General features: G+C 43.9%; 1 protein-coding gene across 1 annotated transcript; it reads left to right on the top strand.

The window, feature by feature from the left end:
* Positions 1–24,217: 24,217 nt before the first annotated feature.
* TMEFF2 (transmembrane protein with EGF like and two follistatin like domains 2) lies at positions 24,218–137,081 on the top strand. The gene is made up of 11 exons (XM_056496790.1): positions 24,218–24,605; positions 25,957–26,066; positions 31,603–31,732; positions 34,142–34,168; positions 90,850–90,946; positions 107,820–107,968; positions 108,894–108,953; positions 129,275–129,398; positions 130,887–131,045; positions 135,338–135,424; positions 135,827–137,081. Exons 1-11 carry the CDS (start codon positions 24,431–24,433, stop codon positions 135,921–135,923), a joined length of 1,215 nt encoding a protein of 404 aa, XP_056352765.1. The 5' UTR covers positions 24,218–24,430; the 3' UTR covers positions 135,924–137,081.
* The last annotated feature ends 7,098 nt before the right edge of the window (positions 137,082–144,179 follow it).

The raw sequence follows: 144,179 nt of genomic DNA, 5'->3' as shown, positions 1-144,179 counted from the left end.
GTTAAACTGGGTTGATAGTGAGCTTTCAGTTACTCTTGACACAAAATTATGCTTAATTCTCTCCAAGCAAGAAAGAAAGCATTTAAAGTTTTGCAGATTTTGAGTAGGTGATGACAATTTCCTGAAATGACAAGAATCATGGAATCACAATCAACTTGCTATTCAGAGGAGCAGCCACGAGCTGCACTTGCTCTCGTGAAATGAAACCAACAGCACCACCAGGATTCCCTTCAAATCTCCCTTCTGGTGAGCATCCTGGAGCACTCAGCTGTTTGTGGCTCCCAGCAGTGGCTGCTCTTCCCTTACACACTGCAAGGGGTGTGCAACGAGCCACTATGAGAGAGCAATGAGGAACAGCCGGAGAATCCGTGAGCAAAGGGATCCAGGAATAATGCCAGCAGTGAGGATGTGCTGTGGGTCCAGCATGCCCCTTCCTCACTGGCACAGCTCATTATTGAACAGATCTGAGCAGCTTCCCAGACAGAAACCTCAGCAGATGCAGCAGCTCTTGCTCCCATCCCAACAAATCCATTGCAAGCCTTGTTTCCCCCACAACTCTGCTGCCTAGTCGTGCATGGAGAGCTCTGCTGCATTTACAAGATGTATAAATCCCCTTTTCTCCACCCAGCTGTATTCCAGGCCCCACCTCAAGTGCCAGCCCAGGGATGTTGAATGTGAAATGTTGTTTCCTGATTGCTTGCTCACAGCCAGCATGTACAGCCCTGTCGTATAAATGATTTGCAGGGATTTTTTGAAAATGTCATCCACACATAAATCTTGGGATGATTCTTACTCGTGCTGGTTTGTGGGGCTTGTCTTCAGGAATTTATAGTTTACAGGAAACCAAATGTGCACCCTACTAGAAATTACTGGAAGAAAATGCTAGTCTTATTTAACTGGAATGGGGAAGGCAGTTTTTCTAGCACTTGGAGCTGCTCCCTCCCTGGTCAGTGCCCTGTGTGTCCATAAACACCTCCACCTTCAGTGTCCCCATCCAGGTGTGGAAACAAGGGGAGGGACCTGCTGCACACCTCCACTAAAGAGGAATATTAGGGATGTGCTCCATGTTAGGCTTAGCTGAGCTCGACTGAGTTGTGGTGATAGCCCTGCAGTGCTCTCCTTGCTTTTATCCTCTTAGCATGAGGGCCAAAGGTAGCTCTCTTCCCCATTTCAGGGAGAAACAGGCTGAGGATGGTTAAGGTTAGCACTGGGTTAGGGTTCACTTGGAAACATTTGGTGAAATGAGGGGAATGCTTGGTAAAGTTCTACAGCCCCCTCAATTCTAGGAAGAGGTAACAGCTCAAGACAAGGTTCAGGTGAGAGCTCAGGGCACTGTTTGGAGGGAGAAGGTCAGACAAGTTCACATATATTGTCTCCCTCCATTAGTTTTTGCCCAATTTTATATTCAGATCACAAACCCCTGCATCTTTCCTTTAAATGAATGCTTTTTCACTCCAAAAAAATGCATACTGTTTCACAGCTGAAATACTTGCTTGAGGAATGAGTTCCTGCTATTTCTACAGCCCTCATGTTTAGGCACCCCAATAGTCTTTAGGATGTCACTGCCACTGTTCTGGGTGGGTCTGAGAGGTTTGGTGATTGTCACAGGTCTGTGCCTGGCCTTCCTCCCTCATTCATGGAGCAGACATGAAGCAGATTTAAGCTCTTGTTTTCCATGGTATTTCAGAACAGCTTTATTCTTGACTATCCAGTGGAATTTGCAAATAAGACAGCCTTACCCAGCTTTAAAATCTAAACCTTTTGTATTTTCCAATATTAAGTGGAGGGCTTTGTTTTGCTGCTTAAAGAAGAAATGAGGTGTGGCATTCCATTAAGTGACAGAGGAATTCATCCCAAACACGTTTCCTTGTGTTTCAGGATGGAAACCAAGCAGCAGGAATTAAACTCTGTGCACATCCTCCCTCTCTTGTGCACACATGCTGAAATGTGTGTGGTGCCAGTGTGTTCTCCTGCAGCTCAGCAGTAGGGCTGTGGATACTGCAGGGTCTTTGTCACTGCATGGAAAAGCAGATCCTGGTATTCTGGAAACCTTGGTACAAAGATCCTGGTACCCTTGGTAAAAACTGACATTAGGGGACAAACAATTGTGTCGTGGCAATTCGTGGCAAACAGGTTCTGTCTTCATTACACTCACAGTTGTGGTTCAGTCCTAACAGCAAAGTAGAAAGGTCTCAGAAATATTCCAGTCAGTCTCATGGCATCTTAAAATATCTCTCCCTAATTAAACAATATCCAGTTCCTTGTGTGGAAACAAAATGAAGCAATTCATCTGTGTCATGGTTTTGAGGCCACAATGGACAGTGTTTTTTACTGTGTGGGTTGAATAAAGACCTATGAAATAAATTATTTCAATTCTTCAAGCTTAATCCTTGCCAGCCTCTCAAAATACAAAATTGAATACAGTATTAAATATTGAAATCTTGTTTAAACTGCTGTATTTGCTATCATGCTGCTTTATTTTGATGGCTTTTGCTGCAATCTTGTGCAACTATGTCAGAAATTTTTAGTAGTGTGTGGTATGTGATCTCACTTGACCAAGCAGATGCATATTCAACAGCATAAATTCCACCAGGACAATCAGAATATTGGCATCAAAATAAGGTTTGATCATTTTTTGCTATTGAGTCTAAAGATGAAGCTGGTAACATGGAATAGTTTTCTGAAGTTACATGCAGTTCCACCAGAATATATTCATTATTGTAACAGTCTATGTTGTAATATTAATTATTTATCTTATTTTACAATTGATGGAAAGGATCACAATTCAGAAAACTCTGAGTAAAAGTAGTGGAATTCCACATAACTCCCCTTTCCTAACTTTTCTTCAAGATCTTTCTCCATCCTCCTTGGTTCTGCAAGCAGTGCCTTAATGTGAGCTTGGATTGCTACTGAGCCCTCAGTGCTCCCCAAGCTTATTGAAGCCAGATTTAACATAGTTTTTAAAATGTGTTCCATAGTGTGCACTTACATCAGGACAATGGTGTTAAATTAAGCAAGACACAATATTTGAAAAGGTTTATTAGGTATGTACAACTGCTCCAGGGAATGACAGGTGCAAAGATGCTGTCTGGGGAAGCTCCTACCTACATCTGAATGGGATGTGAGCAGTGAAGGTCATAACAGAGGGGGCAAGAAGCACTAAATTTAAAAGTTACTCCCTAATTCTATGTTCCTTCAAAACTTGAGCTCTCCAGCAGCTTCCAACTGAGCAGTTCTGTTAAATATAGTGCTCTGCTTCAGCTTGGCGTTTTGGCTGTGACTGTTTGAGTTCTCATCCAGCCTCCTCCACTCTGTCTGTCTTGGTCGTTTTCCTGCTTCCTTTTCCCTGCTCTTGGCTCTCTGCTCCCTGGCTCCCTTGCCAGCCTTCCCCCCTGCCCACCCTTGGAGGAGCTTGCTCCCACCCTGTGAGGTGGGACAGCAGGACCTGTGAGGCTCAGCACAGGCTGCACCAGCAGCCTTCTCCTGGGATGGCTGAAGAGCAGCTCCTTCACAGCCTGCTCCAGAGACCTGGGAAAGAGAGCAGACAATGATAAGGGCTGCTGCTTTTTTCAATTTTTTTCAGTCCTTCATCTCTCAATGCACCTGCCTCCTATTTCTTTAAATCTGCAGCAGAAAGATAGGCAGGAGGCTGGAGGGAAGAAAAAAAAATAAAAGTTTTAAAACCATAACAACAGGTCTCTAAGAAAAAGGCAAGTTTTATCTGCTTCAGCTGAGGCAGCCTGTGAGTTGAATTCTGCCTAATTCTTTGTCCATCTCCCTTTCCAGCAATGCCCCTGTCTGCCCTGAGCACAGTCCTCACCTTCTCTTTTCTTTGACTATCCCCACATGTTGGAAAAATTCATGTTCTCATTTAAAATGCTAGTGTTGCTGGCTCTGACTTCTCATATTTTTCTTTTCTTTAGACTCCTATGGTACTTGGATGTGTTTTTCTAGACAGAGCTCAAGAATCTAAGGGTTATGTGAAAAGCTGTTTTTGTTTAAAGGAAGTATTTCTCTGGACTCTTGTTTAATATGAAGAAAAGGGTGCAATTCTCTGCTTATTGATACCTTGGGGTTTGATCAGCCTTGTGGTTTTAGGCAATGTGACACCTGCTGGTTTAGAGCTGGAGGTCAGCAAAGCTGGGTGAAGGGGCTGCTTTCTGCTTCTGCAAAGAGCAAAACCAAATTCTCACACCCAAACATGCTGGAGTTAGATGTGGATTTGCTTTCCTGTGCAGATCACTTCTCACCTCAGTGTCTATGTGATCTAAAGGACCTCATGAAAATATGCATCTAGTAAAGGCCTTGTGTTTACTTTTACTTTTGTGTGTCAAAGCCCAGAAGAGACCAAAAAAATAATATTCCCAGCAGCAATATCCCCTTCCCATGGCAGTGCCTTAACTCTGTAATAAGGAGGGCTGAAAGGAACCACCCCAACACAATAACTTTCCTTCTCTGGTAAGAAACAAAAGCTCTGACACATAGAACAGCTTTGCTGCTATTTAGGAGAGAAGGAGGAATATGGTGTTATGACACTGGTGCTGGGGAAACTGAAAAGATTGAAGACAGTATTCTTATTTTTACTGCCCTGACAGGTCTATGTCAGTGGACTATATGAGTACAAATAAAGCAGTGTTGTCAAGAACTCCAGCAGTTTCTCTCCAAAGAGAGCTCACTGTTGATAGATTCTAACATGGCCCCAGAGGTCACAGAGCATCACCCTAAAGATTTCCATGTCTCTGCCCTCTTCCTGATGGGTAGGAAATGGCAATCTCTAGGCAAAGTGCATTCTGTGCACGTGAACTCAGGGGAAAAACAAAAACCAAACAAAAACCAGAACAGGAAGATCCAGCTTTACTATCCCAGCACAGAACAGAGTCACCTCTGCTGTCTGAGCAGTGCCACTAATCCACAGACTCAGTCCATGTGCAGTCATTCAGGTGGGGAGGGGACACAGAGTGCTTTACCCTCATGTCCTCCAGCAGTTTTCTGCAGAATGGCAAAAGCACATTGCTCTAGACCTGCCCTGGGCCCTTCCCACCACCCAGATCTTCACTGGCAGTTCAGCATTATGGATGGGTTGAAGGGAGGAAGCATGTTATATTCTGTATCAGAGGATTTATTATATTCTTAATATATCATATTCTGAAATTTTGAATTTTCCACCAATATACCAGGAAATTTATTTAGTGATTGGTGTTGAAACAGTTACCCAACAAACAAAGTCTGTGTATTTCTTTTTTATAACAGACCCTAGAAAACAGAGCCCAGATCTTTAGTTGCATTAATTCAGTGACTGACATGATTATTTTTTTTAAATTATGAGTACTCATGTGGTGGTTTGATGTACTAAGTCAGTCCAATGTTTATTAATATCTTTCATTTTATATTTGCTTCCTTATCTTTTTAATAAAATGAGCATACAATGAGGTACAGTTTCCCTGATACCAGCAAAAATGGATGTGATGACTGAATCATGGCCACAATTAAAAGAGAACAGATAAATCTGGAGACTCAACTGAGCAAACCACCAGATTAATATGGCAGATAACTTGCCAAGGGTTATGCAAAATGTATTTGCTTTGTGGTGCTTTGGCATGAGGGGAAGATGAAGGAGACTATTCTGTTTCAATCCATGGCTTGAGCCTGTCCTGGGCAGCATGGTGTGGTGACCTAGACAGCAAAGATAACACCAGTCCCTTCTGGCCTTAGGCCCTTGCCAAGTGACAGTGCCCAAAACAGATGGCAATCCATCCTGCTTCGTTTCACTTGCCCTCGGCAGCTCTCTGTGAACGCGCTCTCGTTAAATCTCACTGTTGGTGCAAGTTTCTAATTTATTGTTGGGCTTTGTTACTTATCCCTTCTGCACAGTAAGACAGAATCTGTCTGTGTAAATCCTACACATTAGCAGTTTTTAAATGACATTCCTTGCTGACTGTGGGCTGTACAGAAATGATGGTGGAGGACCCAGAAAGAGGCGCTTTTGGGAAATGAGAATAGCTAAGGAGAAAATACTATTAAACATTCCTTAAAAGTGTGTGTTCACATTCATTGCTAGAACATGAAGACACCTTTTCGTCTTGATAAAAATAAAAAGCCTTTGAATTCTCTCCTCTTCTTCTTTTTTTTTTTTTTTTCTTCAGTGTATTAATGTCCTGTGGTTGCCAGTGGCACCACAGCCAGTCTCTGCTGGAAGCTGTCTGTCAGGTTTTTGGGTGACTTGACCAGGCAGGAGAGAAGAGGCAGCTGACATTGATGCTGGCCAGAAAACTAGTGCTTTTCCTTCCTTCTGCCCTGCAGTTTCCCACAGTCATTTCCCAATAAAGTTTTGGGATCTTTAGTGTCCTGAGCAGTCTAGTGTCCCCTCGCACCCATCACTGATGGATTCCATACCACAGTGGAAAATCCCATAGCCAAATAAGCATGGATGCTGCCTTTCTCCTTAGTTTGTTTGGGGTTTTTTTCCCTGGAATTGCCTGTCTCTGTTGTAGCCAGGTGTTGTTCCAGAAAAGCAGATTAGGGGGAGGCAGTGGGTCCGTGCCAGGAAGAAGGGTGTTAATGCTGCCACTTAGGTTAATGGACATTAGTTCTGCTGACTGTGGGTCTAATGATCTAATCTGCACAGTCACTGCCTTTTCCTTACAGTTGCTATTCCTTGATCTAAATTAGGAAATTAATAGTTGTAAGATCATAAATTGCTCTGATGACTTCTAACCTAGAATCAGAAGTTGCTTTTGCACATCTCCAAATAGATTGGTTTTCTAACTAAACAATTAAAATTTTCCCAGCTCAGCTGGAAGCTGAGCCTGTGTCCCTCATGTGTAGTCTAAATTGTATGTAATTAGCTCTTTAATTTTTATTAGAATATGAAACAGCAACCTAAGGTTCAACAAAGACAAGACAAATCCTGTAACCTTTACAGGAGCAGCGTTAGTTCTGTGTTTGTGTGGTATCAGACTCTGGTCACAGTGGCAATTTATTCAGAAGACGTTTGGTGCTCTTTACAAGGACTCCAACTTCTGCTTTTTCTCCAAAATAAATCCTTGTTACAGAGAGTCGATCCTTGCTGATGATGTAGAGAAAAAAAGCAGGAGCTGAGCATGTACCCATCTGTAACATTTGGGGTTTTATCACTGGAAGAATCTTTTCCCCTTAAGAACAAACTCTTCTTTCCACTCCCACCTCCTCTGCCTCATCTCCTTACCAGGAGCAGTGCTTTAAAGTGCTTCACCAGGGCAGGGACAGGGCAGACCTGTCCACAGGGCCATGCAAAACTTCTTCTAAATATTTTCCTGTTTAACATCTTTCATCAGGAATTGCAGATTGGCAGTGCCCTGGGAGAAGGGCTGATCCAGCTTTTGCAGGTGTTGTGCTTCCTTGATATAAATATTTGTTCCTCTCCTTGACCCAAGGGGATTGAGGAATAATACCTGTGTTGGCTCCTGTATTCACCTTCTTACTGCAATTAAGTGTTTAAAATGTCTCCTTCCCCCTGGTACTATAAATATCTAGACAGCTTATTGTGTGATTATATTTGTGCATGCCTCCTGTGATACAGGCTGATTAGGTTGTAAAGAAAAAACAGGAAAAAAAAACCCCAAGAAACTGGGGAAAACTGGAAAGATCCATGGGAGTTTGTCCATTTCTAGGCATACATTTGTGTTGTGTGTAGCACTCTGTGGCAGTTGCTGTACAGCTAGAACATTTCAAATTTTTCTCTTCCTGCAACAAACATCCTCCTAATAGCCATTTTTCATTACTTAGACTGCAGCAGCCTAGGTGTGCTATCTCTGTTCCAGAGACAGGAGCTGAGTCTGAGAGTCAGATAAAATCTAGAAAGAGCAGAGACACAGAAACACAAGAGTGGGGCCAAGGGGAATGCAGAATCAAATGATCACAGCAAAGGCTGGGACAAATCTCATCATTTTAGCTGTATGCTTGGTTTTCTCTGTTAAACACATTTATTTCCCCTTTTCCTGTCATATAAAATCAAATCAGATAAATATACTGACAATTCATGTGGATTTATTAAACAGGCTTTAAAATAATGTAAGTAAGCAAAGACACCTCTTCATATCTCTCACAGGAAAAAGAATCTTGTTTAAATTCTAGTTTAAAAAATATGAGTGGAGTTATTTTGTTGGGAATTTTTTTGCCATTCACTATTGTAGGGCAGAGATCCAAGTCAGCCCTTCATTCCAGAGTAAATGCCATCCTTACTTTACTCCAACCATGGATACTGTATGTGTCTTGTATACTATTAAAATCTCTATCACAATACCTCATGTTATGCTGTTTCAAGATATGGGAGCTTTGCTTTGTCCCTGTTCTTCAGGGGATGCCAGAATCATTTGGCTGAGGTCAGGAGACACTGACACCAAGCCAGTCTAAATGACAGATGAATCAAGCCACACACCTAACTCAGATATAGTTTATTCATTGCTTGAGTTTGGTATAGATTTTGTTTTTCTGATCTCTCTGCACACAGATGAATTTTGTTTCCAACCATCATCTGCTGGGAAAACAGAGATGCTGTATTTAGCACAATCTAACTCAAAGCTCAGTGAAGTGTGCAGAGACATTCCTGTTGATAACTGAAATTTAGGTTAGACCCATACAGTTTTGAACAAAATTCACATTATATTGATTAATCAAACTCCCAAAAGCAAGAGTGTTGTTACACCTTTCCAAGTGGCACAGCTGTTGGCAGAGCTGGCCTTCCAGTATGTGGGAAAAGTAGAATTTGTCCACCAATCTCCTGCAAAGGAATCTCAAATCCCAGAAATTGCCTCCAGTGAACATCCTCTAAGCAAGGAGAAGGTGGCTGAAGAACAGCTGGTTCCCAGCTGACTCAGAGAAAACAGCTGCCACCAAAACAGCACAGCCTCAGCCAGGAATTTGAGGCACTTTCTAGGTATAAAGCCAGAACTGAGCAACACAGCATTTGTAATTTGCAGGCATAGGTTTATGTGGAAGGAATGGAGCCAGCAGGAAAGGAAAAGAAAAGAAAAAAAAAAAAAAAGAACAAAACCAACAAAATAGAACAAAACAAAACAAAAAGCCCCAAATCCAACAACAACATGAAATATCAAATTCTGCTTGCACAGTACATGAAAAGAAGTGAGTTTATGTTCCAAGATGGGGAAGAAGCAGAATGCTACTTCTTGCTTTTGGGAGAGCATATATACAACAGCTGTTGTATCTGCATAACTTTGTGAAAGATGTGGCTACTTTTCAGAAAGCAATTTACACCAGATGTCTTCGAGGAATGAGCAATTCAGAGGTGTAATTGGAACCAAACTTTGTGAGCAGAGGAATGATCATTCAGTGGCCCATCTAGAGCTAGGAGATATACTTTGTTTTGTCACCCAGAATTTTTTGCTGGTTTGATCTTCATTAATTTGGCAGTGGAGCAGACAGTGTTGCCCAGGGATAACACCAGGGACACTCTTCTAAGAGCCACTTAGATACTGGCCATCTCTGTATTCCCTGGCCTGACAGGGATGAGATTTGGGGTTGTTATGTCATTAAGGATGCACTTAAACAGAAGACACGTGATCTGGCAGTATGGGAGTGCCTTTATTATCTTTCATTATTCTCTGCACAGCAGTAGGATGATCCAGACTAGACTTAAAGACAAGCCATGTAGTTTCTGGTTTTGTCCTGGAGTGCCTACTGTATATTAAATTGGTGATTCTCTTTTCATCTAGATAAGTAGAAATAACCTCACTTTAGCATTTGACATGTCAGATTTGGGAGATTTGGTTTTATGGTCGTTGCTTTTGGTGGTATGTTTCCCCAGAAAGGGAGATGCTTTGAGAATCACAAAAAAAAAATGAAGAGGAAGTGAAATAATCCTAAGTAGAACACAGTTTCCACCAATTAAAAAAAAAAAAAAAAAACGAGCTTTAAAGAATAATTAATTAATTGGAAGGGAATTTTTTTTTAAACTCTGTATACTTCTGAAGACAGAAGTTTGTAATTTGTATGCCCCATCAGAACAGCTACCTCTGTTTTGCTATTGTATCCCATCCCTGCAAAAGAGTGCATGGAAAGTGAGTGTGGCTCTGAAAGGACACTGGGGCTTAGCTTGTCTACAAGTAACAACTTTTCTCCAGCTGTTAAGGGTTACTGGATTTGATGCCATTCCCTATGTCTGTGGCTCTTAATACATTTTTCTTACTTCCAACCTTTTTGTTTGGAGACCTGTTCAAATTTTTAAAATTTGGGATGCTAATTTTATGTTTAATTCTCAAGAGAAAAGTTACTGGGTGTATATCATGGCAATCAACAGGGCAAGTCAATCAAACTGCAGGCAGAGCAGCAGTGCCCTGAAAATCCCAGCTATCCTGGGATGCTGCCTCTTTGGACTCTTCCTGAAGCCTCATTCTGAAGCTATGAGCTGTTCCTCTAGTGCTTCCCAGCCTGATTACATATCTTGAATCACCTGGAAGGAACTAACTGGTGTCTGAGGGTAGGTGGTCAGAAAAAAAAAAAGAAAAAAAAAAAAAAACAGAAAAAAAAAAAAAAAGCTACAAGAAACAAGATATGTAAAAAAAAAAAAAATCTAGAAGGTAAGTTTTGCATTAAGTGGGAGAAGGAGAGGCTGTATGGCAATTTCCTAATTTTTTCCAGGGTTAGGCATCTTGGTTTTGTCTTTGAGGTTCCTTCTTTGTGTCCCCATATTGTGTGAGTGCCTTACTATCTGTTGTATCTTTATAGAGACCAAAGGCATTGTCCTCATTTTAGCACCATCATACAAATCCTAATCCACAATCACACAAAAGTGCCTGGCAGAGCAGTAATGTCTGTCCAGATTTTAGGATTTGGGCTACACTTTCAACACATCCATGCCAAATACAAGGTGCACAGATGCATCAGCACCAAATTTATGTCTAATAGTGTCTAATTTGTCTCCAAACTTGTAGTTGGTATCATTAGCTGAATCTCCTCTTGAGGTCCTTTGGTATCTATTAAAAAGGAGCTCAGTTCAGAGCATGTTTAGGGTCTCTGTCCTTTTCCTATTTGTCTGCTTCAATGAAACTTGTAGGGATTTAATTACTTTGGAGAAATCTGTGATTCTCTAGCTTGGTTGAAAGCAGCCAATTAAATAAATAATGTATGAGGGAGAAAAGAGTTGCATGCTCATAATCAATGTAATCCCATAAGCCCTGTTTCCACTGGAAAGGAGGCTGGGACCTGACCTCCTCACCGTGCTGAGAAGCTTTTCAGTCTCTAACAGAGGATGCAGCAGGAGCTATCTGCACTGAAAATGAGCAATAACTGAACATGATTAATGCCTCTGTAAAGAAAGCACACAGAAGAACTTAATACTTGTGTTTGTTTGAAGCTCTCTATGAAGCTTTTCTCCCTAAAGTTTTCACTGTGCAGTTGTAGGAAATTATTTAGCCCAAACAGGCACATGCACTCAAAACAAAGGCAGCAGCTGCAGCAAGATTAAAGAATTTCTCAAGATAAGTTAGTTTTGTTGGGTTGTTCCTCTAGTTAGATGTGAACCAACTGTGATTTCACTAATAGCTTGCAGTGTTCTGTTTCCTGTAGAAGCCCTGATCTGAGTAACTCAGCTTTTCAAGCAATAGAGAGCCAATCTCATTATCATTCAATAAACCAAGGAACTTTGGCTGGTTAGAACTGCTGAAACTGGTGGGGACAATGGCTGTCACTGTTCTGAGTGCTCCCAGGGCATTACCTGGGAAGACTCTCTTAACATCACCCACCAGTTCCTATTTTGTCCCCTCACATGATGAGTAACAGCAAAGAGAACTCTGTAATCTTGAAAATCTTCTCTTTGCCAAACTGCACATTTTATAAATGTGGCAAGAGGAAGACAAACCATTCCTTCCCCTTTCTCAGCATAGATGGAGTGACAGAGTGGGAAGTGATTTCCTCTGCATCCCAAAGGTTTCATTACTTTTTATAAAATGCAGTGTAGCCCGTTAAGAGGAACCATAAATTATTAATTTTAAATTACAGTTCTCTGAATCAATACACAATATACATTTTGGTCATAGTGTTTTTTCCTCTCCTTCTTCACTTACTTAGTAATTAACAAAATTCTGCAATGTGCTATGGGTCTCCTAGGTATTACAAACACAGAGGGTATATATGGTAATTGGAGTTGAGAACCCCAAGCTGGCTGTTTATATAATGTATCTTCATGCTTTGTCACTGTCTACATTTGTACATTTTCCTGAAATCTTGCTTCTAAGCCTTTTGACAGTCTCTAACAAAGGTATCATTTGCAGAGTGAAAAATTCTGCAATAAAGTGATGGCATGCTGGTTTTAGGTACCATACAGAAAGGTGGTAGTGCAGAAAAACTGGTGCTTCTAAGAAACTGTTTTCTCTGTATTCCATGGTGCCAAGTTGGTTAAAAGTGCTCTTGAAGGTCAAACAAGGAAACAGTTAATTTTGATTTAGCAAAATAACCCAGGTGTGCTCATAACAGTAGTAAAGAGGATCTGACCAGGCAATCCAGAGCTCACTCCCCACATCTTCTGGGCCATTTTACTCTCTCTGAATGATAGATATGTCCTGTGTGTATTAGAACAGATGAGTATGACTGAGGGGAGGGTATGGACTGGATCTGCCCCATCAGTATTACAGAAAAATGAGCTGTTATGGCAACACAAACCCTTAACAAAGGCTAAGCCTAAGAGAAAAGAAATAAGAATTATATACAAATAATCTGTGCTTGAAATAAGTATTATTGACACAAGAAAACAGAAGCCTTCTTCTATGGGGAAAAAAAAAATGTTAAAAGTTCTAACTAAAGCTTGCTGCTTGAGGTGAGGAAAATCCCCAAGAGTGCCAGGACACCTCATGTGTCACCTGAGCAGAGTTAGTCTCTGTTGCTGCAAGAACACGTCACAAATCCTCCAGCTGGGCTCAGGAGCTCCTGAGCACTCAAGTTTCCACAGCATATTTAACAAACAGTGTGAGAGCAGCAGCTCTGCCTTTGTCCCTCCTGAAAGCCTTGGACCTGGGATCATTTTGCTTCGTTTGCTGAAGCCATTGGCACTAACCTCGACTCTGGAGACGGGAGATGTTAAAGAATTCTGTATGCAGTGTTCACATCCATCCAGATTGTTGTAGCTTTCCATTTGGACAAGGCTTAGAAGGTGATAATCACCTTTCTATGTCCCAAAAAGGGGTTTTGCCTTTAGCAGGCCCCACAGATTTTGATTGTGCCTCAGTATCAAAGAACATTTCAGGCAGCAGGCTATCAAGGCAGCCATAATTTAAATTGAAAAAGATGCTTTGGCTTGAGCGTGGGTAATAGACACTGTTCTCAAAACAAGGGCTGAAACTTCCTGATGCCACCTGGCAGCTGAGATGGGGGTGATGTGAGGGAGCTCAAACCTCTCTGATCCCTAAGCATTGCTCAGGCAATTGTTTTCAAGTGTGTGAGGAATTTCTGCCTCCTGGTCACTCAGAAAGTACTTGGGGGTTTTTTCCCTCATGATCCCATATCTGTTCAGAGGTGGATTCAGGAAGGACCAAGATAAATGAAAGGGTTTTACTTGACTGCTAAGTAAGCTTTTCTAAATCTCCTATGCTGTACAGTTTGCATTAGTTTTAGATTAAGTTTATTTTTTAGATTATCCACACTGGTTCAGCAATCCCTTCTAAAGCCCAAACGATGTAATAAATAATAGCTGAGGAAATCAGGAACTAGGCTCCACGTGCAAGAATCTTTTTAAGGCACACCAGATGTTCAGACTGGGAGATTGAATCAGGGCACAGGTCCATAAAAAGAGAAGCATAATAAGTGAATTCATTCTATCAAATTTATCTTGAAAAATTCCCATCACCACCACCAGAACAGTTCTGTAGGTGAACCCATGAATTCATTAGATAGTATTTGCAGAACCACCACTTTCTCTTCTACACTTCAAGGTGAGCTTTTCTTTAATAGTTTCTAGTGCTGTAATAAAAAGAAATGAGCACAAGATTCTCTAAAGTTCATAGGGAGATAATAGCATGTAAATCAAGGACTAACTATATTAGTCATGAAAGCTGATGGGAAAAAATCCTGGCTAACTAAAATAACTAACTCACATTTATTTCCGTGGGATCAGAATGTCAGCCAACTTCCTTCCAATGCTAATACCAGACTCTACCTCCTCATATGGGAGAAATCTGGGGGGGGGGACAAAAAGAGAAATTATGACCTTGGATAAGAATGGAAGCTTTTTTTACATGACTCACACAGCTTCTGGTACCCCTATTAATACCAGAAAGGCTACAGTTCAGTGATGTAACTTACATTAACATAGTTGGAGCTCAGTTCCTTCTCAAACCTGAGAGCAGGGGGCTCCATGCAAGGCTTTGGAGAGTCACCACTCATCTCCTCTAAAAAGTTCGGGTTCAGAAAACCAAAGTAAAGCAGTTTGTTCAACTTCTCAGTGAAAGTTCATCCTTTTTTTTTTTTCTTTTTTAATAGTCTGAAATACTAGATAGTCTTCATGCAAAACAAGTGGCAGACCTAACTTAGCTGACAAAACTCACCCAGCTACCTTCCTTAAATTCCCTCTGTAGCCTGTGGTTGGATTGGAGGAGGAAGCAAGAGGAAAGACCTCTTCTCTTCTCTTCTCTTCTCTTCTCTTCTCTTCTCTTCTCTTCTCTTCTCTTCTCTTCTCTTCTCTTCTCTTCTCTTCTCTTCTCTTCTCTTCTCTTCTCTTCTCTTCCTCTTCCTCTTTCTCTTCCTCTTCTCTTCCTCTTCTCTTCCTCTTCCTCTTCTCTTCTCTTCTCTTCTCTTCTCTTCCTCTTCTCTTCTCTTCTCTTCTCTTCTCTTCTCTTCTCTTCTCTTCTCTTCTCTTCTCTTCTCTTCTCTTCTCTTCTCTTCTCTTCTCTTCTCTTCTCTTCTCTTCTCTTCTCTTCTCTTCTCTTCTCTTCTCTTCTCTTCTCTTCTCTTCTCCCAATTAAATGTTATCTACTGTAGTTACACAGTAGTAAAAATTCATTTCAATTCTCTGTAGGATTTCTAACTGTGAGCATTCCTCCTGGACCCCTCCCCTTAGGGGTGTTAGTTCATGTATTCTTGAGAAAATCAACTCCAAATAGACATAGCTCAGCTGTTTAGTTAAGAAAATCTGACTTATTAACTACATAACCCCTCTGGGACTGGCAGTACCTCCTCTTGCACACTCACAGGGGTACTGCAGAAGCATTACCTCAGCTTTTCCCAGCCTACTTAAACAGCTCTTAAATCTCACTGAAGGAATTAAAGGGAGATTTCAAACATGCTTTAGCGAGGAGTGCATTTTTGCCTTGAATTATCTAAAATAACAAAGCTAAGAACCTTGCTATTTTTAGGCATGTCTGGGGAGGAGATGCCACACTTCCCTGCCATCCCTGCCCTGTCCCAAGGTACAGCTGGAGGGGCTGTTTTGCTCCTGGCATGCAGCAGCAGCATTGCTCCCTAGCCAGGAGGGTGGCTCAGCCTGTGCAAGCCATGGGCCTCATATCTGGAGAGCCATCTACTGGCACCTCCTCTGTTATAGTGCACATCCACACAGCCTGCTCGCTTCTCAGAGCTGGCACACAGCAGGTGTCACATCTCCCTGCCATGGTGCAAGAAGAACCATCTCAGAGCGGTCTAAGCTCATAAATCTCTTTCTGTTCTTGCTCCAGACTCCTCCATGCCCTGTCTGCAGCCTGCAGTGAGGCAGGGGCTAAGGCAGGACAGAGAACTTCTCATAATTGCTGTGTATTTCTCCTGCACGGAGTTCTATGGTGTCTGCCCGGCACCAAAGTTGGGGTAAGTTTTAGGAAGTGAAGGAAAAACCAACAGTGAAGCTGTTTTCTGGGCAGAATGTCCATAGGCAGCCAAAGCCTTTGCCAGCCCTGTCCTCATGCCCTCACCCATCTGGGACTGAGATCTCCAGCAGGGCTGCAGCAGCAGGAGGGTGGCACTGAACCAAGACAGCTTGTGGCAGAGTCCCAGCTCTCCCAGCAGTGGTCAGAGGGACAGCAGGGTGTGTGCTGAGCCTGGAAACCTCAGAGCACGGGGCTGGGAGCAGAGCAGGGCCAGCAAGGACACGGATCACCAGCAGGGGAAAGCAGCTGAGAGGCTGTGGACAGGGATGAGCAAATTCCTGGATATCACAAGTGCAGAGGTATCTTGCTCACCTTCAGTCTGGGTCTCCCAGTATTAGATGCAAAATCCACTTTTCATGTGTTGGGCAGCAAATGCTCAGGATGCTTTCTGTTTGTGTGTCACACACCTATGAAAAATTATTCTGCCACCATTGTCAGAGTAGATGGGAGTGGTATTTAAGACTGCACTCTGCCTTTAACTCCTCTTTCTTTAAATGGAAGCTTTTAAACTTTCTGGTTAAGGCAGCAAGGAGTTCTCTATTATTCCAGAGCTTTACTTGATGTACTTGACAAATCTTTTTTTGTCTTTTATGTTACCATTTATATATATAATTTGACATCAATGTTTTAGCTAGTGAAGAATCTTCATTTGCATTTTTTACTGTTTTGAGTCGATATGCCTTCAAATAAAGGTAACTATTATGTAGAAATTGTCTGACTGATCATAAAAAATGTTTCTATCATACACAAGAAATGACATTGTGAATTAAAATTTAATTATGTGGAGTGAACTGTTTTCAGGTTTCAACAATGCTTAACTCTATTGCTGTTTTGTTTCATTTAAGGTAAAGTTAAATACATGTGTGATGGCTTGCAAATTAGATATGAGATCAGTGTGGCTTGCTAAGAAACTCTGCCTAAGTATTGGTGCCATACATTAAATGGGAAGCAATATTCATTTTCCTTGGAACACCATCTCTGTGCTTGCTGTTGCTAGCCTGTTGTGTACAATGCCAGCATTGCCAAAACATCCCTTCCAGATCCTGAGATGAAAAGTGCCAAATGATGTTTTACAACACTGTAGCTCTCCCAGGCCTCTCCCTTCCCAGATGTGGGATCTGATTCCATAATAGCTAAAGCATTATGTTTCATTCATGTGTGTAGGTATGAGTGTGTGTATGCAAAAATTTCTAATTTCTATTGACTTCTGATCCAGGTGCAATTCCTCCTTATGCAAATCCTTCAAGAGCCTTAGTGGTTTCTCTGTTATCCTTAATTTTCATTGATGCTTCACTCCCAAGGACAGCTGGGAATGCTCCTGTGGCCCTTCACTCTCTGACCTGGGACAGGCTCTCACTGAGTGGCACACAGGACCACAGCACCACTCTGGTCACCACTTTGGCACCAGGACAGAGCAGGTGAACTTACCCCAGTATTTGCCTGGGGCACACAAGTGTCCCCTTTAGCTCCCAAACCCTTGTGTTTAACAGGTAACACTGTCTTTGGGCTCACACCCTGTACCCATGCAGGACAGCAGGGACACTCTCAGGACTGTGGAAAGGACACTCCTGCTCAGACACTGCCCACTGATGCCTCTCATGAGCAGGGACACAGGTGCCAGGTCTCCATCCCCACTCAAAAGGAAAGCACAGGCAGGATGTTATCTGTTGGAATGATTTAACAATATATCAGGAGACAGGGAGCAGGGCTTACAGATAAGGGCTGGCACAAGGTGCTGAATACAAAATGACTGTTTATTGCTTCATAATGCATGATGTAGGAGTATCAAATGAAGTTAGCAGGTGCTGAGTTTAGGAAAGTTATCTTCTCCCACAGCTCGTGAAGCTCGTGACCACAGGTCGTCCTGGCTGCCATATGTTCCTGTGGCTTGTGGGAAATTCATGGAAACAAAATCTATCAGGAGCTATTAACCACAGAGAGACTCCCTTTTATCCCTGAGCAGCACCATGCACCTGTCCTTAAGGCTTTGCTGGACACAAGCCAGGGATGGCTCCTCTGGTGAGCAGCGCTGCCTCTGCGTGTGGCTGGGCTCTCTGCTCTGCAGATAGACACAGCTCAGGTGGTTCTCTGGACAGCACTGCCAACAGACAGGAGGGATAGGTCAGACTGCTTGGGATTTGTTCAGGTAAACTATGAACTTCCCTCGGTGGCTTGCAGGAATTATGTCCAGGTGGAAAGATGCTGTGTGTTCACCTGAGGTGAGCTGAAGGCAAATTATGCAAGCTCCACTTTCACAGGGGGTGAAGCTAAAAGTTGACTGAGAAACACCATTTGAAAATGCTGGTTTATGTCTGAGTTGTTTTTCTTTTTCATTGAAACTGATTTATTACCTGCTAGGAAGAAAAGCAATCACTGCAATTCCAATGAGGTGAAGTAGCTAGAAAGACCAAAGGCATGCTAAGGCTGCACTTACTTTTACATTATAATCCTTTCAGGCTCTGTTTTAAAAACAACTCTGGGCAACAGAGCCCAAAGATAGAAAATGAAAACAAGAAATGGATGTTACATTTCATCAGACAGAAGAAAGTGTTCACATGGCCAAGAAACTGGTGTCACACAGAAATTATATCTGTGAATAGCTGCTGTGGTTTTCTCCTTGCAGGCCCTAGCACTGAATTTCCATCCAATACTGTGCTGGGAAAAGGGCTGCAAAAATAAAGCTCAAGTATCTCCACAACAGTAAAGGTTCCCATCACCTCTTTGAGTCCACTGCAGTGCTGAGAGATGGAGGTGATTTCTACTGCTGGTAGAAATCCAGTGTTCCAAACCTGCTCAAAAGAGCAGAGGTCTTTGTAAATCAGTCATGAAAAAAGACTTTTAAGTTGGCTAACCCTGGTAGTAAACCACAGTTATGAATTTCTCCTTTTCTCTTGAATATATTTTGTTGCTATTCAGAAATAAACACTGCTGAATAACCATGACTTTTTATAAATAATACACTCCCTCCTACAAGCTGCATGAAATGTTAAAACTCCAGAATGGACTATAAAGGGATTCATAAATCTTTAGGATCCATGCATTTCAATCCATCTATTTAAAACTGAAGGTAAAAGGATCACAGTATTTATTTACGTTTTCCATGCCCTTTGTGCACTTTTTCCTGACATCAATTTCATGTGTGGAGCAGAACAAAAGAGTGTTCCAGTATAAATTGCAATACTTTGTTCTGTCCCTTGGCATGTGCTGGCAAATTCAGCTGTGAGCAAAGCTAACACAAGGCGGGTTTTTGGCACAACAGGTCACCAAAGCAGTGGAATGTTTCAGTCAAAACTCAAAGTGTGAGACATTGCTGAAAGGCAAGTTGTCTCTCAGGCAAAGCTGAGACCTTTCTTCATCTTTATACATGAGAAGTCTTGCTCTGAAGCAGTTAATTACAATGAAAAATATGGCATGGTTTTCTCATAATTGTACATGAATTGTGCTTGGATTCCAGGCTAGTTCCAGGGAAGAACAAGAGCCATATTTTGTCTCACAAAGCAGTGGGGGAGAAAAAAAATGTGCCATGCTGTAGATGAATGTAATCTATTTGTTGTTTATAGACCCAAAGGATCCCTCAGAGCATTAAAAATCCATGTGATATCCAAGAGTGGCATACTTTGCATGGAGATATGTGATTTAGCTGAAAGCTGTGCAAAATCTGTAAAACTGCATGTAGGCAAAGAGCACCCTACTGCCTGTGCATTCGAGTGAAGCCACGTGTGCTTTTCCTGCACACATGAAAAATAGATGATCATAAAATCTGCTTCAGATGCACAAACTTCTGACAGAAACACGTGTCTAGGCTAAGTATGCCAACTCTTGGTCAAGCCAGGCCTGAAAATACACAGACCTGAAATAGGGGACAAATTCCAGCTTCACACACAGCAAGTGCATACAGGCTGTGTGTCCTTCACTGGTCATGTGCTAGAACAGGGAACATCCTTTCCTTCTGCCTGGGATATTTTGACTGACAATTGGGCTTTCTGGTGAGATCTTTTGAATCAGATCCATGTTTTGTCAAGAAGAATTACCACTGAAAATTGGTGACCCCCATGCTCCATTCTCTTTAGGATTGGCTGGGACCACCATGTATGGGCAAGTCTCTTGTAGGTTAAATAGATTTTTTTCACTTTTTTTCTCTTAGGAACTACAGCTAGTGGTGGTAGCTTGCAGTAGGTCACACATGTGCAGCTCTCCTTCTCTCAAGAATTGTGCAGAGTGGGGTTTGAGCAGAGTGGGAGTTTTTTCAACTCTGTAAATGCCTGCTTCATACAGGCTGTGATGTGGTGGCAACAGGGAAGAGGCTAACTCAAATGTCCCCTTGTACATTTGGTTGGATTTGTTTTTAGCAGCTGTGGAATATTAACCCATACTTCTAGTGCTGACTCAAAAAAACATTGTTCATGAATATTAACTGAGCTGTAAAAACCTTCTTTTCACTGGTATTCTTGACCAAAGTTACCTTCCTAGGGCCTTTAGAGACAACAGACACAGGACATAAAGTGTTTTAAAGATAAGGGTTAGCTTCATAGTCATAGCTTCATAGACAAAGAAAGAGAACTGGGTGTTGTGTACCCGGAGCTTGTGTTGCTGACGAGGTTTTGGTACACTCATCTGTACCATTTGGCTTCTCCCAAGTTCTGGGAAACTTTTTGGAATCTGCAGCCTCCCAGGAGCAGCACAGCCAAGATATAATACGAGTATGAATAACTGAGGTTGCGTAATTCCTCGCCAGTACAGCGTCTGCCGGCCAAGCACAGCAACAGAAGGCATTACTCACAGACGTGCCTACGTGGGACTGGGATCAGGTGCAGCCTGGCCCCTCTGCCAGCTGCTGCTGCCCAGCCCCAGCTGAAGGAGTGCAGTGCACAGCCAGGACCCACCCTGCCCTGCTTTGGGACCTGGAACACCTCCAGCAGCTGGGGCTGATCTCGGAGCAGGGTACCCATGGCACGGCCACGTGTTTTGGATGAACCTGCATGGGGATCAGCTGCCCTTGAATACACCCATCAGCCTGTTTCTTGTAGCATGAGCATCTCAAAACTGTGCAGGCCACAGAAAAGCTCTGCAAGAGGTGGGTTTAATACTCAAGGTGTAGCCTGCCCTCATCACAGCTCTTCCAAGAAGGTTGGGATTATTTTTGCTGCTCACCTGGCATCAAACACGTAGCCACAAGGAACACCACTGGTGGCTCAGCAGCACGACCTCAGTGTTTCAGTGAGGAGATGCTGGTGGCAGTTTGTACCTCACACCAGCCTAGAGCTGCCTGCGTGGTTTACAAGCAGTAGTTTTTGTGCAGTGGTGAGATGGGATGGGCACATCAGGGAGTACAACACTGTAGATGTCAACTAGCCTAAGAGTTGAAGTATAGCTGGGAATAATGTGTTGCTGAGAGATTGTGTGTGCAGTGTGCATTAAGAGGGTAGGATGCTTTGGAGCTAGGAGCTACATGAAAAAATGATTGTATCTCAGTCTCTATAATTCAAAAGAAATTGCTAGAGAGCGTAATTGAGAAAAGGGGCTTGTGGGTCTAGCCCTCCCTTTTGGAACAGACAGATGTATTTTTTTATCTTAACAAAATGTTTTTATAGGAGAGTTTTCGTATCAACAAGGAAAATCTTTGTAAGGAAGATACCAGTGGTAGGCAGAGCAAAATCCATGTGCCATAAGGAGATTGCCTTGCGGACGCCTTCAGGTTCACAGCTCAGGTATCATGATGTGGCAATTACAGGACCTCTGGTGGAACTTCCACATCCCAAAGCCTGAGAACCAGTATGCAGAGGGGCTTCTTGTCCCCCCAGGCAGTGCCTGTTGTGTGAGTGGCAGGAAAGAAAGGACGGTAGTTGTCAGTCAGCACCGTGAGCCTGGAGCTCGGTGGCTGTGGTGTGACACGGCACTCTGGGGACAGCAGGGGCCAGAGCCAGGCTCTGCTGCTGGGTTTAATGGGGCTCTGTGAATGCCAGGTACACTTGTGGGATCGCCTGAAATGTGAGAGACAGTCAGACAGGGTCTGGCTGCTCAAAGACTGACCTAGCACTTCCATTCCCCATGTGGTCTGGTTAAACTGGTCTAAAAATGGGGCCAGTGGTGCCTTTATGACCCTTAGCTATGTGGAAATGAAGGCAAGCTGGGGTGGAAGAAGGGAGGAGAGTGAAGGAAAAGAAGGGAATAGAAACTGCAGGCTTTGCTAATTGCAGCCAGGGGAATGGAGAGAAGTGAGACCACACAGAAGAACCAGGGAACCAGGAAGAAGAAGCAAGGGGGAGCAAAAAGGGGAGAGGAGAATATTCCCCTGGTGAGGCTGTGTGATTGTGGTACCAGTAGCAAGCCAGGACATTTTTGATTTTTAATCATCTCAGTGATAAATCAAGCAGAGAGCTGAGTTTTAGCAAGCAATAATAAATATGAAGGGGGAAAAAAAGTTAAAACAAAAAGGAAGAGGGGACAGGGGGAAAAAAGCAATGTGGTAGTATATGAAATAACTGAATGGCATGAAAAAATGAAGTAAAGAGATAAAAGGAAGGAAAAAATTGATCTGGCACCAGGTGCTCAGCTGGCAGATGCTCTGTAAGCCCACAGAAGATGAAAGATAAGATTCAGTACAACCACTAGCAGGCAGTAAAAATTAGTATTTTCTTTCTGCTTAGGTCTTGATGAGTAAATAGGAAACTGCAGGCACGGATTTGTGTGGATCCTTGTCAGAGCTTTAGAAGATATTGGAATGTGCAAATTGATACCCTTTAATTGTAGCAAAGACTTCTGGAGTACAGGTGGGCAGGAGAGGTCAATACAGATAACAGCAGGTGGGCAGGGCAGGGAGCAGACAAAGATGTACGGGGGAGAAAGGAGGCAGAAGAAAACCTGGTTTAGAGCTTAGGGAGAAGCTAGACGGGAACTAACTGAGCGTGAAGTATTCCTTGGCTCCCGCACACCATGCCCCTACAGGAAGGGATAACAAGCAGTAGCGCTGCTGTAAGGATTTGTGCGGACTCTCAGCTTAGGGGTCGAAAAGGAGGTCATACTTTCGGGAGCGGCAAACTTCCAGCAGGGTCTCCTCGCACACATTCCGGGGTGTCCAGGCTCAGAGGGAACCGTACCCCACTCGCTGCCGGAGCCCTCGGGGATGCCGAGCTCCATGGACGGAGGAGGGGCAGGGCCGGCCAGCCAGCCCAGCCCAGCCCAGCCTGCACAGAGCCCGGTACTCCCCGGCGGCTCCCACCGGCGGCCCGCGTTTAGAACGCGTTTCCCTGCTGCCATCTGCAGAAATCGATCCGATCTTTATTATTAGTATTATTATTATTATTCTCCAATCTAACGCGTCCTTGTCGCCCACCCCCGCCGGTCGGGGGCCAGGGTGGGATTCACCTGGCGGGTGCTGCCGGCTCGGCTGCCGAGCGGAGATGCGGGCGGAGATGCGCGGCCAAGTTGGGCCGCCCCGAGCGCTGCGGCTCGGCAGCCCCGGCTGCGGACAGGGTCAGGGGACACTGCCGCGGTGCTCCGGGGGAGCGAGGGGAGTGCCCCCGACCTGCTAAAGCCGAGCCCCAGATAGGAGGCGGGAGGCGGGAGGAGGATGCTTGGCGCAGGGCGCAGCGGGGGAGGCGGCTCCGCAGCCCCGCGGCACACGGCCGGCTGCAGGCGGCGGGATGCTGCTCCGGGAGCTGCTCCGGGGCTGCGCTCCGCCGGCGTGCTTAGGTGCGGGGGGCAGAGCAGCGCTCCGAGCCGGCGTGATGGTGCATTTTCCTCCGGCTCCGTCGCGGGGATGGCGGGATGGTGCCGCAGCCCGGCAAGACCTTGGCCGCTGCCTGCCGAGGCTGGGCGAGATCTTCCTTCCCTGTCTCTCTTCCCCCCGATTTCCCCGCAGCGCTCGTTTCTCCCCCTCCAGCCCCTACAGCCGTGACGGTGTTTTATTTCCCTACAACGCGATTAAACACCGGCACCGCGGCGGGCGGTCGGCAACTTCGGTGTGCGCGGAGGGAGTCGCGGCCGTCCCTGCCCGCGGGCGCGCTGCCACCTGCGGCTCGCTGCGCGCACATGCCGTCGGGGCCGGCGCATCCCCGCAGCCGGCGGGACGGCGGCCCGGGGCGGAGGGCTGCGGAGGGCTGCGGAGGGCTGCGGAGGGCTGCGGAGGGCTGCGGAGGGCTGCCGTCCCCGCTGCCCTGCCCGGCCCGGCCCGGCCCTGCCCCGGGCGCTGCCTGGGGCGCAGCGGCTCGGCCGGCCCCGCCCGCCGGGCCCCGCGCGCCGCTCGGCCAATGGGGGCGGCGCGGCGGCGCACGTGACGCGGCGGGCCGGGACCTGCTGCTTCCCCCGCGCAGAGGGATGCGGGCGGCAGAGCGGGGCAGGCGGCGGCGGCGGCGGCTGCGCGGCGGCGGCCCCTCCGCGCCCTCCCCCCGCTCCCCGCCGCCCGGCCCCTATGGCAGCCGCTCCCCGCCCCGCCGCCGCCCGCAGCCCCGCGCCGCCCCGCCGGGCTCCGCCGCTCGCCCCGGCGTAGCGCCCGGCCGACGCTCGCCGGCGCCCCGGGATGCGCAGCGGCTCCGCCGCCCGTCCCCGCCGCCCGCCGCCGCGCCGCCGGAGAGTTGAGTTAGGAAGTCATGGTGCCCTGGGAGCCCTCCCCGCCCCGGCAGTGCGGCGGCTGGACGCTCTGCGACTGCTGCTGCTGGCTGCTGCTGCCCGCCGTGCTGCTCGTCCTCGCCCGCCCCGACAAGCTGGCGGCCTTCCCTACCTCCTTAAGCGACTGCCAGACGCCCACCGGCTGGAACTGCTCCGGTAAGCGCCGGAGCGTGCCCCGCCGGGCGCTCCGAGTTGCGCGGACGAGCCCGGGGGAGGCAACTTGTGAGGGCGATGCCGCGTCCCGTTGGATGCACGGCGATAGCGGAGGCTCGAAGTGCCGGGCGTCGGGGCTCGCCGCCCTTCGCGGTGCGGCCGCAGCCCCCGGGGCCCCGCTTGCCCCGCACTCCGCGGCAGCCGCGCCCTCCGCCGGTGCGGGCGGCTCCCCGGGCAGAGAGAGAGGCACAGCCCCGGCTCCCCGGGCAGAGAGAGAGGCACAGCCCCGGCTCCCCGGGCTCGGAGAGACGCAGCCCCGGCTCCCCGGCACGGCTCCGTGCGGAGCGGGCAGACGCGGCTGCGGAGCGCATCCTGCGGGCGGCTGTTCCCGTGCGCACCGAGCGGAGAGCGGCACCGGCATCGCCGCACCGGCAGCACCGCTGCCTGCTCCTTAAAGTCGGGCTGACCTTTGTAACCGGCTTCCTATGTAGGTCAGCAGCCGGTCCTTCTCCGATACGTGAAATAATTCGGAAATCAGACTAAGGGAAAGAGCGGTGTTTGGGGTGCTGCGCGCATCGCACATGACGCGTTAGATCGCTGGGAATTTGCGCTGTGAGCTCTTCGCTTTAAACATGTAGCGATACGGTTAAGAGCACTCGGATGTTTTTTTTTTTTTTTTAAAGATCAATGGATTCAGATCTTAATGGGTTTGGAGTCTGATATAGCTGTTTTGTTTAGTATCTTGCCACTCGCTGTTGGAGTGGGAAGTCAGCTAGCGAAATCTGAAATTCATGCTTGTATTCGTGAACTGAATCTTCAGTCAGATCTGTTGGTTTTTCCTGGAGAATATGAAGGCAAAGAGCTCGGTTCACTCAGCGGCTCGTGGGGAACCTGGCACTTCTCCTGTTAACTTAGAGGTCATCAATCTTCATTGGGATCAGGCAGACCATCACAGAAAACACACAGCCTGTTTGTCTTTATTATTGGGGGCTTTGTTGTGTCATGGGCTGGAGAAATTCCAATTTGGACGTTTGTCCAACAGATTTGTGATCGGATGGGGATAAGTTGATGACATTTCCAACCCAGAGCCATGAAATAGCATAATTACCGGGTGACTTCTGAGGAAACCGGGTCTGTGAAATAGAAAAGTGCGTGAGGTGGTGAGGAATAAGAACTAAGAGAAACAAGAGGAAAAGTGAAAAGCTGAGGGCAGGGAAGGACAAAAGGAAATCTGGACTCCATCAGTTTCATCAACAAGGTTATTGTGCTGTGTGCATTAAAATGCAATCATCCCATATTGTTCCTCTTGCTAGACCAAAGCTGACTTTTTTTTCCCCCTCTCTTTACATTTGAGGTTACGATGACAGAGAAAATGATCTCTTTCTCTGCGACACCAATACCTGTAAATTTGATGGGGAGTGTTTAAGGATTGGAGACAGTGTGACTTGTGTCTGTCAGTTCAAGGTAAGAAGATTGATACTTTGTTCTCTAATTCACTAATGAGAATACAAATCGTGGGTCTCCCTTTATAACCTATCACTTGGCAATTTATTTCTGTATGTGCAGAGAAGTTAGAGGGGAAACCTGGCAGTGTGTATAAAAGCTGGCAGGAGAACCAACTGGTGTCAAGAAGACATAAGTTTCTCTGGGAAAATGCAGGGGCTGTGGCTTTAAATGTCCCTTCGGGTCTGTAGTTCCAGGTTGTGCATTTCTGGTTTTTCATCCCTGCCCTTTTAACGAGGATTTAGAGTCCTTTCTAAATTCATTTCTGATACAGATCGTGGCTTATTGTATTCGGAGTTCTGATCTAGTTAAAGAAATGGATCTGTAATGTGCTTATGCAATATTTTCAGGAAGGGCTGCATAGTGACAATGCTTCTGTCTGTTTATCTGCCCAGCTGATCAGATTAAGGAGCAGTCCCTCTGTTCCAAAATGATGAACTTCCTTTAGGTTTCATATAGTTTTAGGAGAGCTATTACTGAGTAGTAAGGGGTTTTCCTTCTATTTCTTCTCTCTTCCTCTCTCAGCTACATCTAAACCTCAGCCCTTCTCAAAGTCAAACGATTTCATTATGAAGGATTCCATTTAATGTTTTAGCTAACTCGCAAAACAGCTGGTCTTTAAATAATGACCTGAATAGAAACTGCACAAATTAAAGGAGTTTAAAGCACGTACCAGCACAGGGTTTTATGTGCATTTATGCCCCAATGTTTTTCTGCATTTTAATGTGGATTGGTGAAGTTGTGAAACTTACAATGCTGATTTGAGTGCTTACAGTAGAGCAGGCCAAATAGTGCCCAGCTCAAGATTGTGCTCGGCTGTAATGACTGTGTTAATATTGAGCCTTGATCAATCATTCATGTTAAAGCATTGCAAATATTGTTTATATTTCCAGAGCCAAATGTGCCTTTGGAAATAAAACCCAAATGATAAATTCCTTCATTTTAAACAAGGAAGGAATTTTCTCTAATGTGAGAGCAAGACAATAGTTCTTAAACACTTGTGTTTCCCATGTTGGAAGGGAATTCATATTGACCATGGGAGTCTTTTATTCCATTTGGAGTTTGCATGCAATCAAAAATTCAGTGTGAGAATGCTGTTTTGGGCATTTGCCTTGGCTCAGCATATGCAGAGATACCAGGGCTGTGGTCTGGTCTGCTTTCTCTTTCTAAGGAAAATCTGTAAGGCACTGAAGTGTCTGTGCCTTATCCCATTGCCTGGTGGTAAGCCAGGGCAGATGTGGTGCCATGAGCCCTGGCAGCTTAAAGCAGCCAGTGAGAGTGCTTGGGTCTCCTCTTTGGTTCCTCTTTGGTGTTGCCATTTGGCATGAAGCAGTGAACTCGTGGCCTGGAGGGTGCAAAGTCAGGTGTTGCCATTGGCAGGGAAGAAGGCATTGGGAGCCCTGTTTTCCCAAGGCAGGGTGCTCTTGCCTGGTGATTTGGGGTAAATGAAGCCAGGTAAACCTGTCCAGGCTGTGGTGCCCTCTTTGAGAGGTGAACAGTCCTAAGTATGCTGAGTTTAGCAGTTCTGTAGGGGGCAGTTGAAACAGGCTTAAGGAAATCAGGTTAATTGGTATATGACTATGTAAATAAGATCAAAAGAATGAGTTGGGCAGTTGTTAGCCCGATCACTAGGAAATGGGTTGAAATCAACAGCACTCTTAGGTTTCAGTGGCCTTTGGATCAGGCCCTGTAAACACTCAGAGCTCTTTGTGTTGCTGTGAGCCCTCTGTGGAGCCTGAGGGCTGGCTGTGACCTTGGAGGGCACATTACCTGTGGCTGATGCTGTGCCAGCACTGCCCAGGGCACTCTGGTGCTGGGGGCTTCTGTAGTCAGACACGAGCACTTTGATACAGGCAGAGCTTGGGGGGATGTTAGCTTCTCTTGTAACATCAGTGGACAGTGTGACAAGCCAGAAAGATCTGCCACTGGAGTAGAAAATTAATTTCTAGTGTGGTGTGTGAGGCTGGCTAAGTGAGGCAGAGCTGGCCAGGTAATTTGTGTCACGAGTAAGGGGACCCCCATCAGAATTCAGGGCTCCCATTTCAGTGACAGCTCTCTGTGGTGGCAGTGAGAAAATCAATAGCAGGCTCCTCATCACTATAACTGTGCTTTATGACTTCTTCAGAAATTTGAGAGAATAGACAAGGATAGAGAGCTGATTTTGCCTCTGTACTGATGAAAGTTCAGGGCTGACCAGCCTGTGTCGTGAGGGGCTGAGAACATGGAAATGGAGAGCAGGGCTTCTGCAGTCTTTGTCTGGGTTTGTTCAAACCAGAATTACAGATGCTTCACGTCTGCCCAAGTGGAGTTAAAATAAATTCATTTGAGAGGAAGAATGTGATCAGGCTGCTCTGGAAAACCCAAGTTGGACTTCCAGCCCTGGAGAGCCAGCAGGCTTGTGCTGAGGAAGAGGTTCATATTGGCTGGCTCTCTTGTCACAGTCCACTGTGCACCTCTCAATGAGCCATGTATTTTACTGAAAAGCACCATGCCCTGCTCTGATGAGGAGATGCAGACTTTGGTGCTGGCAGGGAGGGCAGGCACTGGGACAGCTCTGGCTCCAGCAGGAGGGCTGAGCACAGGGGAAATCACCATCCCTTGCTTCCCCCAGACTCAGTGGGGGCTGTGCCAGCAGGATGTGCTTGGAGACATGGCTCGCTGGGCTCTGGACCTGCTTGCCCAAAGCCACAGGTCTGGCAGCTGGGCTCTTCCCTTCTACATTGCATCAACTCATCAAAGCAATATACCAGGGATTTTGTTAGTGTCCCTTGAGTCACCCAGCCTGTGGACACTCACTGTTTTTTATGGGAGGAAGGAGTCCCATTTTCATGCATGTCTTCCACCTGCTTCAGTGCTGGTGGAGCTGCAACATCACCTGTCCAACTTCCAGCTTTGTTACATTGTGCTGCTCAGTTCAAGATGTGGGTGGCATTTTGGGATCCATGGAAGTAGGAGGAGGTCAAGCTTTTAACAGTGTTACCAGGAGGAGGAGTTCTGCAGGTTACCATTATTTTTGGGAAACAAACCCCCTGTTTTCAGTGCTCAGCACTGACCCAAAGGCACCCAAAGATGACTTGTCCCTGGGTGTGACAGGGGGCACTCGAGGTTCCAGGTGCTGAGGAAGGCAGCCTTTGACTGACACTTGATGGAATTGCCTGAGTCCATTTCTCTGCTCTACAGGGAAATGAAAAAAAAAAGAACTAAAACTGTATTTTAAAAACTGGCATGTTTAAGAGAGGAGTGGACAGTGGGGCACTGTGCTGCTGGGTTTAGTGGGAGTTTTGACATGGATTTCCCTGAGGGCTTGCTCAGTCCTTACTGGGGGATGGAGAATCATTCCTACATCTAGTGCCTGGTCTAGTGAGCCCTGTACCTATGGCAAAGACATGTCAGAACTGGCATTCAACACCTGGCATTCTCCAGCACCAGCAGGGAGTATTTTGTGATGGTGAAGAGTCTGGCTCTAGTGGGTTAGGAACCACCTGGTGGCTAATGTCACAACCCTCTCATCCCTGGTCTTGTTTCCTTTCCTGGGTAACTTCCACTACAGTTTCCAGCTCAAAGCCAAGGCTGTATCCATATGGAAGATGTCCCTCCCTTTGCTCCATATGGCTCCTGATTTTTCCATCTGAATCCTACTTGTTCAGAGGTGCTGGTGGGAAGAGTGGACTAATACTTCCCAGGATGCTGGTGTCTCTCTAAGGCATTTTAAAGTTTACAGCCTTTGGAAGAAGTTCCAGCCTAGCTCATAGCACTCCTTTGTGTGGATTGAGATTTCACCATTTATGTGGGGCTGTCTGGCCTTTGAGATGTGCTGCTGAGTCCATGTCAAAGATCATCCCTTGCTGTGGGCCAAACCAGCAGAGGAGCTGCCTTTGTGTTTCTGGGGCAAAGAATCCAACCTTGTTTCTACATGTAACAAAGCCTGTTGAGATGCTCAAGGCCAAATTCCTCACAAATCCTTTGGTGACAAGCAGATATTGCACCTAAAGCAAGCATGATTTGATGCTTCATGCTTTAAAAAATAGGCACGATTGTGTTAATTGTCCTGGTTATGTATTCCAGATCAGCCTCCAGCAATTGCTGCTGTTGAGCTTCTGGATGAAGTTGGCATTTTATGCTTGAAACATTGCTCAGATTTGGAACATAATGATGAAAATAGCCTAGAAACGTTTTTAATCAACAGTTTAAAATCTCTGCATGGAGGAACCCTTCGTGAGGAGCAGAAGGAGAGGATTTCTGCTGTTGTGGCTGCTGTTTTTCTTCCTTGTTCTCAAAGAAGAGTGTGCTGGGGGTGGGCAACATCTTGGGAAGATTGAAGAGAATACAATGCAAAAGGAAAATGTCATTTGTTTTGGCCCAATCAAAATGTCACTCTGACCAACTATGAATAATTTCTTGGCAGCTGTTCTGTGTGGAGGCCTGCAATTAATGCAATCTATGCAATTGTTTGTGTTAATCACTTCTGTAGTCATTCAGTTTAAAGCATTTTTGACGTTAATATCCCTGATATTTCAGTTCTGCATTTCACATTGTGCCCAACAAACACACCTCAGACACACCGTGGCATAATACAGCTAAATAGGATGTATTTGATCTTCTCAATTTTTACTGGGATTTAGGCAGAGGTGAGCATTTGTCAATAATAATTGTGATCATTCCATTTGTTCTAATTAAACAATGAGGCATACAGGAGCAGGGCAATCAGGAGATAATCATATCCCTGGTGTAATTGCCATGTACAGGGCACATCCAAGTGTTTCTAAGCCTCCAAGCATGATTATCTTGTGATAACTGCACCCCGTAGGTTGCCCAATTTTCAGTATAAAATGAAATTATTATTTTTTTAAAGGAACAAGAAGGGGCAAAACTGTCTTCCAGTGGTAGAGGAAACCAAGCAGAGCTCAGGAGGAGTTTGAGCTGAAGCAGGGTGTGAGAAACTTGTGCAGTGTCTGAGTTTGCTGCAGTGCTGCTGCTCCTGCCCAGTGGCCACCGTGGGGAGAGCTTGGGCCTTTGTGGAGCATCCCAGCTGCAGCTTGCTGGAACAGAAATGTCTGTCAGAAAGAGGGATGGACTCTGATCATGGTGCCTCAGGATTGATCTCCCCCTGTCTAGTCAGTACTTGGGCAGTTAGGCACACACTGGTGTGCATGCAGACCCCCATAGCCCTGCAGGGCTATGTGTGTGTGTGCAGGGGCAGGGAAGGGAGAGCCTGGTTCCTTCCCTGGGAGTGCCCCCTGCTCCTGCTGCCAGGGAGACACCTCTCTGGGGCACTTTGCCCATTCAGATTACCTTTCCCCTAATCTCTTCAAATCTGGTTTTTCTTTTAAAAGCCCTCCTCCCTCTCCCCTGCTGGCTGTAGAAGTGAGAGAGGATTCTCCATCTCTGTTTTCCCAGTGTTTTAATGCTGGCAGGGAGGGTGTGTGGGGGCACCCCCGTGGGCTCTGTGCCCCTGCTGGTGTGGCTAACAGTGCTGCTCTCTGTCCCCTCCCTTCAGTGTAACAATGACTACGTGCCCGTGTGTGGCTCCAATGGTGACACCTACCAGAACGAGTGCTACTTGAAGCAGGCTGCCTGCAAGCAGCAGAGTGAGATCCTGCTGGTGTCCGAGGGATCCTGTGCCACTGGTAGGTATGGCTCACCCAGGCTGCCTGCTGACCCTGCCACACCCCAGGAAAATGGCCAGAAGCCATTTGAATTCTCCATCTGAGCTCATTACATTCTTTGATTCATTTAACTCATTAATTTGGGGAGTGACAAGTCGCTGCCATCCTTCCCTGTTAAGTAAAATACTCTAGGCTCACAGTCCCTGATGCACTGTACCCCTGGCACAGAAGTGGATTTGATTTTTAATTTGTCTTGTGCTCCTGATCACCCTGTGCCCTGCCTACACTTCTGAGCTGTTAGGACAAGTGAGCTGGTAGCAGATTAAGTGAGCAGATGTCTGATAAATGGGCATCTGGATTACCACAAACCTCTCCATAATCTGGAGAGAGAGAGCTGGAGCATTATTGCCTGCAGTCCAGTTCCTTGGGTTTTTCCTGATCCTTGTAGGGCCAGATCCCCAGCTGGTACAATTCAACAGATGATGAGTCCTGCCAATTTATACCAGCTGAAAACTTAGACCAAAGCACAGGTAATGAGCAGGTCTGTGCCACAGGTGTGTTGTTCTGGGCTTGGGAAAACTGACTGGCACGTGAGACAGCTTTGCTCAGCTCTGAGCCTTGTGAGCTGTTTATATCTCAGCTTGCATGAAAACAGCCAGAAAGGTGAATGAGCAGAATCTGCCAGGAAAACCAAGTTGCTTACATGCAGGACTTGCTGATGTTTTTCTTTCGTGCTCGGTATCTGTTAGAGGTGGGCAGTGAAGTTAACTTGAAAAGAGCAGGAGTAAGCCTTTGTTCTTGAGAGAGTTCTTTAAACTTAAAGCAGAATTTTTTCTTGGCTGAGGATGGAGGAGTCAATAAAAAGTACATTAGACAAACTTTTTTTCAGTGCTGTAATTTCATGTTTCATACACCTGAGAGAAAATAAACTCCTTTCTCTGGAAATGTTGTTCTTCTCTGAGGCTGTTACCTGACAATTTTCAAGAAGGAAAAAAACATATGCTGCAATTTTTTTGTCCACAAATTGGTATTAAATGGAACTCAGGCTGACAAAACCTACTGTGGTGTAGGATTTGTTCAACTTAGTAAATTCTCTCAGCACAGCAACTGGTCTTTTTTGGTTCAAACTTTTTGATTAAAGGGATAATTTCAGTGCCTTGCTACAACTTTTCTGAAACTTATTTGCCTGCTGGCAATGACTGTGTAGGCAGCATTCTCTTTAAAACACATTGTGGATTTCAGAAACAGAGAAGGAAAAAATAGATGTTTTCCTGAAGTCTTGATCAAGGTCTTTGGCCTCTTTTTCCTCCTCCCTAGGAGGAGCTCTGTGGAGAAGGGAACAGCCAGTTTCCTTAGGTTTTCAGGATAAAAGATGAGATCAGGAAAATTCAGGACATGGTCACTGGGAAAACACCATTATTTCTATTCCCTTTTGCATCTGGCCTTTGCAGCCTTGCTGCATTAACCTGCCCTTTGAAGCAATTCTTGCAGCCAATTATTTAGGAAAGATTTTCCCTTTCTTTCTTAGTTTTGAGCAGCGATGGCATGTGCAAGTTCAGGCCTCAGTGTCAGTAAATGAGATTTAACAGTTCACAGGGTGCTTTGATCCCAAAGCAGCTTTTCCAAACTCTGTCAGTTTTGATGCTGATAAATGCATAACTCTTCCACTAAGGGAAAGGATAGGATGGCAGCCTCCCTCCCTTCCCTGCAGAAGAAACCCCTCTTAGGTATTATTTTTGGTAGCCCTATGTGTGTGCATTTCCATGCTTTGCCTTGCTTAGAAAGTTTCTTACTGAAGCTCTGGCCTTGGCAATTTTGTGATGTTGCACTTTCTAAATCTGGGATTCTCATCATTCCAGCCAACAAAATGTCAAGTAGAGAAGAAAGAAAGCACTCAGTTTTGGAACTCAGCAACAACCTTGAGAAAAATGGCATTTTAATCATTTACATGAAGACTTTGAATAATAGTAATTTAATGGTTTATTCCAGCTAGTTATAATTTGATGAGATGTCCTGTTTTCTAAAGATGATGGTACAAATTTACAATTGCTCTCTCCTCAAACAAATGGCTTTTAAAATTTCTCCTTGGTGAGGATTTAGTAGTGACCAAGAGGAATAACTCTGCACTACTGTTGAGAACAAAGATTTATCAGTCTGAGTACAACAAAACAGGGTAGAGACTTCTAAGGACATTGCAGCATTCTGTGGCTTACAGTATTTTGATCTGATAGAGAGACTTTAAAGAAAAAAAAAGGAGAGACGAGAGAGATGGCTTGAGTGAATTACATTCAGATTAGATCTCTATAATTTACCCAGGGATGCCTTCAAAGGAGAGGTGCACTGTAGTACTCTTCACTGAAGCCTTGCTTTGCATGCTCACAGCACATGCTGGAGCACATGAATGTAAATTTCTTTCTGTTCTTTTCTCAGATGCTGGCTCAGGATCTGGGGATGGAGGTAAGAGCCTTCTCTTAATATCTCTGCTCTTATGTGTACACATACTGTCTCCCACAATTTTGGATTGTAAGTGGATATGCTTTGCAATTTAAGTTGTTGCACTACATATTGTCTTTTGCTCAGCTCTGTCTTTGAAAAAAGTGGTATTTTGCATTTCAGTCAAGCTGGAACCTAATCATGACATGCTGTTTTCTAGGGGAATTCAGAAGGCTCTGTTACTTCTAATAGGGCTTGGAATTATTCATAGGTTGTGCTAGGAGCTCTATCTCCATCTACTGTTACAGTTGCACTCATTTGTTTTATGTTTAGGGTAATATTTCTTTTGTTTTTAAAACATGAGCCAAACCCTTGGCTCTTCCTCACTGGAGGATTCAAGCCAAATATTTTGTGGTAGCAGAGAGCATGCTTTCAAAGAGATGAAGAAATGTCACAGGGGAAGAACAATGTGTTTTTATAAGAAGAGCCACAACAAAACTGAACGTGGAAATAGCCTGAGCCCTTTGTGGCATACAGGGGGTACTGTGAAATGTTGGCAAATTAGCATTTAAGTAGGGAGTTATTTTGTTGGGTTTTTTTTTTTGGTTTTTTTTTTTTTTTTTTGTTGTTGTTTTGGTGTTTTGTTTTTTTTTTTTATTTTGGGTTTTGTTTTTTTATTTCTTGGTGCAGTCATAGTGGATTTGCTTGTCTGACATCAGTCCTTCTTGGAAGTATAAGTGTTGGGTCTGGGCAGTGCCCAGTGTGACTTTTGGGGCTGGTAGGTCAGGCTTCTCTGGGGGCCAGAGATAGGGATAGTCTGGGTTTTGTTTAATTCTGGTAACCAGGGTATGTGCTTGAAGGTATTTTTCCCTGTGAAGTGGTCAGCAACATGAGCATGAGGCATTGCAAGGGGCCTGATTTTCTGACATCACACTCAGGCTGCTTTCTGGACACTCCAAGATGCTTCCAATCTGGCTCCCCAAAAACTGCAACATAAAATATTGCTAGTTTTTTCCAGCTATTCCTATTTTACACTAATGTTTTTTTAGATTGTCTTTTTAAACCAGAAAAAAATATCTTGTTCAATGCTTATCAGAAATGTGCAATTTGTTTTATATGTATGATAGAGTTTTCACACCTATGGTCAATAAATTAGTTTTCAGATGAAATTGCACAAAATTCACCGTGCATGTACCAAGGAAGACAGATAAGGTTTTCAGTTTGTTTTGTAAGTGAGGAGGTGGGAAAACAAACTTGGCCACTTTCTGAAAGTAATGAATTCCAATCTCAGAAAGCATAGGAGTTTAAAAGCATGATTTCCAAAGACTTTCATTTTAGAAGCTCAGGATGACAGAAGAAGAGCAGAGCAGGGTCTAGAGACTGACTGTGCAGGTAGTAAGGAAGCAGAAAGAACAGTTGGTACATGTGTTTAAGGGTCTACAAAGCTGCCTTGTATTATTCTAGATTTAGTAGGCAGCTATGGCTGTTCTTGAAGTACAAAACTATATTTATGTGCCCTAAGAAGCTAAAGAAGCTAAATCCAGACAAGTAAGTATTGTCACTACATCACTCTTTACTAGACATGGCCTTGTTGTAAAAGCTGTAATAAATTTTGGATGTCATCACACTAAGTCTTGTAAAATCCACTCCAGCAGTCATGAGTGGAACATCTTCCTAGGAGAAGCCCAAGGTCTTAGGCAATGGTTTCTGATTTTTCAGAAAATTCTTCCTATGCTTCTCCAAGCAATCTTGGTTAACAGAATTACCAGTGCAGCATCTTCTTTAGGAAAACTGCTGCCATAGGGATGGTCCCAGCCAGCCAGCTGTGAGATAAGGGAACAAATTTCCCAAGAGACTCGTATCTTGTGGTTGGATTTCTTTGGAGTACACATCTAGTAAGGAATTAACTCAAGTTGTGTTTTTTTCTGGTCCTTAGAACATGGCAAGTTTCCAGCTTTGGGGTGGTTTCCCCCATGACTGATACCAGCTCAGCTCAGGGCTGCTGTTCCTTCAGTGGAGCTTGTCACATGGAAACTGTAATTGCTAGAGGGCTCAGAAATAGCTGGAGAGGGGTTGGACAGATGCAGATAAGCACACCATGTGGTCATACAGCCTCCTTTCCTCAGGAAACTGGTCAGAGCATGAACAGAACAGCCAGAGGCTGTGTTTTCCTCTCAGGTATTCCCATCTGGGTTTGCAGGGAAGTCTTCTCAATTCACTGTGAGGATTTGGGGTTTTCTGTTATCCTGTCAGGGATGCTGAGATCAGAGAAGTCTCAGCTTTTCAGCACATTAATGATCTTGAGAGCTTTCCAGAGGTGATTTAATCCTCCTTTATGCAGCAGTAACATGCAAAAGTCCCCTTATTTGTAAAGTGATGAGGGAGTCATAATCTCACTTGATTACTGAGCCTTCAGCATCCACTTTTGGGGATACCCAGGAGATGGGCAGGACAGTAGGTGTTCAAGTTTCTTACAGCAGAAGACATTTTTCCCTGTAAATGAAGATGAAAAACGCAGAATCAAGAGCCATTTCAGTGTTTTGATTGCAGAAGCTGGGAGTGTGGTGTGGAATTATTTAAAAACCCACATCCCAGAAAGATACTAATCAGAAAGCCAGAAAGGATGAATGTGAAAGACTTTATACAGAGAGTAATTTAAAGAGATTCCATTCATTTTCATCTATGCCGTTCTCTAGACAACTGGGTTTTTTTAGAACCCAATGATTCATGTTTTGGTCTTGAGCAGCTTTATAATGAATTCTTGCTCGTTTCCTGGCTTCCTTCTAACAGCAACAAACTCAAGATGCAGTATTTCATTATAGCCCTTAATGGGCTGAGAGCATCTCTCCCTCGGTGTCATTTTCACACTGAGCACCTCTTTGCCCTGCTGCATTGTCTGCACTCCCAGCCCTGCTGATGGGCTTTCTTCACAGCCTGATGGATTCACTGGGGGTGGCTGCCACCCCAGGCAGGGCACTGCTTGAGCACCTACCTTGCATTTGTTTGAGCCTCCCTCAATTTCCATTCAAGCCCTACTGGGGCCCTGGGTGCACAGATCTTAGACTAGTTTGGTTTTTATGTTAATTCTTTATGCTCTAGACTAAAGCAAAATTAAACCAACCAAATGAGTGATAATTCATCAATATCATCACCACCATTTATTTTACACTAGCATCTAGAGGTGCTAATGCTAAGATTAGGACTCCAGGGTGGAGAATGAAAACTGTGAAGCAGAGCCTGGGTATTCAAGTTGGGCAAGGGCTGGGAAGCTGCATCACACTCCAGTGTCTGAATTGGGAATTGCACATGCTGCTTCAGAGCTGAGGCAGTGCTGGGGCTTTGGAACCCCAGTGTTTGTCAGCAAACCCATGCAACATCCAGAAAGAATCAGAGATTATACTGCTCTATAACTTATTCCTGATCTGTTAGACAAACCTGAAAGCCAACAACCTTACAAGCCATCTTCTTTTCTCCCCCTCTCTGCCTCTCTTCCTTTGTGTGTGTATTTTAAGGATGGGCATGGCTTGTTTGTTTGTTCATTCTTTCAATTTATCCTTTCAGTCTTAGCCAGAAAAAAAATGAAGTCCTGCAGCTTTTTGTCCTAATGTGCTAACGTGTAGATTTAATGATAGATTTGGTATTCTGGGCTGCCTTTCCTGTTGACTTAGAGATGTGTGAACAAACACATACATATTATAAATCTATATGGAGCAGCAGTTATCTTGAAACACTAACCCAGAGAAAACAGGCAGGAAAAAATTGGAGCCTATGTTATTTTTTTCAAGGCAAACCATATTGCAGCATGTATATAGTTTTTTTTCCCCTTTAATCAACAGGTAAATGGCTACTTTGACCCAACTGCATTTGCATTTGTCTCCATGCTGGTTTTGAATGGCTTCCTTGAATTCAGCAGCTCTGCTGCTTTTCCAGTGATTTTGGTTTCTGCTATATTACAGTGTTGATTGATGGGCAGGGCTATGCAGAACATGCTGAATATTGCTGTAAACACTGTCCTAGCAATCACACTTGAGCCAAAATACACCATAAAACCTGGAGTGTATATTGGTTTGAATGAGGCAGTGTATAAAATGCAGTGCTGATAAACACACACATGCACACATGTTCTCCATGAAGGGGAGAATACTCTGACTGTTCTAGTCTAACCTTGGAAAGAAAGGGAATTCATATTTTGAGCTACAGACTATTTTCCCAGGTGTAATAGGTGATTCAAGCCTCTCTCATGTGAATTCAGAATATCTGCTGACCCCATGTGCAGTTGTCAACTGCAATAAGGAAATAGGAAAGCTTCTCCTGCTCTAATTTGATTTGGGAGATACAATTTAAAGCAGCATCAGAAGGTACAGAATCCACTGTAAGCAACGTGCACTGACTGAGTAAATACCTCTGGAGGGAATGTTTAAATCTGAAATGATTGACCTGACTGTGGTTGGTCAAATATGTCTCCTTTGTTAAACGGGTTTTTACCTTGTTAACCTCAGCATGGCACTCAGCCCAAACCAATAAGCTCTTTGAAAGGCTGGGTTTATTAGCTCAGGCTCTTTGCTGTCCTAACATGATTACATGACTTCCAGTTCAGGGCTGGAGCTCATCTGACCTATAGAAGAGTTAGGTCAGGGAAAGGCAGTTCATGTCTCTTTGTGGCCTTTAAAAATTAGGAAAGGATGAAGTTCCCATGTGTTTTTGTTGACTGGAAGAGAAGCACTTGGGCATTCACAAGTGCCAGACTTCTAGACCCCTGCCAGGGGCATTTTGTGCTGGTTAGGATGCATTAACCATTTTGGAAAATCCTAGGAAGGTATGGAGATGACAGGAATACCAGTTTTTGGACTCCTCTTAGGCTCTCATTTAAGCTGAGTACAACCCTGGTAGGCTGAGATGCTTGAGTAAATAAATCCTCCTAACTCCCAGAAGCTCACCAGCCCTGGAAGATGGTTGGATTTAGTTGCCTGGATTTTGCCTGTGTTTTTCTTGCTGCTTCTGAGGCTGGGATGCAGACATCCAGTGGAAAGTGCTGTGTTTTCTACCTGTGTTATTGATGGGCAGCAGTCCTTGCTGTGCTCCTGGTCCCATCAGGCAGGCACTGAGAAAAGCCATGGGAAAAGTTGATGTGTAGTGAATGATTTGTGGCCTGTTTTCAGCCATTCATGCAAAACTGAAGGGAATGAATAGGAGATGCCATGAGGATCCACTGACTTCTGTGGGCAGGAGTATGAATGATGTTCATTCATAGCCTCTTTCCTGCATTATGCAATCCTTTAGGTTTTTGGCACTTTGTGTAAGTAGTTCAGAGCCACGCAGGGATTCTATGAATGGAAGATGCTCACCTACATAAAAAAATACTGAGGATGCCCTGGTTTTGCTTTAGAAGTCAAAATTGCTTCTCTGCATAGAAACAGAAAAAAAAAATCCAAAATATGCTGGCTAATCATGTGCAATCTGTAAATCCACTGATAAGTAAGTCATCAAATCATCAAACAAATCCTAAGATACTCCAGCAAACAGATTAAAAAAGCAGTGCCTGATCACAAATACTCATTTATTGGTCTGTTATTGTAAACACAGCAAGAGAGAGATGTAGTGGTCTGCTACATCTCTGTAAACCTGGATTAATTTTCCTTGTGACAACTGTGGAGTCACTAGAGATTAGCTGTGGTGACAGTGAGAGGCAAATCTAGCCCACTGCTTTTCTTTTTTGTGCAGGGAGTTCTTCCACAGAGAAGAAAAGTGGTTTTTAAGCTTTCAAATGGCTCTTCCAAGCTTGCTACAAACACCTTCATGGGGCAAGAGCATGTGTTCAAGCACATGCTTTTTGTGGCATGCTTAAATGCCATTGACTCTGAAATTTTTCTTCTGCACAAGTGGGATCTGAGGCAGCCTGGGAGTGACCAGAACTGCTTCACATCCTCGTGCATCTCATCATTGTGTGTTGTGTGGTTTGGTGATTGAAGAAGCTGATTCACTGGGCACTTGCTTTGACCTGGTTTTGGTGTGACACAGGATTTTGTGAGATGCTCTCATGAGATCTTAAGAAGAACAAATGGGATGAAAACTGCCAAGTCTCTCTAAAGGTTCATATATTCACTTTCTCTAACTCCTGCATTTCAAACCTCAGCTGCATCTGGCAAATTTAATGTATTCTGCACTTGATGTTTAAACTCCTTTTTGTCTAAGAGGTTTTCTCTCCTTTCAGAGATTGGGAAGTGAAACCAGAAATTTTGCCTGCTATTTTTGAAGTCAGTGGGAGCTTCTCTTAAGGAAGAGCACAACTGATTCCTAGACACTTAGCAAACTGGAGACAGCCTCCTACTTTATGTAAATATGCACACAGGACAAGTTTAATGAGTGTGGTGCAAGCCCAGGAATCCAGTTCATAGTCATAATCAAATCCAGACGAGTTAGAATTCTATGGGAGAGCACTACCCATTCTTTAGATGTTGCCATGAGTCTTCTAGCCCAGGTTTTTGAATAGCTTTATAGAAAATGTTTTATTTCTAGTTTAAAACAAACATATTGCTTGTTGCTCAGGAGAATCCTTGAACAGAAGCCCAAAGTGTTGAACAGTAGGGAGGTCTCTAAACTGCAGTTTGAAAATATCACAACTCAGGGAAGAAGAGGTCTAACCCATTTCAAGTTATTTAACATGATTTTTTTTTAATGCCTTGGACTTCTTTATACCATTTCTTCTAGCTGCATGGGAGTTAGATAATGATGGTGCCCATATAAGCCCATTGAAAAAGCAGTTATCAAAGCAGGGCACTTTTTACCTCTGCAGCCCCAAATATCTTGCAGGTAGCAGTGTAAAGAGAGATAGTTGAGGAATTTTAATGTTGGTTTTCCATAAACCTGAGAAGATGGGAAAGTTCTAAAGGTCTGAGAGAATGTAGATGTGTAGGTATTAAAAAGGGTAAGGGATGGAAAAGAAACCAGATATTTATGGGCCTGCCAATCTGACATTGATTGAGGCAGAGCAGGACATGCAGTCCCAGACCTGCTCAATAAAGAAATAAATGAGAATTAATGCTGAGCAATATGGGGTGATGTAATAGATTCTGTCAACTAATTGAAATGTTATTTATGAAGCTACAAGTTTGGTTGATACAGTGTATGTGGATGTCAGTGAAGCATTTGGCATGCTGCTACATGACACTGTGATTAAGGAACAAGAATTGTGCACAATTGACATGGTATGTAATTAGTGGAGTAAAAACTGCCTTTCAGGATGTAATTATAAGTGGATTTATCATTGTTAGATAGACAGCAAAAGGATCTGCCTTGTGCTCTTTATTTATTTACCAGTGGCCTATGTGGATGCATTTCTCACTGATCAGGTTCTCAAAGTTAAATTTGGGAAACTAAGAAATGAGTGGTTCACTGACACAACTCACTCTGGTGCAAGAGCAGGTCCTTTAATGTGGCCAAACATGAAGCCACAACCACAGAGCAAAGACAGGAAAGCAGAAGGTGAGTGATGCTCCAAAGAAAGCTGAGTTTTAGTTCACATGTGAATTAGGCAGAGTTTAGCCTATTTTGTTCAGCAAGGTTGCTGTGCTCAGCAGTCCATAAAGGGATGGATTATGTGGATGTGTTTGTTCATTTCAGGATCCACACATGTGTGTTTCTCTCTGCCCTCTCCTATCTGACTGTGTATATTTACGTCTGCACACAGTGGAAGCAATGTGGGCTTTAGTAGCTAGTGGAAAACTTCATGCATAATGCTCTGCTAATTGCTCTCTATTAAAAAATAGGGCACACTACACTGCATTTGATCCAAACTCTTCTTTATGTTGCCAGGCACTGGATAACTTCAGTTATCCTGATCTCATCTCAGTCTGAGCTTCTCTCTGTGCTGCAGTGCTTCCCTGGCTCCCAGTGTATTTACTGCTCTGCCCCAGCTGGTGCTTGCTGAAGGACAGGAGGATCCCCAGATGCCTCTGGAGGGTCTGTCCAGGATTCTTTTCCCTCTCATGTCTCCAGGGGAGGACCACCCCCAAGGAGCTCTGAAGTTCCAACCAGTATTGTTCATTATTAAATATAATTTGTTTTTATCTGTTGCTACAGAGAGCCTCCCTGAGTTTGATATGGTGTGTGTGTGATGTGTTTGGGAGGTGGAAGTACTGGAGTAGGCTGGAATTGCTTTGGCTCATACATTGTCCACTAGACTCAGACAGAGAGGCATCTTCATATTTGTTATAATAGGGCCTTGATAAATAAATAACTTCTTTTGTACAGTGCCTGAAATTTTCATCAAAAGAGGAGGAAGCCTCTTATATGAATCACAAGGCCAGTGCAGGACAGGACTGTGCTGTAATTAATTTGGACAAATGTTGAAGTGAACTGATGGACTCAGGTTTGTTTAGATTAGTGGCCTTTTGAAAAATGAGTTGTCCCATGTGTACAATTTTTCAATCTGTTTACATCTAATTAGCTGTTCAGATTGGCTAAATTCAGCAGTGTCACTTGAATTGCATTCAGAGGTGAGGATATGATAAAATAGGCTCTTTTATTATCTCTTCAGCAAGTGGCTTGGAGCACTGGCACAGTGTGAACTGAGGGCGTGTGGCAGAGCTGTCTGTAAGGTGGAAGCAAATATAATCAAGCTGCAATCTCAAAAATGTAGTGAATTATCTGTAACACCTCTCTGGTGCTTATTCAGAGAAAGAGAGAGCAGATTTTCCTGTCATCCTCTCCCAGGACTGCTTTTTGGCAGATGTAGCTGGCTGGGGCGTGGTGCTGGGGCTGCCCTTGTACCCTGGCATCCTTACCTGTTCCACTATTGATTCCTGCAGGCTGCATGTTCCTCCCTGGAGACAAGTCATTTGAACAGCTTGAAATCTAAAAACTGATTGCTGCAATGTCAGGTTTCTAATTCTGCAGCACAGCTGACAGCTCTGGAAAGTCCCTGTCAAAGGCAGAAAATACAACATTCTTCAGCAGACTTTGTTCTGCCACCATACGGCCCCAGTTCTGTTTTACTGCTCCAAAGCCTACAGGCTTTCACATGTTTCTGACCAAAGATTCTGCTATTAATATGGAAACTTCTTGGCAATTAAGCTGTGCTTATTGCTGCATCAGTGCTTTTAGCCCATGGCCAGCAAGCAGCACCCTCTGCGTGGCAGCAGCAATTCACTTCTCGTGCTTAGTCATGGATGCACATCCAGGCAGATTCTGGCACAGGTTTGCTCAAATATTTTTGAAAGTTTATTGTTAGTCTTTTCTTTCTGCCTTGGCTCCCTGGAAGCTTTTGCTAGGAATGTGCAGAGCAATCCCCTGTCCTGGTGTAGCAATCCCTGAGAACAGAGCATTGTGAGTGTTTGCAGAACTGTGAGCTCTGCCATGGTGAGTGTTGGTCAAACCACGAGGCTCCTTCCTTGCTGCTGGAGTTTTCTTGGGGTTTTTCTCCTCCTGCCCCCATAGTGACTGTGCTGGGTATTTTCTGGCCAGGCCAAGTTCCCCTGTATCAGCAGGAGAAGGTGCATCTTCCCTGTGCCATGGGATCCTGGAAAAATGTGCTTCATCAAATCTGGGGCTTCCTCAGTCTCCTGAAGGTGAGGATGACAAGTGACTAAGCAATGTCTGCAGGCAGCAGCAATAATTTTGGGTTTTTGTTGAAAAGAGAGCATTTCACATGGAGAGGAACTCTTTTAAACCAGTGCAGTAAATCTGCATCTGAACCCATTAGTGCTACGTAAGGGCTCAGGATACAAAGGTGCAGCATGCACCAGCACCTCTGCTGTAAGGAACTCTTTTCTGCATGCCCTTAGCTGCATAACAGCTGCTTTTAGTCTGAAATTTTCCTTCTGTTGTCAGGAGGATTTTCTTGGATTCCCTTTTTATTTGAAAACACTACCATGAGCCACTTTTGAATTGACAATAATACACATGAAGTGAAAAGTTTTGGGTTTAAGGCATTCATTCTTACTTGAAAAGAGCAGTTTTAACAGGCATGAGCTGGTACTGGGCAGGATTTTCTGTTTTCTTTGTGCCTATTCATCTAACCTCTACCTGAGGTTTAGGTACTTCCTTTCCATCTCAACTCCTGTGCTGCAACACTTGTTGGTTGAAAGAGAGCCTTTTGATTTTCATGGGCAGTTATGGTCAGGAAAATCTGTTTTGCAGAGATCAGCTACACTGAAAGTAATCTATGGTTTGATACAGTCTCAAGGCAGTACAGAGGTGGACAAACGAGTACCCTTGGTTTGGAAGTAATGCTGAGAAAATCTGTCAGTGATTTATGTATTGGAAAGAATATCTGAAGTAACTTTCTAGAGTGTTACAGTCTGCAAACAATTATAAATGCAGAGCACAAGAAGGTTTAAAGCTGATAAACAAATGGGAAGAAACTTCTACACATAGTATCCTGGGAATTGACCAGGCTACTTCACCATATTTTCCTGTCTTCATCTCTAGATTTTCCTGCTAGATTGCTTTTCAGCTTCACAGGAAGGAGAGATTTTGCTTTGTCTTAACTAGGGAATTAAACAGCTGCTAGGGGCAGGAAAAATGGTGGCACAAGCAATCAATCTTTCATCGTATTATCCAAGATGTATCTTCTTTCTGGAAGAGATTACTGGTGCAATCTGTATAATTAGGAATAGGCACCCCCATTTGTTTTAAACAACACGTGGTGGCTAAGCACATAATCTGCATTTTCTCCTTCCCATACAAGTGCCTTCAGGATCAGGGCCATCTCTGTCATCTGCATTTTCTGTGTTTAATGGCCTTGTAGAACTAACTGATGAAATGCTGTTAATTTGGGGGGATGTGGAAGGAGCATAAGATTCCCAGCAGACTCTGATCTGGCACAGGGAGCTGTCAGACTGCACAAAGTTGCTAAGGCCAGGTGAAATTAGTGCCCAATTACTTGTACAGTGGTATAGGTGCTGGCATGTATGATACAAGTGTCACCATGTAAATCCCTGCAAATTCCTGTATTAAATTAATGGCACTCATTTAGTCTTGTCACTTGTCAAATGGCAGTATCTCAGAGTGGGGCAGGCAGTGAAATTCCTTTTGGTTTTTAGGACTTAGTATAACTTTCAGTTATTCATAATGGGTTGGATTTAAGCAGTTCTAGCAGCCCTTATCTTCATTACCTCCTGTGAAAGGGGAAAAATGGTGGTGAAGGTGGAGAGAAAACTAATCATAATCTCATAGTTGTGTTTGTACATCAAGAGGGGTGGGAGGGGACACTGAGGAGCCTTGTGACCCTTTGGGACACGTGCTGAATATATCCAAGAGGTGAGGGAGCACAGGGAAGCACAGAAGAAATAACCAGTGGTGAGGAAGGGAAGGCTCTTCTCATGTCTCACCCTCCTTGCTGTGGTTGCACTGTTATTGTCTGGAAAGGTTTAGTGCCAGAGGGTTTCATAAAAGACAGTAATCCTGCAGGTTGTGTTACAGCACTTCTCTTGCTGCAAGGCAGGCAGTCACACAAGGCTGCTGGAACGTGGCTCTCAGCAATAGCAGCCAGCTGTGCCATAAACACCAGCCAGACAAATGTCACATTTACCAGAGGCAGCCACCAGGTGATTTATCCAAACACTAGTCTGCTGCTGGCCAGAGTAATTTTTGGAATATTTTACATTACACTGCCATTAAACAAATACTATTAGAATAATAATCCTCTCCTAGCTTGAGTTTCTTCAAAGGGCTTGACAAAGATTCCCCTCTGTTTGGAGGAGGGACAAAATGTGTGCTTTTCAAGAGCTTCTGTTGTAACCATCCCCTCACTGTATAGTTTACAGGCACTGTAGAGGATTAGCTAGAGAGTACTCCAGAGGTGCTCTTCTCCTGTCATCCTGCAGCTGACAATGTCATCTGAGGGAGAAGAATGTAGGTAAGACATGCAAATAAGCCAAAGAGAGCAGTGAAAATGTTGCTTTTTCCTTTGGCTTGTCTTTCAAAAACAGAAGGTATAATTCTGATCCTTTAAACCTACCCATGAATGAAAGCATGTCAGGGCATGCTCCAAAACATTTCCCTACTAGTGCCTTCTGTGTAGAAGCCATTCTGACTATGAAAAGCTGTGCCTCTGCTTTTACACTCAGAATTCTAATTTTGTAAAAAAAAAAAAAAAAAAATGCAAGTTATTAAGCCAACCACAGTATCCTTGTGAGAAAAAGAAGAGAAAGGTTAGTGAAGCCTGTCCTTGATGAGAAGCAATGCCACCAAAAGAAATAAGGGGTGGTAAACTGAGCCATGCTCATATGGGCCAAGCAAGCAAGATCAAGCTTTTCACTAATTTCAGCTTCTCCTGGACAGTCATTTTCAACTAGATCCAGTCTTCAGCTAGATTTAATTGAGAAGCTGCTTTTGCTAATGAATTTGTAGCATTTTACTGGCCCTGGAAGCTTTTGCTGTAACACACTCAGTATATTATATTAAAAATGTATACCACAGCGGAAGCAGTTTTGTAAAACAAGCTTTAATGCAGCATCTGCTTATTTGTGCCTTGGGGATGTGAGACAACAGCAGACTGCTTACTGCTTGAGAAGTCAGCACACCACCACAGGCTTTGCTCTGGTGTTAGAAGTCAGGGCAGTGCCTTCATCTGGATGCAGATCAAATTGCTGTGTTGATAATTAGAAGACAATAAGCTTGCATGAAATTGTACCAAGATGTATTGAAATCAGGTAGTAATTTTCCTTAATGCTGACTGGAAGTAAGCCATGTCAGAAGGTAACCAGAATGCATTATTGTTTGCCATTATAAAAAGGTCCATTTAAATAGCTCCCTCTCACCAAGGGCTATTTAACCTTTTGTAGGTATGAGCATTACAAAGGAGCATGCTTTGTGTGCATTATTCTGCATAAATGCATGCCCACAATTTGTATGTTTCTATGTGCATATTCATCACAAATCAGGCTGGGGTCAGTGTATTTCCAAATCGTGTCACTGGAGATAGTCAGGAGCAGCTGTTTCCAGAGAAGGTGAAAGCAGCTTCATCCTTGAGCTACCCTACTGGGAAATGTCTCACTGAAACCACCAGCAAATGCTTGGCTTGTGCAACAGGATGGGAGAACATGAATTGTCTCCTATAAAAAATGTGTTTGTATTACATAGCTGTGAAAAAACCTGAATGCTGGGGTCTGGTGATATGATAATGATCTTAATTGTGATCCCTTTGCTGGAATGAAACCCATTGCACTGGATGTTCTGTTTTCCTTGGATTCTGAAAGCTGAACACAAGACCCTTCAGGATGCTGAGGACCCTTCCCTTTGCTGCCCCTTGCCTTGTTTGCCTCTGTCTGCTCCTCTTAGCTTTAACTCCTTTGTAAAAGATAGGTGTTTTTTAGGGAGCATTGCTACACTTGGGAACATTTTTTCCTAGCATTTCAGCTTGTCCATTTCATCCCTGTGCTTTTTGTACTCTGCTTTCTGTGCTAATAGGACATTACTAGTTACATCTCAATTGAGTACTGTTACTAATTGTTAGGTGATTTGCTGTGGTGCGTTCCCACAGCCTGCCATAACTGATTTTTTGTATTTTTTTCAGAGCATTTCTTTCAAAACAGATGAGCTTGTGCTTATGTTGATCAGTAACTAAAAGGAAGATGCTAAGGCAGCATTTGAAAGCTCACAGATACAGTACGGCTGTGAGCTTTGGCTTGCTCTCATCAGCAGCCTTATGGTGGGTTTAATTTGGAAATCATTATTTGGACAAAACTGGGGCAGAGCTGCATCTCAGCTGGTCCCAAATAACATCAGCCTCTCAGTGCCTGTGCAGCTCAGGGAGCAGATGCACTGTTTATTTGCAGACAGATGTAACTGGAAGCTCAGATCCACGCCTGATTTTGCACTGCCACAGTGAGGAGCTCTGAAAAAACTGTGTGGGCTCCTTGCCATCACTGAGGCAGCAGGACAGAAGATACATCCTGTGGGGCTTGGCCAAGGTAACATCCAAAAACTTGCCACTGACTCCTCTCCTGCTCTCGGCTCCACAGCACCACTTCAGGTGGTGCTAGCAGCACAGAGCACGGTATTTAGATGAAGTTTCTGTGGATGGTGTTAATTCAAGTATCAAAGCCATAGCAGAAGCCCCTGCTGGAACTGGAGGCATCACTTTGCTGTTCATTTTGGCAGATGAACTGGAAGAGTTTTAATTCCCTTTCTGCACTCCCTGCCAGAGCAGTCTGGGTGCAGGCAAATAGAGAAGACCAGTGGCATTGGCTGGAGATTTATAATTTCCAAGGCTGCAGCTGGAGGAGTGAATCTGCTAGTGTTGTAGCTCTGCCTGGAGCTTGATAGCTAAATTAAACCATCCACCCAGCCATGACAGTGTGTAGGCATTTAATGCTTCCCCTAATCATGTAGTAGTGCAGGAGGAAGTACAGGTGATCTGAAACTTTGCTTCCTGAAGTCTGATGCCTCAGGAAATGCCTTTGTTTCTGATTTTTCTGCCTCTTAGTATTTATTCAAGCACTTAAGGATCATTTAGTCTGGTGCTTACAAAACAAATAAATTCCTGGAAATATGTTAAATGTTTTTCATCTATAATGTCTTCAAAAAAGCTGGTGTGACCTCAACAGATAAATTGGCTTGTGCCATTTCTCAGGGGGTCAGGATCCAAAGGTCTGCCTTCAGTGCCTCCTGCTTAAAAGCATTTAAATGGGTGATCCTTTTCCTGCTTTGTTCTTCTGGAGGCTCACTTTCTCTAAATCTGAAGGCATTTTGTGGCTATTTCTTAGACCAGAAGAGAACAGCTGTGTGAGTGTCAGTGTTTGCATATGCATCACATAATATATGAGCATATAATAAGCAAGACCGAGTAACTTACATTTTTTAAAAAATCAAAATGATTGGTTCATTTATTTTTAAAGCCATGGAAAGCAGGATTGTCTTCTTTTTCTTTCTTTTTTTAAAGGCCTGCAGCAGGCACAGAGTATGGAAACCTGCATTATTAAAATTGACAATCACAATAATGCTCTAAAATCCACAGGAAGAGGCTCTGATGATTGAAAAGCCAAGGAAATAATCAGTAGTCAAGGGCAGACAGGGTTCCTAAAGGGATTCCAGCTTGTAGAGAAGAAATAATACACCAGGAAGTAACAAATGGAATTAATTGGTTCTTCAAGTAGAACAGTTACAGAAGGAAGGAGGATTATACATATGTATTATTATTTAAATAACTGAATGAATAGAGGACTCCAGACCTGCGGGTAGCACACAAACACTACTAAGAGACCCTGGGCTGCTGAAATAAATCTGCATTACAGCTGGGCAAGGAAAGAGGATAATAAGGTGCAGCAGGTCCACTTGAACTTATTTTGGCTGATGATGAATTTGTGAAAATGTTAGACCTTCAGGTTTTAAAAGCCCATTTTTGAACACTGAGAAATTCCATTTGCTTTTCATTTGTTGTTTTTTTTTTTGTTCCACGGGTCCTTGGTTGCTCCAAAATAAGCATCTTCAGAGTTAGAATTCTGCAAGCCTGACATTTAAATGGCAGTTTCACTTGTATGTAATTTCCTTCTTCAGTCCTTTTGGGAGTATTTCAGTGTCCTATTATGCAGTGACTGTACTACAAACTGGAGTTGTCTTTGTACAGTGAATTGCATGTCCTCTTCCATTTCATCTCTGGCTCTAGGTGGGAGTTCTGTGTGGGAAGCTTGTAAGATTTGAGAGATGTTGTTGTTTGTAGCTTGACTGTGTGCTCTTTAGGTTTGAAGGTACTGGATAAACACGAAGCGCTGTTCTAATTGTGAAGTGGAAAATCTTCAGCAAGTCTAAAGGCAGAAACTGGTCATAGCAGCTACACTGTTTCCATTAGAGGAAATCCCTACAGCATCTCTCAAGCAGGCTTTGTGTGTTTCTCCTAAAAAGCACAAACCAACTTTGCTTTTCCCAGCTCTTATAATTACAAGGGATAAAAATGTTTAGGATTTCAACGAGCCCTTCTGCATGAGTGCAGATGTGACTCTTGGTGACTCAACCATTTCCCAGAACTTAACTCACCCTCTATGTAATTACTCCAAAGAATTATCCTTCCAAAATTAGAAGAAAAAAACATATAATTACAACTGCAATATTAACATACTTAATGTCTGAGCATCAAGTCAGAGACTGTATTTTCAACAAGTGCATATAAAATGTGAGCAGAATGACTTGGGCCACTCCATGTCTTCAACAAAGATGCTGAATATATGAGCTCTGCATTTATGCCATGATTGGCCATGGAACTCAAAGAGGCTGTTGAAAGCCCTAGAGTTACATTTTGTATAAGGGGTTAGTCAAATAGAAGCACTAGAGCTGTACATAAAGTCAGGTTGTGTAAAGCAAGCATCATTTATGAGTTTTGGTGATTTTTTTTTTTTTTTTTATATGACACCTGGTTGTACTCCCCGTTTTTTTTTTTTTTCAAAGAGGACTTTGTTTTGTGCATTAGTTTGACTCCACCTGTTTGAAGAAGGAGTTTTGAGATTGCTCAGCCTGTTAAATCTTGCTAGACTTCAGCTCACAGGGAGCTGTGAGAGCTGGGGTGTGGGAAAGGAAGGCAGCACACTCATATAAGGGGCAGAAAATGTAACTTGCAGCCCAGTGTTACAGTTATGTGACATGCTCATGTGAATCAAATGTGCTATTTTTACAGCATGTATTAAATGTGAAATTGTGACTGGTGTTAGAGCAGTGCCACAACTCCTGCCAATGTGCCGTGTAATTTTATTTTAAGAATGAAAGGTCTTGAATGAGAACCCTGTATTTCCAGCAAATTTATTCCATTTGTCTAGGGTCAGCTATGCCCATAGGTCGTTTCCCCCTTTATGTTTGATTTCTTCCTTACATGACATTTGATTTCATCTCGGGATATGAGCAGAGAGAGCCTCGGTGGCTTCTGCAGCTGTAAAATTGTGTGCAGTGCAGGGGAGTGACCCTTCTGCAGGAGGTGTGCTCCACATCCTCAGCCAGTGTTGACTGAAGTCCCTGCAGCTGTGTTAGGGTGGGTCAGCAGAGGAAGAGCATAACCCAAGAGGTGAAGACTTGAAGCACCCTTGGCTGGGAAATAACCCCTCCCAAAAGTGGGGTGGAAGACCAAAACCACGGTGCTGTGTACAGCAGAGACAGCCCAGGGCTCTGTTATTAGTAGAGATTATCCCAGAGCATGGTAAGTAGTTTTTGGATCCCTGACTTGAGACTTCTGTTTTTTTCCCACCGTAAAAATGTGAGGTTTCAGAGGAACTGGCTCCTTAAAGTCATGTCATGCTGTACCAAGGAAAATGCCTGTCTGCTTTTAAAATATGGGCATGGCTTTGATCCCTCTGTGTCAGAGGGAGGTGGGTAATGCCAGGGACAGGGTGACACTGGCAAAGGAGAGTTCTGATGGGCACCAGACTTCTGAAGAATTCCCCAGCTGCAACAGGGGCCAGTGGGGCAGTGGAGGAGCAACAGTGAGTCAGTTTTGGCTAATTGAGGTCCATACAAAACAGAATCACTGGGGGCAAAAGGAACAATACACAGATGAACTCTGCAAAAAGGGAGTAGATGGGGTTCTGATATTCACTTCTGAAGCATTTCTCATCTCACAGTATGTTCACCTAAGTTCATATCTCCAAAATTGAAATTTAAAAAAGAAATCTCACAAATATAACATGATTTCAGGAAATTATTTTATAGTAATTATAGCTAATCCAATTAAAGGTGATTTGTAATGACTGCAAATTAATTACAGGAATACTGGATTTAATGAGTGGATTACTATTTGTTTTGATAAAAGAGAAAATGCAACTATCAAGCTAGATTATTTAGTTCATTTAGATCATGCTGAGCTCAATACTGCTAGATTTACAGCACCATTTGTTTCCACAACGAGGGAGAGCACAGTCCCAGCTGAACACAGGGGGACAAATATCAAGCCCTTTTCCAGGAGTGCATCTATATGACATGGTCAGACTTTCATGATTTTCCTATAATGGCAATCAGATGTGATGTCTGGGGTCAGAACTTGGTGGGATTGTTAAGTACAGAAGTATCTCTTTTTTTAGTATTTTTTTAATCTAATTTTCAGTGTAAGCTTGCTGGTTTGTACATGGGTTGCTGCTTGACAAGATGCTTCCACCTGCACATGAGATACACCCCATGTACTTGTTCTTCATCCAGCAAGAAGCTGAATCATTGCTGGCTCTGCAGTGGCTTGATCCTGCAGCTGGGAGTGTATGCAGAGAAATAAAGTGTGTGTTTGCAGCCAGGCCAGGTAACTGGCAGCTGTAAATACCTGGATGTGGGAAGGGATGTGGGACTATTGCATCCTGCAGCTCTGAAGTGAGGCAAGGGCTTGAGATGTGCAGGGCTTTGGTGGGTGGTGCTTTTGGCTGGTGGGCACCAAGCAGATACTACAGCTCTGCTTCTGCACCTTCCTGATCACAAGCTGTGTGATGCTATCCTGCTTCCCATGGGTCTGAAACAGGGGGATTTGAGAGCTAGCACTGAGGGCTGTCTGTGTGTGTTTAAAGTGGAAGAAACTCGTGTTGATAAGGCTCAAGTCTTGGGAAGTCACCAGGTTCATAAAGCCCAGAGGAGCTCCCATATCAGAGAACACGAGTGTCTTGAGGCTCTAATGGGTAACTTCCCAAATTACCAGGCATTGGGGAGTAGAAATGCAGATGCTTGTTCCAGAGAGGTGCACAGACCTTGGCCAGGTGGCTCCTGAGTGGGCTTGCCACCTTCCCCACCCTTGCCTGCCTTTTTCTCATCTCATCAAACCTGTCACTTCATTTTGACTGTGCATCAGCTTCTGATCTGTGTGCCACCAGCACAGCATCCTCTTGCTCCCCTGGATTTGCTTCATCATTGAAGCCTTTGCAGCTCTAAGTCAGCCTTTATGCCTGGATAATGCAGTTGCATTAGCAGCTTTTCTTGGAATCTAGCTCTGGTTTTGTTGTCAAAGGTGACTGACTAAGTAAATGGAAATGAGCTTCCTTCCCAGCAGCTCTTGCAGCAAATTAGCAATGGAACAAACTCTGGTTCCTAAGGAAGTCAGAAACTACTGAGCAACCTGTAATCAAGGTTCTCCTAATGTTGTGTTTTAAGTAGACCCATTATCATAGCAATGTCTTCCTGAAAGCATTTAGACTTCATTACCCTATTAAAGAAATTAACATATTTTAGCTGATAAGCTTCTGGCACATTCAAAAACTTGTAATAATGCTGGGTGTTGAAGCTACTCTAAAACATGCTTTCATTAAAGGGGGCTTGTGCCACATAGGAAATGTATAAATAAAAAAAACGTAATTAAAATGCCACATTATCTTGTTCTAAACTTAGTGTGTAAATGTAAGCATACAACACTATCTTTGGAATTTCCAGCAGAATTTTTCAATTTATTAGTATAGAGGGAAAGAAACTGAATGTGGTTGGGGATTTTTTTTGTTGATTGGTTGTTTTTTTTGTTTGTTTTAAATTCGACTGTAATAAGTGTCTTTTTAGTTAAAGTTGGAATAAGTCTTTTTAGGCCAGTCACTGATTCTAGGAGGTAACTGATCATCATTGTGGTATTCAGAGGAGAGAGAGCACAGGAGCAGATCAGGAAGAAATGACAAGGAGGATCAGCAGGGTCAATGCAGAGCCCAGTGCAAGCATTGTGTGTAATTGCAAAGTCAACAGAGAAGAGCCGGTGTATGCCAGAATTTGATCTTGAACAAAAATGAAAAATAACAGAGTCCATAAATATGGATGTAAGGAGACCTTCCTTTTTTGCTCTTTTGCAAAAATAGCCAAAATTCAGATTTCTGAATGCTTTCATGGTCAGAAGAATGTATAAAGCCAGTTCCTGTGGTTTGGGTTCACAGCAGCTCTGTCCTCCAAAGGTCCTTAATCCAGCATGATTTCTAGCACAGCCTTTCCATCAGTGGGAGCTCCGGCTGGGTATCTCATCTGAATGAAGCCACTTATTCTCGTGAGCCTTGTAGGGAATTAGTATTCTTTTAGAATCTGATCCAAAACTTGTGGGAGTCATGCAGAGACTGACGGAAAGAGAAAAATCAAAAAGTTATTGTGCTTCTCTAGCAGTGATAGAAAGTGGCATGTGATCTCTGGAGGGCAGATTTAACCACAGAAGAGCTAAAACATTTTTGTATTTGTAGTGCAGGGCTGCCCCACTCTGTTCCAAATCAGAGTGGATGCCTGCCTGTAAGGGAGCTGTGAAAGCTCAAGCTGCACTGCATGGGCCCTGGGGTAACAGGGAAAGCATCCAAGGAGAAGGGATCAATACAGCCACTTGATTAGCAAAAGGGTGATGCAGAGGGTAAGGCTGGATCAGTGGACAGCTTCTGATTGTAATTAGTGTCATCTCTTCCAGGTCGTTTCATGGTCTTCTAGGCTGGGGAGAGATTTTACAAGTTTTGTCTTTTGAAGTAGTCTGATTAAAATTAAAAATAAAAAACCTGCCCTCATTCCTGGTTCATTCACAGAAATCTTAGACCCATTTTTCTTTGCACATTTCCATAAGTTGTTATTTTTCACCTTTTTAACAGCGCCTGCAAACGGGGCAGTGAGAAATCTCACATGAGCAGGTGAAGGTTTGAGTGCTTATACTTCTTAATGGGCCTTGGGTAATTGGCTGCCTTATTAGTCAATAAGTGACCTTCCTTGTGCTTATGGAAAATTATATCTTGATTGATTGTAGGCATGTTGTGTGTTTTTGTTTGTTTGTTTCTGCTGATAGGGACCACCCCAGCAGCGTGGTCAGAGGCAGTCTAGGTGTCGTTCCCTGGGCACAGCTTTGTGATATATTGGCCCAGCTCCACACAAAAGTAGCAAGTTCCCATTCATCAGCTTCAGAAGCGTGGCAGGGAGAGAGGGTTGTCTCTGCACTAATGATCTAATACACACTGTTTGTATCAAAACTGTCATAGCAAGGACACTGGTGGGAGTAAGAATGCAGTCAACTCAAAGCTGTGCTTCTGCTGTTATCTGGCACATTGGCAAAATACATCCTCAAAAATGTAATTATGCAGAATTCACAGAGGTCTTGGGGAAAATGTGTCAAGCTGGATGTTTATTGCAATGGTAAACCAGCTCTGACATTGCTCCCTGGGATGAAATGTGATCGTGTGTGGGTGTGTAATGATGTGTATTCATACACACGTGGGTATTTGCATATGACACGCAGACAGAACTTGTATGGCACTGCCTGGGTGCATATTTATGTATTTGCTCTCTCACACATGCAGCAAAGAGGTAATCAATGCCAAAAAAAGTAGATTTTCACAATAACTTTGTGAGGCCAACATGTAATTCTCTGATGCGGTGTCTTAGATAAAAGTTTCCATGTGGCTTAGGCTTAAATCTGTCCTCCTCCCGTGCTCTAAAAGTGAGTTCAGTGTTTCAAGTGTGGTTTTGAGGTCATGGGAGCCGCCTCACAAATGCATGGCTGCTGGGTTACCTGTGGTGGGCAGGTCAGTGGGCAGCAGGGAGCAGCCTGGGAACGTCCCAGATAGAGCCAGGACACAGGTACAGGGAGTACAGCACTTCCCAGTCCTGCCTTTGGCCTCCCTCTGCCTGCCTTTTAGCACAGTGTTTGACTCTCGTGGCCTCTGCTGGATTTATAGAGGTGGCTGTGCCAGGAAACTCTGCTCTGAAAACTCTTACAGGCTCCACAGAGAAGACAAGCAAGCGGGCAAGGAAAAAGTAGTAGCTCTCCTTCCATTTTACTGCTAAAGAACTGAGATGCAAGAGATTAATGGATGTGCCCAAGGTCATATTGGAAATCTGCAGCAGAGCCAGGCGCTGAATCCAGATACTCTGAATCCCAGCTCAGTGCCATAGCCATATTTTTTTTTCTGATAGTATTTAAAAGAAATACTGCTCCTGGAGAGTGGAGCAAATCAGAAAAATAAGCTGGTGGTGTGCGAATGAGAAAAGGTCATTTGTCCTGTTTCATCACTTTGTTGTCCAAAGATCTAATTACTTTGGGAATTACCTCAATGGCTTTCAATCAGTGCCTGTCTGTCTTAGGTCATTCCACACACCTCACCTTGTCAGTTTAAGGTGCTTTGTAAAGATTTTTTTTCCCCCTCTTAATTAAAAAATAATGCTTCTGGCCAGCTCTCCTGCACATGTTTTTCAAACCTATGCATGAGGCTGAATACCAGTAGAGCCAAGCACTTGTACTCCTGACATCTGCTGATTGCCGTGTAAGAAGCAAAGTGCTTTTACCTGTAATATATCAGAGCTTTCCACAGATTGGAGGTGACTTACAAATTACACTGTGGAGCTTCTTCACCTGCAATTGAGAAGTAATCACTGGGGTTCTGGGAGGTGTGGGCCATTCGAGAACACAGGATTTCTACACTGTGCCGTCCCTCACGGCGTGTTTTAAATCAGGAATGACTCCAAATCAGCTTGTTTTAAAAAAATGTTTCAGTTCTGCTATTGTCTTTTAGTCTCAGGATCTTTAATAGTGCACTTCTATTTTCAAGGGTTTTTTTCTCTGCAGTCATAGAGTTGGGCAAGACATCTCCTCAAACGTTCCCTCACCCACTCCATGGAATCAATTCTGTGTTTTCTTGGTTCCAGCACCCAAGGCCTGAACAAAACCAGCAGGTATCATACATCTCACAGCAGAACCATGACAATAAGTGGTTCTCTGCAGATAGCAGGTTATGCCAGCAGTGACCTGGAAGAAATAGAAAATCAAAAAGAATGTGCTTATTCTCAGCGAACAGCGCTTTCAGCCTGAAAGATACTTGGGATCAGTCCTCCAGAGGTCCTCTCCCTCTCAACTCTGTAACTCTTCCAATTGTTTTTACATTGACCCAGATTCTGGATGACTGGTTTTGGGGAGGACTAAAGGTATATCCCTGAGTTCTCAGGAAAAGCTTCTCCTGGCCTGGCTTCTGGCTCGTGCTGATCTCTGCATGGAGAGGATGCTTGCCTGTTCTGATGCCAAAGGAGCTGGGCTTTCATGGGAAGAATTGAGTTTCTCTCTTCTTTCCACCCTAGCCCACAAATCTCAAACCACATTCTGCCAGCTGCTGGTTCCAAGTGAAAGCTCCAGAAGTCCTTCAGCAGCAGGTATAGCTCCTGGCACATGTCCAGCCAAGGCTGGCTCACCTTGGCTTGGGAGATTAATATATCGGGGCCAGGAGCTCTGGTGAGGGACACAGTCTGCATTTTGCAAGACAGAAGTACTGAGAAGAGCAAGTCTTTGCCCCTAGAAGTTTGCAATCTAAGTAGGCCAAATCCAGTTAATGGCTTGAAAATAATTTTTACAGAGCTATAATTAGGTTAGATAGTACCTTACCCTCTTTTCTTCCCCCCTTCTATGAATGGAGTCAGTGACCTAAAAGCTTTGTGCCTAACTCCATCCCTTTGTTTCTATAATTAACACTGTTTACGTAGTATTTTCCTCACTGCTGGGAGGGACAAAAGCTTTTTTTTGTTCCCCTTAGATGCAATTTGTATGATACTGTGTTTATTTAGAATTAATGACAATAACCATGTCCATTCTAGGCCTTTATGCAATTAATCAATCTCCCTCCAATTCTGCAGGCATTAATGAGCTCACTTGGGTGGCAGAGAAAACACAAGAGTGCAGTTGCCTCATTTCACAGCTTTCCCAAAAGTGCTCCCTCATTTTCTCTTCTCTTCTTCCTCCTCTCTCTGCCTTCTCTTACTCCTTGTCTGCTGAACCTGATCAGTGCAGTTTTACCTGAGAGCATAGTTGGAAATTCAACCCAGAATAAGCTCAAAGTGGCTTCTGAAAGGAAAGTAGAGAATTTGCCAATTTTTCAGCTACACCTTGCAGCATTTTTTCATCTGGGGACGTAGAGGAATGAACTTTTCAATGGAAAAAGTCTGTTTTCTCAGACTCCTTGCCTCCTTGCTTATTTAGTGTTAGGACATTAGCTTTCCTCAAAGACCTTGAAAGCAATGGACAAGCCAGTTCACTGGTGACTAAGTAGAAGAGGTGAAGTCCAGCATTTTTGTAACAGCTTCTGTGGCTGTGAGAGGTCACAGATCTTTGCTGCTCTTATTGTAGAGACAAGCACCAGGGGCTGGGTTTTACAAGACAGAGTCCAGCTCACCTGAGCAAAAGAAATTGAAGAAAATCAGCAGTGGAATGGAGCTGCACTCTTTGCAGAGCTCTGCAGAGTGCCACACACCAGTTATCACCCCAGTGGGACTGACAGTGAAATGCTCACACTGTTGGGGATGAAAGGTGTAAATCAGGGATTTTGGTGGTGCTCTGCTGAGGCTCTTCTTTGCTGGCAATTGTGGATCAGATTTACATCAAGTCCTAAACTAGCAAGCCCCAAATTGAATAAAGCTGTATTACTCTGCAATTCCTTTTTCATGTCAGCAGCTAATTCAAGTTACTGTTGACCAAAGGTCCTTTCACAGTCACCTGGCAACTTCTACTGAATCACATTAATCATCCTCATAAAGATGTGCGGAGGTGAAAGAGCTTTTACCAGTTTCAGACTGAAAGTGTCTTTTGAAAGAATAAATGGAATAATTTTGTGGCATTTAAAATAGCACTGTGCCACGCTTCAGCCTGCACATCCTTGGGTGAGTTTAAAATTGCCCTTGTGTTGAGCACAGTGAAAGGATCTCTCCAACATGTCTCACACTCTGCTGCAGGTCACACAAAGGATTGCTTTTTTCCCCCAGTGGGACAAGAGCAGCATTATCAGTTCTGAAACTTTGGGGCTGATCAGCTTAGTCCTTTACTCGGCATGACCTTTATCATTCTGTATCTTGTTAGAGCCAGAGATTAGTGATTTGTCTTTTGAAAGATCAAACTCATCATTTCTAGGTGCTGTTTCATACCTGTGTATTTATATCATGCTCTCCCTTGGCACTTCAGTATGTGGTATGAAACATTGGGTTTTAGCTCTAACAATTCTTAGAGGGGAAGAACAGAACACTACTGAAATGTCAGCATTATTATCATTTAAAGAAGAATATTACTGTGTTTGCAGTCAGTGTGTGTCTTCTTGTGATGAAGCTAAGTTCCTCTCTGAGAAGAGTACAGTTATTTTCATTTTACAAATAAGCAACTGAGATACAAATACGCATAATAGTTTTACTGAGACCGTAGAAGGAGCTTTGAGAGTGCCAGTTCATCTCTCATAGATCTGATCAAATCAGCTAATGGAGGAAGATTTATGCAAGAACAGAGAAAACAGAAATCACTGGGTGTGTGTAAGAAAACATCCATAACCACTCCAGACTGGTTCTTTCAGAAGGGTCATTCTTTGTACCTGGAACTTGATTTCTGAGTATTCCAGTGAAGCAGAGAGCATTGGTGTTTATTAATACTCTTCCATGGTCAAAACTGAATGCTCAGCACAGTAATTCTCACAGTATACAAGGATAATATTTCTGTCAAGTGGTAACCCTAAAAACTGATAGGGAAAACCTTTTTTTTTTTTTTCCTTTTTGAAATTATATATTTTTTTTAGTAAGAGGCAAACTTGCAGTATTTGTTGAGCAAAATGCATGGAAGTTTATTAGGCAAAATAAATAGAGGAAAATCAAAATATTTAATCATACAACTACAAAGGATGGGATGAAACAGCTTGGCAAATTGCATTTACAGCACAGTAAAATGTGTACCATGTCTGCATAAGTAGTAAATCAGCATTTTTATAGCACTACTATGTGAAGCCTCAAACTAGAGATATGTAAATATTACAAAGCACAGGTATGTTTGAATGTAAGAGTGTAAATACACCAAACCATAGACCAAAATTAGGCAATCACCTCCTAATAATTATTTGTAAACATCCTGTTGATCTTAGAACTCTCTATTTGATGTTTCAATACTCTGTTCAGGGATGATGCATTGCATGGAAGGCTGCATTTAAATAGTCATTATTTTGGAAGTTTCCATTGTTAGCAGGATACTGGGAAGATAAATGATGAATTGTGGTTTCCTGATTCCATCTTTTCTTTGCTCCCCATAGGCTTCGTGCTGTCTCCTCTTGATTTATGCCAGAATCAGAACTTGCTTTCAGTCTGGCTGCTCTAGTCTGAGCACAGGCATCCTTCTGCAGCAGGGAAACCAAACCCACTGGGAGCTGCCACACATCTTGTCCCTGGGGCCCAAGGAAACCTCCATCTCCACCCTGCTGGTTTTCTCTTCCATAGCTCACAGACTGGCTGTCTCTAGGGGCCTGCTCTGGGAATGCTGATATGGGCTTCATGGCCCCAGGTGTAGCTAAATATTGTCAAGAGAGATGTAAATACATGCTTTGGGAGGATGGCTCCTTTCCCAGCTGTGCATAGCAAGGGGTGGCACTTGCTGCCAACTTTTGTGGTTTCATCGTGGGCTCTGTGGTCTTTGGAATTCATTCACAACCTCAGGATCCTCTGCATGTGATTTATTGAAGATCTGAGATTTCTTTGATTGCTTTTAAGGAGTTTCTCTTGTCACTCTGTGGTAGAAAGCAAGCTGGCAAGTCTAGAAACCAAAGGGGGAAAAGGTGTGCTTCAGATTGATTATTTTTGATGAAAGGTATTTTTTAAAGCTGGATTCATGGTTCCTGGGTTCTCTCATCAATTTGAACGCTCATCCTTGTTTGCTGAGCCCTTGCTCTGCAGCCATGCTGCTTTGCTTTCTCACTCTTAACAGTGCAGGGTGTTAGGGTGTTTTATCCTGTTCACCCAGTTTACAGTCATCCAAGGCAACTACAAAGAGTGAAAACACAAAAGAGGCCTAAAGAAAGCCTGTGATTAAAATGGAAAAGAGGATGGAGGGGCAGGTCCAGGATTCAGTCCAAATATCCTGCTCACCAGAAATCTTTTAATTGCAGATCAGAGCCCGGGCACAGATGTGCTGTTCCCGTGCTCCGAGTCTGAACCTTGACAAAGCACTTTGCCATGAAAGGATCCCTGGGAATAAACAGCAGCTTGTCAGCACTAGGCAGTTGTTCCAGCACTGCCCAGCACTGGATGAGCTGCTCATTGCTCAGGGCTCTGCCAGCACTTGGACAAGAGAGATGGAGAGCCAGAGGAGGGAGGAGGCTGAGAGGAGCTCGCTCCATTTAGCAGAAGGCATCCCATCAGAGCTGAGCACAGAGCTGGGCTAGCCCCAGCCTTCCCCCTCAACAGTTACATAAGTGTTTGGAAAAGTGACTTCCCTTGGCAGAACACGTGTGTGGGAAACGAGCTCGTTTCTCGTGGTGGTTTGGGTGCCACAGAGATGATGGAGTTGAGGCTCTTGTTTTAAAGGGTTGCAAGCTTTTAGCAGAGATCACAAGGAACATCCTGCTTTGGGATTTTACATTTATTCATTCAGTTCATCAAGTGCTAATGTGCACATAGTACTTTGTTGCAGCATCACAGTGCTGATAGTAGCCCCAGGTTATGAACAAGGGATCTCTAGACAGTACAGAAAAGGTTGGCCTTGCATAGTTCTAACCCACTTGTCATATAATTTTTCCTTAGATCTGTCTAGCACGTTTTGTGCTTTGAACAAATACAAGCAGTGCTTTAGCTCACCTCCCCTGCTTTCTGTTGATAAAGGGCTTTACCAATTGATTCTCGAAGGAGCAGTGAAATGGGTGATTTTTCTTTCCACTGAGTTTCAGCCATACCAGGGCTGTGATAAAATCACTGGAGTCTGTCTGCTCTGAACACCAAAGTAATCAGAATGAACTTACCACTAAATTTTCACAGAAGCCTTTGAGTTAAAATTATTAAACACCTTCCATTTCCTTTGAAAGCATTAACACAGCCTGGGTTTGCAGAGATCATGTAGTAATCAGAGCTGGGTTTCAGCTGAGTTCATGTCAGAGTTTTACTGGCTGCATTCCAGAGAAGGGGGCATGATAAATACAGTGTAGTGTTATCAAAAACAGTATCCATTGATTTCAGTAAGGAATGATATTTTCATGTGCATTTCCTTCTCTCCTGTGCTTTATTCTTCCCCAATTTTGAAAGATGTTATTGCAGGTTTTAAAACCATACAAAAATGCTGTCACCTTTTCCATAGAGGTGAAAAGTTCAACATGTAGATTCCAAGTGAATAGTTGATCTCATGGTAATTCCTGCATGTGCACCTTCCATCAGGAAAGAAGTTATCCAGGTTCACAGATCTCTTCTGATGAGAGCCAGGTGAGCAGCTACATAGAGAAGTGGCAGAGACCAAATGGCCATTGATCCCAGTTCTTTCCACTTCCTGACACGTGTCAGGAATTAGAATTGGTTCAACATGAGCTTACCTAATAGTACACTGGTGGTTGATGCTGGAAGTGACTGTTGGTTTCCTGGGGAGGTTTTTATGCTCAGGCAGTGTGTAGCAAGTTTATTTGGTGCCCATCCACCACTTCAACTCGTAGCAAGTTGTCTTCTGCATCCCTCCTCTCCAAGGAGGCAAGGAGTGCAGGGCAGATGTCTTAATTTTGCCACAGGTGCTTCTGATGGATAACAGGAGCAGTGTCTGTGCTTTGATGTGTGCTCTGGCTGTTGCTCACAGGAGTTTTTTCAGCATCCTGCTGACTCAGAGGAGAAGGATGGAGATGAAGTTGGTTTTTCTGGTCAAGAAACTGAGGGTAGTTGATGAGCTGGATGGCATCAGGCTTGTTCCCCATTAATGCTCTCTGTAACTGCACAGCACAGTGCCAGTGCTGTGCACAATGTGTTTTCATTTGCACTAAGCTTTTTTTTCTCAGAGCTCAGCTCTCTCTATACTCACAGTAACTGTTGCCCTAGAAATCTTCATGAAAGGTTATTACAGTTTTGAGACAATTTGATGAAACAGCACTCTTAATGCAATTATTTATAACAATAATCACAGAAATGAAGAAAATACATGTTGAAAAAACTTATTTAAAAACTGGTAAAAGCAATATTGCTCACACTGTTGATTAACAGCATTCAGCTGCTTTGTGTTGCTCATTACAATGAAATCAATGGCCTTGCTCACTTTTTTTCCATTTGTGTAAATACAATCCATGCTAATGAATATGATGTTTGAGCACAGCCAAACTGTTTGTCTTGGGGGCTACAAGTAACAGTTTATTTATATAACCTCATTGGAATCAGATCAACATCCAGGCCAAGCCTTTTTTCTCTCTCTTTATTAAAAGCATGGAATAACTTCCATACAATTATATATATATGTTGCTAGAGCAGAACTCATGTAGTGCAGGGAAGCTCATAGCACTGGATTATTTGCAATGTCACTAATGTTTTCAGTAGCTGCAAGCTAACCCTTTAGAAATCAGTCAATGCTTTCACTAAATGGTAGCATCTAATTTTTGAGTGCTTTTACAAAATCCACACAGTTGATGAAAGCAGATTAAAAGAGCATGAAATTAGTGGGGCTTGCATCTCTTTATGGTTTGTGAGCTGAACTATTATTGGTCTCCAGACCTGATTCAGAATCTCAATAAATGAAGGCCAAAGTTTCTTATATTTAGATTTTCTAAATAGCAGAGCTTTTAAATTACCTTCTTCACACCAGATGAGCACCAAATCTCTTGTACATTTGTGTATGAAATTACCCTCCGTTCTTCTCTTTAAGCAGTAACAAAAAAGAGCAAAATGTTGAATGAACTAACACTTTGGCATGAGTGTAAGGGCTGATGGTGATTACTGGGGCCTAGGGAGAAGTGTTCCCTGGGGCCACATTATTGCCTTGATTCTAATGATGGGCTGGCACTGACTGCATTTGGAAATCAAATAATGCACCAGACTGTTAAACTCCCATTAAAATGGTGGTGTCTGTGGATCAGAGCTTGCACTATTATGTAAACCCTAGTCCAGAGTTAAAGAAGAGCACCTGGGAAAGATCTGGGCTTGTCTACTGGTCCAGATGACTCTATTATATGACTATTTTATTATTTCCTATTATAATATCCATACTGTGTTAAAATCCTTCTGGCTGAAAAAAGAGGATCCTGAGAGTTCAAGTTCTTCAAGCAGATAGATGAGTAAGTAGAGACTGTTATTGCAAAAAGGCTACAGGATGCAGGCAAAGCTGTAAATATTGTTTGCAGATTCTCTCCTCCTTATATGCTGATTTTGTTTCCCTTTTCAAATATGATGCAGAAAATTGTGTTCAGGAAGATGTCACAAAGGTTTATATGCTTTATAGGTCTTCTCTGAAAACAAGAAAGCAATGGATGTATGGGTTTGTAGTGTTTGTAAGAGCCAGGGAGATGGGATGGACACCAGGAAGGTGCCAGGGATTCAAATACACAGGATAACTTGAGCAGGGAAAAGTGCTGTACTGCTGGAGGAGATGTAATATTACAGCAGTACTGCACTCCTGAAGAGAGGAAGGTCAGAACACTGTTTTTACTGAATGTTTTTACTGGCAGAGGGTCTTGTGTGTGTTTGCAAGGTGAGACAGAATCAAATCCCAAATAAGGCAGGCAACTTCTAGAAGCAAGAAATGGCAGGTGGAGCAAGATCCCCACTGTGTATGCAAGACAGCAAGAGCCCAGTGGTGGGCTTGGGCTTGGTTTCTTCCCTTGGGGAAGTGAGACATCCCTGGGATTTATTAAATTCTCTGTAATCTTGGCTTTTCCTTAAGTTGGTGTCTGAAGCACTGTTGAGCCAACTGACAGCTCCTGTTTTGATTGCATGCTCCTTTTGTGTAGGGAAGCCCAGTTGCCATTTTGGGATGTTAATCTTTAAACTTTATTCTCATGAATGTGAGGTGCACACACCTGAGCCTCTTGGAGTGGCTGCTCAGGATGTGGGGACATGGGCCACAGCAATTCCAGCCTTGTGTCTGAAGGGAGGTGCAGTGACAAAAGTGTTTTGTTTGCTAGGAGGTTTTAAACTGCCAAGACCACTCCAGTGTTAAAAGCACCTGCTTTCGTGCCAAACTTAAGGAAAAAAAAAAAAGAAACAGGAAAAAATGTTTATGGTACAATCAGAAGCAGAACAATCTGTGATTCCTAGAAAGCAAGGCTTCCACAAATATGAGAATCTATTGCTTAGGGAAAAAATGGTGGGAAAGGAAAAATATTTTCCAGATGTAAAGTTACACTTATACTTTGACTTTTGGTATTGTTTTTGGTGTTGTTTTCATTAAAAAAAATATTCTAGTGCCTTAGTCACAAAAAAACCCTGGTTTTATATTTGATGTTTTTCTCAGCCATCTCCAGATAGTTTTAAAATACAAAGAACTTTTATTCTTCTGCCTTGCTCTTCTTCACAGTTGTGCAGTCATTTTTTTTTTAAATACTGCTTCACTTTCACAGTCTGTAGAGATACAGAAGCACAAGCCCTACTGGCATTGCCACACCAGGACAATATGCAGCACGGAATTGGATGCCAGGTATCTCTAATATAAGAAAATGCCCAGTGAATTGCAGCTGATGCCTGTTCACCTGCTCTTAGCACAGAATAAATGTGTTGTAGCAGCTGGGGATGGATGGCAGGGTCTGCTGCCCCCAAGAAGAGCCCCTGCAAAAGTCAGGTGTTTGCAGGGAGCCTGCACCACTGTGTAATATACCATTAGAGTCACCAAAATAAGGATATAAGCTTGAGTTCTTGCACAAAAAAAATCCAAAAGTTTTCATTTGAAGCTGAAACTTTTGCACTGAACGCCACATTTGGGCTAAGGACATTTTTTACTGGAGAAATGTTAAATCTTCAGTGAAATTTAGTTTCTTGTAGTTTCATTTTTCACCCATCCATCCATCCATCTATCCACCAAGCACTTTAGCTGTGTCTGTGCTGCCTTTGGTCGCTGCACTCAGGTCTGGGTGTGAGCACAGAGAGCCAAATGTCTGAAGACAGCTGTCAGTGCTGCTTTTATGTGTGGTCCCTTCCCTCTCCCAGCTCACCCAGAGCTGGAGGGTGACCCAGCAAAGCAGACAGGCAATCTGCACGGCAGAGAGCTTCACCTGCAGCCCTTTGTGTGCTCCTTTTTCATGTGCTGAGTTATTGCACTCATAGCAAGGTCCATAAACGTTATGGGGTTTGGGTTTTTTCCTCCTCCACACGCTCAGCTACAAAACCCTCCTTGCTGGGAGAAAAGGCAGCCTAACAACTGCTTTTTCTTCCATGTCTTTTTGTTTCTGTTTGGTGTCTCTAGCTGGAAAGTATTTCAGTCATCAAAGGTTTGATCCAAGCTCAGAGAATATGCACATCCCTCTGTTTTCAGCGGGAGCTTACATTCATAAACCAGTTTTGATTAATATTAACGCCGGGTTTTAGATTCTCAGTTCAGATGACTGAAGAGACCTTTGAATATAGCTTGGCTGCATTGCCTGCATACTTAAACATCTTCACATATTTCAAGGCTGAGCAAAATCAGCCCTGTGCCTACAGTGGTACTTTTGAGGTGAAGGACTCAGAGAAGGGCCAAGCAGTGACCTCTGGAGACATCTCACAAAAGAGACAGGGCACCGTGATTTTATGCAATATCACAGGGAAAGGAATCAGAATGAATCCTTTTAATCAAGTAAAGATCAGAGTATTAGGACCAGAAGATAGCTTTTTGGTCTACAGGAAATGAAATCCCAGATGAAAAATTCTCACCAGATACTCACAGATGAACGCTCACTTCAGCATAAGAGCAAAGATCAGATTTGCTGTTTCACCTGTAAACAATTAAAGAAGCAAGAACTCAAAGAACTGTCTACCAACAGCCTTAAAATGTGTCAGAACCTGAAATTTCTGGCAAACTCCATGTGAATCTCTGTCCCATTAAGTTCTCACTAGGCCTGCAATTTAGTTGTTGGCACCAAGAAAAAGTAACTGTTGGCAAATGATGGTACAATGTGCTAAGTGTTAAAAATAACAGTGAAGCTATTGTGTGGTTTGCTCATAGTGTAATGAATGAGCACAAGATAGATCCTCTAGGACAGGTGCTCAGTTCACTGGTGGCAGTAGAGGTCTTCATGGCTGGCAGAGTTGCTCTCTGAGAAATTGTTCTGTCTTCTCTGAGCTGGATTTGTTTTGCTTTTGTTTAATTCAGAATACCATTATTTTTGAGACCAGGTAATCACAGGCTATTATGATTTCTTTATCTCCTATCCTGCACAAGAAAAGCATATCCCAAAACTTTCCAGAAGGTCAATCATAGTATCTCATTTACCTAACCAGATCAACACTCAACAAAGGGGTGTGAGCCAGCAAGCTGTGCTGTTCTGCAGCTGGTAAGCTGCTGTAATCTGCTATGTGAGGGTCAAAGCACAGAGAAACCAATCTAAAAACCTCTGTTGATTTTGGTAGATCATACCCTAGGGCTCACTGACACATGCAGGTTTTATATCTGGTAGAAGAGAATGTTGCATACATTCATCAAGTGATACTTGATGGTTTGGCCCACATGAGCAATGTCTTTTTTATTTCTAATCTTTCCATTCCATTTGTTATCACAATTAAATTCTGTGGGGTTTTTTTAATGGTTTGTCTAGCAAGCAGTTGAAAATGCAAGCTACCTCCTGACTGAGTGAATCATCTAAAAGTTCTTTTAGAAGAAATGGATTGGCCAAGATGAATCCAAAGGCATGTGTGGCAAACTAAAAATTGTAGATAATTTATTTGCCACCTTTTTCAGCCAAAGATCTGTACACTCACATCAGTATCTGAAGACAGGAAAATTGGTGCAAACAACACAAAGTTTCTGTTGTGTTAATTTGGCTTGCTATGTATGATTTTTTAATAGTCCTCTTTGACTTATGTGTGTACTCCCTTTGTGGTAGGTGATAAGTTTATGGTGTTTAAGTAAATCTTGGAGGTGTATCAAACTGGACTCACTGTCACTGGTATGATTATATGTGTTATCTTTTTTGCAATTCTAGAGAACTGGACCTAGTGTCTCACTGGGTCCCCTCCAAACCCAATTTTCTAAGAAAGGCAAATTTCTGGGATGGTAGGAATGGTGATTTGGGGTTTTCTCACTGCATCTGGTATCGGGCCATTGCTATCAAATGATTGTAAAGGCCACTGTAAGGGGAGAGGTGCTGACTTTCAGACACAACATCATTAACTTGTGGTCATTAGAAGAATCCCATGATACTTTTAGAAAAAGTAGAGTAGTTAACCTTGGTGGCTTGGCCAGACTCCAGCTTTTGTAATTGCATCCTGCCTAACTAAAATTGCATTGCACTCATTCAATTGGATGGTGTATTCTTCACCTTTTACCCCAAGCTGCTGAGTAGCTGTGCTCAATATTTTCTATATTTCAGCCCAGAAATATCTTAATTCAGCATTATTTGTTTTGAATGATAGTTCTTAAAGCGCTTTGAAATCCTTCTGGCTGAAAGTTGCTGTCAGCTGTAAATGTAAATTTTCTTTGTTGCCAGCTGTAAAACCATACAGGATTTGACATCAAAAGATCTATGCCTTGCACCAGTATGATTTGAGCTGAAGAGCTCCTGAAAGCCCCTGCATTAAACACTGCAGGGAGGGCAGGCAGGGAGAGCCAGAGCCAAGTAAATAATCCACCTGTGGATCAATAGTGTGCCCTTCAGGGACACTGGGGGAATTAGCACCCTGGTGTGCAGATGCTGTGCTGCTGGTGATGCTCTCAGCCATGCTCCAAACACTGCAAGAGGTTCATGTCCTGTGTGCCACAGCCTGGCTGGAACGTGGCTTTGCAGGCAGCCAAGGGAAGCTTTTGCTTTTTTGCACTGAAACCTGTCAGGGGAGTTTGGAGTGGACTGTGGTCTAAATATATAGTGGTGATTGTTTTCTAAGCAAATCTTTTTTTTTTTTTTTTTTTTTTTTTTTTTTTGGACAAGTCTTCCATCCATGCATCAAAGCAATTGCACTTCAAGGGACTTTATCTCTGTAGATAAGGCTATGTGATACAGGAATTAGGAAAGGAATAAAGCTGGAATTAGTGCTAAATCCACAGTAATATTCTGCTGTGAGATACTTCGACCCGCAGTTCTTTTCAAGTTGCACCGTGTGCACTGCCAGCCCCTGTATGTGCTTGTAATGAAACATTAAAGGAAGTTTCAGGCACCTGAAGGTGAAAATCACCTGTTTATTGTTCTCTTGGTGGTATCTACTGAGAGAGTCAAAACCTGCCCATGTCCCCAGAAAGCAAGCAGAGAATTCAAGGGTGAACATGAAAGAGGAAAGAAAAAAATCTGCCTAGGGAGAGGGGTAATAAAGACAAAGCTTTGTGCTTTGCCCAAGTGTAAATTCAGGATTATTTTCCCTTCAGATAATTCTCTGAACTTCTCCTTGATTTTTTTGCTTGTGGGACGCAGGCAGGCTGCACCAGCACAGGCAGTTCTGCTCTTGGGATGGCTTTTGCTGGCATCTGTGGCTTGATCCAATGCTGACCAAAGGCAACGCAGTGCTCCCTGTGGGCTTCAGCGAGTCTGAGAGCAGAGAGCTCAAGTGCTCCAACAGTGTCTTTATTCTGCCAGTCTCTTCAGAGGGGAGATGCTTAAAGCCACCTTTCATCCAAAAAGCCTGAAAGTTTTCAGGCTTTCATGTGCTCAGACTGGGGAAGTTTTTTCCCAGTTTCTGCTGTGCCCCTTGTTCCTGGGCTGATAACCTGCCCAGTGCTTGATCTGTCTGAGCAGAGCATCTTTCTGTAGGGCTTACCTGGAGCCCAGCAGAGCTGCTGCCTGCAGAATTTCCAGGATGCTGCCTGAATTTCCCAGCCGGGGCTGTCTGCTGTCCTGTGGAGGACTGCCACTCAACAAGCAGTGTTATATTATCTGAGGCACAGATATAAATGTCATTAGAGGGCCGTGGGTGTAACAATTACAGCCCAAGGAGCAAGGATAATGATGGCTTTGTGCTGAAGGTGGGGCTAATAGGGACCCTTGGCACCAAAGCAGGTTTTGTAGCTCCTTGTCCTGGTGGAAGTGGCAGGCAGAGGTGACAGCCTGCCCACAGACTCTATTGCAGGCTTTTTGGGAGCAGGGAGACCTTCTGCCATCCATCATGCTGCTTTCCAGTGAGACCAGAGCAGGCAGGGAGAGGGGAAAACATTGGCAGTTTATAAAACAAACAGCTGACCTCTTCAGTCTCCTGGCAGCAGGACTGCAAATCTGATTTCAGATGATGTTTCAATATATTCAGTGGCAACCTGGGTTTTTTTCACACAGAGCCAGCCCCCTTCCTTAATGTGATGGCTTTCCTTCCCTGCCCAAGGAAATGCTGTACCCACCCTTCTTCATTGCTACAAATGGTTCAAATTGAGCCCACAAGGATTATTTACTCATCTGCGTGCCTTGCTTCATGAAACACTGAAGTCTGTGAAGTGACTCAGAGGCAGAGGTGGTTTTGTTTTTTAAATACCATGATTAACCCTTGCTCTTGGCTCTCTTAATATCCACTTGTATTCAGAGCACGCAGAACTGCTACCCAGACATTGTTGCTACAGTAGGACTTGATGTGCATATTGCAGATCTATTAAATTGCTGGTGGTATTCCAGATTCCCTTAGAAATGCAAAATTCATAGAAATGTGAACTTTATAGTTGAACTTAGTGAGCTGGCAGTTTTAACAGGTGAAGATGTATGGTCTTATTTACTTGGGCAAGGCACAAATGTTGATGTAGTTAGCCTGGTGATTCTTTGTCATTTTATTCTGTGCTTTCCATGTGTTCTGGCTGATTTTCAGGTTATCTGCACACCCAGCTATTTTCCTCAGGTATTCTCCAGCTGTGAAGACGAGTTTTCATTAGGCCTTGTGGAACACCCTGCTCCACTGGAAACAGCTCTTCCACCTCTCACAAAGACACCTGGTGTTGTCATAGTAATTTCTTTTACCTGGCTGTGGAATGTCTACCCTGTTTCATTGCTGCAAGCCCTGTCTTCTTCAAAGCCTTCAGAGCCTTCTGCTCCATGCCAGGATGCTTCCAGAGGAGCAGTGACTGGCAGTGAGAACATCAGCCTGGGTTTCTGCCAGGCTGAGTTCAGACTCTATTCCCAAAGACTGTGCTGAGAGTGGCCACGTTCTGGTCCTGTACAAGGACAGCATATGGTGCATCATCCCAGCCCCTCCCCTCAGCATATGCAGAGTGAGAAGTGCAGTTTTGTGGCCCCAGAATGCAGCCAAGTGTGCCAGGCTGTGGCTGGGCAGTGGGAACACACAGCTCTGCAGTGCTCACAGTGACAGCCTCTGCACAGCCCCCGCTGCTTAGGGCTCTTCATGTGGGATGGGGGCAATGGTTTTCTCTAGGAGAGGTTCCATGCAGATATAGACACATTGCAAAAAAAAAAACTAGGGTCTAAAAAGGGTAACTAAGGGCCAATGAGACACTGTAAATGGCCATCAAAACCATCCTCAATCCCTTTCCATGGCTTTCAGCTTCCAGCCCTGTTCTCCCAGTGGAAAGCCACCCCTTTCCTCTGGCTCAGGACTCACATGGTTGCTCCTGCAGGTTAAGTAGCTGTTTCCAGGATGATACTGATGAGTTTTATTGGAGCATTCAGCAGCTTTGGGTGCAGTTGGCAGGTAAATGAGAATGTGATAGCTGATCACCAGAATTTGTTCAAGGGACACCTCATCAGAGGACAAGATCTTTGGTGTGGGTCTGTGGCACTTAGGTACAATAATGTGATCAACAGGTAAATCTTTATTTCTCTTCTGAATTTTTCTAGGACATTCTTCATCTAGTAGCAGAGAGGATAACTTTGAAGCTGCATGGTCCTAGGAACAATAATTTCAACACCTAAAATCCCAAAGCCAATTAAGGCATGAGGATGGGTGCTGGAGTATCTAGAGAGAAGAAAAATGTATTAGCAATAATCTGAAAGCATTATCTGCACCCCTCAGCCTTTTCTGTGGAGCTGGGTACAAAATTGCTATGAACTCAAGTGTACTTAAAAGGTTTGAAAAAATAGATCTGCAACAATATAATGATCTGAGTAGACAGCAGAGGTTGTGGTTCATTCCTTCCCATCTCACTCCAAAGTAAGAGGCAGTAGTGACATTCAAAATTTGTGGAAGCAATTAAGGTGTCACAAGCCTGTTCAGGATTTCAGGACTGGTTTATGGGCCAGCTGGAGAGCTTGGAAAAACAGGATGGCTGGGGGCTGATCAGCCAGAACAGAATGGAAAGGAGGAATATCCAGGAGGTTTGGCCTTTAGCAAAGTACCCACCAGGAAACAATGCTCTGAAACATTATATGGGTGCTGGGGAATCCACTGAAATATTATATAGGTGCTGGGAAATGCACTGAAATATTATATAGGTGCTGGGGATTGCACTGAAATATTATATAGGTGCTGGGGATTGCACTGAAACATTATATAGGTGCTGGGGAATGCACTTGAAACATTATATAGGTGCTGGGGAATGCACTGAAATATATAGGTGCTGGGGAATGTACTGAAATATTATATAGGTGCTGGGGAATGCACTGAAATAGCATATAGGTGCTGGAAATGCACTGAAACATTATATAGGTGCTGGGGAATGCACTGAAATATTGTACAGGTGCTGGGGAATGCACTGAAATATTATATAGGTGCTGGGGAATGCACTTGAAACATTATACAGGTGCTGGGAAATCCACTGAAATATTATACAGGTGCTGGGGAATGCACTGAAATATTATATAGGTGCTGGGGAACGTCTGCTGGCACCAGAACAATTGCAGAAGATAAATAAAAAAGGGAACAGTGTTACCAAAGACTCCCTGGGAATAAATCATTGAGCTCTGATTAAGTCTCAGGGATCTCAAGCCAAAAGAGTGTGAAGAAGGAATGCAGATGGGCTCCAGGAAATTGAATGTCCCCAAGAATGACCCATATAATTTTTTTCCATTTGTTAATGATACCTTTGATGTGATTTAGAGCTCAGCTACTTGGACTATTTAGATCCATCCATTTGGATACTGGTAGCAAGAGAAGAGAGTAGCTCACAGAGACAAGGTGTTTATGGCCCTGGCAAGGATTTTTGAAGCTGACTGTAATGTTTTTTCAACTGCTTAATGTCCTCATTGGCTTTGAAAGGGTTCTGAACCAAATACTGGAGAAACAAGCATAAAGCAGGTGCACCATTTTACCTTGGCAGTGGTGAAAGACCACAAATTACTTGGGATAGCATTTACTCAGATGCTTAGGTTTGCCACTGTTTTAGAAGGATGAGAAATAACATGATTCAAAGCCAAAGTTAAAGTAATAGTGCTGCTTGGTAAGCAGGAGCATATTTCAGCATCAGTGTTTAAATAGGGATTGGTTCAGAGCAAGAAGAGCCTATTCTGACCTGTCAGGGAGGCAGTGACAATACAGATAGAAGAGGGAAAAGACAGGTACCTGTCCCACAGGCTGAGATGAAGCTTCTGACACTGCGTAACTTCTGTTAATCTATTTATATTGTGAATAAAAAGTAGCCATTGGAAAGGTGTTAGGGGTTTAACCCCAGCCAGCAAAAATTAACAGTACCTCAGCCAAAATCAGCACAAAATCTTATTCTTCCAGAGGGAAGATAGAGGATCTGTAAATTTTAATATCCAGAGTCCAGTCTCAGTATGGACTTCTGTTTGCAAATATAAAGGGCAGGAATAAAATAATGTAGAAGCTGATAGAAAAACATAATGCTGTACATGCCACTGAGATTAGCTCAGATGGTCAGAGAGTGATGCTAACAACACCAAGGTTGTTGCTTTGATCCTGTATGGGCCATTCACTTAAGAGTTGGACTCAGTGATCCTTGTGGGTCCCTTCCAACTGAGAACATTCCGTGATTCAGTGATTTTATTTTTTTCCTTTGTTTCAAATAATGGTAGTTTGGTAGAGCAGCTTAATGGATGTTTTTCCTTTGGCCGGATGCAAGTCCAAGAGCAAAATGGAATCCACTTAAGTAGGATATGCATATATATGTCTTATAGGTCACATACTGCAGGGAGTATTTTAGTAAACCTGACCACAAGTCCCTAGGCACTACTTCTGATAGCAGAGAGTGTCTAATGCACACTGTTCTTGAGGGTAATTACCAGGAAATGCAGAGGGATCAATCATACTTGATGCACTGAGCAATTATATTTATTCCCTGAAAAGTCTTTAATGTTCATGGGATGCAAAGTGTGTGAATTTCATTTTAGCACGGAAAACAACAGCATTAACGAAGCAGAGAGGCACAGTGTAAGGCCATGAAGCTGCTCAGACACTAGGGAGATGATCCCCATAAAATAATCCCATTTTAGATACATGAACTAAGAAAGAAGCAGGAATTGACAAGTTGGGTTGGGGTCTTTGAGAGGAGCCATTCCTTGTGTGCAGACCAAACCACATAGAGGCAGATGTGGTGTTTTTGTCAGGGAGGGCTCTGAGATGGGAAACAGTGAAGAAAGTGAGCCCAAATCCAGACAAGGATGTGATGGAGAAGGCTGTGCCTGATTGAAGAGTGATAAATACCAGGTTCTTTGAGATAAGAGAGAGCTGTGTTTTGTGCTCTGCTGCAGGGTTTTGGATGTGCTGGAGGGCACTTGGAGCTCTTTGCAGGCTTAGCTGCTGGAAGTGGTCCATTATGTTGGCAGAGCTGGGTCGCCTGCTTTGCAGCCAGCTCAGCCGCCAACCGTCAGGTCACTGGAGGTTTCTGCTCCTCTAAAGCATCTTTCTTGCAGCCAGCACAATGCATGGCTGTGTTTTCCCCACTTGCTTCATTAGCTCTTTGATTAAACTACCTGTGATAGTAAGACCAGAAGAGGAGATCTGTGTTTTCCTTAATGAAGTGGTAACTGGGAGCTAGGCACAGCATCTGGTGCTGGTTGTGTGGTGCAGCTGGGATCCTCTCAGCTGGACTCCTGCTAGCCACCTTGGCTTCTTCCAGCCCTCCCCTGACTTGAGCAGCTGTCCATGGTGTGCTACTGATGCTCTGGATGGCAGAGGATGAGCTCTGCCCTACTGAAAAGCGAGACCATTAGAACTTCCTACAACCACAGTTATCTTAGGAAAGACAGGGCTGCCAGCTCTGGTTTGGACAGCTGGGATTTTCTGGCCTGTCCAGATTCTGGCAGTGATGCCAGTGCCTGTGCTGTCCTCCATGGCTGTTCAGGTTCAAAAGAAGCCTGGAAGCAGGAATCAAAGCTGGTAATTGTTTCTGGTGTGTTGGACCAGTGTGATCAGAAAGGCAGTGCTGCCTGGGGCTGGTGGCAGGCAGTGGGGCATTGCTGCAGGAACCACAGTGCCACCCCCATGGCAGGGGCAGGAGGAGCCAGCCCCAGGAGCTGCCTGTCTGAGATCCCAGAACCAAGGTCTGTTAAGCTGAGAGAAAGCCTTATCAGATGGCAGGTCCTTTATGCATCACTTGTCTGGAGGCTGCAGCTCATCAGGGCTGCTGGCATTTCGAGTTGTGATATTTAACCAACGATTTTCCTTTTTTTTTTCTTTCATTTTTGCTCTTTGAAGTGTCTTGCTGAGATTTGTGATGGGGCATCCCCTAAAGTTCCTCCCCCCACTCAGCCAGGCCAGGCTGGGGGGAGCTTTTTGCTCCTGATGCAAAAGGATGAGAAAATTCTCAACTCCCATAGCACTTTGTCTTTAAAACATTCAGGTGCCAGGACTTGAGGCAGGCACAGAGCCCATGTGAGTGCTGCTAAGGGAAGAGTCATGCCTGGGGGAAGTGGGTAAACCAGATCACACACACCACATAAAGTCCAAGCCTGCATTTGCTCTCGCCCTGTCAGTGCATTAACATGATTCCACTTGCACCCAAAATGGGAAAGCAGCTTAAAAAAGGCATTTGGAAAATAAAGCAGGCAAGTAATCAGGCTACAGAGAAGAATGTGTCTGGTTTTTTTTAAGGTGTATTCACAAGTTAATTCAGGTAGGAAATTATTCTGACAGGTAGAGAGTAAAGTTTACTCCCGTAGGCTGCTTGTGCTTTATTTAGAGCTTAAATGAAGCACAGAAGCTCATGAAAGACAGAAAATTCTTCAACGTGGAAGACAAGCCTATGGAGGTGAAATGTGGTTAATCCAACACCAGCTGGCCCCCAGTGGCTTCAGTTGCTGCCTGAGAGTGGTCCAGGGGGTGGCAGCCCCGTTAATCCAGCCCGTGGCGTGCTCAGAGCCCATTTCTCACTACCTCTCTCCACACATAAATGGCCTCTTTAAAGCTTGCCTGTGTGTGCTTCAGGGTGCCAGGCTCCCAAGGAGGATAAAACACCCCTTGGAAACACACGGGGTTGTTTTCAAAACAGTGCCCTGCTGTCGGTGGGGTTATGAGCAGCCCGAGCTGGGGCAGCGCTGGTAGCTGCCAGAGGGGTTTTTAATGTGTGCTTTCCCCTCAAATGAGCAGTTTTCTGGTTTTCCCGTGTTTTGAGACACAGATACAAGCTATGCACCTCGCACTTACATTTTAATGTAGAAATGTTGTTGCAGAGTCTGAGGTAATTACCTGGTTGTTCCTTTTACTGCTTGTAATTACAGCAAAATTCTGCGGGGATAGTTTATAGCAACTCGGTGTGAAAAGAAGGTATTTGAAAGCAATGGTTGGGTTAGGTGATGTTTACGCTTCTTTCACGCTGAACAGAAGTTCCAAACAGAAACAAACAAGCTTTGAAAAGAAACTTGCCCACATCTACCACGTGCCAGTTAGCTTTTCTTGAGAACATTTCGTGGTGGACGCAGTGGGTTTGGTCCCAGCATGCTGGGAGGCAGCTCTGCTCCTCGGAAGTGAGATGGGCAGCCAGCTGGGGTGAGCTGAAAGCTGACCTCCCATCCATGAGCTAGGAGGCACATCCTCCTTCCTCACTGTGCTGTGTGCCTGTGGCCACTGCAGTTCCAGTGAATTTATCCCCACGGGCTTTCCTGAAGCCAAATTTTCACGGTGTCTTAAGCAAGAACAGTGTTGCATTTTCTCTAGCAAATACTTAATGTGTGATAACTGAAGACTTTTCCTTACCACACTGGGACAGATCCTTTTTTTCTTCCTCTCTGTATGTACACATCAGCTTGCATTGCTTAGCTGTGTTTACATTGTTTGGCTATGCATGGAGAATCTGGCTGCCTTCTCTCTGGTTTATTTTGTGGTCCAGATCTCCTCATCCCATGTTTGGGGGGGAAGACACAAGGGGTTTGCTGTCTGCTGAAATAGCATCCAACCATCTTTATGTCTTCTGTATGGATTCATACTCACAGCTTCACTGCAGAGTGAGTTCAGGTGCCTTACCTGATGCTTAGCTGCCATTTCAGTGCCTAGGCTTCCTTGCTTCTTACCTCTGTGCTCTATCTACTGAACCAGACATAAAGGGTTTAGTGGGATTGTTAGCAGAGGTAATGGAGAGAGTCCCGTTGATTAGAACAGGACCTGAATCAGACCCTTCATTTTTCCTGGCTGTCACATGGGACACATTTATTATTCTGGCCTTTTTTTTTTTTTTTTCCTTTCATCAGAATTCACTGTGGACATTTTTTCCATCATTATCTAAGAGTTTGTGGAAGGAAAAGTTGCATTTTAAAAAGTGCCTGCCTAGCTGCAATTTATTCAGCTCACTGTTTCCTGATTCTAGCTGTGCCCTCTTGCTCCAGCAGGGTTATAGAGGTTGAGTTTCCCCAGTGCTAAGTAGAGAGAAAATCTCAAGGTGATCAGGAGCCGTGCATGTAATATTCTTAATTGTTCCGTGCATCATTAAAATGTTCACGCGTTTCATGTACTTCAGGCTGAAAATTGCCCATTCAGCTTTAGCAGGTAATTATAGGAGTGACCAGGCATTCACATGGCACCCTTGTGCTTATTGGAGATGACAGATGGATGTGCCTGCATCATTCTGTATATCCATTACTCTGTACTTCCTTTCTGGAAGGCTGTGTTATCACTGTGCAGATAAACTGGAAGGAAAAAGGAGGGGAACAGAGGCACAGGGAGTGGGGACCACCAGAGGCCACCTGGGCTGTGGAAGGGCTGCTCAGTTCTTGGAGGCAGGAGCAGAGCAGAAGTGCAGCCCAGGGACAGAACAAAGGTGGCTGTGAGCCCTCGCTGGGAAATGCTTTACCTGTGTTTCGGTATTAACATAGATTTTGCAGTCCATTTAACAATTTTTTTTAAGTGTCTTCCTTTTTAAAGAGGTCTGTGCCTTTCCTGTAAAAGGTATTTTATTATAATGGAACAAAATCTTGGTCAAGTGGAACAGATATATTCAAACCACTGTGTCTCAGAGAATAAACTTCCCTTCCAAGAGAGGAAGATGTGGTTGGCTCCCCTACCTCTTCAGGATCAAATGAGCTGAAATCTTGACCACAAGGTCTTAGGTGTGACCAAATCCTTAGTGTTTGCAGGAGTCAGAAACTTTCAGAAATTATATATTAAAATATATATTGCCCCTATACATGGTGGGGGGGGACACCAAAAAAATGTGCCATGAATTCAGTGGGGATTTGTGCAAGTAAAATTATCGAGTCGTGCACAGTGTGGAGCCCAAGCCATTCCCTGGCTTGCAGGAAAGGTGCAGTCATAGCACACAGTTGAAGTTGCTCCAACTGATCATCTCATCCATCCTCCTCAATCTGATCTAACTATAGTTAGACCTTGCTCAGACCTTGCATGGAGCAATCTCAGAAGCCCCTGTGAGCACAGCAGCTTCATTTCAGTGCAGCCTGTTCCAGCCCATGGTAATTATTAGAAGTTGGGGGGACAAAGTCTCCTAATATCTAACTTAAATCTCCTTTGCTGTAAATTATGGCACTTATTTCTTGTCTCAGGAATAATGGATGTGGAGAACAATTGACTATCCTTCTTTTTATAGCAGCCTTTTTTACATTCCTTTTCATATCAGAGGAGTAGTCTCCTTTCAGTCTTCTCTTTCCCAAAGCAAAAAAATTTCCATTCCCCTAAGCTCACCACAGAACTGTGTTTTCTAAATCTTGTCATCCTCACAGCTCTCCCTTGGACTCTGCAAAGGTGGCTGTCCCTTCTTAAATGCTCTGCTGGAGCACTTCTCTCCATGAAACCAGAGCAGCATCAAGCAGAGTGGGATAAGAATGCCTTATAAATGTGTCAAAATGTGGGGGAATAAATAGGCATCAGACTAGCCAAAGTACTGATTTTATTTTTATTATTTTAAGCTCAGAATGAAACTGGAATTGAAGCTTCTAAATTTCTTCTGCATTACTTATTTTCTCTGCCAGTTGTCCTGTTTTGACCTTTTCTGTCCCCAGGAGGTTTGCACTGGCAACTTGTATTGTATTATAACAATCTGGTCCTGGGTCTCTACGTGGCTGCATGTCTGTGTTTCCTCCTCTAAATCATTCATATTTTCTCTGTTTCAGTGTTCAGCCACTTCACTAGTAAAACTTCAGAGAAAATTGCTTACCCTCTCTCTCCATCAAAGAGTAATATCTTGTGTGTTTCTGCCTCTTGTAGGTCTGAGTTTCCTCTAAGTAATTGTTCTTACTGTGCCTTGGATTTCAATTTAAAAAAGCCTTAACCTGATATTTAATCAGCATTGGCAGCAGTAGACCATTCATGGGGTTTTATGTCCTGCGGGTAAATAGCTCCTTCCCTTCATTGTTCATTAAAACAAATACAGTTTGAACCCTTTGTCTCTCCCTGTAAAAATAAAAAAAAAAAAAAAACAAAAATCCAAACTGGGGTTTGTAGTGTCCACTGGAGTCTACTGACACAGTGGGTGAGAAAATACAGGATTAATCTTCTGTCACATCCTCTTCTGTGGAGACATTTCCTAATTAAAAATAGCAGAAAATTACTTTAAAAGTAGCAGGAGGAATGGGGGGATATCCCTCCTCTATTGTGAGCATGGGCAGTATTAATTGAAAAATTGTAATTTATTCATGCAAAGCTTCTAACTGCACCTCATGTCTGCAGTAGTTTTGCTAATGTGGAACTAGCTTTGCCCCTAACAAGGACTTGTGTTAAGAAAATAGAAGAATGTGCTATAATTGCTGTTTTGCTTCTGGTCGGTTTGCTTCAGCTTTTCTGCTCACATTTATCAGTGTTTCCAAATTTGAGAAAAATCCCTTGATAATTGCCTCTTCTCTAAGATCTTCTCACTGTGACAGTTGTCACACACACTGAGAATTTTCCATTTTAATATTCTGGTCTATTAGCTGCTAAGAGCACAGATAAGATAGCAAGATATGAAAGTCCCTTTTTTAAGCATTTTTGTTTTAAAATGACAACTTTAAATGTATTACTCTGTTTAGAAAGAAAAATCTGAGTGGATGGCATGATGGGTAATGATATGTAAATGACCATTCATGCATGAAAATCAGGGCCACAGTTGAATGTATTAAGCAATGACTGATATAATCATTATTTTGGATTTTGCATCTGAAGAAGGGGGGATTGCAGATATCAAGTGACTTGCATATTTAAAGAAAACATTAATGTGCATGTAGAATAAAGAATATTTATGACATTTTTGCATTAAGTATTCTGGAGTTATGCTGTTTGGGCTTAAATAAGGTCAATGTGCTGGGTTGATGCTTTTTATGTTATGTCTGGCTCTCGCTTTGGCAGACCCTCCCTTTCCCTGTTGGTACAGGATTGCCAAGTTTGTAATGTCAGCTCTTTCCAGCTCCTATAATGCATTTATTCCATCTTGGAATGCGAGAAAAATAAGCTCCAGTTGTACAATATCTACATTAACAGATTCCTTGTATCAAAGGCAGAAAATACCTGTGGTACTGAGTGAAATTAGTCTGGAGAGCATTTTGCTGAATGTCCATGATACATTCTCTGTCCCCTTTGGCAGCAGCATGTGATCAATTCTGCTGCTCTGTCCTTACCTAATTATCGCTGTCGCTAATGAAGGGAAGTAGAGAAAAACATGTCTTAGTAGGTTAATAAGCCATCCAGAAAATTATATTAGCATGATCAATCCTTAATGATGGTGGTTTCTCATAATATTAGATCACCTGAGAGGTGTTTTTGGTGGAAATGTGAGGGGCAGTATGTATCATTTCCCAGCTGTTCTTCCAGGAGTCCTCAGTTGGTGCTGGGAGAGAAATTAATTCCAACTCTGGCTCAGGAGTTTTGTCTGCTCTCACAAACATTGATTGACTCCGTGGAACTGGCTTATTTTATCATGCAAGGATCTGGAAGGGCAGCAAGTATGGGGGATTTTCTGCTTTCCCTCCTTCTGCAAATATTTGTGGGCAGGCACTGTGCATGTTTTGTGTTGTTTTTCATAAGTTTGGGTGGATGAGCTGTCAGTCTCAGATCAGACTGACCACCTTCCAGCTGGCATTTCCCCCCTTCCTCTCTCCATGAGGAACACCTTCATTTGCAGTCTTTATCTGGATCTAGCATCTGTCAGGATTTCTTTCATTCCTTTGGGTTTTTTGTCATTGTTTCTTCTTTAAGTACCCATGTAGCCAATACTGCTGCATAGTCAGGACATGTTTGTTTCAAGGAAAGCATTTCTCTGAGAGCATGTCCAAAGAATTAAAGCAAATAGCAGAGGGTAACGATCCTCAAACATCAGACTCATCAGACTCCATTTTTTTATTTTATTTATTTAAAGATTTCCCCCAAATTAAGCTGAATCACAGTCCTCCCTTTTAATTTGTTAATTACACTTCTGCAATGGTAATGCAATCAGTGAATATAGCTAAAGTGTTTGTGTGTGGGAATCAGTATTAATGAGAAAGAGCATATTTGCAAAGTGTGGTATGTATCAGCTGTTTGCCTTGTGTCTTGTCTGCTGGGGTAAAGCTGCTCTCAACTGGACCCAGCCCAGCCAAGGAGGCCCAGCTGCAGGAAGAAAAGGGGAAGAGTCCCTCCTTGTCATCCATTCCCTGCAGTCCCTTTTACACTTCCAGGCTCAGCAGCTGTGGTCCCCTGGCCAAACAGCAAGCCAGGGTTTTTGCAGCCTGCCTGCCTGCCCCCAGTGACTTCACAGGTGACAGAGCTCTGAGCCAGCCCATAAAGGTTAATCACGACTAAGTGACAATGAAATCTGGCATTTTCCTGCTGGGCTTCCAATTTTCTGTATATGCAGTGTATTGAAGCTAAGTGAGATTAAATGTTGAAACCTTTTGTGCCATATGGCTCCCCCTATATCATAAACACGTCTGTAGAATTATACTCAGAAGGGCAACCTTGTTCTGGTGTAAATGGATTCAAATCCACGCTCTCCTGCTGCTTCAAACTCAAGGCTGGGTTTGAAGTGTCACACTCAGCCTGTCTGTCCTCTTAGTGAGCTCTGGGAGGCTTTTTCTCCCAGTCATGTAAATTCTGGGTGACAGCACAAAATTGGATCCCCTGTTTATTCACAGACCTGGTTCATGGAGGCTCCTGCTCCTAAATCCTGGCCACCCTTGCAGGAGTGGCTGTGCTACTCATTCATGAGCTGCCTTGCCTTTCTGCCTAGGTTATCAGCAGTGCTGCCAAAGTTTCTTCAGATTTTGTGTTATTCCACTGCATAAACCATAAACCAAGGACTGCTTTGAGCCAGTACTCATGCTCTGCCTCAACCTGCTCTCTAATAATGGGTATAAAAGGGAAAAGCATGGCTTGATTGGGGGTTTTTTCCCCCATTTGTCCTGAAAGATTGTCTTCCTACCAAATATTTTCATGCAATTAACTGACACCATATGTTTTCATGTTTGTTGAAGAGTAGGCTATGTAAAAGATAGGATCTATGTGGCATAAATATTGTATCTCCTCCAGCAAGACTTGGAGGCTTGGAGACTCATCTCAGATTCTGGCAAGTCCTTTAGGTGCCAGCACTCCTGTGCACCCCAAGCTGCAGCAGAGACCCAAGGTCTACCAAATTTCAGCCTTGGGAAGGCAGAAATGCCTTCATATGGCAGGAGGGATGTCTTAACAACATGCTCTGAGATGCATTTCTGCTTTGCTTTTGTTTTTAAAGAGAGTTCTCCCAGGGGAAGGAGCAAAGGGATGAGCCCTGCTTGTACAGTTCAGAGGATCAGATCAGCAGTGGCAATTGCAGATCAGGGAGTGCTGCTGCAGAAACACTAAATTCTGGGGTGGGAGCTGGTGGAGGAATAGGCAGCTGAGGAGCCATCTCTCACAGCTCTCAGTCACTCCTAAAACACTGCCCAGGAAAAAAGGTAGTTTGCATATTGCAGACAGGGTATTTGATTTCCAGAATGTAAGTGGGTATTTTATTTCTAGAATGAAGTAGCACTTCTACAAATATTTTGTGCTTTATTTCTTTAATATCTTCTTCATTAAGAGTGTTAACTCTGTGCTTTGACCAGGAAGGAGAATGCATGCTTCATCTTTATTCTCTTTAAACATTCCAAACAACAAGCTAGAGTGAGTTGTTTTCTAGCCACTCGCATAAAATGAGCAAAAGAATCACACAACCAACCACCAAAAAAGCCTGGCTGAACATGGGTTGTGACTAACACCCTCCTGAACTGCCCCCTTCTGAGACCCTGCTGCTAAAAATGAGCTTGGCACACACCCCCCTGGTGCTTCTGAGCCCCAAGGCAGCTGCAGCTCTGTTTGTGTGTGTAACCTGCACTAACATCACAGAAACCAAGAGAAAGGAGTATTACACAGAATAAAAGTGGAGAGGGAGAAGAAAACTGTTCCTCCTGTTGAATCCAGTGACAGGTAGACCCAGGTCATTTTTACAGTGGATCCACTCTGCACACCCCTGATTGTGTAAATGGGACATAAACTAAATTGGACTTGCACTTGCTCTGGCACTCCCTTCCTTTGCCAGAGTGATTTTACAGCAGCTTTAGTGTGAGTTAAAACCAGGACCAGTGTCTGCCATCCCCATTTAGGATTTAAAACCAGTCATTTCCCAAGATAATTGTGGTGCAGTCAAGAACAGGAGCAGCTTCCCAAAAATTGGTTAATACCCAGATTTGGGTTTCTTCACTGGCTTAAATGGAGTGGCATATTATCTCCTCTATAGTCTGCCCAAAAGATAGATTTGATGTCTGCAAGCAAAGACATGAAATTGCTATAGGCTTCCATTCTTATAGCCTGCCACCTATTTGATTTATGTGATAAGTGATCTCAGATGACCCTCCAAGGCACTGAACCATTAGAGAGTTATGTTGCACAGTGATAAGAAATCTTCAGAGATACCTAAATCTTCTTTTACCACTGGGAGTTTCATCTGTTCTGGAATAAAGAACATTTTTATGTATGATGTTGCTATCTTGCTAGCCATACTAATATTCAAAAGGATACACAGACTTAAATCAATAGCAAAGTGACAAAGATCTTAAAACTGAAGTAGTCACCAAGTGGATGCCAGGCAGCTCTTTTAGGTTTTATCTTTGTTCCTTTCATTCTGTTTCTTGAAAGATGAGTAGCTGTAAGCATTCACATTTAAGACTTCTGTTAATCTTTCCACCAGGTAGGAAACTGGCAAAAGCACCCTTTCAGTGTGGAAAAGTCACATCACTCATTTGGGACTTGCTTATTTTAGGCTTTGTGAAACCATGGCTTTGGATATTTATTTTTCACCGAATTTCTGTAAATTCAGTCATGGGGCTCCTCTCTGCCTAGAATGAATGAAAATGCACAGAACCTCAGGTGGGATGTGAATTCTTGGCAGAGGTCAGGGAAAGCACAGATGGGTAATTTCTGTGGTTTATGTCCAACTGGAACACCTTCTCCTGCAGAGGAAGGCAGTGCTTGTATTCCTCTAACTGCATCTACATCTCATGCAGTGTTTCTTGACAGAATTTGTGAGTGCTGTGTTCCAGCATGTACAGAGTCCATACATTCCATCTGTGGATTTCCATCCTGGCCTACACCACTTCTTTCTGGCACATAGGACCAGCCAGCCAGAAGCAGCTCACACTTGACCCTGCCTCAGGGTAAGCTGTGATGGCCATTTTCTGACAAATCAGAAAAGCATTAAGGCATTGGGCACTTTCCTGGGCTGCAGCTTCCTACCTGCCTTGACACAGGTTTAATGATCTGTGTGGCCAGGCAAGTCAACCTGAGGGAGGAATCAGGCATCATCTTTTTATATTTCTCCTTGATCCTGAAAAATCTTCTGGTCCTTGCAATTAGGGCTACAGCAATTTCCTCTTTAATTGGCCTGGATTGGTGACCTGTGGCATTGCATCCTCCCAGCTGTAGCCATGTCCACTTGGTTATTTTGTTCATCCTGTTGTGCATATTGAAATACATAAAAGCAGGGACTGATGCCACCAAAGCTTTGGCAGCATTGCAGTCATGTTTTTACAAAAAGATGTATCTACTTCTTGAAAACTCCCCTCCAAGGAAGTGAGGTTTCTCTTTAAATTAATGCAAGGCAGAGATGAATAGTCCCCATGTGCTATTTTGGCGTTTTGCTCAAAGCTGTTTATGAGGGGAAGCAAAATTAAATGAGCCTGCTCTTCTGCTGCTGGCAGCACTGTCAGTGCTGGTCATGGTGCACCTTCAGAAAGGTGCTGGCACCTAAATCTGCAGTGCTGGCAGCCCACAGACACCAGGCAAATGTCACATTGTGTAGGGGGACCACACAACAGTGCAGTAACCACAGCTGGTTCATGTCAGTCTTCAGAAAGCTTACAGTAGGTTTTATTCCATCAGCCATTCCTTTTGTAACACCATTAGGGATGTTTGTGAGGAGAAACTGGCCTCAACTAATCACATTTAATTTTTTATCAAACCCACCGTGGGAGCTACAGGAATATGCATGAGCCAGCAACAAGCAAGTGGTGTTTGTTTAGAATAAATACACTTGGAGTAAGAATTGAATCCATTCCCTGCTGGCCAGGGTTGTAGAAATGCAGACAAGTCCTGGGTGTTTGTTATGCTCACAAGCATTTTCTCCACTGCTCTAAAGCTTGGGCATACCTTTCTAAACAAATGTATATGTGGAAGCTGAGAACCTTATACGTTGAGATAATCCACTGCTTGTGATTTTTAAGGAAAAAAACACATAAGCTGAGAATCACAGTGCCTGCCATAACTAATTTCCCCAGGGTGTTTATGGGTGGGAGAGAGGGCAGATTGGTGTTTCTTGAGGTGGAGCTGGCCAGCAGGAGCAAAGCAGACAAGGCACGTCAGAGTTTGGATTTATTACCATTCCCCTTTGATTTTGACAGTAATGCTGTTCTGAGCCTGTGCCAGACTTTGAGGGCAGAGTGACTGGCGAGCTGACCCCCCGCTTCACACCCTTCATTTTTCTCACTTTGCAGGTTTTGACTGAGCTAATGCTTTCAGGAAAAAGGGCTTATTGATTAGAGTGAGGTTGCTTGCAGCATCTGGGCTTTTATTGGTGCAGTTTGTGAGGTGGTGTTAGCTGGCTGGTGGTGCAGGAAGCGCTTGTTCTCACACATTTAGTAAATTCTGCCCTCCTTGCTTTGAGCTTTCTCACTTTATCCACTCACCTTCTCACCTGCCCAGAGCACTCCTGTTGGACTGAAGCATGTGGCAGGATCACCTCAGCTGTTCTGAAGAGCATCCTCCTCCACTACATTTTAATTTGCACATTGTCTTGCATCCTGCAATACAAAAATGGCCATCAGCTCTCATCTCCATGAGATTATTGTTGTTACCTAGATTTTGTAGCTGAAAACAAGCATGTATCCTGTTAGGACGAGCTAGAGCAAGCCTTTTTTTTTGAAGTTTTTCTTTCAACAATAGCAAAGATATCCCACCATGAGGAGTCAAGTCAGAATCAGGGGTTGTGCTGAGCACGTGTCTGATCACATCGATCAAAGGAAGACTACATAAGAGTAGTCATAATTCATAATTCATTATAGCCATATTTTGTATATTCAAGCATGTGGTGATGTTCTATATTGTTTCTTTGTTGTGTTCTCCTGTGGAGTTGAAATATATTGAATAAGGATTGTTACTGTAGACATCTCTAGTTTCTCTTTACACTTAATCTCTTTGAATCAAGTTATACAGTGGGAGTGGGCAGTTCTGGGGCTTTTAGTTTTCTCCTGATGTTACAGGAAATAAGCACAGGGTCAGGCCAATCTACTGATGGTACTTTCAATCTGTTTTTTTTTTTCAGCTAGGGAGGCACAGTAAAATGCCTCAGAAATGGTTTCTTTCTTGTGGGACCTGCAAACAATACAGATGTTCTTGAAATCACAGCTATTTCATCTGAGCACTGTGAGAATGCCAGAGAAGGACCAAATGATTAAAACAGGAGCTGTTGTGGTTAGCACAGTCCATTGACTCTGTAAATTGTGTGTAGTGCCTTCACAGCTGAGAATTTATATTGCTTAGGAGATTGACATAGTCTCTGAAGTGACTTTCAGATAATGTTAGTGACCTTCTAACCCTTGTTAGCACATTTCTTTGGGCTCTCAAAGTTGATATTCTTGCTAATACAAATAGGAATTTGCACCTGAACATTTCTCAGTTGTGTGAGTAATAAGTGGTGGGTTTCAGTGATCAGCCTCCCTGGAGCCCTGCTATGTTCCTGCAGAACCTTGGTGTTAAAACCTCAATAATTGCTAATGTGAAAGCTACCTAACATGCATGAGAAGAAGACTCATTCTCTGTTTTAGAAGAGGAATCCAGAAACGAGATTATTTTTTGCTAACAATTTTTTCCAGTTGGGTTAGAAAAGAAGTGCAAATCAGCAAGTGCAGTGAGGGGAAAAAAAGGAAAAAGAGTCACCTTAGAAAATAAGCATCCACTAGTCCTCAAGCTAGAAAGCAGCAGGAAATATTGGGAAAATAACTCGTTGTAAGATGTCTGATTTATCAAAGCACTTATCTGCACAGCATGGAGAAAACAAGCCCTGTGTGTGTCAGTTGTGGGTGTGGGTGCATATGCCAGTGGCTGTGTTTGTGTAGGGAGAGAAAACACACCTTTAAGAAATGTAAAGAATATTATCTGTGTTCCTGACAACAGAAGGAGCATAGATGGGAGATAAACAGCTGTCTTTTTTTAGTAAGGACTGCTGCACATTTGCACATTTAATGACAAGGTGCACATTGTCTATGGAAATCTGCTCACAGGGCTCCTTCAGAAAAATGTGGAGTGACCTATTATTTTCAGGTAGAAATTCAGAACTGCAACGTGCCGTAGAGTAGATAATCTTCTCCAAATCAGTTACTTCTCTTCAACATCTCAGTCTTTCAAAAGCCTTTTTTAATGGTTTAAGTAGCTGTTGCACTTATTCTGTGATGTAGAACTGTGTGAGGTCCCTGGCCAAGCGACAAGTGCTGGGCAGTTATGAATAGAAACATCACAGGGAGGAAGAAAGCAGGGCATATGTTTTAAATTAAAAGGAAATGCAAGGGAAGTGATTTGCAGGATAACAAAATAAAGAAATTAAAGCTCCATTCCATCAAGTATATATTCTCACCCTCCTGAACTGGAGCAATTGTCATGTTTCTGGTAGGTGAGGAATGCTTGGCTGTTATGAGAAGTCATCTCCCCATAGGTCCCATAGTCACTTTACATGTCCTGCCTGTTATCTTAACCACTGGAAATCCCTGCCACGACTGGCTGTCAAAGCTATCTGCTCAGTAAAAAAGATTTCTGTATTTAAAATGTAAATTAAACATTGCAGCCTGGATGCAGCTGCAGGGAGGTGGGGAGGATCATGAACCTGGTGATTCTTGGGGCCAGAATGACACAGGCAGCACATGGAGATGATACTGGTGTGAGGATGTGGCACTTGGACTCCTTGTCCACCTTCATAACATGGGAGCCTTGAGAGTTTCTCAGTCGTTTAGGGAAACAGAAAAACCACAGCTCAGACCCTCTCTGTAAAGACAATGCAGCAGAACAAAAGTCCAGAGTGTGTTTTTTCTGGTTTCCCCTTTGGTTTTTTGTACGTGAATTTTATGGATATAAAGGTGAGCAAATTTATACAAATGGAGCAAAACTCCCTTTTTCTTTTTCTTTTGGAATAATCAGATAATCAGAATGCTTTTCATAGGGGATTTTTTTTTCGGTTTAATATAGTTTAAACTCAAGAATGACTGATAAGAAATTAATGCAGCATAGTCCATACCTAAAAATACCAACACTTCCTTTGACTATATTAAGGCTCAGAAAAAAAGCATTTTAGATAAGTCATCTACCTTTGGTATTTCTGTGATTTCTATCACTGTGGTATCTAAGCATATCACAATATTTTAATATACGTGTTTCCACATTCTCTGTTGGGAGGAAATTATATTATTCTTGTTATCACACAGTGAGAAGTGTGGCAGAGGTTACATAACTTGTCCAGGATAGGGAAGCAAGTTTGTTGAAAAACAGGCATTGGAGTCACACTTGCTCTTCTAGGGGCAAGAGCCCTTTCTCCTCGAACAGCTTTGTGAAAGCCTGGGATTACTGTGCTTTTCTGAGTAAAAAACAAAAGCAGCTTACTCAGAGCCAGAGCACTCTGACACAAAAGCCTCTGGTAACAACCTGGATGTGCATCAGGCAGATGATTTGTCCAGGGGATGTCACTGGGGCTACCAGCATACTCCAGTGTAGAACAGTTTGTAGGGATAGTGCAGAAGGCAGATTTTCCCAAAGAATTACAGCTGTACTGATGGCTGAGGAGTGGAGACAGCCTTAGTGAGGATGCCCAGTGAGGATGGGGGTTATGAAAGAGTAGGGGTAGCTGGTCACAATTACAGTTGGAGCTTGGGAGCCAGAGTTTGCTGCAGTTTGGGATTGGCTGTGCTGTGAGGAGGAAGGGATGTGTGGTCAGGCCAGGGACAGACAAGGTAAGGAGATGCTGTGTGAGGGACAGACAGGGTTAGGGGGCTGGGTAAGGGACAGCTTGGGGTTAGCCAGTGATGCAGAAAGAAGGAAACTTGCAGAGGGAAGGAGTGAGTGCTGTGTGGAGACGCCTGAGAGAAGCCCATTGAAAGAAGGCATGCAGAGTTTTTAATAAAGGACTGATGATGGTGCCAGCCCAGTCCATCTCATCATAACTGCTACACCCCAGCGTGTCCACCAGCGCGGGTGGGCTGCACCCAGGTGTGCAGAAGCCTGCACCAAATGCAAGGGAGGTGCCACTGCAGCAGCTGCTGGTGCAGATAACAACATCAGTCAGAGCTGATTGATGCTGCAAGTCTGTGCTGGTTTAATAACTCTGCAAGTGGCAGAAGGATATCGCTAGATACGGTGTCTTGCTAGAGAGAGGCACCTTTCAAAAGATATCAAAGGCTGTTTATACACTTCAGTAGAAACAATGATAATGTTTCTTTTGGATCTTTTAACAAACCTTCCTTCATCTTGCTGCCTACCTTAGTGGTCTCTTTCTGTCTTGCAGTACTCAGCCATCAGTATTTTTTTTGCAGTTCTCTTACACCCATATTTTTATTTTCCCTTTAGTCCCTTCTTGTTTTTGACTTACTGGCCAGGTACAAACCTTACACAATTGCAGACATCAGCATTGACTTTCCCTTGGTTTCACATTTAACCTATGCTGGAGATTGTCCTCTCCTCTGGACAGCACTAAATCTTCCCTGCCAGAGATAACTAGTCCTTGGGGCTCATAGCTGTGCTTCTGCAGAGAAAAATGTTTTGCCTTTGGAGTGGGCTAGATTGCACCACACAGCAGGTAATTTCAAAACATTTTCGAGGAAAGCATCCCCTTGGGGCCATCTCAAGGCCTTCATGGGTAAAGGACACGAGGCAGCATGTGATGCTATCAGTGCCCCTCCATTATTTTTTCCCAGGGAACAAAGCCTAAGACTCAGTGGGGACACGACCTTCCTGGGCTGCAGCTTGAAGGGGCTGTTGTTTAAGGGGAGAGGGAAAAGGAAGGGGTTTTGTCTGGTTTTCCTTTTGACTCTGTCATTGAGGGGATTTATCAGAGGCCAGCGTGGAGGTGTGTGTGCTGGCCAGCCATCAGCTTTGTGAGCAGGGCACTGAGCTGATGCAGTGAATAGATTGTTCTAGAGAGAGAGAAGTGCTTTGCTACAGCGCTGTCTTTACTAATGTGTGTTCTTCTGCTTTCCATCAAACAGTCAATGAAGGCTCAGGTGAAACCAATCAAAAAGAGACATCGACCTGTGACATTTGCCAGTTTGGGGCAGAGTGTGACGAAGATGCAGAGGATGTTTGGTACAGTAATTTGCTCTACTCTTCTATTTTAATGAATGTTGTATTATTTAAAGATACTGTACTTGGAGAAGCATTACAAATGTTAGATACTCAATTTTCTGCACCCAGATATTCATCTCAAAGTGACTGAGGTGGTTATTACACTGAAAAAAAAATGTATGAAACACTCTGGTTTATAATTTTGGAGCATGCACAATTTAGACCAAGTTTAGAAACGCAGTTATCCATTTTGTTGCCATTATAACTTATGTTATTCCATCTGGGGTTTTACAGCTTCATACTTCAGTAAAAATAGAATTGGGAAAAATAATTGACCTAAAGCTTTTCCAGTTAAAAAATATCATTAGTATTATCATCATGTTAATTCATGTGTGGCATTAGAAAGGCTGGGAAATCTGTCTCACTTTTTCCTAGTTTGCTGGAGTTGAAAACCTTACCCTCAATTTCTTGAAAAAATGAGAGTGTACATTTAGACATTTTCTCAATGGAAATGGTTTTAATTTTTACTTTTTAAATGGGGTTTCAAAATTATTCAGATATTTTTTATTTTAAACCTTAATTACATAAGCTGAAGGGAAATAATTCTGTCAACTCAGATTTTTATTTTTCATTTTGCCTAGTATATATGCAAACTTACATTAAGCCAACTCTGAGCTAATAATTGCATTGTGATTTTGGAACAGCCAATAGATCAAAAAGGTCACTATTCACAGAGCTATATTTCTAACAGTGCCCTAATGCCACACCTCATGTTTCTCTCTTAGTAACTAAAAGAGATTTAGAGAGACAACAAAATAGCCATGGAAGTGTCAGAGCTGTTGTCTGGATGGAGCTGTGGGCTGAAGAATGGATACACAAACTGGGCAGTGGGGTGTCAGTAAAGCAGAGCTCAGTGTGGAGAATCAGAATGGACAGAGGAGTCAGTAAATGATGAACTTGATAGCTGGGCCAGTGTTGGGAGCTGACCCCAGCCAGGCAAGGCATCCAAGCACCCTTAGGAAATTAGGAGCAGTTCTGCTGCTGAGTGAAGAAGCCCAGGAATATGGTCATGGTTGTCCATTTGTGCTCCTTTTGGTTTTGTCCTCTTAGTAATCAGTAATCTCTGGTTCTAGTCCTTAAAAAAGCCCTGAGCAAACCAACCACTGAGTCCCTGCTCTGGCTTCAGCCATCAAAGGAACCTGTGGTGTTGAAAAACAGCAGCAAGGTGCATCATGGTTATGGGTTTCAGTAATGTAATGAAATTTGTGAGTAAGAAATTGCCTAATGTTGACTTTGCTTAAGAAAATTACCCCAGGTGTTATGATTTTCATTGTCTCCTTGACTGGTTGTCCTTGAGAGCTTTGGTGGTGCAGTGTAGAAACAAAACCATGGTGAAATTAATATATCAAAATTCACAGTCTAGTGCTCATGTTTTCATAATTAAGTGCGCTTCCAAATTGGAAGGCAGGAGAAGAGAGGGGCAAGGAATAAAATTAGCTACAAGATAACATTATTAATCATAAGCACTGAGTAGCAGTGTTTATTTTTTCCAGAAATAGCTTGGTAAAACTGCCTGATCCAACTTACCCCAGTGTTCCCACTGCAGCGTTTGCACAATCCAGTTCCTCCCCTGTGAAACAACTTGGCTTTTACAGAGCAGCACAGTGATGGCAGGAGCTGAGGTGCTCAGTCTTTATGGACAGGCACTCTTTCTGCAGGGGAAGGTGCTTCTGGGGGCAGGGAGCAGGGAAGATGCTCCCAGACAGACTGTAAGGAGGCAGGAAAGCCAGTTCCCATCCAAAAACCCAAACCCTGTGTAAATCCTGTGAAAGGTTGAAGTAAACAATTTTATATGCCTGTCCTTGCCCCCTGATTAGTCTCAAATAAGCATTTTCCTAAACAGTGAACCTTCTGGCTGTCAGCTTCTCATTATTTTTATTTCTAGAATAAAAGTGGACTATGTATGGAGGTTGTAGAGCCCTCTTTCAAATACATGTTAGTTGAATTTTCATGTTTGGCACATATTGCCCCACTCCCCTTGCCAAGAAATGTTAATTTATTATTTGTTCACTATTTTTGTGTGGATCAAGTATCAGATGTAAGCAGGGCTCCTTTAGCTCTCTCAGGTTTGTAAAATCCAAGCAGGGTCAGCAGTTCCTGGTGGTCCTGGGACCTGTTATTACAGGATGTCAGTCCCAGCAGCAGCAGTGAGTCCCTGTCAGTCAGGAGCAGTTTGAGGGTGCAGGTCAGTGCCTGATCCACCCCAGGTGAGAGGAATGCAGGCTGGTAGCAGAGCCAGACTTGAGAGAGCTGGAGATGCAAGGCTGGCTGCTCACCTGCTGTTTCTAGGGTGCCAGAGTAGATCAGAAAAGGGAGCACAGGTGTGATAGCAGATGTTGGGCTGCTGATGATTTAAAGTGACAATTGACATTCTTCTCAATTGTCACAGTCTATATTCTGCAGACCGTTATCTCCAGTTTAACTCTTCTTGTCTTTTTTTTTTTTTCCCAGTTATTCATTGCCAGTTGTCACTCATCTAAATTGTGCTATTGTACTGTGTCACCATTATTTTTAAGTCTTTTTATTTGCTAAAACCAATCTGTTAATGGCTAGACTCCTGGGATTCTAATGGGGGGTTGGCACACAGAAGATTAGTTGAAGGGGTAAGATTTGTGTGAACATTTTCTGGAAAGCACAGAGAAAAGGCAGACAAGAAACCTCTGTAATAACAGGTTTTCCATGGCATGCAGAAGCACACATGTGTTATTATCCTATTCTGCAGTCAAGTATCATGAGAGTGAATGCAATTTGGCATTCCATTAGTGAATCTCTCTCTCTCTAAGTTAAAAACAAAGACTGTTCACTTGAAAGTCTTTAACATCTTGCTGCTTTAATATGTGAAAGCTTCTTGTCACTAAGAGGATCGTGTATTTACTGGCATTATTCCCACCTTTAATGCATTTTGCACCAGTGGGCTTCATGAATATTTAAAGCAGGGCAGTGGCTACGCTCTTTAGCACGGGGTTGCAATCTATTGGTAAATCAGACATTTGGTGTTGCTTGCTCTGGGTTTTATTCCTGAGCTGGCTAAGGAATAATTGATTTTGTAAGACAGGGCTACTCAACATAACACCCCGAGAGACATACTTAAAAGGAACTGAAGAATGAGGCATAACGTTTTGAAACGTGGTGTATTGCTCAGATCTTCCAAAAAGCATCTACAAAACCCTCATGTGCATAAACAGGGCTCACCAAATGGAGTGCCCACTCTCTGCTGGAGTGGCTTAGAGTCAGTGCAGAGCCATGTCAGAAACCTGGGTTACAGCATTAATCTTCTTCTTAGGGCCACTGAGGAAACAAGAGCACTCCCTACACTGGACAAGCCATGGTTTGGATAAATACTGGGCAGCTGTGTCAAAAGTGGAAGGAGATAAATAATAAGAAAGACCCTTTGGTTGAGTTTCCAGTTGGAAAATGCTAACAGAGGAAGGCAGGTGTATTTTCTTAAAACAAGATTAAAGCCTGCAAACCTCTGACTTGCAGAGTTAATCAAAATGATGAATTGGGGTTAAATATGCATACCTTCCCTTTGAATTCCAGTATCAGCAGGTCAGCCAGCAGCAGTGTGGAAGTGCAGCCCCCAGTAAGGTGCAGGCTGCTGGCTGGGAGGCAGACACACAGCAGTGTGTGGAGAGAGCTCCCACTCCTCGCAGGTGGTCAAGGATCCCACTGGCAGCTTCAGCTCAGGAGAAGGTGCTGAAGCCATTCTTCAGGCTTCCAGGCCTGGAGGAAGGAGCTGGGCTTGCTCAGAGTGGGGAAGGAAGGATGGCTGGTCCCATGGCATCCCTGAGTGCCATTCCTGGGTGAGGCAGTGACACTGCAGCAGGTCCCTGTGTCCTGTGCCTCTGCCCACACTGCTGGGACAATAAACTCCCCTCACCCACAGCAGACTGGCACATACACAAAAGGTGTTACAAAGATGAACTCTCTGGGTCCCACGTTTCATATTTTACACTGGTACATTCAGTTTGGGTAATGCTCCTCTAAGGCAAGCCAACAGCCAGAAGCACTGAGCAGGGTGAAACCACATTCTCATGCAAATAAGTGGCTCTGTACAAAGGAGATATCTGTGCAAATCATGCAGCTGCCATCTGCAGCGACCCCTGCAATCAATACTGCCCCAGCTATCAATATTTATCTTTATTATGGTATAGAAAGAAAACACATAAAAGAAACTAATGATTTTTGCCAGCTTCTCAATCCACGCAGCAATTAGGTCAGTCAGCTTTGGGTCCCTTCCCCCTTCCATCAGTTGCTCTCAAGCAGAGCATTTGCAAACAAGATGCTGTACTGCTATAAAGTACTAAAAGGTGGTTTTGAAGTCTCACATACATTACACGGGTTTTGGCTGCTTCATGTTCAGCAGTGTGTATAATAACTATGTGTGACCTACTTGCTCCAGATGCAGAAACAACGAGCTGCTTTAACATCTGCAGTGTCCCAGGCATTATACAGCAGATATATTGCTGTTTTCTGCTGCTTTTCCTTTCTTGCTGGGTGTAACACACATACATGTAAATGCTCAATAAGCACAGGAATGGAATCAAGTCATTAAAAATACACAATTCTGCAAAAACTTACATTTCTGCTTAACTTGAGATCATACCTAAGGCATGAAGTGAAGCTGCTGCTGCATAAATCTTCTCATGGAGCTTAGTAGTCATGTCTAATAAGAGTCCAGACAAGGGTTTGCAGAGGGCAGTGAAGGCACTGGAGCACAATCTCTGCAAGGTGACCAAGCAGGTTGCACCCTCTCACACCCATGTCACCTAGTTCCAATCCAACAGCAGAGCTACCTCCATTGCCTGCCCAGAAATTAGCCCACTTCTGTCTCTGTTACCTGGTAATGTTTCATTTAGTGTGTGTTCTATGGTTAGAAGATTTTGAAATAAAAGGAAAGCAGCTGACTTCCAGGGAAACTTAAGATGCCACGTTGAGGTAGGTGTAGAGATACCCTTCAATGGGTTAAGAGTCAGTAATACTGGAGAAAAATGTAGCCTAAGCAACTGGAAATTAGTCAGTGAAGCATTTGCAATGAAAGACAAAAGATGTTAGAAAAAGCAAGATGATGCCTACCCAGCTGTATGTTACATTTTAATTACAAAGCCTGCTCTGAGAAAGGGCCAGGTTGGGCCTTTTATAGGAGGCTGCTCAGCCACATCCTGCTGCCTGGAGTATGAGAGCTGAAGAGAGAACCCAGCCACGTTTCTTCATCTGGGACTTGGGGGAAAAAATGCCACATGCACAGACACAAAAGTGGGAAAACTAGAAAAATACAAACAAGAACAACATTGCAGCAGCTCCAGCTTAGGTGAAAGATTTGGTTTACTAGAAACCAGTGTCTAGACATGATGTTAGGGTCAGAAAATAAGGTCACCATGGTTCCTGTCAGGTTTCTCTCTACCAAGCTGCTGAGATACTGTAGGAGTCTTTCAGAGGGCAGTTTCAATCTAAACTGGCCTAGGTGTAAAAGTGACTTCATTCCCAAACATAAACAGGGAAAGATCCCCACAGACTTCAGAAAGACCCTAAATCAAGCTAAAAATAGGTGGTTTTCCTCTTTCTCAGAAGGAGTCTGCAGAAGGAGCCAGGAAAGGTATGGAAAAAGCAGTTGGCTTTATCTTCAGCAGCCCCAAGAAAAGCCTGTGATCCAATTCTCTAGAGGAGGATGAGGGGATGTGTTTCTAAACTGATGGCACTACTCCTGGTCTGGCTAGAAAGCAAATGCTTGGGAAAATGATGGCTTGTTTGGCCATCTGGTGACATTGTTTTACTCTACATGTATATCATTTGGGTTTAGTTAAAACCAGCCATTTTTCCCAGTCAGGTGAGTTTCACAGAATCACTTCACCATCTCTGCATCCTTCATCCTGTGCCAAAATAGCCTATTTAATTTTGAAGTGAGACTGATTCCCAACTCCTTTAGGACGATGGTTGGGAGAATTTGACCTTTCTCTCCATTGAGTCAACACAATCTTTCAGAGGCTTATGTTCATTTGAGTAAGTCCTGCCTTTCCAGATTCTCAGGATTTATTTTCTTAATAACATTCTTTAAAAAAAAACAAAAAAAAACAAAAAAATAACCCCAGCTTGTTTTAACATAAGCCAAGATTGTCTGGAGTTACTTATACTTCATAGTGTTTTATTACCAATACACTTTGGAACACTCTGGTAAATAATTCTGCCTACACAAAGAAATTGGCTATATTTTCTCTATACATCGAGGAAGTCTGTCATGTAGACTATATATCATGGCTCTAAATGTTCTCAGATAAATGCAAACCCACATTGTATTCCATCTGTACTACTCACCCAAGCAGGTTTTTAAGGACCCTATATGACACATCCATCTCTTATCCAAAAACTAGAATCCCTAACATTTGGTTTTGTAATAAAAAAGACATTTTTTATCTTTTGCAATTACAGCAAAACCTGCTGTGTGTCCAGGGAATAATACTCTACACAGTCATAAAGCTTACAGATTTTTTTTTTTCCTTGTGCTCCTCTTTTCTGATGCTCACCCAAACTTGCTTTTCAGTTCCAAAGGTGAACTTGCAACTTAGGGAAGTCAATGAAAGTTATCCCACTGACTTCAGTGAAACAAAAGTTCTCTCCCAGTTTGATAACTATGGAGTAACTTCTCAGTAGCCTGTGGAGCCTTTTGCTGGTGGAAGGGAGAACAAACTCAGATGGAGTGTGAATGTTCTGTCAGTCTTACAGTGCAAAGAATAACTTGGAAATCGTGATGGTAAAAGCAGGATTTGCCTTACTGACTGCTTCAAATGCTTCAGAGGAAATACTGATTTGTGAAAAACCAAAAACAATTTCTGAGATTTTGGGGGGTTTTCATGTCTTACCATGCCATGCTCTTGTAGGAGCAAGACACAAATTCTTCTGAAATTCAAGGGGAGGAAGGCTTGTCAGAGACACAACCATCATTTATCTTTGCAATCAGTAGTCTGTCAACATTGGAGTTGGGGGGAAAAAAGCTGCAATAATTTTAAAAGTGTGGCTAAACACAGACCAATTTTCCTGTTAGGTGTCCATGGCCAAGGTGCCTGTCTATGTGTGTGTGTGGACGGGAGGCATGGAGGGGTGAGGATTGTGGAAACAGGGAGGAAATGTAAAGCTGACTTGCACTTAGTCCAGCTGGCTGTTTGCTGAAGAGTGGGGGGAGTTGTTGCTTCAGGGAGTGTCTGGGTACAACCTATACACGAGGAGAGCCACCATTCCATGTGCCCAGATGAAGAGGGGAGCACACGAGCCCAGGGTTTGGGCAGTCTGCTGTAACAGGGGCAGCTGTAAGGTCACCCAGCGGCTGGTGCTTGGTGCAGGGACACCCCTGCACCCCAAGGGCTGGGTCTGTGCCCCCCCAGCCCCAGGTGTGTATCCCCAGCCGGGCTCACACTGTGGATGTGGCTCAGCAGCTGTGGCAGGCACGCAGGGATGCTGCTGTTGGGTGTACAGGCAGTGCACACGGGTGTTAATGTGCACGGACACACCAGGGCACCGCAGCACGCAGCAGCGTGCAGGGGTCACACAGCCACGTGCTTTTGCACCTTTCCTCCTGCCTGCTTCCCTCAGCCCTGTTGTTCCAGAGCAAGCCTTGCTCCCTGCCTGGCCCCGTTTAGGCAGCCATCCCCAGCAGCAGAGCCTTCCTGCCGGCCCTATTTAGCCACAATAAAAGGGCGATTGGCCTAATGCGCAATCAGGAAAGGAGTGACATTTATTGCTTGGGCTTTATGATGCTGTGAACTGAGCAAGATTTGGAGCCTTACAGTGCCTTCAGGGGGCAGGAGATCACCAGCAATGAATTGTATTTATACCTTTTCCAATTTCCTACTAGCGTTTTAGCAATAAATAGAGTGTGTTGTTATTGAGTTTTATGTAAGTATGTTTACGAAAGCAGGAATACAACTTGGGTAGCTCAGAATTACATGTGTTGGCTAAATAGATCAGCAGAGAGAATAACTATGTAAAACACTGGGAAAGCACTTAGCAATTTATTATCAAATGTCTTAATAGAATGCTTCATCTCTTCCATCCCACTTTATGTTAACTATTAAAATAGAACTGCATCCATTGCAGAAGGTCAGAGGCTCCTTCACACGCCCATGTAGGAACATCAAGGCCACGGTTTGTTCACACATCTGAACCATTAAAAATACATCCCATGCATTAAATATGAGCCTGAGGAAAGCTCAGGAGGAGCTGACGCACAGGGCTGACCTCAGCTCTCACAGCCCCTGCAGAGTGGCAGGTGTCCCTTCCTCCCAGAGCCCATCTCCTGCCCCAGCCCCTCCCCACCTGCAGGCTGCAGCTAAAAGCCTGTGTGAGAGGTGCCCTGTCGTACAGATTTAATTGCTGTGTCTCAGCCTGCCCATTTTGTAACAGAGCTCTCCCCAGTGGAACAGCACGCTGCCCCAGGGACACCTGTCCTGGCCAGTGCACAGCACTTGCTCCTTTCAGGGAGCTGCAGGTGGATTGCACTGATCTGTGCCAGCCCTGAAGAAGGTCACTCTCATCCCATTAGTTTGCTGGCAAGGACATGTCCTTGGGATGGCACATTGCAGCCACTCTTCTTCCTTTCCCTGGCAGCAGTAGTGTCCCTTGGGGCTTGATCCCAAAAGCAGCCAGCCACCGTGGGCATCACGGCAGATCCCAATGCCTGGTTCTGTACAGCAGCCTTTGCCTGCACACCTGGATGCTCTGAGGAAAGGAGGGGTACTACTGCACCCTCCTCCTTGCACATGCAGTGATTTGCTTGGGTCCCAGGCTCATTCCTCAGGGCTGAGATCTCATTTCACTGCTGGGCAGGATAACGTGAGGTTATCCTGCCTCGTTTCTGCCTGTTCAGGCAAACAATGCCTGAAGGAAAGCCTGGAACTATCCTCCTAAAATCTCATTGGATAGCAGGCTGGATTTTGTTTTGAAGACAGCTGACCAAGCTGGGTATCCTGGAATGTGTGGCCAGTTCAGGTGGTGCTGCTCACCCTGCTTACAGAGTGATGCTCATAACACCAAGGTGTGGGTCCAGCCCCTGCATTACTGCTTACTTAAGATGGTCCTGGTGGGTCTCTTTCACTTCAGGGTATTTAAGGATGTGTTTAAGGTCACAGAGGGTTTATGGGGAGAGCTGGTATGGGTTTGCACATGTGGTGGCAGACTTTACATTGAGGAGTTCCTTGACCACAATTTTCCCTCATTTTGGAAAGGTTCCCACTTCCCCACCAGCAGTGGATGGCTCATTGTGCTGCAAGGGATGGGGCTGGCAGCACACTGGTCTCTGCTGGCCAAAAGGGCATCATCCCTTTACTTTCACTGATAAATCAGAGTCCACTCTCCACTTGCACTTCTGGTGTTAGCAAAAGTTTTAGCAGAAATTTGTGTTTGGTCCCCAACAGACCTGCAGCTCTTTGTGAGCAGATGGATCCTTCCAGCATGGCAAGGACCTGCAGACAGACAGTGTCCCATGCTTCCCTGTGGATGTTCAGTCTGGGGTGAGACTGTGGGATTTGTGGGAACAATTTTCATTATTCTGCTGGCTCCAAGATAGGAGCAAACAGTATCAGCAGCCTGAGGCACACAGCAATAAACCTGTTCATGAAGGACAGCCTCAAATGTTTACAGGGAAGAAACAATCAGCAAAGCTTTGTTTTAGCACAGAACACAGAGACTTGAAGGACACCAGGGGTAGGGAAACCATAGAAAGGCATTTGTTTTATTTTCTGAGTTCTAAATAAACTTTGCACATTAGATACCTGCAGAGACTTGAATTGGCATGTGCACAGAATTAGAATTTTTTTCTCTGGTCACACAGCTAGCATGAGGGCTTTTCCATGGCTCTTCAAACCCAGTCATCAGCTTTGTGATGATCTGTTTGGCTTATAAAACTTAGTATTTTAAAGAAGAATGATATTTAGAAGGAGCAGGAAAAAAAGAGAGAGACATTTATTTTGCCCTAAAGTTGTTAGCAGACAATTCAATGTACTGTTGAGGGCACCAGAGGCATTGGGAAGCCAGGTGAAGGTCATACTATAATTGGTGCTGTGAATTGTAAAAGGGAAGCAAAGGTGAAGTTTGTATCGTTTTTTGTCAAAACTTTAGTTTAAAAACTTACAGGTCAAAAATTAAAGGGAAATTAGGATTCAAGTTGTAGTGCAGATTAAAGGGGTTTTTTTATGAGCTGCAGTCTCCAGGATGACTTCTTAAAATCTGGAGGAGCCAGCCCCTCACTGGGCTCTGGGAGGCAGCCAGTGCCCAGGGATTCTGCTCAGGGATGTCTGCAGGAGCAGCCCATGGTTGTGGAGCATCCTCCATGAGAAAGCATGCTCTGAAAAATCCATGTGTGCTCTAAAGCACTGCCAGTCCATCCCTGCTATGCAGCAGTGTGGCAGCTGCAGCCCAAGCTCCTGGCTCTGTCTCCAGCTACACTCCCAGAGTGGGTTGTATTTGGTATGCAAGGATGGCCATCAGTAAATATATTCACCACTTTAGTGCATTTTAGCTTGACATATGTCCAGTAAACAATATTTTGGGCTCTCACAGTTAAAAAAAAAAAAATCACCTGATTATTCAGCACTTCCTTCTGTTATGATGCTTTGGGGTCCTTCAAATCATTTTCATTATGCACTACATAATAATAAAAATCTCCATGCAGTATGCTGATAATTCTGTGCATGGTCTCTGTGATTTCTAATTGTTTGAATAACAGGATGCTATTGAAATGCCATGCAGAAGCATTGCATCACCCTGAGGGAATCAAGCTTTTCTCCTTTTACTCCTGGTGAAGATAAACATTTGAACAGTTGAAACAGGTAAAATATCCCAGGGAAGCCACCGTGCAAAGCAGGCATGCTAAAGCCCTTAGTGCAGAAGCAGGGCTACAAAGGACAAAAAGGAAAATTAAATTAGATAAATAAATAAGTAAGTAACAAACATTGAATGGAAGGCACTCAAAATAAGCTGTGCTTTTCTTCTCTTGTGATCTTAAAGCAGAAGAGAAGCACTAGCAGGCCCAGGAAAGAAATATTGCGTGCTATTTTTGTGCTTCCATTATAAAATATGTATTGTTTATTGTTCTGCACTGCAGCTAAAGTTTTGCATCAACCTCAAAAATTACAGCAAAATTTGTTTTGAAGGAGACATGCAGAGTCTCTATTCTTTAAGCCTCTTAATGATGTTCTTAAGAGTGCAGTGATAGGATTTCAGTCTCCTGGCAAGCACAGACAGGTTGTAGGGTATGATTCATAGAAAGTGTAAAACGCTGTGTGCCAGTGTGCATTCTGGATATATTTTATATGTATGTATGTCAGTGTATCTGTGATGTTCAGTGCATGCCAAAGCAGGCAATGATGCCAGGCAGCTTTGGGTGCCACCCTCTTGGGCTGTGCTGCAGAGACCTCTGTGGGGTACCTGAGTGTGGCCAGCGTGCCAGAAGTCCCTGGTGGCTCTGCATTGACATTGTCAGGACTTTGCCTCCCTGCTGAGGGGGTGTGATGGCTGAAATCACTGTGGTGTGACTGCTGTGGGCTGAGGGTCTCAGGCAGAACTGGGATTTGTGTGGTCCTGTTGGTGTGCCCAAGCCACCTGGCACATCCAGCTTTGCTGCCACGGGTGCAGGTGCCCAGGTGGGTGACCTGTCACTGCTCCCCAGTGAAGGGCTGTCACAGGCTGTGTGTGTGAGCAAGCTGCCTGAGCTCCCAGAGCTCCTTCAGGTGTCTCTGCAAGGTGCTGTGCTGAGGCATTAAAGAGCCCCTGAGCTGCCCCAGGCTCCTGCCACGGGCTGAGCCGTGCTGCAGTGCCTGCTCCAGAGTCGAGCCTGGCTTCATTTCAGCCTGCCTGCTGCTCATGCCAACAAAGATACCCTGTGTACCAGAAAGGAAAACCTTGCAGGAATCCAGATGATACAGAAGGCATTTGGGACTGATTGCCAGGCTCTTTATGCAGACATATACTGCCAGGTTTGCTTTAAGTGGGCATTTACTATCCCACTCAGAGGGGCAGGGGGCTTGGAGGGGTCTGTGCCAACATCCAGAAATTTGAGTTTCTGATCACAATTTTCTAGTCAGAGCAGAGGAAGATAAGAAATGTCTCAGGTGGAAATATCATAAATGTACAACAACTGTGTTTTTATTTATACACCATTTGGTGGCAAAGGAAAGGCTTTGGGCTTTTTTATGCTGCAAAATGTTGTTGGGGTTTTCATTGCCTTTCTATTTTTTTTGCCTGGAGAAAATATCCGACGTTTAAAATTATTGCAGAATGGAACTTCACCTTCCCTGTAAAACAGTGCTCTCTGAGACATGGTGGGATCTCACACTTGACCAAATTAGCATATGTGCTCAAATATCAGAACTCTGACTAGTAAAAATAACACTAGATTTGCATTTTCACATTTTTAGCTCTTGCCTCCTTGTCTCTTTGGTTTTATGCCTTTTTTCTTGACTGACAATTCTCTTTGTGGCAGATTTATTGCTGTTCTGCTGGTTGGACCCTGTAATCAACTAGACACTTGGCTGAAGACGTTAGTCATTTCATTAAGTACTTCTCTTTCAGATATCTCAGGCACAATTTTCTGTTGCTCCAGTTCCAAAAAGCAAATGACCCATGGCCAGCAAAGTCTGAATATGAATCTTTAATAAACAGAGGTAGTACCAACAGTGCTCTCAGGTTTCCAAACAGCAGAGGGCTAATTAAAAGATGCTGAATGGGGAAGAGCTGCCGTTGCCATCTCGCTCTGACAGAAACGTGCCTGCATCTGTTCCCTGTGCAACCTCTTTTGGAAGCATTGTCTCATTTATCCTCCTTGCTTCCCATCACAGCTGCATAGGAAACCTTCCCCATGCCACGTGCAGATACTGCACAGTCATTTTTTAAAAACTGTTTTTCAGTAATACATGGCTGGAAATAAAGACTGGATAGTTCTCTTAGGAGTAAAAATAAAGCATGTAGTGTGTTTCTTTTTGTCATTGCTGTGTCACTAATTATTATATTCTATTCATGAACTAAGGAAATGGGATTACAAGATTCTCCTACCCTTCCTGGGCAAAGAACCATTTTCTCATTTTATTTAGACTCCTCCTTAAAATGCAGTTCCTGCTTTCAGGACAGTCCTTCATAGCCATGAATCCTGTCTCCAGTAGCTTGCTCTCTGCAGGCAGAGGTACTCTCTGTGCCCAGAAAATAGCACCATATGTTATTTGCAGAAGCGTGGGGCGTTAGGAGACTGTGCACTCACCCATGCCTGGTTTATTGACCCCATTAATTTTTATGGAGACTGGTTGAACAGAAAGCCAAGCTTGGCCAAGCATCCTGGTGCAGCACATCACCATCACTGCTGGCACATAGACCAGGCTGAGGGCTGGGCAGCATTTCTTCATGATCTGGATCAGGGCTGGAAAAGAGTTCTCTGTGCTCTCATTTCCCTGGGGAGGGGAGAAGCACGATAAACAGGTGGAATCCCAAACTGCCTGTGGGTTTCCTTGTGCTGCTGAGCACCCTCTTTGCAGTTCCTGCCTTGACAGAGGCTCCCAAAGCTCACAGAGCAGAGTGCAGCAACACACACCCCACAGGTGGGTAGTGAGGCACAAGGAGGTGCCTGTCAGCATCTCACCTGCCTCAGGCTAAGCTCAGCTCTGCCAGCTCTCCCCCAGGCATCCTCCTGCATCTTCTCTGCAGGGCTGCACCTCTGCCTGCAGACTCTTTCTGGCTCACCCTGGGTGTGACATTCACAACACAAGCAGTGTTGCAAGATCCACCGTGGGGAGTTTGCCCAGAATCCTCTCAGGAGGTGCCCAGGCTTGCCCCTTCAACTGTCTTTTTAGTTTGCTTTGGTGTTTTTTGCTTCCATGACCACCAAAGTAACCACATCGATCGCTGGATGATCATCTTGTGAAATGAAATGGAATAAAATAAAGCCTGTAAAAGAAGGGGAATTCATTGGAGACTCTCACAATGACCTGGAAGAAAAGGCATAAGAAAATGAGCCTTGTTTAATGACTGTTTATGGTGGCAGCCCAAATTTTAATCAATTAACATATGAGCCCATTACCTGAAGATGCAAAGGGCGTGTGGAACAGCATTTCTTCCTTTCTCAGAGGAGCTGCAGGGTACCTGCTGGCATCTTGGAGGCTCCCCTTCCTCACAGAGGCTTTTAAAGCTGCATTTCTGACTGCAGAAGGCATGGTAAAACCTCTCACATGTATTCTGTGTATGCTCTTGGGCACAGTTTCATTCTGTCACCCCCTAGGAGACCTCACTGACCTTCCCTCGGTGTCTTGAGCCCCAGGAATGCTCAGTCAGCCTTTCTGTTGCAGTGCTACACTTGTGAACACAGAAGGAACAAATGGATTTATTGATAGAACTAAGTCATAGGCAGGATGGTAGCATGGTCAAATGATTGAATTTCTTAAAATTGGAGGCACACTGGGGTGCCTCAGGGACTGGGAAGCTGCAGGCAGCCAGCCAGCCCTTGGACACAGCCTTGGCAGTGGGATGGGAGCTGCCAGCCCTGTGCAGAAGTGTTAGGGGGAGGCTCTCTGCAGGGAAAGGTCTTCTGTGTCCCACAAGGTGCTCTCTGTGCCCAGAAAATAACACCACTGGCACACCACTGGAACTCTGACCTGACAGGCAGGGATGTCACAGTTTGGTTCTTTTTCACACAACGGAGTCCCACTCTTGCATTTTGAAATGCTTCAAGAAGTGAGGGCACCTCTACAGGTTTTCATTCAATCAAATGCATGCAGTGCTGTTCATTATGCATTTATTACCTCTCTGGTGGATCCCTCTTAAGCCTGAGGTGTTGTCAGAGGCTCTATTTGCCTGGGCACACACATTTGCAGTATATGCCTCACCTCTTTCCCCTTCTAAAATTTGCCAGCATGGTCCAAATGGAAGACTGTTGCTCCCTCCAGTTTGAAGAACTTGTTGGAATACCATCATTTTCCCTGATAAGGGGAGCACTATAAATTAAGAAGAGCCAGCAACACAGGCACATTAATCTTCCTGATGCAATCCTACCTTTCACATTTCCTGACATATATTTGATGTCAACTTAATTGTGCAGCCCTAAAGTAGGATGTAAGTGTATAAGTGCAAAAGCAGTAATAAACTGCAGATGCAAGCCAGAAGTTGTCTGCTGGAAACTGTGCAAGGGATGGATGATGCACAGATCCTTTTGCAGCAAGTCTTGGTTCTCTTCTCAGTTTTTCTGGGAGAGGTCAGAAGAGTAATTTTGGGGCTTTATGTTTTGGAAGATATCAGCAGATGTAGATAAATGTCTAGTGGGCTCTGAAGTGCTTTGAAATCAGTGGGAGATAGGTCTCTGAGATACCAAAAATCCCACACTAAGTGTTTGCATGCATCTTTAAGCATTTAAACACCTTTAAAAATATGTCTCTAAAGTGTCTAACTCTGAGCATAGGTTCCTACATCCCCTAGGTATTTTTGAAATTGAATCCAAAGTTGCTGAGTTTTCCCCTAAAGAGCACCCTTTTGTTGTAATTTTCCCGTTGGCTTAATTTTCTCTTGACTTGAAACATAATATATATTAACCTTCACTCATTTTTCTGTAGCAAAATGTAGAGAAGTGAAGCTGTTTCTTAGCTGGTTTAGTACAAAAAAAAAAGGAGCATATGGCTGATTGTGTCCCATCTGAAATGCAAATGGAGGAGCTACGTGGAAAGAATTGCTATTGCTTGAGCAGTAAATGTTTCCTAATGAAGTGAGTTTGACTAAGGTGGGAAGCTGGAAATGGCTGCAGGAAGAAATGATGATGGTTAATATTTCACTGGAGCAGAACATTCTTATTCTGCTGATAAGGAGATTCTTGGGAAATGCACTGCATTTTTTTTTCCTTATATTCTTCTGTATGTTTATCAGTGTGGGGAAATTGCTCTGCACAGGGGGCTAGACACTTTTCTTGGAGTTATGAAATCATGTAATTTAATTTATAACCACAGCTTTTCACCACTGGCCTCTGTTTGAACTGGAGTTTTCTGTATTTTGTGAATATTTGGGGTAAATATACCTACCCAGTATAAAAAAAAAAATTCTAACTGAAGACAAGTACTGGTTCCACTGTTTTCCATCACCCTGGGCACATTCCTGGAGGCCAGAAGCCTCCACCCCACCCAGAGCACAACACCAGGTCAGGAGACCTTCCTGGGTAACACCTGGGCAAGGCCCTTTGCTGGCTGAGTTATCCAAGTGCTTCAGAAAGTGCTTGTGCACAAACCCTTCCCTAAAACAGCATTCTCCTGGTTTTATTAGTGAGTAGCCTCTCTGTGTCCAGGAGCTGGGGAGATCCCACCAGCCCAAGGCACAGAGTGTGGTCACATCCCTGCTCCAGTCTGTCTTGGCAGGTGGTTTTATCCCAGAGGCTTCAGTATCACATCTTCTGTTACAGTCAGAGTGCCCCTAGGAGCTGTAATTATTTTCAGAATTAAATCATAAATCGATATAAACCCAGTTTATATGGTATTACATACAATGGACAGCACCTGAACAGAGGAGAATTTTGTGGCTCCTTTAGTTTGCAGCTTGCTTTATCTGCATATCTCTTTGGTTTACAGGAGATTACAAGTGGTAATGCTGTGATACAGTTTTCCATGTAAAACATACTTCTTTTATGTGCCTCTTCCCTTTCCTTGCATCTCATTTCCATCAAGAAATACAAATGACCTCCTGACAGAACTTTCCACTTACATTATGTTGATTTGCATTGTACAGTCAGGATGATACAAACACTTATATTTCTGAGATGTATTTATGATGTCTTGAAAAAAGTTTCTCACATTAGCCTCTTCTTTTTTCTCTTTCTGAATCTTTTCAGGTGTGTGTGCAACATTGACTGTTCTCAAACCAACTTCAATCCTCTTTGTGCTTCCGATGGGAAATCTTATGATAATGCATGTCAAATCAAAGAGGCATCATGCCAGAAACAGGAGAAAATTGAAGTCATGTCTTTGGGTCGATGTCAAGGTAACTCTCATAACAAAACTCATTTCAAAGAATGTTTTCAATTTTTGTTCAGGGAGGAAAAAAAAAAAAAAAAAAAGAAGCAGGGCTGGCTTCTTATTTGGGAATTGTTACATTTCCATCAGACTGCTGCAGTTTGTTCTGTAGAGCACAGGCTGTGGTGAGGCAGAGCCCTGTTTTGCCAGGATGGATCCTCTGGTGCTCCCTTGACTGGAGCAGCATGAGGCTGGCATCCTCTGAAGAGCTGCTCCCAAACACAGTGCTTGGGCTGGTTCTTCAGGTGACCCTTGCTGGGCCCCATGATGCCCAAGGTGCCTGGAAGGACGTTTTCCAATCATGGCTTGAGGCTCTGTCTGTTTCTCCATAAATACAGTGCTTCTCTGTGCCCACCTCTTGGGCTACTACATCACCTCTAACCCTTGAGCTGACTTTAAAAACCCTGGTTTTCTCTAAAATAAAAACAAAGAGAATTTGCTTTTCAATAGCTCCTGTAAATAAACTGTCTACTGAGGCTCAGACTCTCAATAGCTTTTTTCCTTGGCTTCTGACCCATAAATCCTCAGTACACAAGGCCATAGTACACAGGTGTATTAAACACATTCCTGTTTATTGCTATCTCTTTAAAGTTAACCACCCTAAGTGGCAGTTCATTTCAGGGTACATATTAAAATCCCCAATTACTTCAAGTAGAGCAGAAATGACAACTCCTGCTTCAGACTGATATATTTATCCCAGCTGCAATCTGTTCCCACATATTGTTAGAAAAAAGATCCTGCTGTTTTCACCTGGCAGGCCCAGGAGAGCCTTGCAGGCAGCAGAGATGATGTGTGTGCAAGTGAAGGTAGCTCTGCCTGGGCACTGTGGTTGGGGCATGGGCTGTATGGAGTCCAGGCTCCCCAGGCAACTCAACATTTTTCTTTTCACACAGACAACACTACAACAACTACAAAATCAGAAGATGGGCATTATGCAAGGACAGATTATGCAGGTACAGTTCCTATTCTGTGAGAATCACAATTCACAGGATCTGTGTAAGTCTCTTCTCTCCTTCATTTGCTGAGGTGAAGTGTCCTCATCTTCTAGCATGGTTTTCCTGGTTTACTTTAAGAAAACATTGTCTTTCCATTACTCTTTCTTTTGCTACAAACTCTGTTTTTAACAAATGGGCTGCTTCTATTTTTGTCAATCTACAGCTATGCTGGCCATAAAACACCTGTTCTGACAGAGGAAATAAATACTGTAAATTATTTGCCAGAATTATTGAAAATTATAGAATCAGTGCTGTAGGTTATGCATATCTCTATCATGATATACAGGTTTAAGGAAGTGAAAATCCAGCTCATAGCCCTGCTGGGATACCATGAAACTCTGCCATAATGGATATTACCTGTCCACATTTAACTATGAAGTTAATAAGGTTCTTAAAATGTGGGGGGGTTAAGTGATAAATGGGTTTAATTTATTTAGAAGCTATAGTAAAATATAATGGCTGAATAGCCCTATATGGCACTTGAAATTAAAAACATGTAAATACTAGTGAGGTTTGGGAGACATTTTTTACACCCTTTGCCAGGGAGGATTGATTTAAAAATGGAACGTGTGTGTGTGAGTGCACGTGCATGCAAATGTTCACAGCTCACACTGAGAATGAAAGCCTCTGGGAAGGTCTGGTGAAAATGGGTCAGGTGATGCACTCATTGCCTCAGTTCCCTGACATTCCTGAGGTTTTGAAGTGTTTGGAGAGAGTAGGTGTGGATTGATGTGTTTGCCTGAGCTGCTGGCTTGGGTGAGACGCAGCTGGGGGTTTCACAGGTGTGAACATTCCTGCTGGGAGAGTCCTGAAGCAGGAGATAATCCAGGTCCTCAGTGCCATCCCTGTGACAGTGGGGTAGCCAGCCTTAGAGATTATTGTTCTGTTCCTGCCTAAAACAGTGCATGATGATTAAAACACAGAGCTGTGAATAAACAAGGTCTCAGTGAGGCAGAGCAGGGAGAGATGTTGGGGGTGGCTGCAGCACAAAGCAGGGAGGGTGGAAGCTGCTGTGGAAAGAAAATGCTGGGATGGATTTCTAAAAGATCAAGGGTGAGCCACAGTCCAAGTGTTTCCTACTGCCAAGGAGCCCTTCCATTGGTGAAGACAGAAAGAGAAAAAAAGTCTTCAGTGTCTTTCCTCCAAACTCTTAATCACCCTCAGCTTTTTGTGGGGGGTAGTGGTCAGTTTTCTTAAAAGGCTGGAAAGGCTGGTGCTGTGTCCTATGGGAACAGAAGGCCAAGTAAACCAAAATGTTTTAAGTTAGAAGCAAGACCAAGTCATGTTGTCTTAAATCCTTTCTCTTTCTTGCTGGAGAGCTGAGGAGAGCACTGGCTTCCCTGGAAATAACCAGGGAAAAGGAAGGCAGCAGTATAAGGCTGAGGCTCAGTGAACATTCATGCATCAGCATTTGCCAGACAGGAAGCTCTGTGCCATCCTCGTGTTCTTTCAGCTGCAGGAACATTTGATGCTGGTGGCTGTGATAAGGATGTGGTACGTGCAACTTTTTTCCCACCTTCATGTCTCCTCAGACAGGAAATGCTGCCCTAACCATGGGAAGCTTTGTGTAAAAAAGCAACAGTTCCTCAGCCCCTGAAGCAATTTCCCTGAGCCTGTGGCTTTCCACACAATACCTTTGTTCCCTACCATTTAATGGCAATAAAAATTGCCGAGACCGTGAGCAGCGCACGCTTTTGAAAACACTGCCTTGTAGGGACAGCCTTTCCAGGGGAGTACAGCAGTGGGCATAACTGATGTGTCAATTGTGCTAATGCAGCCAAATGCTCTTTGTAAGGGCTGTGGTGGCTGAGCTGTGCAGGTTTTTCCAGCCACCCCCACACGCCCACCACAGAGCCCGGGAGGGCAGCAGCTCTGCAAACTGCCACAAGTCCCAACACCCAGATGGGATTTTCCATGTTGAACTATTCAAGCTGTCTGCTCCATCAGTGCCTTCACTCCCTCCCATTCCTGCCAGCCTGCTGCTGCTCCCCAATAAGGCACAAATCTTGCAAAGCCAAGGGTACTCCTTCCTTTGGGGGTAAACTTTGTGTTAGGTTTGCATCACCCTTTTTAAGGGCTCTGGCTTTACACAGGCAAGATTTGTGCCAGCACTCTAAATGCCTGACCAATGTCAGGGGCACCCAGAAAGCAGTACAACAAAGCACACCTGAGAGGAGGGAGCTGTAGGAGGCCCTTCTGTGACCTGTCCTGCCTCTCCAGGGTCACCATTCCCCCTTGCCATAGCTGCCTGTGCCACACTTGTCTGCACACTTGTGCCTCTGTGCAGTACTGGCCTCTCCCTTTCCTGGAACCCCAAGGCATTTATCAGACTTGGGGAGATTTTCACTCTCCTCAACAAATGGCAGATCGTTGACCTTGATCAAGTTTGTGCAGTGAGATTTGGTTTTGCTGAATAAATGAATGGGTGCGATTTTTCCCTCAAATCCAATAGAAATACACTTTATCTTGCAATTTCCATGAAAGAGCATTCTGAAGCATTTTAAGTGTAATGTATGTTTTAGCTGAAAGTCCTGTGATGGATGTTTTCTTGAATTTCCCCATTATATGCAAAAATAAGGATGGTTGGTTGCATTTTGGAATTCAGAGTCCAGACAATCAAGTTCTCATCTTGTTAATCCATTTGCCTATTTATTTATATTCTTCAATATTTATATTCTCTTTTTAAGATCTAGATATTAGCAATTATCCCCCTAATGACTTTATCCTTTCTCATTATCAAATTACAGAGGGTTCTTTCCAAGCCATTTTGAGCACCATAAGGAATAAGTCAGTATGGATGTGCCATATTTCAATGTTATATATTCATGAAAATTGTCTGCAAAGACACTGACAAATCTGATAGACCTATTCAATAATATCATCTTGCAGGCCAGACAAAGCTCCCCATATGAGCATTGATTAGATCAAGGCTCAGCAGCTGAATGCCAGCAGCACAGAGAGGCTGATGGAAGGGGGAAGGAGGCATTTTCAGCCCAAATAGTGAAAAATGTGCATCCACAAGTGGTCAGTTTGAGCTGTGTTGCTGTGTTCCTCGAGGGCAGTGAAGTCTCCCTTGGCAGCAGCCTCAGGTGGTGCTGTCTGGGCTCTTGGGGAGTCCTGGCAGCGCCTTGGCCCTTCTTGCCAGCGCTGCTGCTGCGCCCAGAACCGACGTCTGCTCGTGGCTGCTCTGTTCCCTGCTCCCCTCCTGCCTTCCCAGGGGATTCCAAACCTGCCTGACAGCCTTGCATGTTTTTCAGAGTGCTGCCTGGCACTGCCAGGGCTGCTGGGGCGAGTCATCCAACAGATGGCTGTGTTGCCCAAGCAAACTCAGAGCTCCACCAAAAAGGGCAAAATCCATCTGTGTCAACACATCACCTTCCCTTGGCTGGGCAGGGCTGGCACTGGGGCACTGCTGTGGGATGGAGGCCATGAGAGCCACACAAGGATAAAGAAGAGGCTCGGGCTCTGCAGTGAGCCCCTTCCAAAGTCCAAGAGTCTTGGGCTCCAAAATAAATACAGTTCAGTCACAGCCATCTTCATTGTCTGTAACAGGCCTGGAGAGGAGCCAGGAATCAGAACAGCAGTGCTGCATTTCTACAGTGACTGTTTTTTAATTTTCCCCCTCCACCCTGGACTAAAATATGAGAACTCCAGACTAGATTCCTTCTCCAGATGATAACATTTTCAAAGTAGGTTAAGTTTGGAGTCTAAACCACTTGACATTGTCTGTTTAAATTAAATTTTGTGCCTACTACTATGTCAGCCATTTGCTGAACTGCTGAAGAATAATAAAGCCCCAGAGCTTAGCTATGGGATATAAACTGTGGTACATTTTTGCTCTGCCTTTGTGAACCAGGCTTTCCTTTCTTCTTAATGGAATTAGCAAGTGAGACACAAAACTGAGCACTGTGCATCCACCACAGCTAGAGAGAAACTAATTCTCATCGGCAGCTTTGTAAAAATGTGAGAGAAATTACATCCTTGCATATGCAGATTTGCTTGGCTTTCTATTCCTCAGCCTCAGAGTCAAAGGTTGTCACACTAAGTAAGTAGACTATATAGAAAACCTTTTTGCTATTCCGTCAAATCACTTAAAAATTGAAAAAAACTAGACTGTGTTCTGGTAGCCTGGTGGTCTCCAGCCCTCCTGCTGCCTTGCAGCTCCTCCAGTGTTGTTGATATCCAGAGGAAAATCTGAAAGGCAGTGATAGATACCAGCTGTCAGGTCAGTAAATCTTACTGCCAGCTACTTCTGAACTCACCCCTGAGTGGACAACAGAGTCAGTCCCAATGATTCTCTTGGCCCCCAAACCTCCACTTGTCCTGGATGCTTTTGGAATTAAAACCTGCAGCTGTTTCTTTTGTGGTTTAACTCTAGGCCTGTAAAAGGTGGAGCATGGAAAGTCCCACTCCAGCATTTTCCTAAGGAAGACTGGATGTTTTATTTCTGAAATAGGAAAGGTTGGGGCAGCAATGCAATTGTCTTGCTCTGGCACTGCAGCAGCACAGGCTACCCCAAGTGCTTTTGTTCTGTAGAACCATCTCAAATTTACCTTCAGGCCCTGCTTGGCTCTATCTTGCTGAAATCTGCATAATTTTTTTGGAATGGGAGACAGACACACTGTGGTAGGGGTCACATAACAGCCTCACAAACAAGCCCCCTGCCAGCAAGGAAGCTGCAGCACTCCAGAGAACTGTGCCTTGTGATTTAACAGCACTTACTCCTAACAGTCTCTTCCTGAGGAGCATGCAAAATAAAAACAGGCTTATGGAGATTTTAAAAACAAGCGAGAGGCAGAGAGAAATATTGCTCATTTAATCTGCCAGCCTCAAGAGAATACCTCACTTTTTATGGGAGTTCTCCTCTAACTTTGAATTGGATGCACTAAGCTTGGTAAAATGTGCCTTGTTTTTTTGGATTTCTGGGGGGGGAGGTTTGGTTTTATAATGAGATAAATTGTGCCTTTTCATTACTTACAATTTCCCAGTGTCATGCTCATGGAACCTGTAATTGTTAGCATTAAAACTTAAATTAGGTCTCAGGTGAACTGCTAGACATCTCTTTACCTTAGACTGATGTAGCTGAAGGAGGAAGAACATTTCCATTTGTGCCTCTGAAGCTTAGCCCTTAATTCAGTCACTAATGAGCATGAATCAAAAGTTGCAGAATTCATTTGTGCTTTCCTCCCATATAAACAAATTCAGTATTGTTGTGAGTGAACATTATAAAGAAAGCTATTTGATTTGCATTAAAGCTTGGGAGCCTGAAAATTCAGTAAATCCAGGCTAAGAATTTGATCTGTAGGAAACAAACAGTAAAAACAAGTTCCAGCTTGTAACACCAGAGTTGGCACAGGCTGCCTAAAAAACACAAAACCAGACCAGGCTGTTCTAGTGTTGTCAGCATCCCTGAAGCATTTAACTCCTGGAAATGAATTCAGGTGGAAAGCTTCCTTAAGATCTGGGGTGAGGGTGGAGGTTGTAATCCAAGTGTACTTTGTCATGTGGGGTTTCCATGAGAAATTTGTGAAGCTTGCTCCAAGCACTTCTGCTTGCCCAAGACTGTGCCTTACTTGTTGGTTTTCCCCTTATGCTATCATGTTAGCAGTCTTCTGTAACATTTTGTTCTCTTAAAGGTTATGGATAAAAACAGCAATTCTGTGTGCAATAGAGATGAGCAGACCTGAGTTCATGCAGGCATTTCTCCAGATCCTTCCATTTGTGTCCCAGTCCATAAACACATAAGGTTCCATTTACATATGTTTGGTGTTATTTGGAGCACAGGAACCCATCTTCACACTCAAACCTTTCAGTACTTGCTGATCTTTTGGTCCTCTGCTCAGTCTCTGTGTTTTGAACAGAAGAATGGCTAAGCTGAAAGAAAAGCAAAGCTTGCAGAAATAAAGACACCTTCCTTCTTCCACATAAAAATGTGATCCCAAAAATTCAACACAAGCTGCACTGTGCCTGATTTCTCAAGTTGTCTTTAACCAATACCTACTTCCTAAATAGAACCTCTCATGGCAAGGGTAGGGACCCTCAAAAAATTACATTTATGTGTTGCAGTCATGCTAGTTTTTATGCCCTGGTTACAGCTACTCCCAAAATTTGTATTTCCTAACCTTTGTTTTCGGAGGTTTATGGGGATGAAACAACGTGATCTACAGCCAATGTTCAGCTGCCATGGATATATGGAATATGCACCATAATTCCTGGCTGCAGCCACTGCCATTGTGAAGGGATTTACAGTTACCCAAAAAGTTCTTTTTGTATCTGACTAAATCACTTTGTAGCACCTAGTTAATACTGCATCCTTGCCATTTTCCAGGCCCCTCCTTTGAGAGATAAATATTGAGAGTACTAAATAGAGTTCTGTATGAACTCCATCTAACAGTGCAGGCCATGGAGTGGCTTTGCAGATCTTACATTTCCTGCAGACAGCCCCAGACCCACTGAACTCCAGAGGTCACAGGGAAGCTGAAGCTCTTCTCCCTTTGGGGTCTGGCAGGAGGTGCAGCCCCATTCCTCTGTAGGACCAGCAATCTGGCACGTAGGGTGATACAGGGTGGTTATCAGTCTTCCTCAATAAACAGGGTGGGCAATTAATTCTGTTTTCTTGGATTTGGGGAGGAATTTCCTTCATTCTTGGCTCTATCCTTCCTCTGGATTCCAGGCACTTTGATCATCTCACAAGAGGCATCCTTGAAGGATACTGTTCAAAATGGTGCACAGCAGCTGTTTGCCATCCACTACACTAATCTGATTTAGCTGATAGATATTAAGGAGTACCACAGTGTATTTTTATGCCCAGCAGCTCTATTTTAAGCCTAATTTCTGTGAATTTGCTGTTAGGAATCACAGAGCCTTCCCATGGATTTGAGAGTTAAAGTTATAATGAGATGCTAGAATATCCATTTTCAGGAAACATCAACATTTAAATATTTGTGTTTGATCTAGTCTGAAATGTTTGAAAAAAAATTATTTTGAAATATTCATAGAACTGAATTTCCTCAGAATTTTGTTTCATGGGATGTTTTGGCATTCTTTATGAAATGTTAGATATCAAAATACCACGAGATGAAAGCACATGACAGTTGTAATAAATAAGTTGTAACCATAAGGAAAGTTGCTGCTTAGAACTGACTGAAACATCCTTTTTTTGTAGAAGGAGTATCATCATGTCAAATTGCAATACAAACACGAGATAATTTGATCATTTAGACACGTGCAGTGGTAATCTGAGCCTTGAGATAACAATTTCACCTGGATTCAGGAGTATAAATGCATCTGGGGGAATTAAAGGAAATACAGGTGGGGAAGAAAAGAAGGAGCTGGTGTATTTATTTTTAGTAGTCCTTCAGAATTAGACTAGATGGAGACAAGTGACAAATTTTGCCTGGTTTAATAGATTTGAGTAAAGAAAGTAAAAACAGACAAATATTTTGCCACCACAATTTCACTTGGCTGATGGTTCCACTTCTTTCCATTGAGCACACCTGCTAAAAATTGCATTTACCTTTCCCATTGAGCACACCTGATAAAAAGTGCATTTACCTCTTCCATTGAGCACACCTGCTAAAAGCCACAACCTGCACTGGTTTTTTGAGCAATGCAACATGACTATTCTTTCCATATTAACATTTAGTGTATGAAACCATGACAGAAACTTGTTTCTGCAGGAAAATGGAAATGGTTTAGAGAAAGTATGGGTTTCAGAAGGAGATGCAGCAGTTCTTCTCCCATACTTCTATCCACCCAAACATTCCTCTGCATTCAGGATAAACCCAGCCTCAGCAGTCTGAGGAGCACCTCTGTATCACCAAGCAGGCAGAAGTGCTCTTAATAACTCAGGCTTGAAAGCAATATTTACCTGCCTAGAAAGGTGACTTCTTACACACTTGGGCTGTCATTTTAGCTTGTACCCATGAGTGTTAAGTGGCTGTGAAACTCCTCTTCTTGGAAATACAACAGCTGTAAACAAAATGTGCTATTAGAGTACCAGTGGCAGTGCATGTCAGAATATTATCAGCACTGAATCAAAATGCACTGCTGTTATCACAAGCCTTAGCCATTTTAGACAGCATTACATAATGACAAAATATTTTTGGGGGAGGGGGGAGAAATTAAAACTCTCCCTTATGGTTTTAATCTCCCTTTTGTTTTATCTGTGGTTTAAAACTGTGTCAGGTACACATCAAAAACACCCCTTCCCTAGAGTATTTAGTTTACAATTTCATTTAATAATGGAAGTGTGCTTCCATCCAGCTAGGAAGGAGAAGGATTAAATAAAAAGCACTGTTGTAAAATCCAGTAACAGTATTGTAGCCTGTCTCCATGCTCTGCAAATGAGGTAGCCATGGAAAAGCTTGTTATTAGTGTGTAATATCAAAACTGATAAACTATTAGTGTTTTGTCAGGCATGATAAATGCTGAACATTTTCCTCTGCAGATCGCCTCAACAAGAACTGTGACTGTTTTTAGTCACATCTGGCACTGCAGATTTTTTTCCCATCCTGCATTCCAGTGATTTAAAAGGCCTTGGCTGGGCAGAAGGATGTCAGCTGTTTGGTTTAAAATACTGTTATAACAGTCAATAAGATTTAAAGAGGCAGTAGGTAAAATTCCAGCCTTGCTGAAAGTAGTGGAAGAGTGGCCATTGAGTTTAATGGTTTGAGATTCCTCTGTGTGGATTTTTGTCCATTTTTATTCTTGGGAAATTTTCCATTTCCCAGAATTGCCCTTTCTTTTCCATTCAGCTTGTCCTGCTTTCAATATTAGCTCTAGGAGTGAGCATGGAGTTAAAATACCAAACCCTTTATTTCCACAAATGCCATCTTTCCAGCTCACTTCAGTGGCACTGCTGCAAGACAATAATAACAGGTGTGTAAAAGTAGTAAATGCAGGTATTCATTTATTTTAAAAAAAAATGTTCTTAATAGACTTTTCTCTCTGTGCTTGAAAATGAGCAGTGATGAATCCCAGCAGCAGGTTTTGCTTCAGTGGCATTTTATATTTTTTTTATCCATTTTCTCCTACACTTAAAATTGGGAATAATAAAGGATGTCTCTCCAGCTCCAGGTATGGGAAAGGATGCACACTGCTTGGTGTGCTCCTGTTTACCAAGTAGGAGTTTCAATAATATAGTCAGCTGAAAGCCAACCTTCTGAGCAGCCACAAAAGATTTTCACAATACACTGGACTGATCCAAAAAGCAAGGTTGTAGGCTGTGTGGACCCATTGCCATCACAGGTTTACAATGCAGGACTCAGGGCAAAGGAGTGAGTAAAAATAGCATCAAACCACGGAGGATTCATCCCTCAGCAAGTGTAACATTTGATTTGTAAGGAGGAGTGATCACAGGTTTGCAACATGTCAATAAAATGTTTCTGAGCACAACAAAACTTTTCTGAATAGCCTGAACAAAAGCAGTGGAAAGTATGGCTGAAACCATGCTTTTAGCCAGCTATAGACATATCTCTGAGTAGTCACAGGCCATTCAGGGTCATGTTCTGGCAACTAAAATAAGCAGGATATTCACAAGGGATTTGCCAGGCATGTGATTCAGGAAGTGTACAAAAATACCACATATAGGAGTCAAGTATTTTTATTTCAGTCTCCTATTTTCTCACACACTTCCCCCAAATTCTGCAGCTCTTTCTTTAGTTTCCTGGATGAATCCTCTCAGGCAGCATGTCTTTACAAGCACAGATGCTACCTTGGAAAAAAAGAAGGGAGGGAAGGGAGCCAAATGGGTGTCACACTTCAGCTTGGCAGCATCTTGCCAACATGTGCCCTGAAAAAAAAAAGGACTGATTTTAGTAATCAAACTGAATATAAAAGCAGTGCAAAACTAGGACTGTAAAACCTTCAGATTGTCAGAAGGACTGAAGGAAACCAAAATGACATCCCTGACCTACTTGTCCAGGCTGTCACATACCTGGGTAACCTTTTCTTATCCGTGCCTCCCATCAAACCTCTGACAATTTTGCCATTCATACTTGCTTTCAGTTGTAATTTTCTGAGTTTGTTTGAAGTGTGAAACCAGAAAGTAAAGTCTCATAGCACCATGCTGGCAGACCTAAATATAAGTCAGAGACCTTTTCAGACAATGCTTGTCTGTGGAAAACAATCCATTCAGAGCTGGAGTTCCTATTGGAAATTAGGGGGCAGCCTGGTAATTGGATTAGGGTGTGCTTTTATGTGTAGCAGCTTCTCAAGAGGAAGCTCCTGCTTTGTTTCATTGATTGCCTGCCTGATCTTTCTGCCAGTAAAAGCCATGCATGCACTGAAGGGCGAGGATGGATGGAAAATGCAGCTGTGTTATGTAAGATGTGCCTGTTCTCTGGCTGTGATCAGGTGGATACAGGTTGTAAGTGCATCTCCACACAAACTGGAAGCTTTGTTAATCTGCAGTTTAATTGCTTAAAAGCAATTTCTGTCAGTGTAGTCCTTAAAACCTGGAAGAGCTGCTGGTTGCACCAGTACATGAATTCCTTGCAGGTCACTTGCATAGGTGCCAAAGAAGGGAAAATTTCAGGATATCTGGGGTTGGATTTGCCAATTGGAGACCTGTGGAGTCTACATTGTTCTAGAGATTGGAGGGAAAAGGAAGAAACCATATTTGCCTGCCACATTTCCAGAGAGGGTTTGGAAATATCAGATTAAATTTACAGGTGTGATCCTGGGAACACTCCAGGATTAATCATACTTGTTATTAACAGGAGTTAATGTGGCAGGAATTGCAAGGGCATAACTTAGGGCACAGCAGTGCTGCTCAGAGAGGACTTGCACCCCATTTCTCCAATTCCATCATCCCCAGTGAGGAGAAGATATGTCCTAGGTGGGCAAGATGAATCCTGTTTTTTTTCTGGATGGGCTCCCATTTTTCTGCTCAAGCCCCCTCCAAGCACACCCTGAGCTGGGAGATGGAGACATCATCAGTCAAGAGACTGTCCCCTGGGGTAACACCAGCCAGACAATCCTGCTCCTTCCACACATCAATATTCCTGACACCCCTCTTAAAACTTAGGTCATGCATATCCATCTACTTTCCAAAAAGTGTCAGAAGGATACAAATATCCCTTCACTATTTTTAGAGCCATATCAAAAGTATTTATCAGCTTTCTGGCACCTCATCCCATTTGTCATAGTTGATGCAGCAGAGGGTGAGGTGCTCTGGAAAGGCACTGGGGGGTGGATGAAGCTCCATGAGCTGAGACCACAGTGAGGGTGACTCCTGGCAGTGCCTGCATCAATGTGCAGGTAAGATGTTCATCAGCCTCACATCACATTTTCATAGCACTGTTTTCATAGCACTGTTGGTTTGTACAAGGCAATGTATTCAGGTTGAAACTTTGCCCACATACCATCTGCTTCAGCCTTATCTTCTTTGACAAGAAAGCTGAATATATAATGTCCACTTGGCTTGCCTGGTGTTACATAAGGTTGTGGTTTTGTGTTAGGTTTGCAGTTTCAGGGCTCCTCAGCAGCTCCTGCAACATGCTCCTGCTCTTGTTTTCAAGTGGAGAATCAGTGACAAAAATCAATACCATCTTCATAGCTATAATGAATGTGACCCACAGGCTTTTTTAGGATGGCCACAAGCTTCCATCATATGTCCAAGGCCTATTTGCAAATATTGATTGGTATTGCAGATTATCTGCAGCCATTTCATGTGAAATCTTAAGGTCTTGCAGTTTTGCTCTCTGTGCTCAGTTTGCTATCAAAGGTACATTTATAAATCACAAGACCCACCCAGAGACACTATTGATAGCCAAGGCTGCTGAATTGTGAAAATCAGGTGTTTCAGGGGTTTTTTAGCTGCTTAAGGAGGATGGTTCTCAGCCAGCTCCAAGTGAGGGAAAGCACTGCTTTGGAATCGAAGCAGACTCTGTTTACTTGAAGTGGGGGGGAAAAAAGAGGGACCTTCATATGCAAATGTATGGCATTTGGAAATGTCATATAGCCACATCTACATATAAATAAGCTGCTCTGGAGTGCTGCACTAGCCAGGCTGCTTTGATATAGAAATTGCATAGTAGCACACAAAGCAGAAACAGCAAGACGCCACTCCGAGAAGTTCGGGGAGTTTTGTTCCTTAATCATCACATAACTAAGTTAACTGATAGTGCTGTGTCACTGCTGGACTGGGAGGGGTTGTGAAGGGCTGCTGGTTGGTGGGAATTGTGTGTGTGCAGTAGGGATGGTGGTCTGTCTCCTGCCCCAAAAGGCAGTGCTGAACACAGAGGTGTCCCTCTGGCAGTGTCACTCCTAGCATCCTCTGCAGATCCATGCCTGCTTTCTCTGAACAACTTGATTGTATAAAGAAACATCTTCTGCTGCTAACATCCACATGCTGGGGTGGTATTTCCATCTCTGTTCAATCTGGTATCAAACAGTAAACTGAAACTCTCAGGTGTACTTTTTCAGAGGGGAGGGCGTAGAGAGGAGCCCTGATCTGGCTGTTCCTGTCCATTTCTTACCCCTCCAGCACTGGCACTAATGAGTAGCTGGAGGAGAGGTGGATGGGAGAGAAAACAAGCCTTTGGCTCAGCTGTTGGGAGGAATTTCTCACAGAGGGTGACACCCTCTCTGCTGGCCTGTGATGGATCCAGCACTGCCCCTCTGCCTGCAGGCACTGCAGCCTAATTGGAGGGAACCTCACAAATCTCTAAACTGACACCAGCTCTTTTTCAACACAGAATTACAATAATAATAAGGTTAACTCATCCTCTAAGGGCTCTGTCATGAGCTGCCTAAGGAGATCATATGCAAGGAGATAAACTGTGACTTTATTTCTTTACACTGCTGGTTTCTGAAGGGGGAGGATGCTGCTCCCACAGGGCTGGTGGCATCTCTCTTAGGCAGGAGAATCTGAGTGAAGGAAACATCAGCAGCTTGCCAAAAACAAAGAGTAGCTGAGTTAGCACCCAGAAGGATTTAATGTATTCTAAGAATGGGGTTAACACAGATTTGTTCAATCCTGACACAGAAGAAGGCAGCACACACTGTAAGGAACCCTTTACACAGGGCTTTGATAAATCCACAATACAGTCCTGCATCATTAAATCACAACCTAGCAATGATTGCAGCCCCCACAGCAGTGGCCTTAAAGAGCTCTGCCTGTATTACTTCATCCCCAAAAGTCTGGGGAGATGGCCTGGGGACAGCTGACACAGAGATGACACAGGGACCTCCCCAGTCTGCTGGCCTGGGAAGCAGCAGGTGCTGCTGACATGGGGGACGAGCAGCTCAGGGCAGCATCCTCCTCTGGATGTCCTGGAATCAAGTGTGAAGGGTCAGGCATCTGTTAATTCAAGGGGACAACAGACACTGTGAAAAACAAGGTTAAAAAAAACCACAGAAAAACAGAACTGGCTTAGTTTTGAGCAGACAAATGGTCTTGTTATATATGCAGGAAAATGATTAACAAGTTGCTTGATTTCAATCAGTTTTCTCAAAGAAGGAAGATACATTCACAGATGTTGTAAATAAAAGTGCTTCTTGATTTCCAAAGTTCAGCAACAGCTTTAACATATATAGCATAGCCCCCATATATATGCTGACAAGCTGAAAGTATTTTGTTCTCCATTTGAACATCTGGGGATTATTAGTGTCTTAATTCATTGGTTTCTATTATTAATTATGGCAGCAGGCTGAATAATTAGGATGCATTGCTGCAAAGACAGAGCACAATATTTTTTTTTCAAAATGCACTAGGACATCTTGCCATCATCTCAAACATAAAAAGCCCTAGATTATTTTTAAAAAGGAAAGTGGATTTTATCTTATTCCAGGGAACTGATTTGCATAGGGACATTTAAAATTAATAAATTACTGTGTTCAGCAAGCCTATTTTGTGCCTGAGAAAAGAAGTGAATGTAATTTATTTCACCATGTTCCATTTCTCTTTTTCCCCTTGGTGAAGCAGCTAATATGGGAAGGGTATTTTTTGTGCAGTTCATGTAGAAAAAAACTAGCTTCAAGTTTGCACTTGGAGTGGCTGCAGGAGGAATTTGGGCTCAGGCTGCAGCATAGTGGTGCCAGACATTTTCAGCTGACATTTGGTGTCTCATTTTCCTCTTGCTCTCAGGCAGAGTGGGCTGGTGAGCTCCCTCTTGAGCAGCAGCAAGCACTTCCTTCGGAATTGTCACTCATGCCCACCCAAACAGTGGTTTGCAGTTGCTTGCACACATTTTCCTCCCGGTGAAGAGGCGCTGTGTAATTGTAAAAGCAGGGTTTCAGGAGAGGGGGATGTGGGGGTGGAGGGGCTGGCCCTGAGCAGCAGGGCAGGTTTGCCAAGGATGCTGCAGCCTGGAGCTGGTCAGCAAAGACCCTGGAGAAATCTGTTCTCTCACCAGAGCTGGGATGTGTCATGGCAGTTTGTCTTGGGTTGCAATAGAGCGTGTGGCCAGAAATGTGAATTCTGTCACCATCTGTTGAAACCAGGTGGGGCAGTGATCCTTATCTCTTGGCACATATTATCTGCTAATGGGCCATCTTTAAACCAGCTGGGCAATCATCTTTATCTTTTCCACAACCCATCCTCCCTCCAGGAGATTTCATCTGCTGCTGGCCCATTCAGTCCCACTGTGTGACTGATAAAATTCCATCATCCCACTGGGAGATGCTCCAGCCAGGGGGAGCAGCCAAGCCTTTCCTACCCAGATAAAAACTGAGATTTTGGACACCAAGGTACCTTCTTTCCACTGCATTCCAGAGGAAAGCCAGACCTTCCCACATCATCCCTGCACCTTCAGAGGAAAACTGCACCTTCTCCAGGAGCACTGCTCCAGCTGAACCACATCTGCCACTGCAGGAGGATGCAGCCACCATTGAATGGGACTGTGCCAACACCCTGACTGACTGATGGGTGTCAGCTTGGATTCTGACTCTGGCAGTGTTTGGGGATTGTTCTTTGTAATACTGTATTTCTAGTTTAATTTTCCTAGTAAAGAACTGTTATTCCTATTCCCATATCTTTGCCTGAGAGCCCCTTAATTTCAAAATTATAATAATTTGGAGGGAGAGGGTTTACATTCTCCATTTCAAAGAGAAGTTTCTGCCTTTATTGGCAGACACCTGTCCTTCAAACCAGGACACAGTTCTTCATTACAAGGGAGTGGAAAGCCTGCCTGAGGACTTCATCCCCAAGCTGCTGTGGGACCTCATTCCCGTTGGATGCTGTTGAGGAGAGGGGGAATTGCTAAAGCAATTCTGCACTTTCAGAGGCAGCAGCACCATTACCATCCCTCTCCTGGACCTCTGAACCATTCCTGCAGATGTTCCTGGCCTGAGGAAGTTCCCTTTTACATCCAAAGAGCAGCAGTTGCTGATCCTGTGAAGTCTGAAGTTGAGTAACATAAACTATCCCTAGTCTCACCTACAGGGTTCAGATTCCCACCCATAGTCAATCAACTTCAGCTCTTCCCCAAAATTCAGGGCATCCCTGCCTTTGCTCCACAGGTGGATACTCTCTGGATGTTTGTATTGATTTCAGACAAGAATTGCACATGAAGTCTCTGATGCAGAGCAGAAGAGTTTGTTAAGAAAGTTCCCAGTGCTGTGCTCTGCAGCATCTTTTTGGGAGAGCCAGCAGGAAGGGAAAAGGAGTGAAGGGGATTTGCTTCAAAAAGGGTTGAGAAGGTTAAAGACATAGACTTGACCCAAGAATCCCCTTTTCCCTTCGTATGTTCTCTGATAATGTGATGTGTAAGGAGTCACTGCTTCAATATCAGTGAGAGCTTCCATCTGCAAATTTGACTGACCTCAGCAGTATTAAAGGATTAAATTATTATGGAAGTCAATTCTCCTTAACCACTTTTTCCAATGAGATAGGTGTCAAAATAGCTTCTGCTGCACATCATTCACTGTCTTATCCCTTATTTGATTAAATATATGTGTGTGTATATGTATTTTCAGGCCTTCCCTTGGTCCAGGGATGACTGTACACTAGGTGTTAACATTGTACATGAGCCAATATTTTCTCATATGGCCATAGCCTAATAGTTATTCTTTCCAGAGCTCCAACATTACCTGCTGTACATGAGCCAAAATGCTAACATCAGAATTTACAGGCTGCTTGCTTGAAATCACCTAAAAAGTCTCACTGATTCACTCATGAAGAATGACAGATTTATCAGCCCTGCAGAACTAATTGTTAAGTGCCTGGCAGCCAATTCTTGGATACAGAAATCCTATTTTTCCCTAGATTTTAATTTTAATTTCTCTAAAGTGGATTGTAGGACCTTAGGTCTGGGAAGAATTTTCTGGGCACTCCAGACAGTACTTCATATAATCCTCATTGAGGGCACTAATGGATTTATTCCTTTGTCAGAGGCACTGGTGCACATGTTTGGTACTGGAACAGAAGCTCCACGTTTGCTCAGAGGGGAGCTGGGGACCAGAGAAGGGTCTGGCTGCCTTTCTTCCATCTCTTGGAGGTCACATCCTGCCACCAGGCAGACTGCTCCAGCTTTTGAATTTCAGCTTTCACTGAAGCAGTTACCTGAGAATCTGAAGGGTGTGCCTTCAGCTCCCAAACACTGAAGGAAAGACATGTAGCTAAACCAGAAATTAAAATCAAAACTATGCAAAATATATTTGAAATCATTCTTCTGCACTGCCTTGATGAAAGGCAGGAACAGGCACAGATATTGAGGAATTGAGACAATACAGCTTTGAATAATGTATCTAACATTTCAGAAGACAATCCATCAGGAAAAGCAAGGTCACTGAGTGGGTGGCCAGCCACACTGGATTTATCCCAGACAAATAGTTCATCATCTCAGCTTCTGCCTGCCATCCACAGAGAGGTTGGAGAGCAAGGGTTCAGCTGGGAGACTTTCCCAGTGAGAGAGATGATTTCAGGCTGTTTCAGGCTAGCATCTGGCCTCCACACACTTAGAAATAATGTGTTTTGACTAGTGTGTCTTATTTGATAGGCTATCATCTCTTGTGCTGGCACTAACAAGAGATGTGAACAATATGAAATGTCATGTTAGGCTAAAGATGAAAAAAATGCTGCAGAAATGCAAAAGATGTTGGCTTCATCAAAGTGACTTTCTCTATCAGAAAAGTGCTTCAAGAAAAAGATTCATGAATACAATTGATCTGGAGGGTGAGGGTGTATTTCTTTTTTGAAATAAAAAAAAAGGACAAGCATTTTGAGAAACATGGCAGGAATTTCTTTTGTTCAGAGATAGTCAGTCCAATTTTTACCTCTAGTCTTCACAGCTGGCTTCTGCCTCAAATCCTGTCCATCACAAAAAGGTACAAGTCTGTCCTTCTGGCACAAATAAAACTTGCCCACATTGTTGCCCATAAGAATGCAGCGAGTCTATGTGTGAAGAGGAGCTGCTGAATTTAACATTACTGAAACCTGAGTAGCTTTGAATTGGGTCTGTGTCATTGCATTATGCATACAGATCTGCTGTGCTTGGAAAAAAGTGGGTTTGTATTTAGCTTAGCTCTCTGTTGGTGTGAGGTTGGTGTGGTAGAGAAGCTCCTTAGTGTAGTGATATTGTAGTTTGATTAGTACAAATTGCATCCAATACTGAATTGATAAATAACCCGAAGTTTTTATGAGGGTGGAAGTCTTAATTTATTTAATTTAGGTTTATTTTTTTAAGATATGTACAGTTCTTGTTTACTTCATACCCCCAGCATGGTTTTCATTTATATCCTCTCTTTTTAGAATCAGTTTATAGTTCTTGTTTCATGGTGATGTTGACCCTGTGATGCATTCATAAGAATTAGTATCTCATCAACAGCTGGATTGCTGAAAAGTGCTCAGATCCTTCCAGAGATGGGATCAGTCACTTCTAACACAAAGGGACTTTTAAAGCCTGCCTGGATCTCTACATTGGCTGTGAAAAGATGGATTTTGTAATGAGAAAAATAACCTCTTTTGAGGAAGGGAAATATTTTGTGTGTGTTCAAAATGTGCTGGGAGGGGGAACTTTTCAGTCTGAACAAAACTTTGTTTTTATTGTGGTCTGTATTTCGAGTAACTTAAACAGCAGATCAAACTTAAAATGCATTTTTCCCCCTCTCTGCCTTGATATAAATCCCTGACTCTTTTGGAGGAGTCATCAGTCAAAATGAGATACAGATAATTTGTGTCTAAGTTTTGTGTGCTCTTCTGGGACAGGTGACAAGTGTTCCTGTATGAAGTGTTTACTCTGAAGTGTTTATCCTACAAATGATAGCAAATCTTGGGCCATCTTACTTTAGATTCAGTAAAGCATTTTCCATCACAACATTATGCTCAGAGGTGTAATTACAAGTTCTGCATGATCCTAGATTTACTTTAAAGTGTGTCAGGGACCTTGTTAAGGAAAATATGATTTCTACCCACTTGACTGCCAGCACTACAAGCCTGCACATCCAGATAAGTCCTGGTCCCCCTTTCAAGCCCCAGATTAGTCTGTCCTGAAAGTTGCAATTTCCCTCCATTTTGAAGTATGCCTTTAAAAAAAAAAAAAAAAAAAGAAAAAGAAAATTAAACCAAAGGATTTCATTTTGTTCTAACCATACTGCTGGCTGATCTGGGAGAGGAGGGATTCTTGCACTGAGTGCTGGATACCTCAGTACCTGAGAAGGAGCAATCAGAGATACACACACATGTGCATGTGCACACAGAGCAGTCTCCTGTTCTTCAGAGGGGAAGCAAACTTCCTCTGGTCATGGAGGATTTGAAGGAAATGGCATTATGTTTTCCACCATAGAAAAAAAAAAAAAAAAAGTGTATTAATAAGGATCCCATACTTCTTGTGCAGTTTCCTGGACAGAAATAGATTTGAATGTGGGCCACAGCAGAGGTTAAGCACAGCCAGAACCCATCAGGTGCAGTGCATAGGTGATCACTACATGGGAATGGAGTCCCACAGGTCCTGGGCACATGGAGATCTTTGTGTGTGCCATGGGCTGGTCCACTGGTGGCTGACACACCACACACATTTGTTCTGTCTGGGAGGATTTCCAGGGCATAAAGGAGCATGCAGGAAGGGGTCATAACTCTATATATATATATTTCATGTGTTGGTAGCCACTGTCTCACTTAGAGGGTCATAGGTAGCCAAAAATGCATAGGTCCTGAAAACCCCAAGGATGAAAGAGAAGTTGCTGCTGCCAGCAGGGACATAGAGGTTGCCTGTCATTCTCATTGGCTGGGAGCTGGTCCTCACCTGATTTCACATCAGGACAATATAACCAACTTTATTAGTGCAAGTGGTTAGGGACTCTTACAACTCTCCTTGGACAGCAGCGACAGAAAAGAAATTCATTATGAAAATCTGAATCTTGGATCTGCTGCACACACTTTTCCCAGAGGTGGGATAATACCTAAGCATGCCTGCTGCTGGCATGACTGGCTTGGAGGCAGAACACAAATTGCAATTGTTTTATAACACTCAGGGACTTCCTTTGGAAGATAAAAATGCTTCAACTTATTTGCGTGCAAGCTACATTTCCTCAGACATCCATCATGAGATTTCTTTTTTCTGATTTTAATTAATCATGGCTAGGAGATAGAATCACAGAAAAAGGAGTGTTAGCATTTGAGATATCATAAACATTGGTTAAATGGGAGAATTTGCAAAAGTTACCCAGATTAATTAATACCTTGGTGGCCTACAAAATTCATGGAGTTCATGGTGGTAACACCCTGTGTTTCAGCCTGTGAAGTTGAGAACATACCTGCTTCAAAACTAAATGAAGCTTCCATTTTCCTGGCTGCATGAAGGGATTTCCCAGGATTTGCAGTCTCAGTGACTCTTTAACTGCTGCAGAAATAGGCTCAGAAAGTCAAACTAGTTCAAAGTGCTGGATGCTGTGGGATGTGGAGGAGGCCACTGGGCTTTGGGGCATGGTCATGCAGCACTGGTGATAAACTTCTCTACTTCAGCCATAAATTTGTCTTTCTGTACATGTTCTGTTGAATTACCAAGTGTATTGTAATGTATATTACATTCAAGTGTCCAGAGTCTCTCTCTCGGTTTGAGGAGACAGTCCATAAAACAAAACAGAAATAATCATGTATTTTGCATGTGCTATTCTATCATCAGATTTTTAATAGTCATGTTATTTTCTCATTTGCTGTAACTTGACAGGAATTATAAAAGACTGAGATAAACCCTTGCAAACCCTTGCTCTTGCTTCCCATCATCTTTCACATCTTGCCCTTCTGGTTTTCCTTTCTTTCATATGTTGAGTTCTTTCCATCACTTCACCTTATCCTACGTGGTCAGGTTAACATTCCCCTTCACCTGTGTTCACAGAGAATGCAAATAAACTGGAGGAAAGTGCAAGAGGGATCTACATCCCTTGTCCAGAGCATTACAACGGCTTCTGCATGCATGGCAAGTGTGAGCACTCCACAAACATGCTGGAACCATCCTGCAGGTAACCCTTCTCCTACCAGCCAGGAAAGGCCACACACATGGAAACACTGACTTACAGCAGCACTTAATCTAGATCAGCTGTGGAAAATAATGGCAGCCATGGCCCTTTGTGCTATAAAATCCATCAGACTTAAATTATTCAGCAAAGTCCCAGAAGTGTATTGAGTTATGAACAATGTTAATTGACTGCAAAGCCATCCAGTAGCCTTCAGTTCTATTCAGATGTGTTTTTAAAAGCCCTCCACAAAGCACTCAGACCATGCTAGGTGCCCTCCTCAGCCTGAGGGAGAGGGGTGCTCGTGGGCAGCAGGCTGGGGCAGAGGTGGATGCTCAGCAGGAGGTGATTCTGGAGGAGGTTTGGGCAGGGAGGAAGGAAGTGAAAGCACTGCAGTGCTCCTGCAGTGAAAGCCTCCCTGCACAGGTGCAGATATTCCTTCTGAAATCCACACAGTGGCCAGGTGGCTGGAAAAGGACTATTACACATGAAGCACCATTTTCCTGGGACACTGGAATGGGATGCAGAGATACAGACCAGACTCTCCCCAGGGCAGAACCTCAAGCCAGCTTCTCCCAGCTCACACAGACAGCCAGGACACATTTTGCTCTTTGCAGCTTCTGCATTTTAGGTGCTCCATTCAGCTGGAAAATGTCCTTTCCTCAAGGTGCTGGCAGCTGTGGGAATGCAGGAGAAGCAAAGGGAGGAAGCAAAAGGCTTAACCCATCAGGGTCAGTGCTCCACTCACACCTGAGAGGAGCCCAGGCCATCTGTCTCAGTCCCTGACAGTTGCTGCTGCCATTGACCTGGATTTCCACATCTTGCTTGGGAAATTAAGGGGAAACAGGCAAGAGCTAAAACTGTAAAAGCAGTGCTTGGCCCCAGAATCCCAGAGCAGAGTGGAGATGTCAGGCTGCAGGATGGGAACTGGTGAGCAGTGCAGCAGGCAGCATCGGTGTGTATGGCTGCAGCATCAGTAGAGGGGATTTTTATAGCATCCAGACGAAATGTAAATGATGTATCCACTTTCAGGAACATCTAATCACATTTCATATGGAGCCTGGGTGATTGCTTATCACCTCCTTAGGGGTAATCTGCATAAGGAGCCACAGCTCGATGGCTTTTCACCCTCCCCCAGCTCCCCAAAGAAAGGGAGATATCTCAAGTATGTTGTGCAAGGAACTAAATGGGTTCTCATCACAACGAACAAGTAGTTCCACTTGAAGCCAGTTATGTTGTGGTCCCCTGGGCACCTCCTGGCACTCTCAGTGTTGTTCACTCTCACAGACCTTGGTGACACCGAGGACCACAAGTCTTCCCTCTCAGAGGCTGAGATACTCTCTCTGTAGGAGTCCATTCTGAAAAAAAAAAAAAAAAAAAATAACACATAAGCTTATGCTTCAGCCACTAATTTTTCTTTTTTCCAGATACAGTTTTTCCAGCATTCTTTGAAAGCAGGAGGTATAACCAGAATAAAATATTTTTTTATTTCAGATGCGATGCCGGCTATACTGGACAACACTGTGAAAAAAAGGACTACAGCGTTTTATATGTGGTTCCAGGTCCAGTACGATTTCAGTATGTCTTAATAGCAGCTGTGATTGGAACCATCCAGATTGCTATCATCTGTGTTGTAGTCCTTTGTATTACAAGGTCAGTATCTCTGGTGCTTTAGAAAGAGAAAAGACTTTTGTTTTTCCTGCAATGTGCGCTGATTATACCGATTTCTGCAGTGACACTGCTGATAACAAATGCTATTTAATTCACCAACAAACAGAAGATATCATCTGCTCCAGCCAGCCTAGTGCTCCTTCCTTATTATGATTGAATTTTTACTTCCATCTTGATCAAACTTAGGTAGCAGTGGTGCCTACAGCAAGTGAAGTTCTCTATTTTGTATTCAGATGCTTGGACAAATATTGTTCATATAAATAAGGGGAATATAAATACAGCAGCTGGATCAACACTTAATAAAACTAATCATATCTCCATCTGGTTTCCTTAAGGGCCCATTCCCTTAGTCCTAATCAGGCAAAGCATACAAACTTTTAAGCCTGTTTGCAACCCTGCTGATTAAATGATTTCATTAGGCTTGAGTGCATGTTCAAAGTCACTGCACTTGTTTAAGGGTCTTCCATATATGATGTACTTGGGGTTTTTTTTCTGAGGAACAGAAGGTTGTGTGAATGGAAAAAGCCCCAGAGTAGTTCAGAATGAGAGGGGTAAATGCAGTCCTCCCCTCCATGTGCTGCTCTACTCACCCACTTGACTGTGTTACTGTCTCTGGGAGGGCTTGGGGCAAGTTCTGAGTGTCAAACATCTGCAGGCTTCTCTTAGAAATCACAAGGTGTAATTAATTCAGCTAGCAGCACTGATAAATAGCTCTTTTAAAAAGTATTTTCTTTTCAAAATAAAAAAAAAAAAAAAAAGCCAGGTATCATAATCATACCTCCATGTAAAATAAAATCTCTACTTTATTTCAGTCCCTATGCTGCACTACCTGGCTGGAAGACAAGTGTAGAGCATTTGTTCTGGAAAAGACAAAAAAAAAAATCATAAATCCTTCACTGGCCTAAAGGCACAAAACAAAATCTTTTTTGGCCTAACAGAGTTCATCACCTGAATGGAACTATCAAATGAGGCAGTAGATTACACAAGGTGGTATTCACAGAAGTAATTCAAACCACCAAATATACAGCTTGTAGGGAGAGAAAGAAGGTGGTGCAGGAACTGATAATGGAATAAATGTGTATTGTTTTGTCAAGTGACTCTAGTTTTGTCACCTTGATGCAGTGAGCAAAGTACTTTATCCTGAAGAATGAGGACAGGGACTCTGAGTGATCTGGTACTGTAATGCAAATTACCCATCACACTGTTTTCATACAGAGACAGTGCCTTTCCCCCACACTTCCTCACCAAGTCAATTTATGATCTTTTGACTTCTTTCTGTAATGCATGTAATTACTGCAGAGCATCCTCCATCCCAGCATAATGATTTGAGATACATTTGCAGAAGTGTGCTCTGAAGTGGCCTAAGAGAAAGCCACATGACAGGAGAGCGTTGTGGCAGCATATGCATAAGCAATTGAGTTTTTGAAGTTGTCTGCTTTGGAGAACCTGACTGTACTGGTTTGACTCCACACCCTGAATTCTTGAAAGTGCTGAAATCACCTTGCCAGGTTCCTGGAAGAAAGAAGGGAAACTTCACTCAGAGGGCAGTGGAGCCAAATTCTTTGCTGCTTCAGTGCAACCTCAGCTAATTAATTTATCGAGAGAGTTTGGTGCACTGCATCCATTTCAGCCTCATAGAACTATTGTAATCTTCCAGCTGTCATTACTGTTGTTGCTCTTAAAATTTTACCTGTACAGTGGTGCAGATCTATGGGGGTGTCCTCCATTGCTGGAAGGCTCTGAGCAAGTCCTGGGAAGTTTTAGGGTTGTTGCACAGACACTTTAATCTGAATAAACAGGCTGCTGGCAGCTGAGGTTTGCCCCTGCCCCTTCTTCTGCCTCCAAATTGCCACCATTACCATTTCTGTAGCCACACAGTCAACAAAGGATGGACTCAGCTGAAAATGCAGCAATGATAAAAGTGAAGGAGGAAGGCAAATAATACAGGTATAGCCTAGTGTCATAATGATTCTCAGCAGTTTTCTTTACAGCTTTGCATTTTTAGTGCTTCCCTAATGTTTAGTCACAGCAGCTTATTTATGTGAAGAAATAACTTGATTAAAAATGAATGCATAGCATGTTTTACCTGCTATGAATCACATTGTGAGTAACTGGAGCTCTCGAGCAAAGCCTCAGTGCAGGGAGGGAGGGAGGGCAGCCTGTGCTCCAGTAGCTGGTTTACATCGATGTAGCTGCTGTGTTCATAAATGAATGCACCCCCCACACAGTGCACTACAAAGGACCTTTGATTAAAGAGTTAAGGACCGGTGTCACTCAGTTTTAGCAGATGATTAAGTCTCAAAAGCTGGTTAAATGCCAGTGCCCCCCTTAAGACCCCCTGCTGCACTTCAGACACAGCCCACCTGTAAATGCAATAGCATTGTGTGTAAGCAGCCTGGGTAATGTACAACTGGAACATGGGCATTTTTGGTTCAAAGATGCTTTTTCATCATCTTAATTGGAGTCATCTCTACATTTGAATTGATTTCTCTCGACCTTGAAGTGGCTGTGTAGATACTGTCAGTGTTGGTTTGGGAAAAGTGCCTGTGAGATGTTCATCTTGCTTCCAGCTGGAGCAGTTGGTACTCACCATGCACCCTGGGACTGCTGGCCATCCTCATCATCCCCCAGCCACCTGGCTCCCCCATGTTTCACAGAAAATCAGCCTGGTTGTGCCCACTGTGCCCTGGCTTCCAGAGTGCTGGGGCAAAGCAGGGCTGTAAATCCAGATGCTGGAGGAGCCCTGGCTGTGGGTGGGGCTGTCTCAGCTGGTGGAAGTGTCCCTGGCCGTGTCCTGCAGAGCAGCACAGTGTCCAGGAGGCTCTGGGGGTGCACATGGCACACAGTGACCAGCCTGTGTTTGCTAACAGCAGCTCCCTGACTCATTCCCAAAGTTGGATTGCCTTTTCAGGGAGCTCACAGTGCACAGTGTGTCTGCCCTGAGATCACAGAGCAGCTGAAGTCTGCCTTAGCTCTGTAATGAGAGCTGTGCTGTGACCCCCCAGAGCACAGGAGACACAGGCTGGTTTTTCCTGGAGCAGTGAGAGCAGCCTACTTCATGCTGCCCAGGCAGGAACCAGGCAAAATATAGCCCACAGCCATACAGCTTCTCATGAGGGGGTGGTCCTGGTGGCTTAAAAGTGAGCCAAGTCAGGACAGTCTGACCCATATTTTGCTAGACACTTACATAATTGTATTCCAGCATTTTTAAAAAATGCTTCCTAAGTTCTTATGCTCTTGTTTAGCCTTTTATTTGACATCACAAAGCTATAGCATCACTCCCATTCAACAGGGGGATGGGGGAAATTACTTTCTTTATTTTAATGGGTCAGTAAAAATCTATTTGACTCTGTTCTGCTCTTAGTTGACTCAGAGCAGCAGGCTATAAGTGCTTTAAGCTCTCACAGCACTGAGGTGAGCTCTCCCCAGTGCATAACCCATAGGGTTTCACCAGGTGCTGCAGAAAGCCCTCCTGTAACAGAAGAACAAGTCAGCCCCATACAAAGGGAATGTTTTTCCATGTCAGTGTGGTCTGGAGTGTTGTGGGGTCTCTTCCCATGGCACTCCAAGAGGGTGTTTCAGCCTCTGTTGTGCAGCTGCCCACAGTTATCACCCTTGGCTCTCATCTGATTGGAACACCCTGTGGCCTCCACCTGGGATTAAACTTGTCCATGCTTTCTGCCTGAGGGTGCCTTTCCATGAGAGGGAGCCAGAAACACACCCTTAGCTTTCCATTAGGGGGAATTGCAGCATCCCCCAGCAGGTGCTGCTGCAGGTGGAAGGTTGAAAGTGCCCTTGCTGAGGAGCACTGGAGGTCCTGAGACATGGGGGCTTTGCCCCTGCAGCTGTCCAAAGGAATGTCAGGTTTGGGGCTTTGGATTTCCACACCAAGCCCAGCAGCTGTGGCAGCTGTAAGTAAAGGAGGTGTGTGCTCATGTGTGAAAATAAACCCATTATTTAAAGCTGGACAGCACGGTGCAGTTGGGATCATTGTGCTGCAGCAAGTGTCCAGTGTTAAGGAATCTGAACATCTCCCTTGCCATAATTTTGTTCACAGTGTGTTTTGGGGGGTTGTGTGTGGTTTTGGTTTTTGCTTTTTGCTTTTTTTATGGTTCCATTGCCATTAGCCAGCCAGTTTTGTTTCATTCCACTGAGGAGGAAGCACACTGAGGGCTGGAGGATGCCCCTCTCACCCTCACATCCCTGCTGCCCCCTCCACCTCTGGAGCAGATGTGTTGCTAAGAGCCATGTATTCTCACAACTCTCTTTTCCAGGAAATGTCCCAGGAGCAACAGAATCCACAGACAGAAGCAAAACACAGGGCACTACAGTTCAGACAACACAACAAGAGCATCGACAAGGTTAATTTAAAGAGAGCATGTTTCCACAATGGCAAAACTAACTGCAGAGAGCTTGGACTACAAAATACAGTATTATAGACAAAAGATTAAGACAAGATCTACACATGTTGCCTTGCATTTGTGGTAATCTACACCAATGAGAACATGTACTACAGCTATATTTGATTATGTATGGATATATTTGAAATAGTATACATTGTCTTGATGTTTTTCTGTAATGTAAATAAACTATTTATATCACACAATATAGTTTTTTCTTTTTCATGTATTTGTTATATATAATAAATACTCAGTGATGAGAAAAAAATTGCCTTTCTTAAATTTGCTGTATCTCATAGCTGTGTATAGTCTTGGGATATTGTTTATGGACACTAACAAATCTCTTTTTTTTTCTTTTTCCAGTTCTAGTGGCAATTTTGAGTCTACTGAACTCAGTAGTAGGGTTTTGAGTTGGTCCAAGATCAGCGACAATTATGGATGTGGGAAAGGTGAAGAATAATTTAACCTACATTGAGGAGGGATAAAATATTTCAGATCCGGAGTCAACTACATTTCATCAGCCTTCTTCTCCCATGCCATCTATCTTTACTCTCCCATAGCTTAGGAAGTCTTTGCCTTCTAAATTAAATCCTACCCGAAGGGGAAATGGAAATTCTCGGTAGCCGCGATGAGTGTCGGGGGTAACGTTTCCATTTGGGATGGAATTGGGTGTCTGTCGAGGTGAACCCTACGAGAACACTTTGCAGAATCTCCAACTCTGGTCACTGGAGTGAGTGAAAATTGCTTCTCACTCTTGATTGAAAATTATTAGGTTAAAAAAGTTAATAACATAATAACAGCTGAAATGCCATCCCATTTGCACCTCGTGAACATGCTGATATAATTTATTTTTTCAAAGAGAAGGTGAAAAACACTCAGAAAATACCTTATGAATAACTTCATGGGTGACCCTACTCCATTAAATGTAATGAACCCAAATGCTGGCTATACCTCAGGAAAATAAGGGCATGTGTTTTGTCACATCCACTTGATGGACAAGATGCAAAGTTATTTCTGTGATAGCTGGAGCTCTCCAAAACACATCCTTTTGAGAAGGTAATTCTGCTCTAGCTTGTGCTGTGAATTTTGAAACAGCAGAGTGAGACTAAAGGGCACAGTGGGGTAACATCACTGCTGCTGCACACCCACTCCTCTAATGGAGTGCCTGAGCTGTAGTCCCACTGAGCAGCAGAACTGAGCTAAGGAGCCCTTGTAACAGCAGGCACTGTGCTGCTGCTCTCCAGAGAGACTGCCCAGGCAGGACACACCAAAACAGGAGTTAGGAGCATTCCTCACTGTCATCACCATGTCAGAGTCAGACCTGGGGTCTCCTGGGGTGATGTCTCATGAGTGTGTTTCCATTTCCTGCTTCAGCATCCATCTGGTCACTCACAGCAGTCGCCATCAGCCCCAGCAGTGACAGCCCACCCTGCCTGGCCTTCAGGCACAGGTGCAGCAATCCTTCTCCTCTAACATGACTTTTGGTCTTCCCCTCCCTACCCCAGCCTGCTTTAAAGTGAATCCATTGCATGATGTTCACACGGTCTCAGTTTTTGTCTTGTTCTGGGTTTCTTGGCTTTTTGAAGGTAATAAAAGGTGATTGGCAAGAGATGCTTCCAGACACCTGGTCTGTGCTGATTGATGGGAGTGGGAGTGGTGCTTGCCCAGGCAGAGGGGCAGATGATGGCACAGGGCAGCTCTCTGGCACTGGGATGCTGGCCCTGCAGGGACCTTCTGCTCCCTGGAGTCTAGCAAGTGCCAAAACCACGTATTTTGAGCCCATTCCAAACGTCAGTCCCCCCACTGGGACTATCAGGTCTGGATTGTTTATTTCTGTCGCTTACATTAGGCACAAAAATCAAATGTTAGCATATACACATTGCCACGGAGCTATGGCAATAAACCTAATTTAAAAAGGCAAGGTTTGGCCTGGACAAAAATAGCACAGCATCGTTTAGGAGTGAAAATAGGAGCCTGACGCACTGTCTCCAAACTTCCCAACGTGATGAGCCTGGCTTCTACTGAGCAGTGGCACATTTAATCCCCAAACAGCCTGCATTTGCCAGGTGGCATTAGCAGCATCCCCAGCTGCAGGGCATGTCACACAGCCCCACACCTCCCCAGCAAGGCCAGTGTTTAAATACCTGCTGCAGACAGGAGGGCAGAGAGGGGAAAGGCAGTTTTGTTTTAACACCCAGGGGCAGGTCCCACCTCTTTAGGTCTTCCAAACTTAACCTTCAACATGCTGGCATGGGCACACAGTCTGACAGGAACTGTGTCTGGAGATTTATACCAAAGACATTTGCAGAAACTGTACAAAATACAGCAAATTTGGAGATATGGGTTTTGCCTTTTCTGAAGGGTCTGGAAAATGCCTGTTTGTTAGATCCCTGTGCTGGCCAGAACCTGAGAGAATGTGCAGTTTGACAGAAGATGCAGGGAGGTGGGCTGGGCACATTAGGCCATGGGGATTGTGCCATGCACCAAGGCAGAGCCCACTCCTCCAGCTGGAGTCACACAGAGGGGTGAAAAAGCATTGCTGCTTGTTCTCTTCTCAGTGCATGCTTCAGCAGCACGAGCAAGGTCCCTTGTGCTGCCCATGGAGATAGACTCAGTCCTTGGGGAGGGCACTAGTTCATCTCTTTGGGCTGGTTTTTGCAGGGCTCTATGGCAACTGCAGACAACCTCAACTGCCAATACTCCCTTACTTTAAAAATCACACTAAACGACCAAATGTGCAAAAAAACACTGAAAAGACCAGTATTCCACACTCAGTGTGATGGCTTTGGGGCAACACAAATGGCCCAACAGCTTGCAGTCACTTTCTGGCCTGGCTGATGCTTTACCACAAGCCACACCAAAAGGTATAAAAGGTAAAACTAGGAAGCAAAAATAGGACTGCTGGCACACCCATTCCCTAAGGAGCAGCCTGACACATTTCTGGAGCACGAAATCATATTTTTATTTTGTAAGTGAGGGATTAATCACAACAGCATCCTGACCTCAGTCCTCAAAATAAAGCCAGGTGTGCTATTGTCACCCTGCCCAGCCTGGGGTGGTGAGATGGTGGCCAACACCTTGGTGCCTTTGGATGCTGGGCTGGATCCCAGCCCATAAGGAGCTCACCTGACTGCTGCAGTGGTGGGGCATTGTGGAGGCGTGTGTGGCACACACCTCACCTTTCCCTACACCAACTGCTGCATTACAGGACAGGCACAGCCCCATTCCTCACCATCACGGTGCTTCTCCTTAAAGTCTGATCAGATGTTCATTATCCCTTTCATCCAAGACACGATTTACAGAACGTTGCCATTACAGAAATATTATCATTAACCAAGGGATGCTGGACACCCTGTTCAAGCTGCTTGCCTTCCCACCTCAACAGCCAAGTCCCTGGGGCAGCTCCTCCTGCAGCAGGCTGTCACAGGTGGTGTTTGCAGAGGCTGCTGTGCCAGTGCTGGTGCAGGGATGCCCAGGTGTGCCCCACGCACAGGTTAACCCAGCGGGCAGGGCGCCGCCGCCACCCTCCATCGCCGCCTCCCGTTTTCCACAAGCAGCCCTCAAAAAAAGCCTCATCTTCAAAGAGCTCTCTAAAGCTTCTTTGAAAACAGAATGATTAAAGGCTATCTTCCCTCTCATCCGACATCAGACACCCGGCATCCTTGCCTTCACCCTGATTATGCGCGCAGCCTCTCCCGCCCGCTCTGCGGCAGGGGAGGCACAGCCCCCAATTAAATCCCAGCTTCATTACTGCACATCAAAGCCCCTGCTGTGCCTTTCCTTCTTTAGGGGTGCCTGGCCAGGCTGCAGCCCTGCTTGGGAGGTTTGGAAGGCAAGCTGAGGGTGTCCAGCACTGTTGGTGGGGCTTTTCCAGAGTAATCAACAACCTCAGCTGAACTTGAGGGGAGATACAGAAACACTGGGCCATTACACATAAAGTTTTTAGAGTAATTTAAAACTATTATTAATAATAATATAAAGGGTATTAACATTTTATCTGTATTTTTGGTCTCAATGGGCCACAGCCTGGCTGATGGAGCCTCTTACAATGTGCTCTGTTTGACATGAGAGCCAAAAATCTCATTTTTTTACCCCCCCCACACACATAGGATCTGGGATGCTGCACCCTGACAGTGCCACCAATGCAGCCTCTGCAAGCAGGAGGGGCAGGGGGACAGGAGGGGCAGAAGGAACAGGCACAGCAGCTCCTACCCTGCCAGCCCTTGGGCTGATGCTTTGCTTCCAAATGCTTGTCATATTAGGTGGCCTTAATTTATTTCAGTTTCGGTTTAATTAACAGTTTTGTCACAGCAGGAGGGCTGTTAAAAACAGAGATGCACGTAAAAAGAAAAAAAAAAAAGGCAAGATTTTTGTCAGCTTTTCCTTTTTTTTCTTTTTATTTGCCATGTTGAATGTGAGCCACAAGGCTGTAAAATATTCCGCAGTCTCACACAGCAGCAGCCAAGCTGCAGAATAAAAAAAAAAAAAAGCATGTGAGGAATCTGCTCTATAATGCTAACGAGGTGGCACCTGCTTTGTCAATAAAATGGGAGGCCCATTTCACCCAGGGAGGAGCTTTGGGGTCAGTCCCTGTCCCCTCTGGTTTTCCATGGGCTGTGGGAGCCATGGTGCAGCCACTGCCACCAGAAGGTGAAGAATGTTAAGAAAATGTAGTAACACCTCATAAACTTGCCATGAGAGGAGCTTTGAGAGGGGCTTGGTTTACATTGGGTCACTAGGAAAAGAAGTGTAATTATTCAGGGCAAGATCCTCTAGATGCAGCATCATCCCCCCATCCAAAACCAGCCCACAGCCCCGAGAGCAGCAGGGCTGAGCACAGAGGTGAGCGAGAGCCGTGTAATGTGACCTGAATTAGCAGCTATACATAGTGCTTCCTGCATGTTTTACAATTTCAAATAAAAAGGATCTTCTTGCTTAATGGTTAATAGAAATGATTAGTGCTCCCAGGGCATGGATCCTGACAGATGCAGACCGTGCTGGAGGGACCAGCTACAAGCCACCAGAGAAGACGAAACCAATGATTTTATTTTATTTTTTTTCCCGTGGAGTACATCACTGCCAGCATTTGCAAGTTAATTTGTAATATAATTATATGTTGCTGCTGTCACAGAAGCACAGCACGTGTGTTGGGCCAGTGGCCCTGCCAGTGGCACAGCCCAGCCAGCAGTGCTGCAGTGAGGAGCAGCCAAGAGCTGAGGGGCTCTGTGAGTGTGTACACACGGATACAGACAGGTTGGGATGTATAAATATATATATATGGACACCCATATGCACCCATGTGTGTGCATGCACACATGCACCTCAAATACACACTCATACACACATGGATATGCTTATGTACCCATGCACGTAATAAATACACAGGCACATACAAAAATGTGATTTTATACAGAAAAATAAAATTACATTTGCGTGATGGATACTGTAGAGAAGAGCCAGCTGACTGTCCTGCAGCACGTGCTGTGTCAAAGCCACAAAGAATAACAGGGCAGAAGAGCTGTGCCCTGCTGAGCTCCCTGTGCAGCTCTCAGCTTCCTAACAAAACCAAAACCTGCCATGCCAGCCTCGTGGCAGCACTACAGCCTCACTCTGAAAGCTGGGTTGACTTTTTTTAAACATTAATTTATTATTATTATTGTTATTTCTTTTCATGGAATGCCATGTAGAGGATTATGGTCAGTAATAGTTTTCCAAGAAATAAAGCCTATGAAAGTAATTGTTAGGAACAAGCTGCAATAGCAAATTGCTTAGTGGTTGCCATAGTGCAGCAGCACAATTTGAGATTTAATATCATTACTAATGATATTTACTTGGCCTGCAGGAGAGAGTGAGACTTGTGCTCTCTAAATGTCATTTGACTGCTAATATGTCAGGGTGCACACCCAGCCTGGCCGTGGGGAGTGACCAGGGCCAGCACTGCTGTGCTGGTGTCCCCTGCCCTGGGACAGGGGACCCCAAAAAGCCACACACGTGTGCAGCAGCAGCGCTGGGGCTCAGCTGCTCCCTGGGACACCCAAAACCAGCTCAGCTGTTCCCTGATCTCTTCTGGCTCATCTACACAGACAGCTCCCTCTCCTGTTGGGCTCCTCCGTGGGAGGGGGACATATTGCCTTGCTGCAAAGTGAGCCATTTAGCTTATTAAACGCTGTTAAGGGTGCCCTGAGGTCTGTGCACATGTGGGACCATCAAGAGGGAATCATTATTATTATTGTTCTTATTAGTCATAGTCATTTTCCCAGCGATGAGTCTCGTGTCCAGATGTCTTCCCATCCATCACTTACATTTTCCGAGGCCAACACAAAGCTGCTGTGAAGTCCAAGTCACACTTCAAACAGTGCAGGAGCAGAACACCCATGCAAAAATAAATATACATGTTTTTAAATTAAAAGAGAAATGAAAGGAAGGGTCATCGTTGGCTAAAAATGAATTGCGCAGTGCGTAAAAGAGAAAACAGATTAGAGAAGATAACGTTTTAGTTTAAGTGTTCCATCATTATTAATTCATTTGGTGCTCTTTATGATAATACCAATCATTTGGAATTCATTTGGTGTTTATGTGGATGTCATCTCGACTCCTGCAGAAATTCCAAAGTAATTCAGCATTAATGTGCTATTAAAAATTGTTACCAGCCACTACCTTCATTACTTCACCAGCACAGCCTAATCTTTCTTCTCTCATTCTCTAAGTTCAAATCTCAGTGTTTATTTTGCTTTTATCTTTATTAGGGTTTTAAAATGTAATGCTTCTATTTAAAAATTCTCCTTATGCTACATGAGTATTGTCTTCTTTTTTGACAGCATCAAAATTATGCAAATAAAAGAGGGGGTTAATGGTGATTCTTCATTTTATTGCTGGCATGTGACTGAGAAACAACCAAAGAGGCTTCAGTTTATCATTCACAAGAGTGAATTTACCAAGCTGGTACTTGTGTGTGCAGCAGATGACAGTGAACCAAGGGAAATAGCTCCTGTCCTGTGTGGAGGTGCTTGGGTTTGGGCACTGCAGGTGCAGGTCCCCAGGAGGGACCAGGCTGCCACTGACAACCCTTTCCTGCACTCACCCCACCAGTGGAGCATCCCTCTGCTTCCAGCTGGGAGCACTGGGCTGCCAGATGCCAAAATGGATGTTCTGGGTCCAAGCCCCAGCAACAGAGGAAAAAAGGCTGCACTTTCATGTAACATTAACAAAACAGAACAAAATAAATACAGGAGATTAAATGCACAAACCTTACATTAAAGGAATATTAATTAGCTTTTACAGTGGGGAACTTGATGGTTAGAAAATGCCAGGTTGCTGGGAAAAATAAAAAAGAAAATCCAAGGCTGGAGTGAGCTCCCAGCTGTGCCTGTCTTGTTGTGCAGCTCCATAATTATATGATCCATACTATCTTCCCCCTGGATATCTGCTTCTTTGGACCACACACATATAATGGCACACTGGGCTTGGCAGCTCTCAGCACCCACAGCTGTGGAGTGTTGACCTTGCAACCAAATATCACTCTCCCAATGCTGCTTCTTAGCAAGTCTGAAACCACAGGCTGCCCCTGTGTGAGCAAAGGCACAGGGGCAGGGATGCTCAGTGCTCTCAGCTCCCCAGGGGGAGTGGGGAGCACACACAGAGCTTCCCACCAAGCACTCTGAGCAGGGTTTTCATGCAGAGGAGAGCCAAAGTCCCCTGGGTGACCAAAGCCCATCAGCAGGGCTGGGTCAGGAGCCAGGTGGGACAAGGGGAACAGCCAGGGCTGGTCACCAAGCACCCCCAGCACTCACCTGGGCCCTGGCCAGGCAGCAGGGAGGTGACATCCCCATCCCACAGCACGGCCAGGTCCCAGCTGAGCATCCTCTGCCACTCACACAGCCACAGAGCACAGGTTTACCAGGAGAATAAAGCCCGTTGCAGAGGGATTTTCCACTTAATCAAAATCCTGCAAAGAATATGAATGCTTACAGGTTAAAGGAACCTGGCAGCTCTAACTTGTCTGTCATGTCTTTAAGGATTGCCATTAAGTCATAAACGTGACAAAGATTAAAGAGTTTATTAATGTTATTAGAAAGTTGAGATAAAATGCTATGCCTTGCAGGGTCTCTCTCCCTCTCTCACTATATAATGAAAACATTTTCATCACTTTCTGAATCTATTATACCAAATATTCATTTCAGGAGTCCTAAGATGATTTTATTTTAATTAGAAAAGATGTGGCAACCACCTGAAAGTGATACAGTTAAAATACCTTGCCAGGGTTCCCCTTCTCACTGCTGCCATCAGACGAGTTTCCTCAGCCTTGCCACGGCAGCAGGGCGAGCCCAGGGGGAGAGAAGGGGCACAGGGAAGCTCTGTGGCATGGCAAGAGCATCAGGCCAGTCCCTCCTGGGCATGCTGGGAGGCAGCAGCACCTCAGCCCAGGCCTTGCAAAGGGCTCTGTGCATGGCCAAAGTCACCACCGAGGCAATGGGGTGACTGCATCTGCACCCAAGGGGTGGGAGCATCTTCAGGCACAGGAGACAAGGTGAGGTGCTGGCTGGTGGAGCAAGGCAGGTGAAGGAAAAGAAGCTTAAGAAAATGAAAAAGGTGTTTGTGATGGCCTGTGAATGGAGCCCTATCCTCTGCAAATCTCTGGCAACTATTCACAAAACCAGAAGCAGCCAAAAGCCTTTCTTGATCTGGGTGCTTTGACTTTGGTGGGTGTAGTACCATG

The sequence above is a fragment of the Oenanthe melanoleuca genome, chromosome 7 (genome assembly GCF_029582105.1).
Source record: "Oenanthe melanoleuca isolate GR-GAL-2019-014 chromosome 7, OMel1.0, whole genome shotgun sequence".
NCBI lineage: Eukaryota > Metazoa > Chordata > Aves > Passeriformes > Muscicapidae > Oenanthe > Oenanthe melanoleuca.
Note: the sequence above shows the minus strand (reverse complement) of the source record. Positions and strands in the feature narration are given on the sequence as shown.

Excerpts from the sequence above, each read along its gene's own strand:
- TMEFF2 (XM_056496790.1), top strand. The coding sequence starts at position 24,431 with ATGGTGCCCTGGGAGCCCTCCCCGCCCCGGCAGTGCGGCGGCTGGACG. Across the intron at positions 31,733-34,141 it reads CGAGGGATCCTGTGCCACTG|ATGCTGGCTCAGGATCTGGG; the intron begins GTAGGTATGGCT and ends TTCTTTTCTCAG. Across the intron at positions 34,169-90,849 it reads CTCAGGATCTGGGGATGGAG|TCAATGAAGGCTCAGGTGAA; the intron begins GTAAGAGCCTTC and ends TCCATCAAACAG.